The sequence below is a fragment of the Patagioenas fasciata genome, chromosome 4 (genome assembly GCF_037038585.1).
Source record: "Patagioenas fasciata isolate bPatFas1 chromosome 4, bPatFas1.hap1, whole genome shotgun sequence".
NCBI classification, from domain to species: domain Eukaryota; kingdom Metazoa; phylum Chordata; class Aves; order Columbiformes; family Columbidae; genus Patagioenas; species Patagioenas fasciata.
In genome coordinates this window covers 46,957,493-47,064,202 of record NC_092523.1, presented here as the reverse complement: position 1 = coordinate 47,064,202, position 106,710 = coordinate 46,957,493, and the positions used below count along the sequence as shown (strand labels likewise).

General features: G+C 41.6%; 1 protein-coding gene across 6 annotated transcripts; it reads left to right on the top strand.

Moving 5' to 3' along the window:
• The first annotated feature begins 20,905 nt into the window (after positions 1–20,905).
• TMEM131L (transmembrane 131 like) lies at positions 20,906–105,530 on the top strand. 6 transcript variants are annotated; one of them, XM_071807778.1, is made up of 36 exons: positions 20,906–21,066; positions 21,400–21,470; positions 28,885–28,928; positions 57,479–57,550; positions 58,487–58,610; positions 60,245–60,361; positions 62,315–62,425; positions 67,376–67,453; positions 68,615–68,662; positions 69,219–69,372; positions 71,592–71,650; positions 72,015–72,123; positions 73,061–73,166; positions 73,817–73,970; positions 74,626–74,796; positions 75,099–75,168; positions 76,985–77,102; positions 77,844–77,982; positions 78,983–79,092; positions 80,758–80,830; positions 85,215–85,357; positions 85,967–86,109; positions 86,433–86,619; positions 87,622–87,807; positions 89,401–89,550; positions 90,127–90,743; positions 93,154–93,305; positions 94,563–94,687; positions 96,204–96,361; positions 97,241–97,426; positions 98,328–98,406; positions 99,483–99,568; positions 100,800–100,920; positions 102,555–102,643; positions 103,485–103,627; positions 105,118–105,530. In XM_071807778.1, exons 1-36 carry the CDS (start codon positions 20,943–20,945, stop codon positions 105,394–105,396), a joined length of 4,896 nt encoding a protein of 1,631 aa, XP_071663879.1. In that variant the 5' UTR covers positions 20,906–20,942; the 3' UTR covers positions 105,397–105,530. The 6 variants fall into 6 exon arrangements, with proteins under 6 accessions (XP_071663879.1, XP_071663880.1, XP_071663878.1 ...); XM_071807779.1 differs by having other exon boundaries at positions 77,841–77,982; positions 99,486–99,568; XM_071807777.1 differs by having other exon boundaries at positions 77,841–77,982.
• The last annotated feature ends 1,180 nt before the right edge of the window (positions 105,531–106,710 follow it).

Sequence of the window (106,710 nt, the reverse complement as noted above, 5' to 3'; positions counted from 1 at the left end):
GGCACACAGTAAAATGTCATCGTGCTTACAGCGTCATTGCGATGGAGGCATTTCCTTTTCTGTATTTGGAAAGATTTTATTCCTAGTATGTCTGATATTTAACGTGTTGATAAGCAAGTAACAGCTCATCAGCTGCTAATTGGTAAAAGCTTGATGCAAGTATGTAGTAATGAGCTGAATGCAGTGTTTCATACCAGGCCTGGCTTTTGCCCTGTGCATGGAGTGCCCTCCACTAAAGCTACGTGGTGCTGCCAAACCAAGGTACTGATACACATGTAGTGTGGGTGGTGGTTCTAACGGTTGGATTTTGTGCTGTGAAGCACTAGAGAAAGCTTTTTCTGTTCTTTGTAGAATATCTCTCTTAAGAGAGTATTTTTTATTTTTTCCCCTAAGTGTCTGTTTTTTCTGTGAATCAGTTCTGTACCACCTGACAGGTGTCAGAAGCTCCTCAGCCCATCTGCATTTGAGAGCACATATCTGCCACACACGCAAAGATGGTGACTCAAAGACTTGTTCATATGAAGGAATGTTAAGCGCATGAACTTGTTGATGGTTCTTTCTTCTTAGAATCACTTTCACATGGCTGAACTTCTGCTTGTCAAGGAGTCTTGGGTCATTTATGGCCTGTAGTAGTTAGAGCATCAAGACTTCCTCTGGTACCTGTGGGATGAGGGTTTCTTACTGGTTTTTACTGCTTTGGCTACTTTCCAAATTCAAAAGGAAATGAGGATGACCAGTTACGTAAGTTTAGCTGCAATATTGTGGCTTCCTGTCTGTAGAGTGAAAGCATTGTGGACTGCAATAAACCCATTAAATATAGTAAATAGGAGTTAAATAACTGTAATTGAGGTAGACTTGCTTGGAGGTGCTGTAGTCAGTCAGCACGAGAGATACGTTTAAAATGTCAAACACAGTCCTCATGCTTTGGACACAAAACTTAAGTAGTTTGAGTGCAAGGAATTTTCAGCTATGTAATTTGCTGTTGAGTTTTGTTTTCATTTTACGGGTGCAGAATAGAAGACAGATAATGCAATCATACTCTGTTTTCTACTCCTGTCTTCTTCTGGTGTTGGTTAGCAAGCCTGGTGGGAGAATGCATCTTGTCCCATAAGGACACAATTTTGGCACAGCCAGAACAGAAATTTCTCAGCTAAAGAGAGACAGGGAAGAAGAGGCACATTATTATCAGAAACTGATACTTGTTACTCCAGTGAAGTTGATGTATTTCACACTACCTTTCTCATGATTCTGCATTCTTTTAGTGAAGGTGGCTTTCAACAGGAAAAGCAAATCCAGATCCCCTGAGACAAAAAGAGACCATTTATATGTCTTGAATATTCCAGGACACTTTGAGACTGCTGCATCTGCTCACTTTTAGAGCTTTTTTTCTTAAAAATAAAAGATACTCATCAGACTGCTGAATCACACAGTATGAAACCAGGTATAATTATGTGATTTCAGATGTGTGTTCACTTTTATTTTTAAGAAAAGCTAAGACTTTTGTTTTCTGCTGAGTTAAAAGTGGCTAAAAGTTAAAGTTATTTTCCTTCTGAGGTATTTTTGGCTATTAGCCTTTAACAGAATGAAAACAATCAATCTGATCTTGTGTCCTGGTTTGTTTCTTCAGAGTTTTCTTAAGATAGACTCTTGGATATTTCTAAAGAATCTGACATGGAAATAGTAGGGTTTACATGCTTACTTCTGCTGTCATTCTTGTGGTTATGTCACAGCTATATTATGTATATGTCTTCCTCTTTTTTTTTTATCTTCCTGAAGGGTTTTTTTGCCCATGTAAGGTAAATATTTTCAGCTGTTATAGCTCAGTCAGGAGGTCAGGCCCTTACTACAATTCAGGTTTATAATTAAAGCAGCTACTAGTGCAAAGTGTGAAAATCAAAGGCAGTTCTTTTTAGCAGAGTCTGCAGCTCTGACAGGAGCACTGTCAGGTCCAACTTTTCAAAATAATCTCATGAGGAGTTTATCACTAGAGTACTAAGCTGAGCTGTTGGGTAAGGCTACTACTTGGGACTGATTTGATTAGCCACTGTGAAGCAGACTTAGACACAGGAGAAAATATTTGTTTGTACCTGATCTATTTAGGAACCTGACTGCATCTGCCCTGAAAAAACATATTTTTCCTCAGCTTTTCTTTTAACTAGTCAAGCATGGACTGTAGGGCTCCTTTTGTGGTACCTGCAGAGCACTAAAATGTTAACAGTCACAAGAGTGTTGGTTTTGACGTAATTCAGCTGCTAAGCCTTTCATTAATGCACCCTCTGAAATGTCATTGCTTTTTGGGGATGTAGTAACCTACATGTTTTAAAAAGGAAAATCCAGGCTCTGATGCAAAGGGTACAGTGATGCTGTGACCAAGTGGCAAAGCTGGAACTGAAACTTATTAGGAGAACGATGGGAAAAGAAAGCCAATCTGTGATGGTGACTACAGAGTTTGATGCAAGAGCTCCTTACAGAGTCCAGTCACCCAGCTGTATTTCTGCCAGTCAGATGATCTGGCTGGTGCTTATCTTCACCTTGTTTCTTGCAGAGGTGAGGTTGGTATGATTAGGTTTTCTGTCATTTCTCTCCTTTTCCCTCCCAGTGCTCATAAATTCCACAGTGGATTTCAGCCAAATTTAGTCTGAGGGGCTGCACTGTGAGCTCGTGATTTACCTGTTCTGTGTGGCTGGCTGCCTGAATAAATACAGGCTTTCCCTTTTCCCCCTGCCAGTTTAGGGATTGGAGAAGGGGTAGAGCATGCTGGGGGTGTGAGGAGGAAGGAAAAATGTCAAAGATGGCTGTAAAATACCTGGAAGCATTTGGTGCCTGCTAGTAGTGGAGTTCATATGAGTTTGGCAGCATTGCTGGGGCTGAGATGGGACGGTGTGTGCAGCATTTCTGTGGAAAGGAACAGGGATCTGGGAAAAATGGTCTCTTGGCAGCCAGACTTCATTCGAGGTTATTAGTCTGGGGGTTCATGGCACTTCATTTACAGAAGGCTTTGCTGAGGCAGCGATTAGATGTCTTGCCTGCTCTAGAGGATCAGCACACCCCAGAAATCCACATGTGGTGGCTTCAACAGCTGAAGTCCTTGGTTAACCCGCGGGGTCACGCAAGGGATTGGATTCTTCTGTTTGCAGTTAGCTGCAATCTAGATACGCTACTGTAAATATTCCTGTGCTTAAGGGATCTATCTGCCTTCGCACCAATGATAGCCTTTCTCTTCAGCTTCTTTTCCCTTGTCCCTTTTGTGTTTTCTCTTCCATCCCTCCATTATCATTTCCTTTTCAGATCTGCTCACAGAAACCACATAGGCTGACGGAGCAACATGCTGCAGTCTGTACAGATGGCTGCCTGTCTTCCTCCTCCTCTTGCTGACACACCTGTCAGTGCACACACCTTCCAGTGCACAGGCATATAGGAAGGGAGGTATCTATACATAAGACTTGCCTCTTTAAATTTATGTGCAGAAGGTTGGATGTCAAGAAGGCTAGAGGGCAAAATTGTCTGTGAATACCACAATCAGCACTGAACTTTTCAGGGTCACTTCAGGAGCATTATAGCATCCCACAAATGAATGAACATTTTTTATACTATGGATAATTTGGTCATCCAGTCATTATTTCACCTAACCCAGTTAGAAACGTTTTCTTTTTGGGACAAAAATCCTGGTGAAGTATTTATACAGAATAGTTTTCAAGTAAAACCTGCTGGGCAATTTTCTGTTCCCAGTTGTTTGATGAAAACCCAAGTTATTCTGAGAAACAAAGTGCCTTTCTACATGAAAGACTTCATTTTAAAAATTAGTTCATCCTTTTGTTCCGAAGAACCCTGACGGGTCTACTGGCAATCAGCTCTTAATTAAATCCTATAGCCAGTCTGAGGGGCACCTTTTTCAGGGGAGGTGATGAACTGTGCTGCTGCTGAAGCTCAAAAGGAAAAGCTGTTAAAAATTATGACTCCTAGAGAAAGCCAGTGGGGTAAGAAGTTGTGTTTGCAGTGAAAAGGAGTTACCACCTGTATACTGAAGCTGTGTCACACAGGGATCCACCTCCTTTCCTGGCCACCTTTGGTTGTGTCTCCTGCCTCAGGCTGCGACTTGGTGGCATTGGGATTTTTTGTTTGGTTGGGGTTTTTTTGTTTAGTTGGGGTTGTTTGTTTTGTGGTTTTTTTTTTTTTTTCCCCTCATTTCTGCAGTCTGCAGTGGGAAAAATGATTTTTTTTATTTTTCCCACCTTTCCCCTTTCTGTTAAGAAAAAAAAAAAAGGAGAGGGAAAAAATCAATCCCATCATGTCTTCTTGCATTACCACTACTACGCATGCAAAACAATGCCTCTGGCCGATCCTAGCGTTCTGGAGGATTTTTGAAGGAATATAAAAGTCAGATTTTCATATTTTGAGTTTCTCAGAAAAATTAATTGGCTGTTGAGTCAGTTTATCTTTCTTCCTCTGTTATACTGTACTTGGTCAAAGACATACAGGCACAAATGCTTTTTGATTAATTTTTTGCATCACATCAATTAATCATCACAATAAACTATATTCCTCTGTGGGCTTGCTTCCCTCCTAAAATACATTCTAGGGAAAATGCTTTTCACTATGTTTTTAAAAAGTCAGTTCCTGAGATCAGTGATTAACAAAGGAAAAGTCAAGGCTCTGTAACAGACCTATTTGTTATTCCATGGTCATAAATATCTGTTTGAGAAGAATATGTAAGAAATAACACTGAAGAAAGTTATACCAAAAGCTCAAATATACCAGTGTCAGTATCACCTAGTGAAAGGTAAGATAGTTGATTTTTTTATTTTATTTTTTTTTATTTTCCACTATGCACTGATTTCGATTAGGTATTTATCATCAGCATCCTCAGCTATTAAAAAAAAGCCTGGATGATATGTTCTCGTTTTGGCGTAACTACCATCAAAGTTTCAGTGAGTGAGGTTTTTTTTTAAACAGATATATTGAACAAACCAGCTTCAAATCCATCTTGGAGTCCACGAACTTTTTCTGGTCCTTTCAAGTAAAGGTGTTATAGAAGCACTGGTTTACTGTTCTGTCCTTAGATTGGAGGCAGTAAGAATGAAAACAGTTAAAATAATTCAAAATCAAAACTTCAATTTAAAATGTTTTGTTCAAAACTGGTTATTGTCTTTGAAGCTGTCTTTAAAAAGCAACAAAAAACCCCCGATATGCCCTTTCCTTATTGTTAATTATCAAAATAATTAGAAGGTTGTACAAACCTCAGAAAACTGCATGTCTGAGTAGGACATAGGCCTTCACTATTCTGAGTAGGTATGATATAAATCTGCATTTTGGGGTTGTGTATTTTCATTCTTCTTTCTTCAATGCTTATGCTAGTTATTGAAACAGAGTTTTCTGTTAAGTGCTCTTTACTGATATGCAAATTTGGCTGTTAACTTGATAGGAACTTGGGAAATGAAAAAGGGGAATTTTATTTCAAATTTTTGGTCTTTTTAGGCTTTTGCCTTGTCAGTCATGAGCCAACAGAGTGGGTTTGTCTGATGTCTGTTTCGGACCAACTTCCTGAATTAGAAAATCATAAATGAAAAGCGTTGGTTCCTGACTTGCTATGCAGATATTTCCTATACCAAACCCTCAGCTGCATCACCCAGCTTTTGGTGGGGAGCAGATAAAAAACAATTTTTGCAAAGTTTTTTGCTATTTTGTGGCTACTATAATTGGTTACTATTATTGGTTAGTATGTCTGCGCCTGAATTGGGGCCAGAGGGAGGGAGTGTTCACTGTCTAAAAAGCATTAGCAAGATCTACACCTAGCTCTATATTTGCTGACAGTTCCCCTCCCTGCTCTTCTAGACAACTTTATTTTTGGCATAGTAACCCTCACAAATGCTTATCTTGGCAAGTAAATGGTGAATAATTGTACTCTAATTCAAGTGCTTTTGCATCATAAACTAGTACGCAATAGTGCAAGCAATCATTTATAATTAAATGAAAAAATCAGAGGAACAAGCTTGCAGATGTACTATGGAGTTACTGAAAGAAACCATTTGATGTCTAGCTATCTACTTAACAATGTAATTTTTTTTCAAGGTTATGTGTTTCAGAGGCTTTAGTTTCATTCCCCATTCAATGCTAATGGAATGATTCTGTCACCTCTTGTATGAATGATGGCAATGAAGGTGGGACAGACACATGGCTTCAGCTTTTGCTAAAATGAAAGAAGTTTTGCCAAGAAGGCAGCAGAGGAAAACCTGAGCAGAAACAGTCTACTTGAAAAATAAACATTTGTGCAGTAATGCCTTTACAGCCTGCCTGATTTCTGACTACTTCAAAAACCATCCAAATCTGATTAAGTTAGTTTATTTTCTCATCCACTTCTGCACCCACACCCTGCAAAAGCCTGGGGTTTGCCTCTTGTCTTTGCTCCACCTGACAGGTGTCATCTTATCTTGAGTTTTGGCCGTTAGAGGTTGGTGCCAGGAGTTTAGGCTGCGAAACTTCTCCTTCCAGCACTACAGGTGTCTGCGAGCCGGGATACTGCTCCTTGGTTACTCGTGTGCAGAGAACAGCCTCACATCTGTCTGAAAGCTCTTGGTAGCCTTGTTTGAAAAGTTGTGTGGCAGTGCTAGAAGAACATGATTCGCTCTGTTTTAGAGTTCATGTCCATGTATTCTTTGTTTTTGAAGTCTGAAATACAGATACTGCATGTGCCCAGCCTTCCATCCCTCAACCTTCAATGTTGTAGAGAGTAAATACAAAACAGAGCAAAGACTGAAGATGAAGGGAAGGAAAAAACCTCATGACTTCTACTCTGAAGACAACATTTTAGCATTTTGTATTGAAACAGACCACAGAAGTGTCTTTTCTTATCTCTACCTCGTGCTTGGATTCCAGATCACTGTAAACCAGACTTCTTGTTCACAGAGGATGAGTGGTATCACTTGCAGCCTCACATGGCTACTCCCAAGATGGGAAACCTTAGGGCAACATAAGCAAATCGCTTTCATTTGCTTGCATTTCCATTTAACAAAAATGAAAACTTTAGGTGCCAGTGACTTCATGCTTGCAATAACCATTATTATAGTGGCTTTTTATTCCCCACTGCAGAGGATGCTGGCTCATTGAGAATACCCTCAGCTGTGCAAGGTAGTATCTCCTCTTCCTTCCTTAGAACTTGAGCTACCCTGGCAGAAATTAACCCTTTCACTCTACAGAGCAGACTGGTGAGGTGATGGGCTCTTCCAAAAGCTCACCTCTCCTCCTGGCTTCTTGAGACCACAGGGCTGGGATAATAGGAAACCCCCTCTGTGCTCAATGTGAAGGGGTGCCCTGTTTCTTCTTGGGCTGGAATAAATCAGAGATGGGCAGTTTGGGCCATGTGCTTGGTTCAATGTGTGCTACATTTTACAGGCAACATTGGTTGCTTTTTTTCAGCGGTTTTCTCAGAGCTGGTCAAGAAAATATTTGCCACCAAGTTGTGCAGTTAGCATCACGGGAGCCCTTGGGGTAGCAGGTGCTTCTCAGTTTTCCTTGTCTGTGTGGCAGCCACAGGAAGAACCAGAATTCGTAAGTACAGCCAGTGTGGCAAGAAATGCTGCCCTCCACACCTCAGTCAGTGGTGCGTGCCCTTGCATTTGACAACTGTGAATTTTCAGTCTACTGGCAGGAAAAAAAAAAAACAAAAACAAAAACAAACACCTTCCTTCATATTAAAACTGAATGATACAAAAGAAAATGACAGGCTAATTGAATTAACTTGGGGAGAGGTGCTCACCAGTCTCTGGCTTTTGCTCCCTGAGAGAAGTGGTGCCAGTCAGCCTGGCTAAAGTTGTGTCCTGGCAGAAACTTTGAGTCCTCTGTCCACCACTTTGAAGGTCATAAAGGCGCAGTGACACAAAGCTGTGACAGGTCCATTTAGCATTGCCATTCCACACTTTAAAACATGTTATTTTAGTTCTTTGGGCCATCTGATCAGGTTATCAGCCCAGTTAGAGGAATGGGATGCTGCTGGTTCACCAGCCTTTAAAATGAGCTCTGCACCGTAAATGCTTTCTTGTTATTCTCAAAATCAGTTTCCATGGTGACTCTGTCACTGGAACAATCTTTTTGTCCATGAAAAGGAGGAAAATAATTTCCTTGTGAGGAATCCACTGCTCAGCCTAGTAAAATTGCCTTTTTACTTGAACCCTATTCACTTCCAAGCAATTGGGATTCTTGTTTCCATTCAACTCCACCAAGTGTGCCCTGGGTTTCACCCCCACAATTTCCCTCTCCAGCTCCTATTTGTCTTTCGAGTTGAAATTGGTACCTTTTGCTTCAGGCATAAAAATCTGGGAGGTTTTAGCTGCAGAATTCCTTGGCATGTGGCTTCCATCTTACCTTTTGGCTAAAGCTTCTTAAATCGTGCCCAATTTTTATCAAAACAGAGTAATTTTGCCGGAGTGCTCTCTGCAGCAGGTCTGGGAGGCAGCGCAATGCAAAGCGATGCAGGATATTGTTCCTCTAGCCTTGCTCTCATTGCTGATGTCTTGTTATGCCTCAGCCCTAGGACATGTTTCAGCTGAAGCACTCGATGGCAAGGCAGAGCCTTGGTAATCTGCTGTGCACCGTGGAGCTTCTCTCGAGGAAAACTTGTGATCACTCAGAGATGAGTCATGCAAAGAGTCTCTGTGAACAAGCCTTGGATGCTATGTGTTTTGCAACGTCTTCCTGCAGAAACAGGTGTTACGTGTTGAAATGAGACATGAGATGCAGCTTCAGGCTGCTGTGGGGAAAAGTAGCTCTCTCTGCAGCATCACAAGCCTTCGAGACTGAGGAGGTTTTGTTGAAAAATGTACTTTAGTCAAATGAAACTTAAAGTGCGGTTGCATTGCAGCCTAGCCTCTGGAAAGGACCAGCCTGAGCGTATCTTTTCATGAGCATCATAAACAGTATTGCTATATTTTTTTCTTTAACTTAATTATTTTTTTACTTATACCTCCATTTTACCTGAGAACTAAGGAAAAGATCTTACTCCACAGTGCAATTTCACCAGCTGGAGTTCTCCTGTTGTGCTTTAGGCACAACACAGTCTCTTTTGCTCCTGGCTCCTCAGCAAGATATTGAATGTTTTTCAGCATCTGCCTTGACATCCCTGGGGGTTCGGAGTACAGCTCTGCTCAATGCCATGTGAGGCACTTGTGAATCTGTGGTTTTTTTCAGAGCTTTTCAGGAGACCAAGTTCTATTGGGAGACTAACAATCTGTTGAGTTAGTCTCTTCCCTAGCACAGCTAGATGAATTCAAATAAATAAAGATGATTTTGTGAGAGTTTTTTTCACTTAAGCTTTCTGTTGCTAAAGACATCAGGATTGTAAATCATCCTTTATTGCAGAAGCAATCGAGCCTGGTTCCAAATACAGTCAGAACATGCAATCTAGATTAAAGTGATTTTATTTTGCCAGTGTTTTCAGGGCCCGAATACCTTGGATATTTTCTGGAGCCTCAACAGAGACAGGCAGTAAAGCAGATTTTTTTTTTTTTCTGGATAACTGTGTTTGGAATTGACAGAAGTCTCGTCCATTTTCAGCTCAAGAATCATTCTCGTCGGCTTTCAATGCTTATGAAGCATGGATGCATTACCTTCAGCTACTTAAACCGGAAATTTAAACAAACGAAGTTCAAGGTTTAGTCGATTATGCTTTTTTCTCCCTTGTTTTCTTGTTTGGAACGGGAGGTTTCCCAGGAGAATTAGATGTGAGTTTCTGCTCTTTTTCCTTGAGAAAGTTGCATCAAGCATCCTCTATTTCCTTTTCACATGCTGGTCACGCTAGATAGAATAAAAAAAAAAAAGCTTCTGAATTTTGCCCAAATGGACAAAATTGAAATGCTTAGATTTGTATAAAACAAAGGAAGAAAACCTAGCTTATTTGCTTGAAGATTCATGAGCTGGCACAAACCCCAGTTGTGTCCCTTTGTAGGTTATTAGTTACTGTATGTCCATGCAAACTCTTACCTCGGGCTGCTAGGACTGTGAATCATGTGGAATATGTCATTCTGGTCTTTTCATTGCTGGTTACTTGCACAAAAAATTGACCTTTTGGAAATACCAGCCTGTCCTCTTTGCTATTGTACATTGTATTAGAATATAAACAATTTTAGAACATTTTCTCCTAGGACTTTTTTGACTTTTCAGTTTCATATATTTTCTGTTAGTAAGATGATTACTTAATGAATGCATTTAATTATTTTTGAACATCCATAATTGTATGGCCACAGATAAATCCAAGTAGCGAGGCACCAATTCAGAAGTTTGCATTGGAGAGTGACCTAAATCTTTATGTGCTCAGTTAAGAGAAAACAAAATATTATGACAATAGACAATATAATTGTATTAAACAGTATTTCTAGCTTGAGTGGTAGCATGCTTTCACATCCGTATGATTTGCCATACCTTTCTGTCTTTCTAGTCTTCTAGTTCATACTCTTCACACATGACAATTACCCAGTCACAAATGTGTTTTCAGGCTGAAACTTTCACAATTTTTTGCTATAAGAAAAGCAGTTACAACCCTCTTCTTGGTGTTTTGGGGAATTGTGATGGTGATGAATTGCCTCTTGAGATTCCTATCCTAACAGTTTCTAGCACCTCTGTAAGAAAGTGTTATTAGCATCAGTCCTACTTAATGTTTCAAAGTGTTTAACCTAATTGTAAACAAGAAAACAAAAAATTGGTTGGTAAGGTGTTTTTTGTTTGTTTGTTTTTTCAATTGTTCTGATGAGTTCACACATATGTGCAAGACAGTAAGCCTGCTCCTGGACCTGAAGAGTTTGGAGACTGAGAACAAGATCCCGTGGATGAAAGCACTGAACTGAGCCATGGCAGTGGTGGACAAGGGGGAGGCAGGTTGATGGATGTTCACCACCTTGCAGACTCAGCGTGCAGCTCTAGCGAGCCTGCACTGTATTTCTGGCTGTTTTTTTCTTTGAACGTGCTGCACAATTTTAATAACTGAATGGATCTCAAAGAGAGGCAGCCATGGTACCCACTGGCAGGGACTCAAGTTCCACCGGGGCCCAGGATGGGAACATGTCCCGTGCCTCCGGGGGGCAGGAATGCAGGCAGCTGTGGGAGGCTGTCGCATTACCCTCTGTCCGTCTTTCACCTACCTCCTCAAAAAACTAACACACTCAAAAGTAGTTTAGCTGCAGGGATGCACTATAAATTTATGTAGTTAAAAATGAACTGGCTCTTTTGTGACTTGCAAGGACTATATCCCCAGCTGGGGTTAAATAGGGTTGCCTGCCTTTATACATTTGGGAATAAGCTAGCAGCTTGTTAACGGTGCCTAGCAAGTGGGAGAAGAAAAGTGGCATTAAACCCAACTCTGGCAAGGAGAAAAATCAAAAGGAAAATATGCATTTTTAATATGCTACTGGATAAGTATATAAGATCAGACCAATGTTTCTTGTAACCTGATATCCCTCAGGAATGAGGGAAAAGCTGACTGCTTGCTCCACTGAGCCAAAAAATAAGAAAACATACAAATGCAAGTGTGTAGTCAGCAGCATAAAGAATAATGCTTCAGAAAGCCAAGAGCAAAGCTGGAGTGTTGAATGTTAAAAGGATAACAACTTAACACAGAAACACAATCTATTATTTGTAAACTGTTTGTACAATAGTTTCCAATATCCTAAAGGAAGTCCTGATTCTTCTGCATTTACCCAGCCACCAGATGGCTGTTTTTGGCAGGACCTAAGGAAATACTGCACTTTAACCACCTTCTGATTTCTTGCTGAAAAATAAACAGACTTCAGCTGTATGCGTGTAATTTATTAGAATAACCAAGATGTATCTCCTAGAATAGATGAGTTGTTTTCAGAGGTCTATTTGTTTAATGTTTTATCAAGCCCTTTGGAGCAACACTGCAGTTGCATTTCATTTGAGCATCACCTGGCATATAGGATAAGTTTGGAAAAGCAGCCCTGCCTGCACTTCAGGCACCCAGCAGAGTATATTTTTGGCACAGCATGTGGAGAATTAGGCACCCAGCTCCCATGGCCAATGGGATCCTCATCCAGACTCTGTGCTGGAGCTGCACCTCTTCCTGCCCGGCTGTGAGTGCTGTGCTGCTTGGAACAGCTGGTGAGTGAAGGGTCACAGCCCCTGGGATGTTGGTATGGTGGCTAAATGCAGGTGCATCCCTGGGGAAAGGGCAGAGGTGCTGGGAGGTAAAGCCCTGTGCATCAACAATGCGCTCCCCTAAGGAACTGAAAGTACCTGCAATTATTTGGAAGGAAGCTGTACCAGTGCCAGTGTCATTTTCAGAAGGCAGTGATGGCACAGGGAATTGCAGATGTTCCGTGAAAAGAAATGAACAAGTCTAAAATTGCTTTCTGGGAAATTAAAACCACCTTCAAAATGTCCAAAATCATCTGATTTTTCTGCAACCCTTTCCTATGCAGCATTTGAAAGGGAATTAGACAGTCTTAAGTATCTAGACTGATCCCTGGCTACAGGAATGAGAAAATGTTGCTCTTCTGGCTTTTCCTAGGGTGGCCCAGGGCTCCCTGTCCCCCACTGTGCACTGGGGTCTGCCCCATGGCAAGGGTTTCTGCAGAGACTCCTCCAGAGACCGAACTGTTTCAAGTGAGAGGGGTAAAGTGGCTTCTGACCTGGGACAAGATGTCACCTCCCCACTTTTCCTTGGCTGAGCTGTCTGTGGGCTGCCACTCAGTTGTAGGTCATTGAGGTGGAGGGGTCGTGTATTTTGTGGAAGAATCATGCTGTTATTGCATGTGCCATTTGACTTTGGTGGTAGTGGAATTAGGGCCCTGGAGAGGACTTCAATATCCTGTATCTGTATGCCTGTCATGAGATATTCAACTCTTGACTCGGATTTTACTGCTTTATGCAGTATAGGCATCCAGAAAGGACTGTTGTTGATGCTGTGAGTTGAGTTCGGGTCCCGTCATCCTTCCCACTTCCACGTCAGATGAGTTGTACTGCTCTGTCTCAGCCTGTCACCCACCCACTGCTCCCCACACAGCCCAGGTGCAAGGCACTGCCCCTCCTCATCCCCCATTAAAAACAGCCCTGACATCAGTAAAATAAAATGCCAGTGCTTTGGGGTGGTCAGGGCAATTTTGGAATACCAGTCCTTGTCTTCAGGGGCAGATTTATTTTATCTCTTGTAGCACTCTGGCTTTTCTTTTCCCAGAAGGATTAGCCCTTCAGTTAATTTACTGAAAGAGCAAGGTGACGGGAAGGCACTCGGTGACAAACTGGTGGCTGCAGCTGTGCTAGTTATCTGGGAATAAGCAAGCAGAGCAGCCCTGTCACAGTGGGCAGCAAGCTCTGCCCCAGCTGGAGACCCCCACCCATATGTGGACTGTGGTGCTCTGGCACCGAGCCAGGCAGCGGCCACCCCCGTGGGCTTATTTGTGGGTGTAAAAAAGAGGTGGCCTTAAGGCTGCGCCATGAAAAATCCCTGGTACTTCACAAACTATGCACTTTATGTTGTTTTTCTAAGTTACCTAAATTTCCCTGTCAGTTTCGGATGGAAGTGAAACTCAACTTGCTGTCAAAAGTGGGGGGGGCAGGATGGGGACGGATGTAATTTTGCACAACATCTTTTTCTCAAATGGGTTATTTGAATAAGTAACTGCAACTCACAGGTTTCTAGTTGCTCCTCAAACCACCCTCTGGCCTGTACCACAAAAGAAATAAACACATTCAGCTTCTTTCTCTAACAGAAGAACATCTGTGACCCATTAACATCAGATCCTGGGCTGCAAAGTCAGCTCTGGAGCCAGGCCTGAAGCTCGGCTTGGGCAAATCCTTCATTCACTTCTCTGAGAGTTTGGCATTGCTGTTCTTCAACATTTTATCGGCATGTTTATTTTTGTTATAGTAGCATTTCAGGAGTTCAAAAAAGACCTACAGCAATATTTTACTGTGTTTAAGTAAGCTTTTAACAGTAGTTTTTCCAATTCAGATGCATTTTAAAATCTTCCTTATTTTTGTGCTGTGTTTTTTTGATGTCATCAGTGCATCCTTCTCCCTCAAATGTATCTACATATAAATGTGGGATGGCTGCATCCTTGACAGCTGAGGATTTTTCTGACATACTGCACTATTAAACTGATTCTGGCTGCTTTACACCTTTACCAGGCTTTAACCCTTTGGTCTAAAATTTCCCATGCCCATTATCTGCCTCCAACTGGTTTATTTTCCTTATTTTTAGTTGCAGAGAAAAATAGCTCCACTGGACTGATGTTAAGTAAAACTACATCTTACCCCGATTAAAACCTTCTACAGCTACTGAAGTTGAAAATTCAACCACATGGTAACTCTGCCATGGCTCACGCTGTCTCTTTTTCCGCTCCATCAAGCTCTGCCTGCAGCTGCGCCTGATGAAATACCATGGTCCTACAAATGAGATGCAGCCCGTGAGACAGACGTGGCTCTCCAAGCGTGCCTTGGCACTGGGGTTTGCCCAGCTTTTATTGACAGTGTTTGTCATCCTGTGGCATCCTATTTTACTGTTTTATTTCTAAATCCACTCAGGACTGCTGGCTTCTCGCAAGGCTGGTATTTATTATGCCCATTTGCTATGGACCGTCCTTTCGACCTGCTTATGGGCATCATGTAAGCTGATTTGGTCTATAAGGTGCTATGGATGATTCCTATTTTTGTGTGGGCTTCCCTCTGCTCATCCTTCTTGCTGCCGTCTGAAGTGGCCTAGAGGGTGCTTCCCGCGGCTGAGCACCAGAGGTTTCGCTGGGGAAATCCTGTGAGGTGAGAGTGGGGACTTTGTGCTCCTGTGGCCCAAAGGCGCATGTGACCTTCACAGCCCGAGCAAGTTGGCATGGGTAGAGTGGACGTCAAGGGAGTCAAGGGGATGTTTTCCTCTCGCCTTGAGTTGTTATTGGTGCAGTTTATTACCATGGTTATATAAATGACGTCCCCTTGCCTAGAAATAGTGACAGGCAGGGTTGTATGTTGAAAAATGAGTGCCTTTCAGGAAAGTGCAGCTTTACTGACGCCTGTTTTGCAGTTATTTCCCTCAGCTTATAGACAGCGCAGTTCTGTGTTAAATGCTGCCTTTCGCTTAGGCCAGGGATGTGCAAACCACAGACACCAGTGCGGTGCTGCAGGATGGAGGAGTTACAGAAGCCAGACACCTCCTCATGGCACGGCTGCTGCATTGCCGCTTGTTTTATTGTGTGTGCTTCGGGGGTTGTTTTCTTTTATTTGTAACAGCTTAGAAATGCACATAGCAATGGCTTAGAAATTATTCCAGCATGGGAGAATAAATATGCATGGGTACAAATCTAAAGTGCAGGGAAAAATTCAGTATGATTTTCTTCTCTTCGGTACAGACGTGACCCTCAGCGAGAGAAACTCAGCGCGTGCCCTCGATTTGCTGCTCCCCCCGTCTCTCGCGCCTAGGTACCGCAGGGCTCCCAGAGCAGCGTGTCATGTTTTCTACATGATGCCATCACTTCAAACTGTGCAGTGAACTCATGGGTTTAGGGAGTCCAGCGTCATTGTCTCTGAAGCTTTCAAAGCTTTGCTTTAGTTTTAAATGCCTCTTTAAGCACAGACAATGCTCCAACAGGCTTGCTGAAACTAAATGAAGCTTATAAAGCTTTGAACGCTATTGTAACATGGTGGGTCCCGCAGGAGACTGCAAAATCCTGCTGCGTGCAAGGATCCACCATGCTTTCAAGTGGATGCACTGTATGTGCTAAAAAATGTAGGCAGAGCAGGGCAAGGAAAGGACAAAGCGTGTCAGCATATTTTTTGAATTACCTAGCATTTGATTGATACCGCAATGGTAACATTGCTTCTGAAAATAAAATAATTCTCTATCCTTTCTTCTTAGGTACACAGAGAAGTTTGGGATAGAGATATATTCTATATACACTGTTTTCTTATTGGAGATTCCAGAGCAAGTGGCTCTTTTTGAATAGATTGCCTAACCATATTATTTTTTCTCAGTCTTTCATAAGCTGCAATATTAAAACAATTTACTATTGTCCTGCATTCATCAAGTCTTGTATGTGATCATATAGATGTTTGTTTTACTGTGCAGACTTTTTCCAATGAAAAATGCATAAGAAGGGGAGAAATGAAAAAAAGTAGGCCAGGTAAGTACCCGATTTTTCTGGCTGTGTTTAATCACAGCCCAGAAAGTCAAAGCAAGCTGGCAAAAATTCTGCTTAGAAACAAGAGTGCAATTTTTGTCATCCATGGTAATGAGTACGGTGTCATTAACAGCTTACTGGGGCACTGCTGCGCTGCCTGTTCGCTTTTCCTTCCTCTAACAGGCGATGGGCTGCTGATCCAGATCGGGCGCATCAGACGAGAGTGATTCCTCCCTGATGAGCTCCAACAGTGACAACCGGTCATTAATTGCAAAAATTCTGCCAGCATGAGGTTTTAGAAACAATTTGTACTTACTCTGCCAGGGCAGGCTTTGTCCTGGGCGCTCTTATCAGGCTGAATTAGTCTTTAAAAGAATTAGGCTCAGCCCAGTAAGTGTTGCACTGTCTTCGCTAAAAATCTTTGCTGGGGACGCGAGGAAGGAGGAGAGACGCACGACAGTAATTGTCACCAGAAGGAAGAGAGAATCTCTTGTTCCTGTATTGTTTTATTATTCTAATGATGCGGAGGCACCCTGACGGAGATTGTGGCCCTGCTCTGCCGGGAGTTACACAAACACTGGGATGGCAGGAGAGTCTCTGCTCCCAGAAAGCTGGCAGGCTAAGCAAGCGAGCTGGGCAAACACCAGGGAGAAAAGGGAAGGCTGCTTCTCTTCAGTTGTCACACAGGGAACTGAGCACAGAAATTTATGGCTGTGCCCTGCCAGGTCCTCTTTTTCTCTTTTTTTGGTCCTTCCCTGTGCACTCACCCAGGAGCTGGTCTTTGGGGAGTATATAAGCCCCATGGCAGAGGTCGGTGAGACTCAGCTTTCCTTGGCTGGGATCAAGCCCCTGGTGATTTTTCTGGTCACCTGTCTCTGGGGACATGATGCCCCTCTGAAGAATGAGCTAGCTGTGTGAGGAGATGACCTGAGTGAAGGCGATATCACACCTCGATCTCTCTTTGGAATTTGTGGCTTTATCAGGGGGGACTGGCCATTGCTGCACTTGCTGATAGGGCCAGCCCTGGGTGTGTGGGGTGGGTGTGGGGATGTACAGCCATGGGGCGATAAAGTGGAGCCTGGTGAGGGAGGGAAGGAGGAAGGCAGCCAGGGAGGGCAAGAAGAGGCCCTGGATTCTGCTGGAGGCTGCTAGAGACCCCAGGACAGGCATATTTCAGACAATGCCAACAGGGCTTATCATTGCTGATTTCCCAGCTGGGGATGGCAAAGAGAAGATAATACTCCAGAGCTGGCTGACCACCTCCCTGGGGCTTTTTTTTTTTTAATATGTCACTTTCAGCACATACCATCTCTCAAACCGCACCTAATGGAAGACTTTAAATAGTGGACCAGTATACTTATTTTGAGCATTAATCACATATCATGCAATATGTAGCTGCAAATAAAATGATCGCGTACTTCAACTAGAAAGGCTTCTGCTGGGCTCAGTTCTCCCAGAAATTAATTTTGTCTAGTGTTTCCATAAAGTGTCATGTCTTTTTGAAAGGCAAGTAGCTATTCCCCTGCTGAAAGTAATGGGGATTTGTAATGGTATTTAGGGCTGGATTAATTGCTGTGTGCTTTATGATTTGCAGCAGTATCTCCAGGCTGCTGTAGATAAAACTCACCTCCTTCTCCTTGTAGTTCAAGTTTAAGGGAAACAGCAAAAATAAATATTTCAGCAGCACATCCTACTACTGAAAAACAAGTCAAAGATCTTAAGAGTATGCCAGCACAGTGATTTGTTTCACATGAATAGTAAGTATGTGTATAGCTTCAAAAAAATCTTTCCTAGCTGGAAATCAGCATTGTCAATAGGTCTGCAAGCTTTGGAAGAGCACTGACACATTTGCAGGTAGCTGGGGGAGCTGCACGGGCTTGTGCATGTCAGGTTCATGCATCACCTCCCAGCGTGTCACCCAGCAATTTCCTCATCCAAATGCTTTAACGGTTGTTTGCTTTTCCAGGTTGAGCAGGGTGAATCTATTGGCTCCAGATGGGTCACTAATTTCTGGGAAATGGAAGAGTACCGTGGTGGCCTGTTGAAGGGGACCAGCAGGGACACGCTGCAGCCTTTTCCCTCCCCCACTGTGTCCTGCGCACTGAGCTCCTTCCCACCGACGGGTCGGCAGCCAGGCTAGCGGAGCGAGGCTGCTCTAAATAAAATCAAGCTGTGGCAGCGAGAAGGCAGTGAATGTAGGTCGGATGCAGCTGGAAAGCTGGCGGTGCCGGCGTCGATGTGCATATCCAGCCGGTGAGGGGATGCCCAGGTGATGTGAGCAGAGCATGGGGTTGCATGTCACATGCTGGCTCTTAGGATTGCAGAAGTCACTTAGAGCCTTTTCTGGGAAGAAAAGCTTCCCCCTCTGCTTCACTTCTGCTCTGCCCACCCAGCACTGTCCTTGCCCTGTCTTGCTGTGCTCACTCTGTGGTGGGTGGCAGCTCTCCAGGCTGTCCTGGGGCTGGCCTGAGTATCTATGTGTATTTAGCAGCAGGTGCATTTCATTTCATCTGACACAAGAAGAATGGTCCCAGGGATATTTTGCTGGTAAAGGGCTGCACAGAGGCACAAGAGTGGGAATGTAATTAGGTTGCCTGCTCCCATCTGACGTCTGTTATACAACATGTATCTTCCCATCTGATCGCAACATCTGCATCATGGCCTTGATTTCTCCCCAGTCCTGCCTGTCACATCTGAAAAAGCATCTAGAAAGCAAGGTGTTCAGCCCTACTGTTGAATTGGTGTGGCTCTACCAAGCCTGCTGAAAGCCTCATGGGCCCCCTGTTCCGAGGCTGCAAACGTGTCCCTTGCTTTTCATGAGGGAAGTGTCTCCCAGGGGAGCCTGGTCCCAGCCTGGACTGTGGCTCAGGACACCTCTGTCACCTAATGTTTCAAAAACCTGTTTAGCTAAACCAGTCTCAAGACTATCTAGGAGAGTTTTCTTCTAAATATTGAGCTGCTGCCAGCCAGGCCACTTTCTGCAGACATTAAAAATGCAGTTGACTTTCAGACTCAGATGGGCAAAATCATCAGCTTGTGCTGATATGTTTTTTTAAAAACTCAGCAAGAAAAAGTTAACAATTTTAAATAATGCCAGTCTATGGCTCTAACTGAGACCAGCTGCAAAAGTGGTGGGAACAGATCCCTACTGAATGCACGTGTTCATCGTGATATGCAGCCCCGAGCTGGGGTTGTTATATAAAGCTTGTGCCATTATAACCTTCCTTGTCTCTAGAGCATCCATTCAAGCATCTGTCCAAGAGTTGCTGCACATTTTCTGGCACATAAACATCCAACCCTTCCCATTTTAAAGGGTGCTGGTCTCTGCAAGGTCTGGGGTGCTCAGGGACACAGGCCGTGGGGTTGCACCCACACATCCGGGGCAGTCATTCCTCTGCCTGACTGTGGGGAAACACAGGCAACACAGTTAAAGATGCAGAGGGGCAGGGTGGAAAACAAAAGACTCCTCCAACAGGCAGAGAGCAGAAAAAAGCAGGGGGAAGAGAAGAAATTGAGAGCAGGATGTGGGCAGGAGACAAGGCTGCATTGCCATATGTCGGCCACTGTGCAACATCAGCGAATGCCAAAGTCTTCTCCTTTAGGGAAATGTGCTCCCTGCACTCAGACCTGCCCTCACCCCGGCTGCTCAGTCAAACCTGGGCAGCCTCTGGCGGGGAAAAGCTTTTACGACCACTAAGTGGAGAGGGCATTGCGTAGCTGTCCTGCTGCTCAGGGGGATCGAGGTCTCAAAAGGTCTCATGTTGTCTCAGTCCGGGGCTGAAAATGGGTTTTGTCATTTGTCTGGCTTTATTTATGAGCCTTTGGTGAGTAAGCACCATGTTTCCATTGTTTATGTGAGTTACTATGTGTGATCAGTAGGGAGAGAACCAGATGCAGTTTTGGGGTTGTACAAACCTCGTTAGCAGAGTTATTTGCTTTCTTTTTTCCTTAGGGTTTGCAGAACTAGTTTAACAACTGTTTTTCCCGTAATTTAAGCATTTGAGGGTTTATTTTTTTGAGCAAAAAGGACAAGTGCTTTAAAATATGATTAGAAGGGCGTGTGAGACACATTAAAACCGCATGACCAGCATATGCAATTGCTGGGCTCTGTTCTACGCTGGAGACCCATCGGAAAGCTTTAGGCACCGCAACAGTTACTTAAACACAAAACGGATCAGACCGGCAGCAGTCACCCTCCAACACACAGCGCTGCTAAGCATTCAAGGAATACCAAGGCAAATACACCCCACTGCCCATTTATTTTCCAAACCTTACACCCGCCGTTCGCTTTGGCAGCATCTTCTCTAAAGAACATCTGCAAAAAGGTCACCAGATTGGAGCTATTTTTTTTTCCCTCTCCCCACCTTCTCTCTCTCTGTGTTCTCCCCTCCCCCTTCGCGCTGCCTCCTGCTTTTCTTCCTTCGCTCACTCTTTTAATGCTTTTTTCCGAAAAGTAATGGGGGGCACCAGAGCCCTGACCCCATGACACCCCGCAGGACGGAGGGGAGCTGTCGGTCCCGCCGCAAACCATGCGCCAACACGGTAATAAAATCGATTTGGCATTATTTTTCGCCAACGCGCCCCGCGCCCCCCCCGCGCCTCTTGCGTTTCTCTCTTGCTTTGGTGGAGGGTGTTTTTTTGGGGGGAGGGGGAGTACGGTCCCGCCTGGCAGCACGCCATGTGCTCGGCGCTCCCCGCGGGTGGAGGGGGGCGTGGCCGAGGGTGGGGCGTGGCGGCGCGCAGCCGCGCGGCGTGGCGGTGGGCGGTGCCCGCGGCTCCGGTGGCCCCGCCCCCGTGCCACCCCCGCCCAGCCGCAGCACGGCGCGGCACGGCATGGCGGGGCTGCGCTTCCCGCAGCAGAGCGGCTACTGCCGCGCGGCCGCGGCCATGAACCTCCTGCTGGGCGTCTTCCACGTCCTCCTGCCTTGCTTTCGGCCCGGGGAGGCGCAGGGACAAGGTGAGGGCGCCGCCGGGGCGGGACAGGGGAGGGAGCGGCGGTGCCGCCGCTGCCCGCTCCGGGTGTGCGAGCGGGGCCGCCGCCCCCGCCGTCGTCCCTGGGGCGGCTGCCGCGGTGGCAGCCCGGGGACACAAAGGGAGCCGGGACGTGGCTCACATCTCTGCCCTTTCTTCCGGCCTGGCGTCCCCTCATGCCCCCGCCGTGCCCTGCTGTCAGCCGCCTCGCTGCGGGCCTGCCCCAGCTCGGGGAGCCCCGGGCTGCCGCCGCCTGCGGGCTGCGGCCCCTGCGAGCGCCACCGGCCCATCCGCGGTTTCTCTCTCTCTGCCCCCGCAGCCATTGAGCCCATCCCCGGCGTGGTGGAGCTGTGGCAAGCCGAGGAGGGAGAGCTCCTGCTGCCCACCCAGGTGAGGAGGCGCTGGGCGGGAGGGGGGGATGCGGTGGTTGGGGCTGTTGGGGGGGGGGGGGTGAAGTGGAGCCGAGGCCCAGGAGGGTTGGGGGTATTGCGAGGCCCTGAGGGGTTGGGGAGGCGTTTGGGCGCGGGGAGAGGTGACGGGGCCGCGCTGGGGCTGGCGGGGCGCAGGCTGGCGGGGGGGCCTTGCCCGCTGTCACTCCGCAGCCCGGACCCCGCGGCTATTCCCCCCCGGGGCTGCAACCGACGGCCTGACTCTTCGGCTTTATTTTTTCCTGATTTTTTTTTTAGCGTTTTCTATTTTTATTTTTTTTTTAATGACTGTATTTGTGCACGGTAAGTACTGGATTTGTGTATAATGAATATGCATATGTTCATAGATCTGCTCAGTGAAGCCATTTTTCCCCCTCAAATGACACATCATTTATGATGTTGTTCCTCTCGGCCCAGCACATTTTTGGTTTTGTCTAGCTGCTTTTGTTGGGTGCTAACAAGATTTGTGAAATCTGTATTGGCAAGAGGAGACAATGTGGTAAAATGCATGGCCGGGCTGGTAGGCGAGGAGGGGTACTGGAAGCCGTGGTCTGGAGTTTATGGCATCTGAGGCAGGCATTTAACTTGTGCTGACGGACTCTGCCATATGTTGCATTGAGCCTTCCTAGACTTCAAGGCACCAAGCTCATAAATGGGAAGAAGCAGTCCTGAGGGACATTGTCTTATGTGAGAGGGAAAAGAGGGTAATTTATTTCTCTTAAGCCGTTATATCATTCTCTGTTTAGTGCTCAGCCATTGATACCCATTAACGTAGGGGAAAAACAGAAGAAGTGTTATTTTTTTTTCTCAGCCAGCTAATGGTTGATGCTGCTTAGCAGGGCCCAGTGTTTTATATCATGGTGTTATGAAAGTGTTATCTATTTTATGTACAAATAATAAAAATATTTCGTGGTTCAGAATTTGCCTGGTGAAGATATGGTAGTAGCCAAGGGAAGATGCAGAGTCTCTATTCCCAGGGATGCTTAAGGAACTCAACCTTTTGCTTGTGCATTCTTTTACCTTGAAGATATTAAGATGCATTAGGTGTAAAACCATGTAATGCAGTTTTTTATAGTTGCTTCTCATAGCCAGGCTGCAATTGAGTGATGATGACGTGATGTTTACTTCCTGAGGAGATTAGGTCCTCTTGGAAAACACTTTGTTCTCCAGCATCCTCATAAAAATGAGCTGTATCTTGGCTGAAGGAAAAGCAGGCACGAATGGCCCGTGAACTTGGCATGGTTGAGCGTATGGTCCTGCTGGGTCCTTGCAGCAGTGAAACACAAAGCTAAAGCTGCTGCTTCTCTGTCAAATGTTTCTGTAGATGCTGCGTTAGGTATGCAGGAAAGAAAACAGGTCTTCTGGTTTCAGTTGTGACAAACTGAGAAGTGAGAGTTGTGATAGGCTCACCGAAGTAAGAGGTGGATGTTAAAAGCCAGATGAACCAGTCTCTGAGCATGAGTGGTGCAGTGGCTGTTCTACGTGGCTTTTCCCTCTGAGTTTGGGGACCAGCAGCATCTGATGCGTCAGTGACTGCTCAAGCTGAAGCAGAAGGGCTTGTGTTCCTCAAACAGGTTTTGAGACCGAAGCTTGGTTCCAGGCCCAACCCTGACACACAAATTTATGTTCCCTTGTTGGCTTGGACTTTACCCAGCATCTCTCAGGCCTGGGACCTGTGGCTGAATTTGAAGCTGCCTTTTCTGGCTGTCAGAGGGAGGAGGAAAGGAGACCTCCCTCTGTCTCTGTGGATGTGTCAGGGGACCGTTCCAGCACTACTTCCGGTGGTGGCACTGCTCTGCCATGGCTGGTCATGGTTCTCCTCTGAACATCTGAGGAGTCAAGCGTCACCCATCCTGCCACAATTCCCTGCCATGTCTATGAGGTCCTGAAGGCAATTCAGCGTAGTCACCCTCCTTGGTGGCTATTCTGGGTCTGTGCGGAGCATCAACAGAGATGTGGGCATTAGCTCTGGAGATTTGGAAGCCCTCTTCACCTGTCAATGTCTGACTGCCCTTTTTTTTAATAGAGGGATGCTTAAACTTGCAAGAGTTTGTTGCTCATTGGTCTTAACGCTGCAGAAAAAAAAAATAGTCTCACCACTGCAAAAAGGTTGTCCGTGTTTTCTTTCTGGCAAGAGAAGACTTCCTCACTTAAGCCCTGACAGGGGGTTGTTGCCCAGCGTTGATGTACCACAGCAGTGGTGATGTGATGGTGAGGATCTAGTAAGAGGAAGAACTTACTGCCTTTAAGTGGATAATAAACATTGCTCGATGGGGTATATGTAAGGGTTGCTTTGTTGATGTGTTTAAAGATAGGTCTTGGGGAAGACTTTGGGAATGGTAAGTGTCCTGATTTTTTGATCTGGTTCTTCCTGTTCCTTTTCGGAGGAGGGCAGGCAGGAGTGCAGCACAGGAGGGTGAGGACTTTGTATGCACAAGTGAGAAATAAAGGAAGGAACCATACATGCTCCTCACACAAAGCACCTCCCTCCCATCTGCATGCAGGATTTGAGCAGGGGTATGGATTAAGTTGCCATGTCTGTCCATCCTTTTTGCCTATTTCTGGCAGGTTACCAATGCTGTCTGATGGATGGTTTTCCCTTTCTGTCATGGTTTTGCACTATTATCTTATTTTCCATGCATCATCAGCTGCCTGTGACAGAGCAGTTTTGAGCATTCCTTGCTGCCTGCAGAATCTGAGCATGAAAGTTGGACGGGTCGGTAGTCATTCAGCCATCAGGTTGCCCATGTGTGCTTTTGTTCCAAGAGCACATAGGGAATAAAGACATGGCGTTAAGAAGCAGGGGCTGGGGGTGGGGAGGAGGGCACAGGACCACAAAGCATTTTAATATTTGTAGTTGCTTTCTAGGCCTCTCACAGCATCGCTTTGTCTATGTGAACTGCATGAATTTGCATGCTGGAGCGCAGCCGCCCTGGGCCCCCACGCCTCCACCCGAGTCGGTCGTTCTACCTTCTGTTTCCTCTTGCTTCCCTTTCATTGTTTGTGCTTCTTGCATGCCACCTCCTAGCTTCCCTCTCACATGTATTTGTGCTTTTTCTTCCCTGCCTCCCCCCCCATGCTTGTGATCTTTTGATTTCGGTTTCCTCAGAAGCCTGCAGAGCTGTTGGGGGTGGCTCACCCACCGCTCTCGCTCCGCAGCCGAGCCTGAAGGGTGCCCGGAGCATTGCAGTCGGTGAGGGTGTGCGTGGGCTTGTGTGCCGGAGCTGAGGAGGAGCTGGCTGTATCTTACATGATGACAGTCTTCCAGTGCTGACAGTCTGCAGCTTCCTCCAGCGTTTTAGTGTTTCTTCCTGGGTTCCCTTTTTGCTTTGAGTCGAGCAGGGTTTCCCGGTCGGATGTGGTGTCCATATTCCCTTGCGCCCAGTTCCTCTTTCTTGTTGAGGGTGGTGTGAAGTGTGTGGTAGCCACAGAGCTCCTGCCTTGCTCTCCTTCAACTCCTTGCCCTTGTCCTCCTTTTTATAGCAAATGTCCCTGGGGTGGGTGGCTGGATTTTTGTTTCTGTTTTTCTTCCCATCATTTGTCCTCAATGTGGAAGAATGCACAGTCTTGCCTGCCCTGATGGTTGGGAGATGAATGGAAAATTAGTTGGATCGTGACATGGAAAATCTCAACTGCAAGAGGCTTGATTAGAGCAGTTGTGGTTTTTATTCTGACTCCTTATAATTTTGTGGTTTTGCTTATTTGTTTGTAACTTGCTAATACTTAACTTAACTAAAATGCTTGGGAGTAAAACTCCTTTGTGTAGGGCTTGACACCCAAGCCCTTCACCATTAAAGGCTGAAAAAGCTCCAAATATCAATAGCCATGTTGGAACACTTCAGTGCAAAGCTGAAAGGCAGTTAGTTGTTTTGGTGTGTTTTTTTTTGTTTGTGTTTTTTTTTTCTTTTTTTTTTTTCTAAAATGGAGAGGAAAGAGTCCAAAGAAAAGCACAGCAAGGGTATTACGCCTCCTGTCTTTATGGCCACAAGTGTTTAAAAGGAGAAGCACAAATGCCGTTTGTTTTTCATGGTGAACACCATTTAAAAGAGGTGTTGGAGAGTCTTGGTTGTGTGTTGGGTACCTGCAGATCAGGGCATTCAGCCCTTTCCCTTCAGCCCCTTTGGCTTCAAGGGAGGAGCTACTTCAAAATGACATAATGGAAGTTAAGTTCTAGGTCTTGTTATCACAACTGAAAATGACACTAAGTCGTCAAAGGCAACTTACACCAAAGTTTCTTTTGGTGTCAGTGCCGTGTCTGTCTGATATGGTCGGTTTTCTACTGTTCCTATATGCTGCATGTATGAGATGAGTGAGATGTTTCATTAGAGGTGTGCCTTGTATACATTTCAGTTTGCTTGCAGATACTTAGGAGATTACAGTGACTGCTTATTTACTGTGATAATGTTTCAGGTGCTTGAATTTTGGCGAAAGATGCCACGATATTTGCTGTATCACAGTCATTTACAGAACACTGGGCAAATATGGAGCTGCTGCCTGGTTTTTCACTTAAAATAATCTTTCAGAACTGAGCAGAACTTCTAATGTTTTCTTTTCCCATGTAGTAGTGACATGACTTCAGTTCCTGTTCTTCAGTGCAGCTCAGGGGCTAATAAGGTTAATTGTTCTGCTGGTTTCGAAAGCTGATGAAGACCTTGATCTTACATATATGTCCAAGATATGCGGCACTGCACTATGTCATTAACAGAGGTGCATCCCATCAGCTATGCACAAATTGAATGTATGGAGTCACCTACTTCAAAGTGGAGTTAGTCTGAAGGTGCACAATTTGTGTTAAAGCCTGAGACAGACTTGGATGGGAATTGTGTTCCTCTTTGGGCTGTTAAAAGGCTACTCCAGCCGCCCAGCTGAGCTTCTGGATGGTGCTGATAGGACTTGGGACTGGTTGGTCATGCAGATTATGCAGAAGCTGTCAGCACAGGCTCTCATGACTTGTGTGACATGAGAGGGGTGTTTTCAGGGGCTTTCTGGTGCAAGATAAGCAACTGCCTGTATTCAGGATGAGGTTTGGAGCAAGAGGATTTTTTTTCCCTTGGCATAGGTAGGCTGCTGGAACCTGTACTTTGGCTTCAAGAGCTGTTCCTTTCCCCCCATTCTCCTATAGTACTTGTCTGACTGTATGGTAGTTTGAGAAAGCTTGCTTGCCTTTTTTTTTTTTAAAAAAAAAAAAGGATTAAAAAAAAAAAAAATCCTCAGTGCAAGCATACATGTAGCCTGTGGCATACAGAGGAGAGAAGGTAGGGGAAAGCTGGATGTGAGGCTCTGTGTGCATGTTCAGTCAAGGGTGATTTGTTAAAAAAAAAAAAATCTTTTTTCTTTGCATAATTCAGATTTCATGCTGTGGCTGCACCATGGATTGGGAGGGTTTTCTTTGTTGTCAGTTAACAAAAAATGAAGGAGCTGTCAATGCTAGGATAGCTAGGGTTAAGGGTGAGCACAGTGTAATGACAGAGTCACAGGTTTCTGATGCTTGGCAGATGTTAAGCCATTTAAAGTAGGAGTTAAGCTGTTTAAAATGAGGATGGCTTGCCAGCCTGTTGTGGCAGAGAAGCTGTTTCAGGAAGAGGTGGATGAGGAGTCCTCAAATTTTGCTTGGTGTCATACTGAGGTCCCGGAAGTGCAAAAGAAGGTTGGAGCATCTGGGGAACAGATGATGGATTTGTATCGTGCTTTACTGGTAGAGTCTAACAGCAAGGCTTTAGCTCAGTTGTTAGAGGAGATGGCTAGGTCTTCATGAGGGCCACGTGCTAGAAACACTGGGTAGGTCTGTGCTGAAGAACCCGAATTCTGGATGATTGTCACAGTGTCTCCAACCTCCCTTTAAAGGCAGGGGTACAGGAAAGTCGTCAAATCCTCAAATTAAATTGTACTTCCCTGTCATTCTTGTTACAGATTTGGTTACACTACGGTGAAAGCTGTGCTGGTTCTGTTGGATGAACTGCTTGTGACAAAAGATTGAAGTTTAGATGCATCTGGTAGCTTTTGGCAATATCTATAATAATGTTAGCTATAGCATCATTATTTTAGCCATAATGGTGTTAATTTTGATTAATGATATTAACTATGTTTGTTGTCTTATCATGATTGTCATTTTTTTCCCTTCACGCAGCTCAGGTCTCCCGAAATCCTGCTGTCTGTCCTGTTCAGTGGATGAATAGGGCTGCCTGGTCTGCTTAAGCATTTGAAGCCTGTAGAAAGATGTTCGGTGTTTGTGCAGGTGAAAATAGGAGTATGTAGTGAAAATAGGAGCTGGAGTCAAAGCCGGTGACTTGGGGCATGTTCCATGATGCTCTTAGGTGGAAAATGTGTAGGAGGGATGGTGGAAGGTGCACCCTTTTAATTTCAGAAGGGTTTTTTTCCTACCTTTTCATTGCCAAGGTCTGTAGCTTGTGTCTTGTCCCATCTACTGCAGAAGCAGGTGATAGTGTCGCAAGTTACCAAGCTGTGCTTGATGGGATAACTGTGACCTCTTTTTGAAAAATGTTAATCTCCCTAAAGTTGTCCCCAGTTTCATCAGTGCGGGTTGGGTGGCTATAATATGCTCCATTTTGAGTTGTACCTAAAGCTTTCCTGGAGATCTTGGCTGGTTCAGAGCGGCTACCTGCTTGTTTTAAATGGATTTCCTGCAGGGAGCTCATTGAACCAGCGCTTGAGTTCATTTCTGCAGACAGCTCAAAGCCGCCAGTTGCCAACTGCAAGCTGGCACAGTTTGTTAACTACGTGTCTCAAAAATTACCTTAGTCCAGTAGCTGAGCTAAGCTGTTGTGTTTAAAGTTTCTACTCTCCACAGTTTCTATATGTGTTGCTGGTCATTGGTAGGATCTGGGTTTGGAATCTCACTGTCTCTTTTGGAACATAGTGCCTTGGCCTTTGCTTTTGGGGTTACCATGTGATTTGAATTTCAAGGCATTCTGCATACTATTTTCTCAGGTACTGGCTAATGAAATTTACTGACACGGGGCAGATAAATTGAAGGTGAATGGATAACCTTCCTGTAGTTTAAGGACAATTGATAGTTTTAGATTGAAATTGTGTATGTGAGCAGAATTTTGTATAGGTGCATTTGTATAAATGGAAAATTAGTCTGTTCAGTTGATGTTTAGAAAAAAATAAATAATGTAGTAGCCATGTTAAGTCACCATTTATCTTGGCAAAATGAGCTGAAACCTCAAATGAGATGGCCAGCATCTACCTCACATGAATTGTAAAGGAATTGCTGAAGGAACTTGAGATTTGAGTTCATCTTGCAAGCAAGTCAGGTGGGAGTCCATCTTTGGAGCAGTTAAAAGTGGTACATATGTCCAGTGCACCATGTTGCAATTCTGAGATCCTTATGTAGTGTTTTCTCTGTTTGTCAGGCTGACTCAGAGGAGGATGTGGAAGAGCATCCACAAGAGCAAAGGTAAGTAAAACTCAAGTGGAAACAAGAGTAGCGAAGCTCATTTTGGGTTTTGCTTTAGGAAATAGTGAAATGTAACTGGGAGAACTACTAAAAATGATTTTTATTTTTTTCTGCTGCATATTAAATACACTTCCATTACTTGTGGCTTACAATTTTCTCAACTAATGTTAATATTGTTAGCAAAACCAGAAGATAGTGTGCAGTGTATGCAAGACTGAACTGCCCTCTTGCATCTCTTTCTCCTTATTTTATCTCTAATCTGCATAAACTTTTAATTGCTTTTACACAAATACACACAAAATCTGTGTTTATTCTGCTTTGTTGCACATTTTGTAATTCATTTCTTTAAACAAGAGTGCAGTTTTCAGTTCCAGTATTTGTAAACATAAGTAGTCTTGGAGTGTTAACAGGTACAGGGACAGGGAGGGATGTAAAGAAGATTTAAAGCCAAAGGCTTCTTAATGTATTACTGCGGAACAATAAATATCCTGCCTTGTTTCTTGAAATCAGATAAATAATAAAGCTCTTAAGAACTGTAGCCTCAACTTTGCTGTTTCTGTTAATATCAGGCCTCCTCTATTTTGAAGGACTGGGTAAATAGCTTCACAGATTATTTTTTAAATACACATTTTGCTTCCTCTGAGCGTCCAGATTAAAATGCTTGGACATCTACCAGTGAAACACTTCCTTCCTTTGGTACGTGTTAATGTGGGTACTGCTTTCGGTGCCGTGCCAGCCAGAAAGATCACAAGACTTAAAATAAACACATGTAACACCACTGCGCTCCCATGGCTGCAGCTAGCCAGAAATGCTTTTCTCGTTTATCTCCCCTCTTTGCCCTTAGCTCGTGTTTGAGTGCGAATAGATCTGATAAAACACAAGCCTGGCTGGGAGCTGGCAGAAGGGGCAGGTGTGGGGGTGGAAAGGGGAAGGTCAGGATGGGTCTGTCCTGCGCTGCGATGCTTTGTGCAGCTTTTCTCCCTCGTTCTGCCCCGTTGGGAGCTGCCTGGTCTGAACCCAGCACCACATTAGACTCCTGTGCTTCACCTCCATGGGAATGACAAAGAGGTAGAGACACAGGGTGGGAGAATTACTGCTGCCTCTGACAGCTGATGCTGATGGTTTCTGCTTACCTACTTATGTCCCCCAATTCCTAGCTGCACAGGGGAATTGTTTTTCCCCTCCTGGCCTTGGAAAAAGAGGGGTGAACTACTAAAAGCTGTGTTTTTCCCTGTACAAATACAGAACTTTCTGATTTTCAGCTGGGGGCTGCCGTGGTTTTGATGCAAAGTTTTCACTGCATGCCTAAGCATGTTCTCCTTATTGAGAGGCAGCCAGAAGACAGCAGTCTCTGATGCTGTGCTTGAGGTGGTTTCTGTGATTTTTGCTAGTAGGCAGAGATGCAGTTTAGGGGAAGAAAAAAATCACCTGCCTGTTTTTTTTCTGGAGGTAGATGGAGTGACTGGCTACTATGGCAATAATAAAAATATTATTGAAAGAGAAATAGTTCTTGAGACTCAGGTAGGAAATAGGAAAAAGTGGTTTGATTTTTTTTTTTTTTTTTGGTCATTCAGGTGCTTAAAGATTTTTCTAGTAATTACTCATTTCCAAAAATGAACTTTATAAGTTTATAAGGTTCACTTGCATGGATGGAAACATCCTTCTGTTGTCATACTGAAATGCTTCAGGAAACTTGCCGAAACAGACACTGGTTTGTGTGCATCTTTTAAACTGTTTTGGTTTGCTGCCATATGTAAACACCAGTCTGTGTGTGCTCTCTATACTGAAGGAACACTATCATGAGGAAGACATAGCAAAGGTACAATAGAAAGATTAGAATTCATTAGTTTATTTCCAGATAAGCATTCATTCCCTTGATTTATGTTACTATATGGTGAAATCATGGGGATTTCATTTTCCTGTAGCAGCAAAACCTGAAAGCTTGCAGCATCTCCACCTCATTGTCTGCCAGCATGCCCTAGGGAAATCAGCTAAAGCTACTGAAATTTGATGTGGAGCCCCTAGAGCACCAGAAGCAAAGCACCTTAAAGTAGCAGTATGAACAGAAGTTAATGGAGATAGAGAATTCTGAATTTTCCCCAGAGCTGAAGAAAGTATGAACAGTTCAGCATCTTGAGGCATAAAGGAGAAAGTCTCTTCCCAAAACACTGTTTTATTCAGGTTTTTTAAAATTCTAGGTTAAAGGACTCTCTTGGGAACTTGCTAACCTATTTAAAAAAAAAAAAAAGTAAAGTATTAATTTTCTGTTAACTGACTTCTTGTGCATGTGTATCTCAGGACCTTCCATTTGGGGTGGGCTTCTTGGTTTGCTGTTGTTGGCAAGTGCATAAGGAGGATGGATGTAGTCTTACTATTTCTGCCTTAGGTTTAGCTTTAACAAATACAGAAGCTTGTATGGAGGTAAAAAAGACATTGTCAAAATAGCAATTTTTGAAAAGAGCTATTTCGGAGATGAGTTTGGAGGTCTGTGGGTTTGCAGCTGCCCTGAGTGAGAAAAAGGTAATTAGCAACTCCTTAATTTCCAGCCTACCGTTCCTGCCTTTCTGATTGCTTGGATGCTACCACAGGTTGCTTTCTCTCTGAATCAGACTCTGAAATAAGAAATGCTGGAGAGTAGATACTTGAGTTGCTGAAGGTACTTCAGGCCTCAGTCTTTGACAGAATTAAAGCCATGTGTGTTTGGACCAGCCTATTAAAAAAGCTTCAGGTTTCCTTAAAAAACTTTCCTACATTCGAAAGTCAGCAGTAAGAAGGTGCCTTCTAGAACAACTTTGGATTAGGAAGTTTTGTTGGAAGAAAGTCAATGACAGATGTTGACAGAAAGGTTTTTTGGTTGCGTGTGGTGGTGTGTTTGTGTGGTGTTTGTTTGTTGTTTTAGTTTTGTTTTGGTTGGTGTTTTTTCTTTTTCTTTTCCCTTCTTGCTGGTGACTGTTCACTTCTGTTCACAGTGGCAAGCTTTGAATATGTAGGTACTTACTTCTTTATTATGATTTTGCTAAGGCAGCAGAATGAGTCAAATGCAGACGTCTGGCACAGATGAAGGGACAATACTGTTAGGCGATGTGGACAAATAATACTATTGAAACTTTTAGCCTTCCACTTCAAGGAAGCAGACACTGGACTACCAAAACTAAAAATAAATTTCCACATGTATGGCATACTTAATCCTTGGTTTTGAAGACTTCTGGAGAAAGGCCTTTGAGGATCCAGTTTCCCAGCTGACCTTTTAAAGAACATTTGCACCAGAATAAACTACTGTACTCGAGATGTGAAGCATGCACACTTAATATGTGATGTGCATTAACAGTCCATGAAAAAGGAAAGCCATACAATATTAAGAGTACGGTATATAATTAGCAAGTAAGAGGACGTTTTCCAGCCTTTACCTGTGACAGTTATGGCATATTTTGCTCTGAGTAGGTAGGTATCAGCTGCTAGGAAAATTACAAGTGTTATGCAGTTAGTTCAGTGAAGCATTTCTCTTGGACCTTTGCCTTTGATCACTGGGAGAACATTTCACCCCGTGGACTGGAGCTGCTTGGGGCAGGAGATGGTATCAGCCCCTGGGGGATTCCTGCCAGGACTGGGGTGCAGCCCAGAGTGACAGTGGAGTGACAGCTGGCACCCGGCACTTTGACCTCTCCTGATTGCCAAGTGGGATTACTCCTAATGCTATGACTTTCGCTGTGTCTGTGAAATAGTGCTCCAGACACGGAAGAGAAATTGGAAGGTACAGATAGCAAGGAGGTAGTTTAATAGCACTGTGAGAGACAACAAAGCGATTAAGGTGCACAAGCTGCAAAATTAGTCAGGGATTTAGCGGATACTTTCGAGATGTAATTATAACTTTTGCTTCCCAGGGTGGCTGGGGGGGAATGAGCCTGCTTCACAGTGTGAGATTGCACATGGCAATTTCTCACTGGCCACAACTTCATCCCCTCTCCAATCAGGATACACAGACAAGTCGGGTGCTGTGGATGGGCTGTTAAGACACTTCAGAGGTCCAAAAGGTTACGAGTGACTCGTCCTTCAAAAAAATCTGTAATCTTAGTGCCATAATTTCTGGCAGTCCAGTTCTTGCAAAATGATGACATGGGTCTGGTGGTAGACCTGTCTACCAGGTAGCTGGCTTGGGTGGCAGATAGGCCAGGAAAACAGGCTAACATCAACCAGATTTATATTTTTTTTTTCTTACTGAAAAGATAGAAAAAATTGTGCCAGAAGAAATATCCAAATAGCAAAAAACTTCGTTGTTTTATGTTCTAATTACTTTTTAAATGTCTTTATTGAAGTCACGTGGAGAAAGTGTTTCAAGATGAAAAGCTAAAAGGTAGTTTAATGGGAGTGTCAGTGAGTGCTTAAACTATTTGAAATGAACCATCCTAAACCAATGTTTTCTACCTAAGCTTGTATTGTGTGCCACTGATCATTTAGATTGTCATTAAACTTAGCCCCCTAAAGTATTTTAAACATTTTGTGAAGACTTCTCCTAGGATATATGCTTGGCCCTAACTTGTAATAGCAAAAGTTGCTTTTATTAAGTTTTTAATAGTTTTTAAGAAGATGTATAGAAGAAGCAGAAATCCATGTGTACATTAAAAAGAGCTGCATTTCTTGGGGAAAAAGCTTTTTAATCGCCATAAATACATTTGCATAAGGTGATGCGTTTGTACAGTGTAAATGGAATGGGTGTTTTCACTGGGTTTCACCAAAACCTTTGCTTTGATGTTGGTTAGCTTTTCGTTTTAATTGTTCATTGCTATTGTATCCTACACTAGAATTTCACCAGATCACCAAGGGACTGCTTATTTTAAGTTTTACTGGAAGCCTAAAGAAACAAATGGTTTTTGGGTGGATGGTGTGGTGAATCATGTGGCCTGCCACTGTAGGGAAAGTTGGGGCAGGTGCACACACACGTGCATAACTTATTGAGCACACTTTATATAATCCTTGGAAGTAGAGGTGTGGAAATGAGATGCACAGACCTACCTGTTCTGCTTGGGTGAAAATCCCTAAGGAAACACCTGTAGGCAACACAGAGAATACTGTTAAGCTAGAATTAGAAAAAAAAAAAAACAAACCACACCAAAAAGACAACCCAAAAAACAAACAAACAAAACACCCAAAAAAACCCCAAACAAACAAACCACAACTTACTGGGCAAAATTGTTAGGTCAACAAAGCTGGGACAATCTCTTCTAGATGAGGAAACGTTGTTTTGGAAGGAACTATCACTGTCACTCTTCTTCTCCTTCCTTGCACAGGTACAGCTCGGGTGGCAGGCTGAACTCTTGCTGCTTTCATCTTTTATCTCTGTTTTATGTGTTGTAATTCATTCATTGATGAACTTTGCCTTGCTGAACTTTGTATTACATGCCGTTAGGGATAGCTGTGTTCTCATGTGCATTGCTTATTCCAAAATATTGGTGCTTTTGCAAAAAAGCCTTTTTTTTTTTTCTTTCTCTTTTTTAAATTTTTTTGTTAAATTTCTCTAGGACATTGCATGCCAGTGCTGTGTGCTAACAAATGAGCCAGCTATCTGTTTATTTATTTCTGAGTTGCTTTCAGGCATTTCTGAAATGAGAGCAGCAGCCTAAGCCAGCAGTGTTGTATTTGACACCAGACTGAGGAGCTGGTGCTGTGGCTCTCTGGGGTCTGGAGTTAATGGCAAATGAGACCATCCTGCTGCGTTTTGCGAAGAACTGTCAAACTTCCGTTCTCACATTAGGTCCTAATTGACCTTAACTGAAATATTTTAAAGGTGATGTGTGGCTAGATTTAATTACTCTTTTATACACTGTTGCAATCTCTACTTATCATCAAAATCTTGTCTGTTTGTATTGAAAAAACCCTGCTGGTATGTATGTATGTATTTCCCTGGCTGTTGTGAGTCCTCTTGGGCTGGAAGATTCCCATGATCAGATCAGCAACTGATCTGTATGTTGGCTTGTACACTGGCCTAAAATGGACTTTCTTATCTATGGGTGACAATGTGACTTTGAGAAATGAAGACAATCTCGGTGTGGTGATTGAGAACTAACACTTGTGCTTTCATATGGCTCATGCTGCCTTGAAAAGCCACACAGGCTGTCTTCACCCCAGTTTCTGTACTGGTAAAAATAGCAGGCAGTGACAGTCTCCTCCCAGTTGAGGCTGTGAGGTTATTGTTTGCTCAGGGATTAGTGAACGTGAAGAAGCTGTATTTGGATGTGTGCTGCTGGAGTAAATGTTTTCACGTGTAATGACCTATTTTAAATGGACAAGTAAACTGGGCTTTATGTTTTGGTGTCTTGGATCTTCTGTTAATTTTATCTTCACTTTCTTTTCTGACTTTCTCAGCTGTCTGTCTCTCCTGCAGACCTCTTGTGTGCCTCCTTATGGCATCTCTTCTTTCTTTTTAGTTTCTGTCTGGGCCTGAAACAGTTGTGGTTTCTGTACTGCAAGATGAAGAGACTGTCTTGCCATCTGCTGCCACGGTGCTGTCCCCTGCCTTGTGCAGCCCTGCAGGTCATATCAGAAAGCTCCTCTGGATTAAAAGCACTTTTTTTATTTTTTTCCCTTCCCAGGTTCATGTTTACTTGTGATCATTCTCTTCTCGGTTTCCCTGTTGCTTTCTGTGGCAACGTCAGCTGAAAATGTGCACAGCATTGCTCCCTTACTCTCTTCCTCCTACTGTGCTGGGTGAGTGCTGGACCCGACACTGGAGCTATGTCTGGCAAGGTGGCTCCCCTGCAGGCCAGCATCTCTCTTGTGCTCCTCCCAAACTGCTCCCAAGGAGCCTGGCTGTGTCTTGGTGAACCTCTGCTCCAGACCTCAGAGTGTCATCCTGCTTTTTCTTCTGTCTCTTCTTCCACCTGCCTTTTGGCCTGCGGGTGGAGTGGGTGGTTGTGTGGGGGTACTTGTGCCAAGGCCGACTCTCTGCTCCCTTATCTTCTGCAGTCCAGGAGGAGCCCGGCCAGATCTGCTGCTGTGCTCGCTGTTGGTGAGATAGATGAGTAGGCTAGTCCCCAAAAGTGCGGGGCTGAGAGGGAGAGCATCTTGTCGTGTGTTGGGAATAATGTCCTGCTGAATCAGTGGCTGTTAGGTAGGAGGATTTGCATCTCTGTGATGGATAGCCTTGGAGGCAGTGATGGGTTTTGGGTGGATGGTGTGGTGAATCGTGTGGCCTGCCACTGTAGGGAGAGTTGGGGCAGGTGCATACACACGTACATAACTTATTGAGCACAGCTTTCGTTTTCTTCAGGCTGTTGTAGCCTATGCTTTGGGTCAGAGCGCACCCAGCATCCGTGGTCTTTAGAGGTAGGACAATCTTGATCTGAGCAGGTGGGACAAGGGCATATGGTGTCATTTCCCATTCTGTTTGTTTCAGCACTGGCTGCAAAGCTGTGCGGGAGCAAAGACAGCTCGTGTGGTGGCACAGGCTGTCTGTGATAGTCATTCAGCAAACACATGGGGAGCGTCAGCTCTTAATGCCAAGCAGCTGCATGCTGCGATTGCTCTGCAAGTCTCCTCTGGAATGTGGCATTTTTCTTGTTAAATTTAACCTGCCTTGTTTTGAAAAATGGGCTGTTAGGACACATCTTGTGTGTTTAGAGGGGGAAAAAAAAAGGAAAAGCAAACAGCTGCTGAGGCATGTTTGTCCTTGTCCTAATCATTGTAACTTAGTGTCCCCTTAGTCCGTACATGCTGCCTCTATAATACAGGTAGTTCAGAGCAGGACCTCTCTTCTTATGCTTCTACTTTTGTATTTTAATACACTAATAATGAATTTCAGATGTGTGTTTTATCTTGAACTGGTCCTTTTGATTTGTGGGCAGTAGGCCACAAAAGATTTAGCTTTATATCTCTACATTTGTTATTATTTTCACTTCCCTAATAGCTGCTTCTTAGTTGCCCTTAAGAGGGCTTAACTTGCAGTCATATTAATTTTACCATTATGCAGTTAAATTGTAGACATCTGAAATAATAGACTGTTGTCAGCAATCTGAAAATCGATATCCTGTAAACATTTAGAGTAATAGTTTTTCTGCTGTTAATTTGCCACAAATTGGCAAAGTAGAAAAACAAAAAATAGCAGCTTGCTCACTTTCAGGAATTTGCAAACTGTACTTTTGCATCATCAGCCTCAACACACCGGACTGATTATTCGGAGCTGAGTATAAAGTTAACTGAGATCTCTCTGACATGGTGTAATAAAGTGTTAAAGGTGATGCTGTTACCTGACTTTCATTTTTCCAGAGACTAAAAAGTAACACAAACATAGCTTATAATGCCTCACGTATTTTAATCTGAATAGGAAATTGCTCTGGGACAGGTACATTCCTGCCCTGGCTGTGGCTCTGAGTGTATGGCTTGTAGGCAAGTAGGTGAAAGAGCCTTTATAGTAATTTTGGTGTTTGCCATAGTAACATAAGTAAAAACATGGCAGGAAAACAAAGCACATAGCTTATCTGTAGCTCTTTCAGTTCAGTATTGGTTAGAAATTCAAGCCTACGTTTTAAACAAATCTTAGTTATACTGTCTTCAACATTGTTTTTTATCCACTTTCCTCAGTAGCTGCTTTGGGAAGAGACTTTTTCTTTGTGGTGGTGGTTGCAGAATGACCGACTCCTCTCTTCATCGGGACAAAATAGTCCTCTCCACTTCAGGGAGAGGAAAAGTGTATGAAATACTATACTTGAATGTGACGACAGTGTGCATTAACTCTTTTACAGAGTCCGAGTACTCACTGCAAATATTTGCTTTGTATTTGTAGAAGAGTTGGCTTTAATAAAATGATCTAGTAGCCTAGGAGAAACACCTGGTTGGTATGATTAATTTAGGTGTCTGCTTGTCCTCTGAGGGGTCCACCATTCTGTGTACTGTCCAGGCTGCCACCTGAGACAAGGATGATAGAGGGCAAAGCTGGGGTGTGTTAATAATCCTGATCTCCCTCTCTACCTTCCGACCCCCAAAGTGGTGTACGATTGTGGCTTGGTAACTTTTAGAAAGTGCAATTAGATGAGGACAACTCAGAGTATTTTTTGCATATATATGAACAAAACAGACCTTGCTTTCTGTAGAACAAATGGACTTTATATGAATTTTATACATGGGAATTCCTCCATCAGAAACAATCACTGGGAAGAAACTGTTGGGGTTTGTTTGTTTGTTTTTCCTAAGAATTATGAGGAAAAAGCCAAGAGAAGGGAAAATGTTTTCCAAGGGGAGGGTGAGAAGTAGCCCTCTGTTCTTCTCTTGTGAAGTTCTCATCCTCCAATAACCTCTTGTGTGCTTCAAGATATCTACTGCAGTACCTAGTGAGCTGTAGTTGGTGGTTTTACCATCTCCCCCACCTATACACCAGAAATCCACAGCCGTCAAAATTAAGAAATCTGAAGTGCAAAATAATGCCTTTTGGTTTTGCCAGATAAAAGCCAGCTTTTATTGCAAAACTTCCTGAAGACACATGAAGAAGCTGTAAAGACTTGGAAGTAAAAAGGAAAAAGTTAAAATGGTGTATAATGTTCAGTGCTGTCGAAAGCACAGGCTGTGATGTCTCTGGTTCGTGGTTTGTGTTTACGTTCAAAGTTGGCTTTCTGAGCAAGAAAAAGTTTTATTAAAATGTTTGTTCGCAAAAGCATGCTCCTTAAGGAAACATGAGAAATGCAGAAAACAACTCACTATTTTATAAGCCTAGATTGGTTAGAAACTGTTCTTTTGGGTGATGGGATGGTGACATTTGAAGTAATGTTACTCTGCCTTCATTATAAATTAGTTCATTTATAGTCTTAGGATTTTAAACTGTTCTGGCCTTCTAGAGGCTTGGATATCAATAGGATGTTAAATCTGGTGCACTTCAAAATTCCTGTGAAGAGTTTCAGAAACCCAAATGATATATATGAAGAAGAAAAAGTAACCTTAAGTCAAAATTGTTCTAATGTATCAGTATTTCTTTTGAGTTAATAAATTGCTTTCCAGTTTTTTTTTGATTACTGTTCATTATTTTAATGTTTCTCTCTGAGGCCTGGTTACTTTCTGTGGATAGTTCTATTGTCACATACCTCTGCACCTCTATCTCAAAAAAAAGTTAATGCGGAATTAAATAGGCAGTCTCAGCATTACAAAGTAGATAAAGAGATAAATGACCAATACGTAATCTACTTATCTTCGTTTCTGCTACTGTCTGCCTTGTTGGTAGCACGTATATATTTATCTCTTGAGTGGGAATTTCTAAGCTTGTTTTTAGTCACGTGTGAATGCTGATAAGTGATCAAGCGGAAAGTTACAGTCTCTCTTGTTTTACTGTTCTTTGTTCCTCTCTGTGCCCGCTGAATGCTACCATGTTGTTACGGCCCTGTTTCCCCTCCTGATCTACTGGACAGCTTCTCCCACTCACCCGTGTGGTGGGTGTATGCTTGAAAAGCTTTTGCGAGTCCTGGGAGAGGGTCCAAAACGGGATTGTTGCACAGGCTCTCAGACATGCAGGAACTCTAGAGACCGGCCTTGAGTCACTGCAAGTGCTGCCGTCAACTTCTGCATGCTGCTTCTAGAGCCGACAGTGTTTGGCAAGCAGTGGATCCAAATGTTAATACTTAATGTTTTTTTTAAGTTTGCTAGTGTACTGAGGTCTTGACCTTTCTTGTGAAGCTGCTTCAATTATTTCTGTGTTCTCTGGTTATGAAAATTAAGCCAAAAAAAAAAAGCCACGTGTCATCCTGCTGGTGCTCTTTTCCCAGCGAGCACTTCTGAAGAGTTTGTCCGTGGGCAGCACGTGGGTTTGATGGGATCAGGCAACTCTTTGCAGTGCTGTAGCTGTGGGTATGTTTCTTATCAATGAGAAAGAAGGGGCTTCAGCAGTCATGTATCAAACTGAAGTTAGGCCACATCAATACACGTGTATATGCTTGAATGCCTTCTCCAGGCATTTCAGACACTGGTCCCTGTTTGTTGGAGAAGCGTGTTGTGGGAATACACACACCATTGGGAATACACTTGGAACAAAGAGGGACTTTGGAGACTTCGTTGATTCTGAGCCAGTAGTCTCAGTGTGGTGTGTTTAGCACTGGAGAGAGAAAAAACAGATGCATGCTTGTTTTTGTATTATTTGTGAGGAGGATCCTTTGTATCGTTTCCAAGGTCTTGAGGTTCCTGTATATTGTGCTGCCTTTCAACTCCGTTGCTCAGTGCGTTTGGATGAGAGGTGCAGTTTCCACAAGTAATTGAAAATGCACGTGTGTGGTTTGGTTTTTTTTTTAAGGCTCTCAGTCCTTCTCGCTCGGGTGTGTTGGAGTGCCAGAGCAAAGTGCACGATATTCTCAAGGCTTTTCTTGGGAATATGTGAAAGCTGTTAGTTACCCATCTGTTACAGGCTAGGTATTTGTAAACAGTTGAGGTCTATGGGTAGATTTCACTCAGTTTGAAAGCTGTCTTCATGTACATTATAGTGTTAGCAGTTGTTGCACGACAGAGCTGAATCCTGAGAGTGCTGTAGGATAAAAAGCAAAACTGGTTGAATTTTAGTGAATTATCTGCCAATACAGTAGTTTTCTTTGAGGGTAAGTTACTGCAATTCATTAAAAAACCTGGCTATGTTTGGTAGAAAATAGAAGCAGTAATATTAAAGTTTAAAGTAATTATACTTTCAAGACGGTTGCTGCTGAGGCACTGCTTAGAGCATGAAGATGTACTTTGCATGAAAATTGAGAGTTTTTGATATCAGATGTTGTTCTGAAAGGTCTGGTTGCTTTTGCAGTAGTTCATGCATAAATTGCTGCATGAAGTTGTTTGTTCTCTGTTTGAAAAGTGAGACAGTCTGACAAGGATTATTAGATGTGTCTTAAATGTAAAAGGTTTGTGTTTTTAAGTAAGGACTCTACTAAAGTTATTGGCAAGTGACTGTTGTCACCCACAGGGCTGGACACCCATGGTTTTGGTGCAGCCACCAGCTCCTGGCTGAAGTGATGGGGTAACAGGTTGGCTCCTGCACCACACACTAGCTGCAAATCCCAAGCATTTCGGAGTAGTGATGCTGCCAGTATTAATGAGTACTGCCCAGTGTCATGGTTAAATTGGTATCTTGAGATTAAACCTCTGGGTGGAGAGGCAATGGAGTTTTGATGTGTGATGTTGGAGGAATAGTGGTTTTCTTTCTCTTCATTCCATGCCCACTGTTTGGCTAGGTATCCAGTGGTGCTCATCTCATAACTACACTGCAAGGTTGTACTGAGTGCTGTTTTTTCCCATTTTGTCCCCTAGGGGCTCATCAGACCCTTCTCCCAGCACAGCTCTCTCCAGAGAGACAGCTGCAAACCTGTGGATGCAGCAGCCGAGTCCCACTCCCTGGTGGGGGAATAGAGCCTGAAGGGCTGCACATCCAAGGGGAAGGAGGTGGCAGCAAAGTAGTAGCTGACAGGGGAAACCAGTAGTGTCACTGAGGACGTGAGACTATCACAGTGTTGTTGCCCTGTAATTATAGTGTTGTGTGGTATCCTGTACACTTACACACATGCCATGATGGCACTGTTGCCCATCTGTTACTTGAAAGCAGGTCAATGTAAAGGGTATGGTGGTGGTCAAATTGCACCAGCCATGATTTTAAAAAAAAAAAAAAAGTGTTTCAAACTAACAGAAGAGTTGCAAGCACAGCAGCTGGGCAACATTCACCTGCCCTGTGACCTGGAGTTGGCCCTTGGTGACTGGCAGGATCCATCCCCACCACCAGTATGTGATTTTATCTGTTGGGAAGCTTCCTCACCAGGCACCTGGGCAATGGTGAAGGAGTAATTTCAGAACAGAGCTCTAGATGTTGGAAGGCTGATCGCCTGCAGCTCCGTCTGCAGTGAGAGAGGAGGTTTTACCAGAGAATGGTCAAGTAGCTTAATATAGCTCCTTCGAATTGTCCTTGGTAGCAGCCTATTTTTCCCAGTCCTTCAGAGAGAGAGGAAGTGCCAGGTCTCCTAATTTCAGAGCCCCAGGTGAGGGAGTGCTCATGTTCCCCACCAAGCTGTCTTGCCCCTGCTGCTTCCCCTGCCACGTGCAGCTTCCCCTTGCTGCAAAGGACCAGGCAGCAGGTGAAGTTGCAGTAACTTTTTCAAACCTTCAGTGTTTCTGACTTGCACATTAATGCTGACCTGTGCTCTCTGATTAGGTTTTCGTAGAAGTTTAGAGACTCGAGATGCCTGGTGTCGATCTGTGCTGTTCAGGGGTGGAGACTGTGGCTGGCAGTCTGCACCTCGGGTACTGCAGCACTTTCTGCTGTAAAAGTAAAGGACACCTGTGCAACCACCAGACCTTTCTCGGTGAGCGGTACAAGCTTGGGAGAGCTGGTTCATATGCCTCCGGTCTGCTTCGCTGCACAGGGCGCAACTGTTCAGCCTGCTGCCTCTTACTGAAGCTCAGAGCAACATGATGGTTAAGACAAAACCTTACTGAAACAGGATGTCACTGTCCATGCATGGCTGCCTGGCTGGGGCGAGGGACGCTGGGCAGCCGGTGAGTCTGCACGTGATGCTGGTGAGACATCTTGCCTGACACTGTGCTGGAGAATGCTCAGATGCTATGCAGAACCTGTCTGGGCTGGCATTTGGCAGTGGGGAAAGGACAGGGTGTAATTGCCAGAGAGGCAAGGGGTGGGAAAGTATGGTAACAAGAGCAAAAATGACTAAAGACTGTGAAGGGAAGAAAAAAAAAATGTTGCCCCTGATAAAAACGCAAAGTGAACAAAGATACTGGTAGGAAGGGAAAAATGAAAACTTTCTTCTTTCAAGAGATAGGCAAAACTGATAAGGGCCAAGAAGAGATTGCAGTCTAACCATGAAAGATACACAATGGCAAAAGGGAAGTGAAATAAGAGAAAGGAGGGAGTGACTGATTTGTAACTGCTTTCACTTTGTGTAACCACCACCTCAATTTATGTAAAATTATTTTAAGGGTCCGTGCAAAACAGAATCAAATCTCCGTATTCTGGCTGGCAGAAGTGTGCAACAGTCCTGCTGCATGGTCACTTAATGTCAGCTATTGCACAGGGTACAAAGCAGTCAGCATGTCATCTCCGTGGTGCCATTGTAGGTCACTCCTTACATTTTGCCTACATATATATATATTTTTTGTGTTGAATTACATTGTTCTATCAACTGAAGATGTGAGCTGGCATTTTAAAATTAAGGTCTCTGCAATAAACACGTTGATAAATATACAAACAGTAAAGACTTGAACATGGTGGTGATGCATATCATAACCATACATAAGCATAAACCATGTAATTCTTGTTTGTTGTTGTTATGTGGTTTGTGTTTTTTTTTTGTTTTGTTTTGGTTTTAATGAGACTGGAACAGCAAGGGGTACTGTGCTGCCCCTGGGAAGTAAGCAGCCATGTAATACTGTAGAATAAGTTTTGTAGTTCCTTATCATTGGATTTGACATGCCTGCTTAAGTTTTTTTGCCTGCCTGCTAGTGCTGTTTGCCATGTGCATGGCTGGTTTGTGTCTAAATCTTGATTCCTGGCAACTGGAGGAGGGTAGGGAGTTGAAGGGCCTGTACTTGACCGACTCCTTGACCCGTACTTTACGTGCTTTGTTGCTATTAACTGCCTTTATTCAATAGCCATTGTCTGATTTCTGTCTTGGCATGTTCTGTCTTTTATTCCAGTCCTTTGCTGCAAGCCTGCTGCCTGCAGCCCCCGAGGTGCCTACTCCATGCATAGGTATTTCTGTGGCCTGTTGCTGACCCAGTTTCTGCAGCATAAAAACTGCCTTTTTGAAAAGGGGGCATTTCTGGCCTTTGTGAGCGTTGCCGGAGTTGCTGGTGTAATGTGGCAGATCCCGCAGATGCGGGTAGTAACTTCAAAACAAACACACAACCCGGTCCCCATGCTTTCAGTCTTGCTTGGATTTTTTTTTTTTCCCCCTCATTGTAAATAAAAACAATTATTAATGCTTTCTGGTGATTGAAGCGGTGGGCTGCATTTTGGTGGATGCTTTGTTCTTGGAATAATTACTGAAATGTTTGCTGTGCAGGGAGGGGAGGGCAGTGCCCAGCCATAGAGAGCATACACTTTCAGATTATAAGATGGGGACCTTCGCTTTTGTTCCCAAACTGAGGAAGCTTATTTGGGACTTGGAGAACTGCAAGTTGCCCAGTGTCTGTCGTGGCTTTGTCGCGAGGTCTGGCTTGGATGTCAGGTCGTGCTGCATGACAATGACACTTCTTTTGAACATTTGCACCTGTATAATTTTACCTCTATAGCCTGAAACTTTACGAGCTGTGGAAAAGTTGAGATGTTGAAAACATGACCCTGTGGTAGCTGAAAATCCATGTGTTACCTACTGCTGGCCGTGGTTTGGGGCAGCACCTCATGTGTACTTATTCTGTCTTTTTGCCACACTCCTGGCAAAAGCCACATCTTCCATTTTGAAAGAGGGATCTGCCTTACAAAGCCTCACTGCTCCTTTTTTAGTGTTAAAATACTGCCGTGGAGTGACATGATGAAGCTTGTTCAGAGACTGAATGCACTTTTTTACATGCGCTTAGGTCACACCTGGGTCTGTACTTTCAAATTTGCCTTTAAGAAAGGGGCAAAGCTCCAGGCTGGTCCTGTTCCCCAGCTCACTGCAGCCCCTCTGCTCACAAAAAGCCCTGCTGGCTTCACCAGGACTTTGTACAGGTCCCGGTGGGCTCCCATTTATCTTGCAGAGGAATGAGCAGCGAGAGATGTACGGCCAAGCTCGGTTAAATACACCTTTGGGCTGTAGAGAGGCCTTTGGCCTTTCCGGAGGAGCTCTTCCCCTCACAAGCAGCTTGAGAAACTCCATGTCAAACAGGTTAATGTGTGGAGCATGCAGAAGCAAAGTGCATCCGTTCTTGCAGTGGAAGAACACCTCTGGTTTGAGGCTCGTTAAGAAACTAAAAATAGCATTGCTGATTCTTTGCCCTTAGTTTCACAGGTGAAAATTTCAAGTTGGTGAACTCCACTCAGCTTCTTAGCTTTGAAATAAAGAAGGAAAGGCAAGAATCTAGGGGAGGTGGAGTCTCAATATGGTACTAGATTGCATGTGTGGTGGTTTGTTTGTGGTGTTTTTTTTTTTTTCCCTTTTTTTTAACTGATACAAAATAATCAAAAGCTGACTTCCTCCTAAATTTTTTTAGCTCATTTTTCTCCTCTTCCTTCTCCCACCAGCTATCTTGCTGAAGGAAACAAATGTTAACCTGTTGGCTCAAGGTGCCCGTTGCTGGAAATCAGAGCTCTAGAGTTTAACGTGCCAGCTGTAACATACCTGAGGCTTTTTTTGGTGGTAGACATTTTGTTAATAAACCTGTGAAACAGGGTGTGTTTCCTATGGTTCTGCTTCGTTTAATAGCAGAAGGTTGCAGCATTTTGCATGTCAGAAGAAATTGGCTCAGAGCATATGCTGTGCATTGGCTTTGGCAGATCCCAGATGTTTTGTAAGGGCCTGGTAATTTCTGCAATAAACATTGTAACTACTAATCCTGGTAATGACAAAATTTTTGAATTTTTGCCAGTTGAGTTTTCTGGTGCCAATTTTTTCGTATCTATGTTTTCTTTAACACTGTAATCTAACAAAGTCTAAATATACAGTGGTACTTAGGAGTAGGTCACAAATACACTGTGAGAGTGCTTCCTTTTATTAATAGCACTAAATGATGGAGCTGCCTTTCCATTTTGCATACGGCGACCCAGAACGCCGAGTGACACAAGACAGGCGAGTGCAGCAATCTGCTCTTTTCCAAGAGAGCAGCCAGGGGAATTCGGCAGGCTGCCTGCCTGGTGTCCTGCCACCGTAGGGGTTTACTGACTTTGGGTGAGAAAGTGGAAGTGATCCCATGCTGTGGAGGATTCTCTCTTGCTTTTTCTGCCCACAGAAGGGGAGGCACTTGAAAATATAACTGGAGTTTTGTATGGCAAACTGGGAAAGAATTTGAATTTAGGTATATATAAAATAACTGTTGAAGCATATACTTGATGATGAAAATACACAGTGCAATCAGTTAAAATGTGAATGAGCAATAAGAGTAGCCTGCAAATTTTTATTGCTCTTGGAATTTTAAAAGGTTCTTCATAGGAAAAAGTTCCGTATTTTTCAATAGAAAATAGATGACCAGTGTACCAATTAATGTAATGCATCACTTCTATAAAATGGCATAGATCCAATAGGTTACTGCACCAGTATGAAAAGCTTTGTCAAGTGACACAGACACATTTGGAGGGCGCCTGGAGAGGATGTAATACATCCCAACTGGGAGGAGCGGAAAGCAAGAAAGAAAGAGTGATGCTCCTGTGAGATGAAAAGTTGATGATTTGGGGCTGAAGCTACTTTTTTGGTGTTGCTGTTTTGTTACTGACTTAAAGATTTAACTTTTCCTCCTTAAGATTTGGTAGTGGCCCCTGGGGTGAGCAGCTTTGTTCCCCTGCTCTCTGCAGGATGACTGTGTAACCACAGCTTCACTGTGGAGCACCATGCTCAAAGTACCTTTAAAAGGGGTGTAGCATTGCACCTTCTCTTTGTATGTCTTTCTCCTTTACATTATATTTTTGCAGTCATATAGTATGACCTGTGAAAATGCTGTTCAGTGACATGAAAAATTAGGTGTTCCTAGAAAGCTAGTGTATGTAGTTTGAATTCTGGGTGGTTTGCACATGCTTCAGAAAGTCTTGTATGAAGTTTCAGCTGTTAGAGGAGGGAATTCAATTTTAATAATTCAGGCAATCAATAGCAGTAATATTTTTTTCTCCTTATAAAACTGAAACGTGCACTGAGAAGAGTGATCTTGATGTGTTACTCAAGCAAATGCTTGGTACAAGGATTTTGAAGTAGGTGTACATATCTGAGTTTTCAAGAGAGACTTCCACAGTGTCTTACCAGTTTGTAAAATAATTTACTGCATAATGCATCTGAACTGTGTAGTGTAGTGCTTTCTTTTCCACGGTAGTGGCATTTTAAGCTATCTAGTGAAGTACTGTCTAGCTAAGTTGCACAGTTTTCTGCATTGAACCCATTTTGGTTGTCTGTCTTCATATGCTGGCTGGAGCAAGGAATGGTATTGGATACACATAGGTAAATTATTATGCTTAAAGGTTGATCCCTAAAGATTATACTTTGTTTTTCATGATTTGGGCTGAAATGGTCCAGCCTAAAGACAATAATTTAAAAGCAGAAATTATTACTGTTTCTTTGAGTCCTAGCTGAGTTTTCTTGCATTCGCTTACTTTCCTTTTTAGTTAATGTCTTTTTTTTTTTTCTGTTTCAAAGGGCAGGGGATTTTTTTACTCTTTAATGGGTTCAGTGTAAAGGTTTCCACTGGGCTATTAAGGTCTTCCAAGCAAATCTGTGCCTTAGCTGTCCCACAGGCCTGTACTCTTTCATTATAAAAAGAAACTAAAAGGCTTGGATTAATGCAGAAAGAACACTAGGCGGTCACATAGGAAGATTATCGCTCTTAATTGCTGTAGGAAGATTATCACTCTTAATTATTAAGCAGGTCAAGCTTATCAGCAACCACAGAGCCCTTTCATGGATTTGCTGAACTCTTCTAACATAAAATGGTTTCTGCCAAGATGGAAGCTTGTGGCTGGGGCTGTAAATAGCAAAAGGAAATGTCTGGGCGCAATGGTGTTTGACAAGAGCATAACTTCCTACTGCCGTGAGCTTTGCAGCCCCACGGCGCTTCCTGCCCGTGGCCTCTTCCCTGCGCTGGGGCAGCAGCCACCTCTCCCAGACAAAGAAATGCGGGAGAAATACCACGTTGCCCTGGCATGTGAAAGTGAAACACTTAAAGGAGGTTTGCTGCTGAATTGACAGAAATTGGCCCTTTGCTCTTGGCTTGGAGAGGTTTTTTTTTTTTTGAGTAAAATTGTGTGTGGTTGATTAAATGAATTTTTCTTTTAACCAATGAAACTAGAACTGCAATTGATACATTAAAAAGGTGAGGTCGTTTGTCACTTGGGTCTCTTCCCTCTATACTGCTAATTGTCCTGGAGACACACTGCAGGAACAGAAAACAAGATCATTGTTATTTTAAAGGGAATTAATTTAGTTGAGGCAGGTGTGATAGAATCGGTATTTGTTTCTTCTGGAATATCTGTTTCTGCCTCTGTTAGATTCCTAATTACGTTAGTACAGGACTATGCTTAAAAACAAACCTTGCCACTAAAATCTTCCGTCATGGTTTCACTGTTGCAAGGACAGAATTAAATACGATCTAGTAAGTAAAAATAAGTGTGCTTTCCTTAGGTAGAAGGCAACTGGGTTTGTGGTTTGTCTTCTGCCTTTCTTAAGGTTCTTTTATCCTACTTCTTTCATGGGGCCATGCTGTGAAATTTGACTGCTTTCAGTAAAATGCTTTGAAAACTGAGGATGGGAATAGTAATTTAAATTTCGTGGTATTTCAGCACAAGGTTTGCACTTAGTACTGTGCTTTTAGCTGGAGAAGGCAGTGTCTGACACGGTGCAAGCCTCTTCACTTTCCCTACGGTTCATGTTTTCAAAGTGTCTGAAAAAGGCTGTGCGGCAGCACATCTCCACTTGAAAATGTTTCATTTTGAGTTCAGAGACTCTGAGCAGGGGCTTGGGTAAACAGCATGGTCTTTCAGAGGTGTGGAGTCTCGTAGCTCCTCTTGAAGTGATTTTTTGAGTTTCCAGAGTTGAACAGCGTTCTTCAAAAAGCAGCCACTTATTTACATGTATAAAGTAGGCCAGGGTGCTTTCATGTTTGACTGCCTCTCTCAATGCTTGTTAATTAAGATAGGCAAAAGTTAACATGACAGAATTATTTGTGATCTTAGTGTTGTTTTTTTTAAGAACAAACCTGGTGGTTATACAGGCAGTTTAAAGGTTGGTTTATTTGTTTTGGGTTTTTTGGTGGGTTTTGCAGCTACAGAGTAAGCAAATTACTAGGAAAAAGTAAATTTTGTTAAAAAGCTTTGAGGTTTAAAAAGGAAAAAAAATAGCATGAGCTGCTTTGTGTGCCTTTGAGATTTATGTTTTTGTTTTGCATACTCATGGACTAAAAGCATTCTTGAAAAAGACATGAAATGCAGAAGTTTGGGACATGGTAATTTGAGATTAAAAGTCAAGAATGCCAAGGCTCCTTATGGAGCCTAAAGTGTGTATTTTTATTAGACAAGCAGCTCTTTTAATTCGTTTTTAGGAAGAACTAAGAGAAAATTGCTGACTTTTAAAAGTTGAATTGTAAGGAAGCTTAAAAAAAAGGCAATCTAAAGGATTTATTTCAGAGCAGTTATCGTTGTCTTAAGTATTTGGAAATCACCTTATGAAATATTGCAAAAGGAACAGGCAATTATTAAATTATATGGAGCAAAAAGGAAAATGAAGGTGGATGTTCTGCTTGCCAGGATATTTGGGATTTGCTGCCAGCGGTAGAGATGCTTCAGAGAAAAATGTTTGGTGTGCATTTTGAACTAGTGGGCCCCGTACACTCATCCAAAACAAATAACTTAGATATTTCTCAGCCTAGCTGAAACAAGACTCCTTTTTTGTATGTGTGTGTGTCTACAAGTAGTTGCAGGTTCGGCTTAGGCCACATGGGTGCCTGATTTGCATGCCCAATTCACTGATAAGCCACTTGCTGTTCTCCCAGATCTGTGCTAGGGGTTTCTAGGGGTTTATATACTACTTGATTTTTAAAAAGTCTGCTTTTTTTTTTTCTTTTCTCCATCCTGTTCAAGCAGATTCTCCAAGATGCCCAAAAATACAGGGTCCCCCTGCACCATTTCTAGAGCGCGTTGGTTGTTGCTTGAAATCTGGGTGGCTAAAGGATTTTAGAAGAAGAGGTTTGAGGAAACAATTTCAGATGAACTCAAGTCGTTGTGAATGAATTTCTTAATTTAGTACAGATTTCAGTTATTTTAGAAGTTGAAGACTGTTTTATGGGAGGGAGTAATTCCGTTCTGCTGTTAGACACACTTTATTGTGCTGCGGCTGCTAAAGTACAAACCACAGGCACATCTGGAGAAGAAAGCCTTTTCACCAGGATGCTCGCTGTAGTTCTTTGTGCCTTGCTGCTTATCTTCTCCACTAGTTTTCTTCATGAGTCTTATTCTGATTTTTATTGAAGTCCACATTTACCTTCTTTGGACATTTTTCAAGGCGACTGGGTGTGAGGGTAGGCAGAAAAGCCTTTTTTTTTTAACCTGTGTCTTTCCGTTTATATCCCATTGAGAAGTGTGACTTCATAAGAGCTATACCGTGTGAAATATTGTGAGTTTGGTCATTGCGACTTTGTAGTTTTGTAATAAATAAAACTGAAGCACTGTTGACTTAGGTAACTATTCTGCAAAGAGTTTGTATAAGCCTTATTGCAGAATTTTATCGGAAGAGGGAGTGCAGGCAGCGAGAGGAGAAAAAGTGATCCAGAAAGACACCTGATGGCAGTGGAAACACGAGGGTGGGAGGAGAGGAGCGGAGGGGGCTGCTCAGGTTGCTGGATGACCAAGGGGCCAAATGGAAACAACAGAGAATAGTTTTCCCTGTGCACATTGAGCTGAACTTACCTACCTATTCATCTCTGTGCTTTTTGAAATAAACTAAGTATCAGCCCATTGAAACTTTGTTGAGCAGGTCTTGGCTATATGCTGCTTTGTCAACTTCAGAAGTTGTGTTTTGTTGTCGTTGTTATTGTTTTTTGTTGTTGTTATTATTTTTGTTGTTGTGGTGGTTTTTTGTTTGTTTTTTATTTGTTTGGGTTTTTAAAAAAAAAAAAAGGGAAAAGATTGCTAGATCTGTTTGCCTCCTTAAATCATGACCTTGGCCAGAGATCATGGGATTTGTTTTTAGAGAGATTATCTGGTCCGTTTCACTGGTTTGTTTTGGTTTAGCTCCTTTCCAGTTTTCCGGTAACCAGAACAGCAGGCATGCGTGCACACGTTATTTGATGGGTAACACTGTTCTGGGCTTTCCTGCTTTCCACAGTCTAGGTTGCAGTCCTTGATGTACATAGTGTTGTTCAGAGGAAATAAAGATGATCATGCTTCTTCCAGCAGCAGCACAACTCTGCTAAAGCATGCAAGTGAATTCCTAAAGATGGGTTGCAGATCCCAAGCATTCAGAAGCAGTGAGTCAGTCCTCCTCCTCTTCCCTAAACAATGCAGTGCTAAAAATACTGGAGGTTTTTTGCCTTTTAGGTTTCCAGTGTTTAAAATTCACATTTTTGTTCTTTTACTTTCTAGACAATTTTTTTTTCTTTAAAAAAGAAAAAAATCTGCAAAGACCAAGTGGTTCATGTGTTATGACCTGAGTCCTAGGTCAGTACAGGGCTTCAGGAGAACTCTTGTAAAGCATCCAGGTCTGAGGGAACTGTGCAGGAGCTTCTCCACATGTCACAGCCCTGCAGGGACACAGCACATACAGCTTGCCTGTGAACTCTATAGGGTTGTTGCAAAATCAACCTATTTTCTGATTTCTGAGGACTCTTTCTGCCTCTAGGAAAGAAGTTTAATTTGATTACAAAAAAATCATAATGTAAAAATGTTCCTGTTGGCAGCAGTTACCTCGGTCAAGTTGTAATTTCATATTTCCAAACAATTTTATCACCTCTTTCAAAGCTGCTGTGTGTCCTTCAGGAGCTGCAGTTTGTAACCTTTCTAACTGCTGCTTGGTGCTTTTGCTGCCTTTGATAAATTGGAAGTTTAGAGAAGAGAGGGACTAGGGGCTGTGACAAACCAAAGCTTTCTATTTGCTCTGCAGAAGACTTCTGTTCAGCTGCTGTTTCTACTTCTGTGTCAGTTTCCTCTTAATTAACTGTTTGCATTTTTCAAAATAATTTGCATCAGCTGTAATCAAAACTATTAAAAGTGTTTGGGCTTGGTTGTTTCCGTGCGTGTGAATCTTATTCTCTTAATCTGCTTTTTGTTTATCAGGTGTAATCTAGAGGAATTAATCTAAAATTAGTCAGTAAATGAAGCGTTTTAAATTTAATTTCTCTGTTTCAGTTTACACATAAAAATTGTGCTTTCTGTACAATACCTACATGCTTTTGTTCCTCAAAACCTCATCCTGTGGGTTCATTAGTACTCCTACACTGAACAAGTGGCAAAATGCCGAAGTCAAAATTTATTTAATCAATATACTGAAAAATAAAACATAGTGCTGCCTGAGCAGAATCACTCAAAAAGGCCCTCTTGTACATTAAATAATCTAGTCCTTTTTGTCTGCTGCTTTCAAGAAAACCCTGCAACCATAAAGAAAAGACCTGACAATAAAATGCCTCCGCCGACTTGCTTTTTCCTCATCTGCTGTGAACAAACGGCAAAAAAAGAAAATATGAAGATAGGGCACCAAGTAGCAAGTACAATTTTTCTCAACTACAGATGTTGCTGTCTGAATCATCAGATAATATGCATCTTACAATAATTTAAGGTCATTGATTAAAGAAATAAGGATATGAGGAAGACTTAAGGGAGAAGATGGAAGAAAAAGAGACACTGGGATAAACTTGCAGGAAACTTTCCTCCATTTCTGCCCAGATTCTGCAGATTGCTGAGTGTTTTATACGCGTAATTAGATAAATTATCTCAATCTTCAAGTTTTCTTTTAAAAAAACCCCACACAACACCAAACAATTTATTCAGAGTAGATTTGGTCTTTTGTTTGAATTTTTAGGAAGAATACTTCTCTTTTGATTTTGGCCAGTGAAGTATGAATAATTCTGTGAAGAAAGATCTTTTTTTCTGTTGGGCTTTGCAGGAGGTAAAAGGGGCTTTGCTTATTTGGAACAGATGTTTTTGTATAATATACATTCCATATATATATTAGAGTTTAGGGCTATAGATAAATATATAAAAATCTGATGTATTTTTACTAATTACATCAAAATGTAAAAGAACTGAAAAAAGTAAGAGCAAACCAATTTCAATTATGTATTTAACAGCACTCTCAGCATCCCTGTAGTAGTGTCCCCTTTTTTCAGTCCTGTGTCAAAAGGACACTGAAATGTTCCTTCCTGGAGCAGGGAGTGTAAAAGGCTGGAACTTCTCCGTGATCTCTGATGCCTTTGTCCCTACAGAGAAGCACCTCTGGGGCTTCTCAGTGGAGGGAATATGATGGCTTAAGATGTTACAGCTCATGCTCCTTTTAAGAAACAACAACAAAAAAACCACAAAGCTGCTGCCCACATACTTCACTTGCACAGGCGGTCAGACATTCTTGCATTCCTTCATCCTGCTCTTCTCCCCTGGTGTCACCCCTCCTCCTCACCCCATCTTCTCCTCCAACCCCCTCTTGTCTGTTCCACATCCATCTGGTCCTGTGAGTTGGGTGCCCAGTCGGGATTTGTCCCTCTCTACTGGGTGTTTGCTGTGAATCGGCCTGGTGGGCTGGAGCTGTGGGTCTCTGGGGCTCATCCTTTTCCCCCATCCTCCCGCAGAGCCTGTCCCCCGTCTTCCCCCTGCCCTGGGTTCTCTGGGTGACCTCTGGAGCCCTCCCTTGCCTCCCCAGTGTTTCAGCTGTTCTTACTCTTTTTTTTTTTTTTTTTTTTTTTTTTTCCTGGAGATGAATGGTCCAGGGTGCCAGCATTTGAAATAAATTGTGAGGATGGAGAGGAATTGTTGGGCTGGCAAGTGATAATGGGACAAGTTAAACTACCGCTAAGTGTTTAAAGTAGATGCCAGGATCTCCCTTCCCCCTTCTATTTATTTCTCCCATTTCCCTCCAGTTCACTTGTGCTTAAAAATGTCCCCTGAAATGCTGGAATTGACCTGCTGTATGGAAGCTTAACACTCAGAACTAGATGTGCGACTGGTCTGGCTGAAAAAGCAGAGATGCCATTGAATGTGGAGTCTGGCTTTGTTCAATGGTATGTTTAATGCGATGTTAACTGATTTTAAAAGCAATTAAAGAATAGTTGGAAACCAGGCATTTTCAATTATGAAGAGAGCTGTTTCTCCACTTTTGTTGTTTCAAGACTTCCATTCCTCGTCTAATATTTGTGCGTATTTCCCAGGCCTGTAACATTCTCATGAAATGACCTGCATGCTTTTTTGGACATGTCTGAAGTCAAAGAGAAGTTTTTGGCATAATTTGAGGTGAATCCATTATTAAGCTGAGTTTAAAGAAGAAATCCAAAAAGTAAATGTTTTCTTTTAAAAAGTATCTTGAACATTTACATGTCTCAATAAATTGCCTTTGACATTTATTTCCCTGTCAGGTCCCCTGCAGAAATCTGAATATATTGAGTTGTGTTTGGAGAGTGAGGATACAGAAGGATGTTCTGCCAGCTTCCAGCTGGCTTTGAAACTTGTGGTAACACATTGGAGAATTACACTTCTAATCCATTAATAGATGGGCCAGTCCCTTTCTCTCTATAGTGATGGGCTTTAAAATGCATCCCAGTTGTTCAGGTGCAATGGGCAGAATGATCCCCTGCTCATTCCTGCTAGTCCAACCTGTTGTCTTCTCCTTTGGGGGAAGAAGAAACCCTAAATGGTGGTGGATTTCTTTTTCCACTAGTCCTGCAGTTGAATAAGCTCAGCTCTCAGGTTTGGGGCTTTGGGGCTGCTGATCAGCGGTGCAGATGCCCTGGAGTGAGGCAGCGGGCAGGGTTATGAGCAAAGCACTGTAGAAATGTGGATGTTCCGCTTTTGGGGCCTGGCTGGGGCTTGGAGCAATTTGGCGGCTTTTGTGGGGTGCAGAGCAGAAGCTGGATGTCTTGTAACCATGGACCCGTTCCTGGGGCTGCTGGGGAGCAGTGTGCAGGGATGCTCTGAAAGTCACCTCCATGCTCAGGAGTTGGAACCTGCAGAGTTCATCAGCTGAGGCTTAGCTTCAGCTGTCCCACATCCAGGCTGCCTTCTCCAGAAGGAGTGGGATGTCAGGCCTGGGATCCTGCTGCTGCTGCTCTTCATTGGGCTTTTCCCATTTTCTGGTGAGCAGAGCGTTGGACATGATTGTTGACTAAACAGTAATATAGTGTACTTTTAAGAACCAGTGCTACAGCATGGCCTTGTTCACCCAAACCAAATGAAACAGTCTCCTACATCCACAGCTGGGTTTGCATCCAGTCGGTGCATTGAGTACCTGTTGCAGAGAGTGCGGGTTGAGAGTGAAAGAGCTGATGCTTCTAGAACTCCCCAGACGGAAGATTAGTAAGTCTTGGAGAGCTGCTGCCAATTACACAAATTGGCACAGAGGAGCACTCAGCTTCTTGTCCTTCTTAGCAAAGGTTTTTCTGGTGGGAAAATGTATTTCAAGCAGTACCTGTAAGATATTAGAAACTTAAGCGGTGATGGGGTTCAGGGTGATACTGTAGTGTCTTAACTTTTATTTTGCTATATATGTGTGTGCATGTGAGAAAGGAATCTGAGGACACTTGGGAAATGTGCCTTCCCCCAAATGTTTTTACTGAAATAGTAACTTTAATTTGTGTGTGTTCACAACAACGTTACTCAGACTTGCCTGCTGGGTGTGTCTCTGAGGATGACTTTTGGAAAGGAAAGAAGATGCTTGTTGCTGTGTTTTTTCTAGAAATGGAGCAAGAGCTGGCCAGGGCAGAGCAGAGTGGTTAAAAGGACACCGTCATTCACCTGGACTTTGTAGTTCTGCATCATGTTATTTTCTAGCAGTTCCCCAGGAATGTAGAGTCCTGCATCTGGGCAGGAACAACCCCAGGTTCCAGTATAGGTTGGGAAATTACATATTAGAGAGCAGTGTAGGGGAAAGGGACCTGGGGGTCCTGGTGGACAACAGGATGACCATGAGCCAGAACTGTGCCCTTGTGGCCAGGAAGGCCAGTGGCATCCTTGGGTGTATTACAAGGGGGATGGTTAGTAGATCGAGAGAGGTTCTCCTTCCCCTCTCTTCCGCCCTGGTGAGACCCCATCTGGAATATTGTGTCCAGTTCTGGGTCCCTTAGTTCCAGAAGGACAGAGAACTGCTGGAGAGAGTCCAGCATAGGACAACAAAGATGATTAAGGGAGTGGGGCACCTCCCTTATGAAGAAAGGCTGAGGAAGCTGGGTCTCTTTATTTTGGAGAAGAGGAGACTGAGGGGTGACCTTATTAATGTTTATAAATATATAAAGGGTGAGTGCCATGAGGATGGAGCCAGGCTCTTCTCAGTGGCAAACAATGATAGGACAAGGGGTAATGGGATCAAGCTGGAACACAAGAGGTTCCACTTAAATTTGAAAAAAACCGACTTCTCAGTGAAGGTGACGGAGCACTGGAACAGGCTGCCCAGGGAAGTTGTGGAGTCTCCTTCCCTGGAGACATTCAAAACCCACCTGAACATGTTCCTGTGCAACCTCACCTAGGCGTACCTGCTCTGGCAGGGGGATTGGACTAGATGATCTTCTGAGGTCCTTTCCAATCCCAAACATACTGTGATACTGTGATATATTGCATTCCTCCTGCTACAGCAGCAAGAGAGTTTGCTCCTTTCTGTGAGAAATGTTTTAATAATAATACACCTGATTTTTCCTTACTAGTAATAAATTATTATGTCTCTCTTGGTTTGGAATATAACAACAGAATTATGTAGGTACTTTAATATATTAAAGGTGTAATGTTACACAACTACATTTTTAAATTGGGAACCAATTAACTGCACTACCACACATTAGACAAACCAGCTGGATAACTAATGAGACCACAGTCCATCCTTCCCTTCTCAGATTCATCTTTCCTAGGATGCTTATTAGCATCATCCAGTAAAGATGAAACTTGTTCTGACTATGCAACATGCAGACTGCTTCTGGGGAAGTTTTTAAGAGCATAGCACTGGGGACATAGATGTCATGAACAAGTGCTGGGCTTGTTTTTTACTGCTGTGATTGTTCAGACTTGTGGAAGACAAGTTTTAATTGAGAAAGTGGTGAAGATATACTGGGATTTCTGTGTTATAGGGCATCGACTCACATTGAAGCAAGTCAAAAATGTGCTAGAACTGATGGGAACTTTATTTTGAATTTTCCTGGGGCAAAGGGAAGATGATGATGTGTGTGTTTCACATTATTTCTTATTCTCTTTTGCATACAAGAAATGAGTTGGCTTTTGCATTAAAGCCACAGCTAGGCAAGCACTTCTTTTGATGTTGGCTTTTGCACGAGCTGCTGTTTACTCCATTACCTCTGCAGCTCTCAGGTGTGCTCATACCAGTGCCCATGTGAATTTTGAATGGACAAGACTGGGGATCTGCTCTGTGCTGACATAGTTTTCATTCCCTGGGACATTCAAGGTGTTTTTCCTCCTGTAGTTCACTGTGCAGCCCCACAAAGAGCTGTATCAGCACAACTGAGGAGATACGTGCACAGAAGGGAGGTTGTCCAAGACAGCATTGCTTCTAAAATGGGATACTTCTCAAGCTGCACTTTGATTGCCATGAGCTTTGCAGCATGTGCCATTGTATGGAAACCTTAAAAGGTTGATCTTATGGTAGCAAGAGAAATGTATGAAAAGATTTCTAAGTCGAGTGTGTTTAGACTATAAAGAGTCAGAGGCTGTAACTTATGTTCTTCCACTGTACTGTGTAGTGTCATGCCCACTAAATATTAATTGTGGCTTCTTTTCCTTTTTTTTCCAGCTTCTCAGCAAAGGTACCTCCAAATGGGAAGACCTTACATTTTCACCCATCAGTTCTGCATTTTGGAATGCAGTGAGTATCTTAAATTGTTGTTATTTTGATTAATAACGAAGTGGGGACAAACAACTCTAGTGGGCTATATTTGGGTAAAGAGCATTAGCCAAGATCATGCCACCCTCTGAAAGAAAGAGAAATAGAAATTAATTGCCACAGAGTTCAAACTGTGTTTCTTGCCTTACAGTGCTTTGTAAATGAAAATCAGCATAGTTCTAGGAAGGAGGAAAAGGGAGTAGCAAATGATAATACATTCTGTGTATATTTCAGGTGGTTCTGCCTGGATGTCAAATCAGTTTTTCATGCTGGTGGTTCATTTCTTGAAAAATTGCCTTCCAAGTGGAGGGGGAGCATGTTACTTCCTTTAACTTCTGAAAATAAAATCCAGAAAGCCCCAGGCAAAACATACTGGTAGAATACTTGAGATTTAATTAATTTATTTATTTTAAATTCTCCTTTAAGAAAGCTTTAAAAATTATTCTTAAGTGATAATTGGTCTTTGGTCTGTCAGTAACTGAAAAGAAACATGGTCCAGTTCTGAGTTAAAGGAATGTTTCAGAGGATGCATAGAATGAATGTATGAGATGCTGGGTCTTAGGGTGTATTAACTAAAGCAAAAGCCTTAAGAGAATAATTTCTTTACCTGACAAAACAAGGCTTTGGTTATTTAAGCTTCGTTACTCAAAACTTCATGCCTGGTAAGGTTTGGTTTTTTTCTTAAACTCCTGGTGAGTCAAAGGAGTTTTGGCTAAGTGCACCTCTCGCATTTCAGTGTTACTTGTCTTTGTATACTAAAGGACAAAATTTGTTTGGCATGTTTCCGAAGAATAGTTACAATTAGGAAGTTGTTGCATATCAACATGGTTTAGAGTGATCTGTGTTTGTTGCTTTTTTGTGTATTGCCTGTACTTATAAAGTGAATAATTTATTTCTTTTTCTTTCCCCCTGCTTTAGATTACTGGGGTTACCCAGAGCTAAAATGCTGCATGCCTACAACCCTATTAGAGATAGAGAAATTGTAGTGAATTCAGTGTTTACAGCTACTACACAGTTTCATGTATCTCCTTCTCATAGCCAGGTGAGTGTTGATGTACTTTTGGAAACTATGTAATGGCCAAGTGCCAAGCCTTCGTGCTTCCTTTGGCCGATGTGGTTTCTCTTCATGCTCTTTTGTAGGACCTCCAACTTTTTTTCTGGTTTTGGTAGCATTTCTTTTTGCTCACTTTTACTTAGGCTGGTGAATGAGAAGACATCCAAAACCTACAATTGGAAATATAAAGGGAAAATTTTTACAGCATTACAGAGGCTGTTTTAATCTCATTCTGCTCTGTGCAGTATTATGCAGTAATCCACAGGCATGTGGGTGTTTACAACCTTGAATTTTCAGTCTTTCAAATGGTCTTGCATATTCCTCAAAAAAAACCTGCAGTGAAATGTTTTATGCATTTTGTACTGCAATTATGAGCATAATTGCCTTACGATCTAGGACTATGTCGAGGGTTAGGATTGCGGGGTGACAATCAAACCCTGGCAGATGTATTGTTAACCTCCTCTCCCCCCTACTTCCCCCTTTTGCCCCTCCCTCTCCCCCCTTCCCACTCAGGACAGGCGATCGGGAGGGAAAGAAGGACAGAGAGAAGAGAGTTGGAAAAGTTAAAAATGTTTTACTAATGCTACTAATAAGAATAGAGAAAATAATACAAAATATACAAAACCAATCTTGTAAGTCTCAGCAACTGCAGAGCCAGCACCCAAAGTCCTGGATTAGACTCTGTAGCCAACCGGAGCTGGATTCAGTCTGTCACCAGGCCTCAGTTCGCAGGGACGACCAGCAAGGTCCTCTCCTAATGTCAGCCATGAGGAAAAAAAAGGGAAAAGGGACGAGATCCTCGTGATCTCCCACTTTTATATGAAGTATTCACGTGAATGGAATGTTATACACCATTGGTCAGTCTCTTGGTCATCAGTTTCTCGTTGCCCCTCTCGCGAGATGTCCATCCGTGCTTATCAATAAGTTTGCATTCCATTGCTAGGTTTAGCCAAAACATGTGTTGGGTTTTCCAGGAAAATGCAACTAATATGAAGGCTTTAGCTGACAGGCAAAAATTCACTAAAAGTGAAGCTTGTTTTTTAACAAAACCAGGACAGACTAGTATTTTCACTCTGAAATTTTTTAACCATTTATAACAATATCATGCATGTTAAGAATGAATTGCTGGGATCTCACTTTGATGAAGCCCAGATTTTGTCCTCTACTGATGTGCGAAGGATGTTTATTATATCTGATTTGTGTTTTTACTATGACTGAATGGGTGTTACTGTGCAGACATAAATGCCATTGTTACTAATTGTTTTGCCCAAGTTCAGCTTTGACTCATTTGGCTATATATCATGGTGGGGATTGATTTGCTTTGTAATGGGTATCTGTATGTGGGGAAGTGTCAGTGCTGCATGATGAACTTCTTGTGCAAAAAAATGTCTTGATTGATGGGACCTGAGCTAGCCAAAAGCTCCAGCCACAATACGGCGAGTTGCTGCGTGGTCTCAGTTCTTCTCCACAGTGGGAGTCAAGAGTTGTGGACCGATGAAACTGCTCAGGGCTGAGGGATCTACAGATCTACATGTAGAAATGTCTGTTGGGTGCTGTGACTGAACGGTGGGTGTTGTCATCACCGGCACCGAATAAGCAAGCTGCTTTTGTGTTCTCTGCAGGTGATTCCAGCGATGGGAAAAGTTTCTTTCAGAGTACTCTTCCTGCCAACGGAAGAAGGCAGTATTGAAAGCTCATTATTTATAAATACCTCATCTCATGGAATACTTTCATATCAGGTAACTACTCTTTTTCTTCAGCTTGAGTTTTGGATTTACTTGTGTTTTAAAAAGTGATTTTCATACAGTTTGAACTTAGAGACCTTCAAAGTCCATTGAATTTCTGATACAAATCAGGTGTTTACAGTTCGTCCCTTCTACCAGATCTAGCCCGTCTCATAATTCCTCATACGTGTATACGGTTAAAAATACTACAGTTAGTGGGACTACTTGCATAGTAAAATTGTGTACTTGTGTATATGTGCTTAAAGGTTCATGGTCCTGTCACTACTAGTTGGTTTCTAAAACCTATTTAGGAAATATTTGAGGTGGTTTTCAGCTACTCTGCAGGATTTTATGTAAACACATTGGGGATGTAACACAGGGTGAGAGGTTGAGGCTTTTAAACATGGAAGTCAAAATGGTGGTTGTTCATTAAACCTGTCTGTTGTCTGATTAACTAGTGAATTCAGACAAGTCTTAAGGGTTTTTTTTTAATTATTATTTTTATAAGGGACATTATATTCTCCAGATTCCTTTCTTTTATTAATTTCCTAAAGAAAAACCTAAATTCAGTGATTTAAAAACAATGCCAGCTTTAATCAATCATCCAGCTATTCCCATACTTTGAAATTGTGCTGGAAAACAAAGCTCCTTAAATGTAAGTACAGGTAACTTCAATTCAAATACATGTTTTTTAGTACAAATGTTGCATTTATCTAGTATTTATTAGAGGTGGTGCCAAATTTGGCAGAAACTTCTCATTGCAGATGGTGGAAGAGTGCATTATGGAGTGACCTTTTCTTCTTTGCATCTCTTCTGTTGCTCCCTCCTGACTCGTTGATTTATTGCCTGCTCAGCTCAGCCAGGGCCTTTTGTCAACAAGTTGTGGAGAGGCAGTTGTCAGTGTCACAAAAAAATTGGTTTGTCTTCTGTTAGACTGCTGCTAAAATAAGTAATAGACAGGTTTTCATGGGCAGTTTCACCAGCCACCTGAAACAGAGGAAGTAGCTGCCCATGATTTCAGTTTACGTTAGCTTTAAGAGTTTCAAAATCAGGTGTAACTTGAGCGGCTGATGCACAGTCACAGTGCTCCTGAGAGCCCACAAGCCTTGAAATATGTTTGATGTTTCTAGCAAGAGTTTGTACGGAAGATTCACCCAAATGGAGAAGCACTAGTATTGTAGTAGAATGTACTTTGTAAATGCCTCAATTAAAAAAAAAATAGCATATTCCCTTTGATCTGATATTTTCTATTTGTAAATAGATAGATAAGTAGATAGATGATTCGCATTGCATTATCCTCTTAATTAAAAACTATTTTAAAAATTCTACTAAAAAATATCTTTGCATATGAGTGAAAAACCCCAAGGTGTTTTCCTTAACCTCTAGAGACTTTTCCTCCCCCTGTTATTTTGCATCTCATTGTCATAAAGTAATCTTGGTGAAGCAGAATATGAATGCAGTGAAAACATTCAACCTGCAAATCTTACGGTGCTCTGAAAACTGCAGACTTAAAAAAACCCCACAAATGATCAAAAATAATTGTATTGAATTTTTAAGGCAAAGTCATTGCCTTAAATATGCAATTGCACTAATAACACAGTTTTTCCAGAAACTACCGGGCTGCCAAGTGATGATATGTGTATTGTAATTGCCCGAAGAATAGTAAGAGAGTTAGATACTGTCTTTTTGAGATAGCCTGGTGCTCTGGTGGTGATTGCTTTGCTTTGTTTTTGTAATAGTCCCCTAATGAGTGAAGATGCTAAAGTGCCATTGATGTGTATAGTTACTTTCCACATGGAAACTTCATATATATGAATTGTCTTTTAAAATAATCTAATGTGAGAAACCAGTCTATTTCTTGAGAAGGTTGTTATTACTAGCAAAATAGTTTTGTAGGTTGCTGTGATAACTGAAATACTAATTGTTGATGTAATGATTTTATTTATTTATTTTTTTTTTTAACAACAGTTGTTTGGAACGGGAACTCTGACGTCTTCTCCAGAAGAACCTGGAGTGCAGCTAGCAAATACCCACTTAGTGCTTCCACACATTCAGAACATCCAGGTGTCACACACACTGGTACAGTATACATTTCAAATGGAGGCAAAACATAAATCTTCTTAGACATAAAAGGCTTTTGTCCTCAGTTTGTTGAGATGCAAGAAATGTTAACAAAAAGTCCAAGTACCAGTGATTGCGGGAAAGAGGTCCCAAGATATGGGGCTACTGTGGTGAGCTGGTGTTCTGATTTTATGAGACAGTCTTTGGCATTTAAACTATTCCCACTGGTTCTTTTTTCTGCTCCTGTGGTGTGCTGTCCTCTCAGTTGTGCCAACAAAACTATCTGTGAGGCTGTGCTCCGAACTGGAGAACTGATCTGTCCTAAATAAAATAAGCTTTGTACTGTAGCACTGAGAGGGGGGCTGTTTTGGCGTATTCTATTTTTTTATTTGAGACTTGTTCCCCATGCTGGTTCACAGTGGGGCTGTGCCAGGCGTTTTCTGCAGTTAAAAAGTACTGGGTGTGCTGCGAGGGTGAGAATGAGAGCTGGGAGTGTCCCCTCCTGCCCGTATCACTGCTGAAGGTATCAGCTTTGCTAACCTCAGCTTGACTAAAGCAGGGAGCTGTGGGAAATACAGCAAGGTGGATTCACAAGGCATAACTGTTTCAGTTGAAAGAAGCTTTAATGATTTCTGTCACTTCGTTGCAGTTGTAGGTATCTTTGTAGCCTTCCAGCCCATACAGATACTTTCAAGTGAATACATGGAAAAATTGATCTTTCACATTTCCCTTTGTATTATACACAGATTGAGTTTTATCAAAAGCATATTTAGACTATCTTAGCACATAACAGAACTTAATCTTTTATCTGAATGCAAGCTGCATTGATTGCCTTCATGATGTCACCCTCTCTTCTACCTGAGAAAAATTCTCAGCTCAGACTGTATCTTTAAGTCTGTTAGGTCAATCTTACCTCTACCTGAGGATAATGCACAGTTTCTTTCTTTTCCTTTTTTCTGTACCAGTCTCTTTCTCTACTACACAGGTGTGCTTGCTTGTGGGTGTACACAGACTCTTATGAAGGAACCAAAAATCTTCAGGTTTTGTAATTTGGGGTGCTAAGGGTAGAACTGAGAAGGGGTTTTTGGATGCTGCTTATGACGTTTTTCTGCAACTTCACATCTAGCTCAGTGGGTTGTTGTCAGGTACTGAAAGTGAATGACCAGAATTGTTCATAGGGATATGGATGGAATTTTGCCTCTAAGAAGGCCAGGTGTTAGAAATACGATACATCCCTGGGAACTATAGGTTAAAATTTTACCTCCACAGTAGTATTTCCATTGGAAATAAAACATGTGACAGGTTTGTGTTTCCATTTTTTGTGGAAAATGAACTTCCATTGATTTTTGTGGGTTGTTTTTATCCTTTAATAGGCAAAGGTATGCAGGCGTTTCTCTTTTCTCCATCATTCCCCCATTTTTTTTTTTTTTTCAGCAGAAACTCAGATGATTAGTGAGAAAAGACAAAGTTGCCTTTTCTACTGTTGAATTTCACCCTCTTTCTGTTATTCTTTTCAAAGTTTCAGCTTTTAAAGTGTTCAGGATCGGTGTACTCTGGCTGTGGTCCTGGATCCCAGGATTTCTGGGCTGGCTCACTCCATCAGGAGGAAAGAAGAGCTGTGTCCAACACTGTGGATTCATAGTATGTCCACGTGGCCATTCAGCAGTGGCTAGTTGCCACTAAGCCTTAACAGATGGTGGAGTCCATATAGGTCATCTTTGTTTATCCAGCTTCTGGATCTAGTCTTTGCTCCAGTTGCCTGTTTTTTGGCGTTGTTCAGTATTTGGCCAGCCCTACCAGGGCAGCCACGCCACTGCCTCATTGTGTTCAAAGTGCTATGCAAGTGCACTGGAAGTGCCAGTGGAGGAGAGACCTGCAGGGCAGGATGTCTTATCGTAGGAGACACGGGCATCGCTTGGCTGACTTTGCAGAGGAGTTAAGAGTTTATGAACCAGCAACATGGGAAACACTGCAAGTACTGGCAGGAACCCAAGACTCCTTTAGCTGTGTTTTGTGCCAGTGGACAGAGGATCAAAGAAGCCAGAGTGTGCAAGTGCGGTGCTTGGGTGTGCAGCAGGAAGGTAGTAGGACAGTAGGGTTTTCTTGGTGTGCCATCCTGATAACTGCCTGCAAAAAACTGATTAAACTCTGCTGAATCATTGTTACAGGGACAGCTTATTAACACCATTCAGAGTTGAAACAGCTTTTTAGGGCCAGGGACTGTCCAGGACAGAAATTTTGAAGTATCAGCCTGCAGGAAGAAGGGAAGACTTGTTCAATATTTGTTCTTTATTAGTTATACTGTGGCCAAAATACAGGAAGTGTTTTGAACTCTACAGTCCTGATAATGATGCAGTGATATCTCTGTGAAAATCTTGTATAGAGCAATATCTGATTGACAGGGTACCTAAGGCAAAATAAGGAATTCTTACCCTAAAAGTGACATTGGGTCTGTGGCTGCTTGGTGGCTGTGTAGCTGGCCTGTGCCAGCTGTTCTCTTGGTGCTCTGTTTTGATGGATTAATTATTTTCAAAGTAGTTACCTATTGTACTGTCCTCCAGTGAGAATCCCAGACCTTCGCTAGCAGAGAGGGGCTCCTTGAAGATCAAAGGGTTCAGGTTTTTAGGATATTTTTTGAAAGGAACCTCTGTTTATATGTAAGATCTTAGCAGAACTGATAAGAATTTCATTCGTGTGGCTTCTATCAGACTTCTGTATTCAGTTCATATAGGATTTGCAGATACTGAGTGTGTTTGTGTACATGCAAGGTGTATGGGTGTGTACCTAATACAAAACGGGCACAAGGTGATGAGGTGGCCATGGTTGTACTGCTGTGCAGCGCTCTTACTGACTTTTCCCCTTGTGCTGTACCTCTCCCTTTCAGTTTGTCTCTGGTGCAAACACAGGCTGCATAACTCAGCTCTCTGCTCATTTTAATGGACAGTGATATTTACGGTGTAAACGCATGCTTGGGCTGCTAGGGGATGTGGACATGGTCCTGTGTTTGTCTGCCTGGAAGCTCTGCTTCTGACAGTGTTTTCTTCTCAGATGCTTTATCTTCTCTTTATGGTTAACACAGCCACCCTAACAGTGTTGTAAGATAGCAGGCATGACAGTTATGCATCTATCGTCTGCCTTAGATAAATAAAAACCCCTTTCCTGTTCTGAAAATAGCTTTACAGAGAGAGCAATTAAAAATTCCTATAAAACCAGATCAACATCAAATGTACTCCAATGATATTTTTTCCCCTCTGTGCATGTTATATTAACAGCTTCAATTTTAAGGTGACAGCAGTTTCCCATGCAGACCTATGCCAGGTCAAGAAAAGAAGTTAAAAAGAAATGTTGAAAAAATATGATTTAGTGGTTTGTTGGTTTTTTTGTGTGTGTTTTTGTGAGGGTTCTTAAACTGATTTAAACTACAGTGACATTGAATAAGGGTTAAAAACTTCTTATTTAGGACCACAAAAGCCATAGTGTTCTCTCAATAACCATTGAGAAGGGAGGTCTAAGCATCAAGGTTTATCAGACCAGAAAAGCAACCCCTAAAGTTGCTCTTCATGTAATCTTACTGTCTTGTTAAAACTCCACTAGCACTCCTGGCTATGAGAGGTTAGGAAGTGGTCCATGTTTTGGAATCAAACTTTTTTTCTTTTTTTTTTTCCCCACTCTCAAAATTTGATGAGTACAAAAGCATTAATAAAAAAGAAAGGAGGTTGCAGAGGTTCATGTCCCCCAGAGAACTGCACTGGAGACAGGGTTTGGGTTGCTGCTAGCCACCTTTGCAGAGGTTACATCGCCCTCTTGTGTGAAGTCCCAGTCATTTTGGTATGAAATCCGCTCAAATCGGGAATACAGAATATGTGTTGGCTTTCTCTTGGCTGTGCTTTTATGAAACTGGACCCACTGAAATGCCACGTGTGTGGTAAATCTGGTCTCTGCTCAGATGCACTCTGCCCCCTTCTGCCTGTCACAGGGAGGTACGAAATAGGGTGTTGCATACTTCAGAAACTTCGTAGTTTCATAGTTTTGCTTTTCAGTATCAAATTATGAAATTCTTTAAAGTTAGTGGGATTGACATCTTCAGAAACTTGAACCTGAAGTTACCCCACTCAGATATTTAGTTCAGTATCACAAGAGAAGCATGGGGGTGGAAGGTGTCCACATCAGTCTCAAAGTCACCAGGTAATTTTGCTGTAGTTAAGGCATTGATAGAGTGACAGAACTGTCATTATGTGGTGTGGTTTTTTTTTTTTTCCTGTCTTTGTTGTTGTTTTTATTGTTTTTGGTTTTTTTTAAATTTAGAATCAAGATATACTGACTGAGCATTTTGTGCAAGTAATTTGACTGTCCAGATTTCCAGATAGCTTTCACGAACCATGCTTGGCTTTGTCAGTGCTATTGCCCTATTAGATTTATGAGTGCTTTACAAGCTGGCACAATCAGTGTATTTTTTTCTTTTCTTTTTTCTTTCCAACCAATAAAAATGAGAAAAAAGTATTTTCTGTCTGTCCATTTTGGCATGAAGCCTACGTATCAGACCATATCCAAGAAGCATTATCTTCTTGGCCTAGCAACTGTATTTCAGTATCCAATCAGCAAAGAAAATACACAGAAAACAAGGAAAGAAGCTTTTCTGTTATACAAAAAAACTCTGTTCATACAGTTTATTGACATATGAAAGTTTATAAGGTTGGTCATGTTGATGCTGTATAAATATTTAATCATGTATAATAATAGTTGGATAAGTAAGTGGATGTTGATGTAGTTTCTGAGAATTGTAGATTGATTGCTGGCCTCAGTACAGAGTAATTGTATTTATTTTTTTTAAATTCCTAATGTTACTGTGTCACGCATATGTGGAAACAGTCCTGTTACCTTTATCAATTGTGGTGTGTGAATCGAATTTATACGATAAGTCTTTTGAAGGAACATGCTTGATATTTTCTTCACTTTTCTTTATTACAGGCAGAAACTATGAATGCCAGTCTCTTACGTGTTCACCTTGAATGCAGTTTACCTAACAATGCATATCAACAAGCCAAGGTATGTTTTATTATAGTTTTTTATCTATTTAAGTCTTCTTATTTTAATCCACGTTCAGAGGGGTGCTTTCCAGAGGACTAGAAGTTTAGCAACAATGCAATTTCCAATGTCTTGGTTTAAAGGGGAATTGTGCTTTTAGCTATTCTTCTACAGAACTGTACTCTGTGGTATAAATTAAATGTCCCACACATAATGCTATCACCTTTAGGAGAGGGGGAGATGCAAAAGGCAGCCAGCCCCCCTAAAAAATCCAAAACCAACCCAGCAGGCTAAATGTTTTTGTATGTAGGTGTGGTATTACTTATATGGAGTACAAAAGTGATTAGATTCCTGTGATTTCCACAAGTATCTGGTTCACACTGACACGAGATCAATGAAGTGAGAGACTGAGAAGGTGGCCTTGGTGTTGGGCAGAGCGGAGGAGGGGTGAGCTCGTTGGCACAAAAGCTGTGAATGTTCAAGGCAGTAAGTCCTCCTCCTGGGCAGTGCCATCCAATTTCTTCTTCTCTCTCCTCAAATGTCCTTGTGCAGTACGTGGGTGTTGGTTCACAGTGATGGTACTCCATGGGGTGTTTGGTGGATCAGATATATAGGCTTGCGTTGTGGTCTATGGCACTTTCTCTCATCAAGTGTGACATGGCCCAGACTCCATAGCTCTTTTTCTGTACATTACACATCACAGCAATCCTGTGCTGCTTTACTTGCGTGTTGGATTCTTGCATTGCACTGGTGAAGAAGACTGAGCTGGAGGCGCACCTGAACATTGGACACTGCACCTAGTGCAGCTGCCTGCTCTTAGACCTGAGCTTCCCACAGGCACACCGTGCCTGCGTTCCCGTCTCCACAGTGGCCTCCTCTCCTGCTCCTGACAGCCATTTCAAGTGCTGAGGGTCTCTTTGATGCTGTGTGAGCGGTGAACTGGCATCCCACTCCCCGTACCTCCTTGTAGCACTTCACGAGAGCGCTGCTTGTATCAGGGCTGAAGGTTTCCTCCTCCTGCCCCTGAGCAAATTAGTCCTCTTGGTAGGGCATCGGAGCTTGAGTTTAGTCACCTTTGTGGTGTGATACAGGACAAATTTATGTTACTGACTGTTGATCGTCTAGTTTTGTTTTGCCTTGTTTGGTTTAGCTTTTTGCAAAATGGTGTCTGTGTCTTTGTAGTTGCTGAGACTCAACTGTCTTAACAGCAGCCACTGCTTAGAGAAGCAAGTAAGATTCTATTTGTATTTATCTTGAAGTATTCTGGCCAAACAACAGTTTTTTCTATTAAGAATTGTACATGTTTGTTTGTTTTTTTTAAAATTACTTCAGTGAGACATGGAGACAAAAAACATAGGATTTGGAAAAAATAACTATAAACAGGCCAGTGAACATGAACTGTCTTCCTACCATTAAGACACATGCATCAGTCTGTTTATGGCACATTTTATTGAAGGCAGAGGATTTAACAAAGGAAACTGTTTTTCAGTCCCTGAGGTGAGACTGACTAAGACAGTGTATAAATTTGCATTCTTTCAAGGCTCAGTGTCCTTTTAAGTTTTTTTTGTCTTTGGTTTTGCTGTGCTGTCTGTACTTGCACTATCTTTGGTTTCGGCTGAGATTTTAGGAAAGGTCCTAATTGCTCCTTTTTTGCCAGCACTTTGGTGCTGGAGACCTTGTCTGTTAGATAATACCTTTGGTTAACTTCTCAAGATACTTTACTGAAATGAAGTTTTACGTTCCCTCCACCACTACACACACACCATATCCCCTTGTCTCACTCCAGAGTTGCTGTTTTATGTCCGGTGACCCAATGCTGCTAGAAATGAGCTTAACGGTCAGAATGGAAAATGCCCGACAAGATTTTGTGGAGCACAGACAATACTTACTGGAGAATCTTTTTGTAGTTTATGTAACAATGGAAAAAACAAAGACCTCAGGTAAGTCCTAAATATGACTGTTAGTTGTATTAGGATTTGCTTTTATACATATGTTATAACATGATGTGCTAAATTGAATCAAATTCAATGACAGCTAAATTGTGCCAGTAAGAGAAAACAAATAATTTTAGTTAAACACAGCTTGTCAGCCATTTTGTTTAGGGGAGAGTTAGTGTAAGCTCAGTCCTCTGCATAAAGGGAACAGTTGTAAAGTTGTGAACTACATCCGTTTCAGTCTTCAGTCTCACATGCTGATGCATCTGCTTAAATATTATGGAAAGACGTAAAGGTGCTTCCATTTCTACAGCTGTAACTCTGATTTCCCATTAATTACATTAACCATAATAAGACTGTGAAGCAGAGTGCAGAGTGGTTTGTTCAACAGTGGACATAGTGGTCATTGTGGCAAGTAGGGTAATGAGATAATACAGATGTGCGCATCATTTGTTTTTGTAAGCCAAAATTCCACAAGCAAAACAGTCAACTCCTTGCAGTTTCTTTATGCTACATTTGTTGGGTGAATAAATCCTCTAAATCCTGGAGGTTTTAAATTATTTGTACAGCTTTGCAGTCTGTTTGGATAGCTTTTTTTTTTTTTAGACATTTCTGCCATTTTTCTATAATTTTTAGCACGCTAGTAAAAAAGAACGTGATCTCTTTGTCGTTTGAGAAGTTCAGTTCAAGATCGAGTCACACAACAATGTGTGCTGTTCCCTCCGTGTCTGTTCTGTGGTGCTTATTTACACAGAGCTGAAGTGGAAATGCCCACTTGTAAACCCAATTTCCCTGCTGGTGAGATGCCGGTGGTTTGTAATATTAAGTTCTGGATCTACGTTTATTCTGATGCTGGTAGAGAATTATTCACGTCTGTCATGTCAAGGGTGATTGCCGTTAGCCCTTTTGATGGGTTAAGGTACTACAAGTATGCTTTTAAGGCTTTTTTCTATTAAACATAATGCAATTATAAATCCTCATTGGGTTAGCCCTTTGGACTTGTTGACGCGAAGTTCCATCGGTACTGGTGGTGGCTTTACCATATCAAACAGCAAGGCTTGCTTGCTTTCCATTTTCATAATTAAATGAGAGAGATGTAGTTCTGAGGGAAGGAAAGGCCTGACAAAAGGGAACAGGGTGCTGTGCCAGTCTGTGCACAGGGCATGTGTTAGCATTTAGAGTGGGGCAGCAGGTAGGCAAGGTCTGCATGGGGGAACCAGCCAGCTGGAAGGCTTGGAGAGGAGTATGTGCTTTGAATCTCACAGCTGTGAGTATATGGAGGATCTACTTACTCAGAATCAATGGGCTGAATCCTCTTTTGGAAGTTGGTACCTGTAGTCTTGCTTTCAAGCAGCTGAGCAAAGCACACTTATTATTAGAAATTGTACTTGTTGAGTTGGGAGAATGTTTTTTAATGCCAGCCTGCATGTACTGATATAATTCAAGTATAAGCAAGGGCAAGAGCTCAGGTCTTTGTCCTTCATGGAAGTATGATGACCACACTGACGCAACAGTCATGTCTTGTTCTGTCCTGCTGCTCTTCTTTTGGTCCTCTACATCTTTGTAGTGTCCTGTGGATGGGAACCTATCTTTGCCAGTGACCTATATAGCCGTACCACTGTACTGGCTGGTGAAAGCTTGTTACATCCATCTCCTGTTGCACCAATCAGTAGGTTACTACATCACCAGGTGATCAGACCATTCCTGTTTTAAGCGCAAAAGTTGTTGAGCACTGAATCTAGCTTCATGTTGTCTCCTGAGAATGCCTGCTGTTCAAAGCAGACAAGCCAGCATCTTGCATATGCAGGGCAGTTTTTACTGGACTCTCTCCTGCTATTGGTGGTTTGGTCCCTAGACTTAGAAAACTGTGTCTATGTTAGCTGTCCTCTTTTCCTCCAGCTGTGCCTCTTGTCTCCCTGCCTGTAAGAAAGAGAGGAGTTGTGTTCCATTTTGGACTTGGGAATCTTCTTTCATTATCTCCTTGTTGATGCGTTCCTTCATGTTTGTGACCAAAAATCTTGAGTGGATTTCTACTCGTTTGTGAAATGATCCAAGAGACTACTCCGTTATAAAATAATTTGCCAGCTCAAGATGTGAATAGTTCTTCCTTTATACAGGGGTAGCTGTCACACAAAGATTTTTTTAAATTCAAATGGGGAACGCTTGTCATATGACAGAGCTTCCATCCTCTGTAAACTAACCTCTGTGTTCATTCTTTTGGGCAGGTGATTCCTCAGTAGATGTGTACGTCTTACATTCTGGGAACAGCCTTGTGCATATACAGGTAATCCTGGGCTTCATGAAGCCATGCTTCAGGGCACTGGATTTAATTGGGGAATTAATTAGCCCACTTGCTTACTCTCTAATAGCAGATTGATTTTGCTGGTGGCAAATGTCATGCTTCTGTATTTTTAAAATGTGCCCAAAGGTCTAATAGATCTTTTAGATGATGAGTTTTAATTCAGTGATGGATTTTTTTAAAGTTGTAAGAGCTGTTAACTTGAATAAAAATCCATTAATTGATTTAGATGATGTGGGAAAGTGACAAATATTGGCTTGCAAATCTGACAAGAAGATGCCCTAATACAGGAGCTACAATAATAATGGTAGTACTGCTTCAAGGATCATTGTATCTTGTCTTCATGCAGGAAATACGGCAGTTGTCACAAAAAGACACATCACCTGTGGAGTTTGAGCCAGTACTGCTGTCTTCGTCATCTACGAACTTTACAAAAGTTGCTTCTGTTTCTTGTAAAGGTACAGGATGCATATAGATATTATGATGAAACAGGATTTTATTATAAAAGGGTAGTTTTTTCAGCAGATGGAGGCCCTGAAAGATCTCAAAATAAACTTATCTGGACTTTTTTGGGAAGGAAGATGAATTTTTTCTGCTAATTGCTTGAACAGTTTTTGTGTATATATGCTTCCTCATATGCCAGTGAAGGCTCTAAGCTATGCATATTTCAAAAAGGGGAAGACAACATTTGCTAAAATGTTAGCTGATTTTACAATAAGCATAATTATTGAGTATGCTTTTTCAACATCCTTTTATAATTTGTGGTTATTTTTCTGTTTCCAATATATTTTCTAAAAGACTATTGTGCTTGGGTGGTCATTTTCTATGACATCTCTTGGCAGTATCATTGAAGAGGCTTGCCTGAGACCAGGTGTGTTTGTGGAAGAGCAGAGACTAACTTTTGAGCATTCCTGACTCCAGCTTCTTTCCTATTCTGACCACTAGACTGCAGTGCATAGACTTTAAACATTTATGAAACGCGCTGGTTTTGTTATGACATTGGGACTTGTTTTTCCTAGCAGAAAAGGGCAAATAAGAAGAAAGAAGGGACTATATGTTAAGTGATTTTTTTTTTTCAGACCAGTTTTTCATTTGTTGAAGGAGGCAGTGTGCACTGGTAAGAATGCTGTGCCAGTGACACATAGTTGCGCTTTGCAGCCTCGTTCTGTATGTATATTTGAAAGTGTGTAGCATGCATAAACACTTCTTAAAGCAAGGCTTGGAACCTCTGGAAATTAGGACATAAGCAATTAGATGCTTTGCTCACCTGTGTGAGAACTGGACCCATCAAGTGTTCCCCTTCGTAGCATTCTTCCACGTCGTCACATGAAAATCACTGTGGATGGGCTTTTGTTCTGGCTGATGTATTCTCCTGTCTGCCTGTTCTTTACCCAGCTGCATCCTGTGACAGTGGAAGTCTGAATGCTGACAACAGGAAGAATAATCTGCTGAAAGACATTACAACACTAAAAGCCTGTCTTTCCTGTCCTGTGATGGAAGGGTAGGTTCGCAGTGGATTTTTGTTTAACATTCACTAATATTATAAGAATAATATTATTTAGCCTACTTTAAGACATGAGTTTAGCTTTGTCACTGAACAATTCCAAGGACGATGAAGAGGCTTCTTCCTATTGCTGCTGTGTCGTTTGCCAAAACACACCTGTCACACTTCAAGCAATAGTTCCATATTTTGTCTAGGAGGAATATCAATAGCCAGTAAAAAAGATAAAGCTTAGCAGCTCCTATCAGATAAATGTTACTTAGAGTCTGTGATAAAATTTCCACTGTACTTGTTAATCCAATGCAGAAGCAAGATAGTTATAGAAAAAAATGTGAAGTCTTTTCTTCAGTCTTTTCTTTGGCGTTTGCATCCAAGTTACCAAATTACAAAGCAGTAGGCAGTGTTGTACTACAGCATAGGTAGAGGGTAACATGATTACCTGCCTACCTCTCTTACATGGTTCTTGTCAATTTTTATTCTGTTACTAGATTTAAGTATTCCAAAGGAAAATAATTTTGTTCTTTCTTCTTAAAACCTGATCAGAGCCTCATTATGCAAGAATACTGCCATGATCTTCTTTTGTGTGGACCGCTTATGTGTGCTCAAGGACAATTGGAGATGGATTTATTTTTTTCTGTATTTACTTACAGGTATTTTGACATAGATCCTTCTGCAGCATTGTTTCATATAGAACCACATCATAATACTTCAGGATTTTGGTCCATATGGTTTACAAACAATTTTGACTTCAGTATTGGACTGAATGAAGTCTTCATAGCCAGAGAAACGAAGAACATTTTAAAGGTAAAAGCTTTGGTTCTGCTTTATACAATGTTTCATCCTTCATTTTAGGATATGGTCCTTTGACATACAAAATAGATTCTTTGAAGGACTCTGTCATCTCAAAGCTGTTTGTAATCAGTTAAAAATAAAGGTATATGTACAACTCTAGCTGTTAGATCCTGAAAAGCTTGCTCTCTTGATAGACCTTATTTACTGTCCAGCTTGTCCTTGTGTTATTAGCAACCGTTCTTTCATTTGAGTTGCAGTTACAGATGCATCAAATTATAGACCATTGCTCTATTCTCAGAATTGTTGCATGTGTGAACTCTATAGGATTCAGCATTTCTTCATACGCTGTAATGGAAGTCTTTAGTACATAGATGAGCTTTGAAGTTTAGAAGGCAAAGCCAATAATTTACTTGTGCAATTGCTTGATTTAAACCAGAGAAGTCTGGTTTATGAATAAGCACATGATGTAGGCATGTAATTGACTCTTCGTATATTTAGATAGGAGATTTACGTATGTGCAGTGTATGGATCAGTTATGGGCAGTGCCATATGTGTGTGTAATAACAGCAAAAACATGAAAGAAGAGAAAGTTTGCATTCTTCAGGATACCACTTGCAACAAAAATACTGTACCAATTTTAAGTTAGTTGTTGTTTGATTCTTTTTAGATTCTGAACTTTGCCGAACCTCTGACTCTACCTCCAGGTTGCTGGAATGTACTTTCTTTGAAGCTCAGTGTGAAAGACACTGTAACAAATGTGCTTTCTAGTATTTGTTTGGCCACAAATGTGGGAGTAATGTTTGAAATACCTCTGCAGATATATTCAACTGTGTCCAAGGTATTGTGTTCAGTTGTGTTGAATTATTATTATGCACTGCAAACCAAACTATAGCAGGCCCTTTCTTAGACCAGAAATGTGTCCTTTAGTCTTGGAAGAAAAACTCAGTACCAGAGCACTCTCTGAAACCATTCTGTAAGCTTGAGAAGCTAAGCCCCCAGAGTTAAACAGTGACGGAATTGCAGTTCTCTGGGCAACCTTAATTCTCTTCTTTGTCACATCCAAATTATGCACTGAGAAACTGGAATTTGTCCTGTACTTTGATCATATGGTCAGTTGTAGTTTTTGTTTTGTTTTTCCAGCAGGGAGATCTTCATTTTGAAGCCATTGCCCACTGTGATATTCAGTGTTACTTGGGAAAGTCTGATTCAGGTAGGTATCTGACCATAGTTTTATTGTAGAAAATTCATTTTATGTAGCAGGATTTGTAATGAGAATACTGAGATTGTTCATACAGGTACTTAGTTTTATGCCTTTCAAAAACATCCACTTTTCTGGGATTATACAAATGGCTTTGAGTAACCTGTACTGAGTACACTGTGCAGTTTTTTCAGACCTCTAATGCCATAGCACATCCTAAGCTATTGTTCTGTCTTGCAACGTTTTTTTTGAATTTAAGACTCTCCTATAACTGCTCCTTGCTTGCTTCATATGCACATCCTCAAGAGCTGTTGAAGTAGAGTGATAAAGCTGTCAACTAGCTCAAAGTGATTAGAAAATGTGCATAATCTGGGTCCAGATGTGGGAAGTCTTTGATGAAAAATGAAAAATAAATGTTGACCAATATCCTGCCATTAATCAGGGTTAAATTTGAAGGCCTTCTCTATAGCTGTTTCTCACAGCAATAATTTCATAGATACCTGCAAAACACCGTTTATCAGGCTTATAAAACAGCATCATTAATGCTGCATCATGTGAAACAGAAAGAAGGGTCTCATACTTTTTGGAAGTGAGGAATTTATCTCCAGATATGGTAATGCTGGGAGCTGTTTTAAGTCTATGGCTGAACTGAAGTGTTAGATATTACATGACCATGATACTGCCTGAAGAATGTCAAGTCTGATGAATTTCAGTAGGCAGCTGGGTACCATAGGCTGTAAATGTTTGAATCCTCTCCTGAATATGTTTTCAAGATTATGATTTCCTAAAATGTGTTTTTATGTGAGGATAAGAGAAGGCAGTAGTAGTCAGTAAAAAAGAGAATTGAGGTGACATGGAATCACATGGCTTGAAGAATTACTGATACATATGCACACTTAGGTACATCTCTTAGAAGCAAGTGTTTGGCTTTTGGGGCTTTTTTTGATGTATAAAAAAGGAACGTTGCTGATACATCTAGTTCTCATTGCTTACTTTCTTTTCATTTTAGTACTACACATAGCATGTTCTACCTTCTAAACAGGATACTAGTACTTGTTAAATAGAAAAGTCTAGTGCAGAAGCCTGAAAATACTGACCTAAAGAACTTGTAGCTGGATTATTCCAGTCATCATCAATTGATTACTTTAAATACTAAGGATTGTAAAATAAAGTACATGTACTTTCTTGTAAAATAAATTTGCTTTCCTAAGTCCTTTCTGATATTTGAAAATGCTTGAACCAATGAGCCAAACTTTATAAAAGGTATTAATTTAGGACTGATACAAAGCTTTACAATTTTATCTAGAGAAGAATTTGATAAAAGTATCAGCACCTCAAAAAGAGAAGCTAAAATTGAAAACACCATTTCTGGCGAGCTGTGGAATTTGTTTTGCTCCCTGCTGTGCTGTGATATTATAATTTTGTACCCCTATGTGCAGAATAGAATATGGTCTTGATACGTTATTGGCATCAGTGGAGAGTTCTGTGTAAAGGCTACTGATAACATAATTACTTTTCAATGGCATCCATCAGAAATAGCAACAGAAATAGGGCTTACTAGAGCATCCAAAACCTGTGCAATACCCATACTCTTGTTTGCATGTAGAATTACTGTGGTTTTGCAGATGTATTTTTTGAAGCAAATCAGATATGGACAATAATATGTATACCCTCACATGTGCTTGCTTTGAAGGGAAAAAGTGGGTTGTCTTTTTTTATTTTTGTGTCAGAACCTGTTGCAGATACTGGTTACTTGTGTATAAAAGTAGATTGGTGGAAGAAGTAAAAGTTATTTCTGTAAAATATGAAAAATCTGTTATCATTTTAGCAAATCTGCTTTGGCAGAAGAGTCTCTCCCTGGACCGTTCTGCCTGGGATGTGGATTCTGAGCTTGCCACTGAACTTTACGAAAGATGGCAAAAAATAAGACGTGGTGAAGCCTGCAGGTCTGTACAGAATCTGTTGCAGCTCTTAATTCAAGCCAGTACACTGTTGTAAGAAAGAATATTTCTCTCCTGAAGTGTTCCTAATTAGAACAAACATTTTTTACCTTACTGCACTTAAGTTAATTGTCTTGAAGCACCTGAAGTTTCAGAGCACCCCAGGCACCCCCAGCTCCCATTTCAAGGCACTGCCAACGATAAATATACAGTTCAGATGCCCAATTTTTACTATGTAAATAGAGTTCTGACTATTTTAACCCCACCACAGCTGCCTGGTGTGAAAGCAGTTAGAGCATGTTTAACCAGATCATGAATGGATTTGCATGAGTCTTTCATCAACAGATTGTGTAGCAATCTTTTCAGAATCAGAGTCTTTGAACAGGTTTTAAGGTTTGTAGTTCCCGGCCTAATGGATACTGCATACTGGGGATGTTGGGAAGGAAGCAGTCAGTGTGACTGAGCAATTCTTGTAGAGGTGCTGCATCAGTGATATCAGCTCCTTTCCTGAATGAGGACTTAAAGCTGTGAAAACCAGAGTTGTGTTGCAGGTGGCAGAGACTAAAGGAGTGCACATAAGTTACACTGATTTTCTACGACTACATTACAGCTTTTTTTTCTGAGGAACATTTTCAATGAAAAATAAGTTGATGTAGTCCTGGAGAATCATAATCTTTTTTTGTTCTCTGTTTGAAAGAAAAAAGAAAACAAAATTAACAATGCGTTCTGGTTTTGCCAATAAAGCAGGCGAAGTATTTTAGGATCAGCTCGCTTTATTCACCGAAAGAAGCCTGAAGAGGAGTTCTTTGCCTTTTTCTTGCCACGATTGACTGCAGAGCCTGGCCTTATGCTCAACTTCAGTGCCACAGCACTTAAAAGTAGCATGGTGAGGATGGTGGTTGTTACACTTTTTCTGAGTTGATGTCTGTTTAGCTTGTTTAAATAATGAAGTCTGCAGTTAATATTTGGTGATGCTTAGTATTTTCATACTGCTCATAGATCAGTATTTTGAAGTCTAATTTAAGACACCCGGTTTCAGTCCTTTTGTCTCTTTCTTAAGTTCTCTAGCTACCTAGTTGTAATGTTTTAATGTAAGGAAAAGAGTGAAGCAGTGCAGGTCTTAAGTGACAATTAGTGGTTGTTAAAGCTTTCTTTGCATCATTGCATATGTTACATGCTTGTGGTAAAATAATTGAACAAGGGACTATGGATAGGATGTACTGCCATTAACGATGCATGTGGTTATGGGATGGCCATCCTCAAGCCACTGCCTTCTGTAGTGCGTAAGACATTTGTGTGAGTTATATCAATGGAGAGATCAGCAGAGCAACATGTCTTCCAGCCGCACTGACAGTTGTGTCTTTCTCGTTTGTCAGATTTTCATCACTACTAACCTAGTCTGGGCCAGAACCAGTCATATGGAGATAATTTTCATATGCACATATTGTGAATTACCTTAATATTCCATTTGTGCCATTTGATTTTCAGTCATTATAGTAATGTGTATAACCTGCTTCCACTCAGACTTTTGTAAGAAAGGGTGGCACCTCACTAGCTTCACCTTCTTCTCTGAAGAGCTTTGTTTATGTCTGCCTGCCTAAATCAAAATCTGAATGAAAGGCTCATTTGGGGGGCGGGAGAGTTCTGTATGTTTGCACATGCAATTCTTCCTGCAATCTCAGCTGTTTTTGCAAATGATGGTATTGTGGTAACATGTCCTGCTGTTCCATGCAGTTTTGTGCACATAAGATTATATTGCATTGAGACAGAAGCCAGGTTGAAGTCCCTTGAAAATGCAGTTCATATTGCCAGTACTGAATTATTTTACCTTCCAGTTCTTAAGTGTGTAGTTTTTAACTTCTTCTTTTCCCCTCCAAACTGTTTAGGTAAAATATTTCGTACTAAGAAACCCTTCATCCTTCCCAGTTACGTTGCAGCTTCTGCCTCTTTCTTACTACCCTGACCCCCAAGCTTCACTGAGTCTGCTCAACAAATGGTAATGAGTATAACTATCTCAGGATACTGCTTTCCCTTTTAAAAGTTGTATTCACCATGCCTTATGATTGTTCCTCATTGTTTGTTTTAATTTTTCAAAGCATAACTTAAGTGGGGACAATATTCTGACCCATTTTGGAAGATACTGTGTTCAGAGCAGCTCCCTATATGACACATGACTTTGTAATTTACCTGGTCATTGATAAAACCAAATTGAGGCTGTTTTCAGCAAGCTTATGTCAGCCAGAGGTAAACTAAAATTGATTGTCTTCTAAGATCTGAGGCTTAGGGCAAGCTTGTGCAAGTTGCCCAGGTGAGGGGAGCAACTTGCAGAATTGGGCATGTGCATCTCCCTGCAAGACTGCTTGGGAAGCCTACAGAGTCTGTAGTCTCACCAGTGAGGAGGAAAGTAATTGAACCTTCCTACCAGAAAAAGTTTCCTCCTTAGCTTTTTCTTAGGTAAAAACCCTGGTTGAAGGAGAGGAAACAGGCAGGAAGAAAAGTTCAGTTCCAGAGCCAGGAACCCCACCACAAATGTTTAGGGCCAGCTGAACAAGCATTTCTACATTGTTTTGAACTTTGTTTTAGAACTGAGAAGCTCTAATGAGAAATCTAGATATGAGTTAGATGAACAGCATGAAGGGGCATGGTGAGGTGCACTGAAGTTCACCAAAGTGAGCCCTGGCTGTCACTCAACTTAGAAAAGCTGTGTAGTTGGTAGGACTATTTGCTTGGTTGGAACCAGTGAGACTACTCACGTGTAACTTTCTTATTTGGGGTCTAAATCCCTGTGTAATTGCTTCCTTAACCTCATTTCTTTACACACATATGTGTATGTGCATATAAATATATACGTTTGTATATATATTTTTTCGCATTAATAACTGCATCTGTTTCCACACTAAATATAATTTCCACGTAGACTCTTTCTAGTGGTTTCTGCCATTTCTGTAGATCTTCTAGGTTTACCAGAAATCACAGCCACTAACTGGTTCTGTTTAAGCTAATATCATAGAAAGTTATGACTAGTGAATTTCCAGTTCGGTGGCTGGAGGTCCGTTAGTCCTCTATAATCTAAATTTTACCTATTGGTTTTCTTATGTATATTTTTAACACCTTGATGTCAAATGCTTTTAATTACTCTCAGGCAAATAATCAACTGCTGTAAGTGAATTCACTTAGAAAAGTATGTGAAAGAAAATAAGAATTTGTCCCAAACAAATCATGAGCAGATATTTGAGTAAATTAATGAGACTTGATAATGATTATTTCTTAACAGTTATGTGGACAGAAGCAGCTTTGGGGCATTTGTGTTTCTGTGGCTTAGAAATTGTGTTTCTTGATTGTGGTATTTTGCAATATTGTATGCTGAGAGATCTAATATGCCCAACCATTTGTTTGTTTTCCAAATGTGTGGAATCCACATAAAATTGATTTGTAGTGTATTCTGTTGAAATGTGTATTCTGTTGTAGTGTATTCTGTTGAAATGCAGAGCTACATTCTTTGTATTTCACATCTGCCAAAATGCAATTGTAAAAATATTCTTCACTTAAGAATAAATACCAGCACGTGAAAATAAGTCAACGTAGGCTTATAATAAGTAAATAAGTCAATGACAGACTAGGTTTGAAGTACTTAATTTTTTGTTTTGTTTTGTTTTTGTAGGTTCGGTATAAACGTACGAGCTATTAATTTCACAACCACTGAATTCAGGCTCATGGATGAATGTTCTCACAGGGTAAGATGGCAAATTCTGATGAAAGTGGTCTGACATGCTAGAAAAAGCCTCTTCTAGCTACACTACACCTGAGTTGTTCCCAAGTCCTATTCAAAGTGATTTAGTGGTGTTTACTTGATTGTCTGTAAGGCTGGTATCTTTGCAGTTTTTCAGAATTGAGTCTGTTTTGAAAACAACTATAGGGTGGAAGTATTTGCGTGCCTGCATGCCTGTGCATACCTTTTGAAGAGGCCACAGTTCACATGCTGTGCCGGGACTGGTCGGAGCAGTGAAGGTTGGGGGCTGCCTGGGTTGCAGTGACCACGAGATGGTGGAATTCAGCATCTTGTGTGGCAGGAACAGAATAGCAAGTAAAATTGCAACCCTGGACTTTGGCAGGGCTAACTTCAGCCTTTCCAAGCAATTGCTAGGGGAAATCCCATGGGCAAGACTGCTTGAAGGAAGAGGGGCCCAAGAGAGCTGGATTGCATTCAGAGATTGCTTCTTCCATGCTCAGGATCAGAGCATCCCCACATGTAGGAAGTCGAGGAAGGGAGCCAGGAGCCCTGCGTGGTTGAATAGGGATCTGTTGGGTATGCTCAAGCAGAAGAGGAGAGTTTACAGGTCATGGAAGCAGGGGCTGGCCACTTGGGAGGAATATAAGGCTGCTGTTAGAGGATGTAGGAAGGCAGCTAGGGTAGCCAAGGCCTCCTTAGAATTACAGCTGGCAAGAGGGGTCAAGGACAGCAAAAAGAACTTTTTCAAATACATAGCAGATAAAACTAACACCAGAGGCAACGTAGGCCCACTGATGAATGGGGTGGGTGCCCTGGTGGCAGAAGATACAGAGAAGGCAGAATTACTGAATGCCTTCTTTGTCTCTGTCTACTCTGCCAGAGGCTGTCCTGGGGAACCCTGTACCCCTGAGACCCCGGATGAAGCCAGGTCAATGGAGGAGTTTGCTTTAGTCGATGAGGACTGGGTTAGGGACCAGTTAAATAGTCTGGACATCCATCCATAAATCCATGGGTCCAGATGGGATGCATCTGCGGGTGCTGAGGGAGTTGGCTGAACTCATTGCTAGACCGCTCTCCATCATTTTTGCCAAGTCTTGGGAAATGGGAGAGGTACCCAAGGATTGGAGGAAAGCAAATGTCACTCCAGTCCTCAAAAAGGGCAAGAAGGAGGACCTGGGTAATTATAGACCAGTCAGCCTCACCTCTGTCCCTGGGAAAGTAATGGAACAGCTTATCCTTGGTGCCATTTCAAGGCATATCAGGGATAAGAGGGTCATTAGGGGCAGTCAGCATGGCTTTACCAGGGGCAAGTCATTCTTAACCAACCTCATAGCCTTTTATGAGAATGTAACAAGGTGGATGGATGATAGCAGGGCGGTGGATGTGGTCTACCTTGACTTCAGTAAGGCCTTTGACACGGTCTCTCACGGCATCCTGACAGCTAAATTGAGGAGGTGTGGTCTAGAAAATAGAGTAGTGAGGTGGGTTGCAAACTGACTCAAAGAGAGAAGCCAGAGAGTGGTGGTCAATGGTGCGGAGTCCAGTTGGAGGCCAGTATCTAGTGGAGTGCCTCAGGGGTCAGTACTGGGGCCAATATTATTCAATATATTCATTAACGATTTGGACGAGGGAATAGAGTGTACTATCAGCAAGTTTGCTGATGACACTAAGCTGGGAGGAGTGGCTGACACGCCAGAAGGCTGTGCTGCCATCCAGCGGGACCTGGACAGAGAGTTGGGTGGGGAATAACCTGATGAAATTTAACAAGGGAAAGTGTAGAGTCCTGCATCTGGGCAGGAACAACCCCAGGTTCCAGTATAGGTTGGGAAATTACATATTAGAGAGCAGTGTAGGGGAAAGGGACCTGAGGGTCCTGGTGGACAACAGGATGACCATGAGCCAGCACTGTGCCCTTGTGGCCAGGAAGGCCAATGGCATCCTGGGGTGTATTACAAGGAGGGTGGTCAGTAGATCGAGAGAGGTCCTCCTTCCCCTCTACTCCGCCCTGGTGAGACCCCATCTGGAATATTGTGTCCGGTTCTGGGCCCCTCAGTTCAAGAAGGACAGGGAACTGCTGGAGAGGGTCCAGCGCAGGGCAACAAAGATGATTAAGGGAGTGGAGCACCTCCCTTATGAAGAAAGGCTGAGGGAGCTGGGTCTTTTTATTTTGGAGAAGAGGAGACTGAGGGGTGACCTTATTAATGTTTATAAATATATAAAGGGTGAGTGCCATGAAGATGGAGCCAGGCTCTTCTCAGTGGCAAACAATGATAGGACAAGAGGTAATAGGATCAAGCTGGAACACAAGAGTTTCCATTTAAATTTGAAAAAAAGCTTCTTCTCGGTGAGGGTGACAGAGCACTGGAACAGGCTGCCCAGGGAGGTTGTGGAGTCTCCTTCTCTGGAGACATTCAAAGCCCGCCTGGAGATGTTCCTGTGCAACCTCACCTAGGCGTTCCTGCTCCAGCAGGGGGATTGGACTAGATAATCTTTCGAGGTCCTTTCCAATCCCAAACATACTGTGATACTGTGACTTAGATTTATCCCCAGGTTGACCATGAAGCATCAGGCTTTTTTGTTGGTAATGCTAGAAGTTGGGTGGTCATTTTTTTAGTGGCGGGAAATACTGTCCGATAGTTCAAGGGAGGTGAAGGCTGAATTTCTACACTTCACCTCAGTCTCATTGCAACCCCCAGGTTCAGGTTGGAATGTCATGGTGCTCTCGGGTTCCCAATGCCTCATTTTTAACATGAGTGTGGTAACACTTGACTCTGTCACATCAGTGCTGAGATGTGTTTTGTCATGGGTGACAGAAATAGAGAAGATGCTGTATCATGGATGTTGACTTGTTCCGATGACCAGAATACTGTCCAGGGTACCCGGAGAATTTCTTCTTAGGCTTCAGTTTGTGCCAAAGCTGAGGACTGACATATTTTCCTTGCTGTTTGTGCATGCTGTAGCCACATCTTTAATGTCCTTTGTAGAGACATGTTTCTGCATATATGCTTTAAGACCTTAATGAAAGATTAGTACCTTATAAAAAGAAAAGATTGTTTGCTACATTAATCAAAACTGACCTTTTCTTTCTGGCAACGGTTGTAAGAGTTGTTGTAAAAGAGAGGAGACAGCAGGTCGGAAGTCCTAGCCTGTAGGCACATGCTGAAAAAGAGAGGGTAGTTCCACTAGTACATGGGTAGGAATGAATTTCCACAGTCCCATACACCATTCTTTAGACCAAATGGAAAAATAGCGGTAGATGTTAACATCAGTATGTGTAAAATCTGTTTTTCATTAAACACTTGAAGAGCTAGGGGGAACATGTATGGTTAGATAGGTATTCAACATGTATGAGATGGGTCTTGGCTTGTTAACCAAATCACCAGTTGTTAATATTTACATTTTTGTATTTGTCATCATTTCCCTAGTCACTTTATATACATGTGTAATGGATTGTTAGGCTTACATCTACGTGCACATGTGTCTTTGTAGAGAGTGACAGGGTGAAGTTTGCAAATGCAGTATGTGGTTTGCTTTTAATAAATATTGACTGTTAAATTCAGGTTCTGAAACCTTTTTTTATGTTATTTTTTTGTGTAATAGACTAAGAATAAAAGCATTTTGGACTGGAAGAGATTGGGAAAGCCATTAGTATAACAGCCATGAATTGGAAAGCATCCAAGCCAAGAGCCCGTTTTGTAACATTTATGGTTGTTTTGACTGCTATAGGTGTCTGATCACCCCTTTCTAAGAGGAGACCCCAGTTCTAGTATTCTGGAACTGGTTTTAGACTTAAGAAAGTTTTAGGGCTATTTTTTAAAATGGGAAATAGGATAAACAGCAGTATTGAAAAACACAATTACAAAAATTTACATTATTTCCAGACTTAGTAAACTTCTAGTAGATGTGATCTTCAATTAATATGATGGGAGTTCACTTTGGCTTGCTTCTAGTGACTCAGTGATCAACATAATTGCCAACAGTCCCTTTCTCACTTAAATCAAGTAGTAAGTCTTATGCTGAGGGTGTAGTGGTTGTCACTTTTCCCCATGCAATCAGTATACTGTCGGATCTCCTTGTGTTATGAAGCCTTTCAGGATTTCTTGAATATGAAAGACACTATGTAATTTATCTTCCATCTGAGCAAATAAAAGCTTTTTTAAAAAATGAAGTAATACATTCCTCATAATAATAAATGCAGTAATATGAACTCTTGCTCAAATAAACAACATTATCTGATGTGCTATGTTGTCAAATTGAAAGGCTTTTGTATAACAAGTTAGTTAGCGGTTATTGCACCTTGCCAGAAATATCTTATGTGGTGCTTTCTTTATTCAGAACTTGAAACACCTATGTTTTTTGTGAATAAGAAGTGCATTTTTGTTTAACAGAATCCACATCAAGAGGATCTCGTCAATAAGAAATGCAGTTCTGAGCTGCTTTGGTTAAGTTTGCAGCCACTGGAAACCAGAAAAGTTGGTGTAATTTTTACACCAACTGACTACAAAAGAGTAGCTTCCCTTATTTTAATCAGGTAAGCCAGGTTTCAGTTGTGAGAATCGACCAACTCAATGTAAAAATGAATTTGCCAAATTCTGGAGCAAAGACAAATGGCCAAAATTCAAAAGTCAGAACACCTCCAGTTTAATAAAAATTGCTTTAAAAGGCTTTGTGCCTCATGGTTCAGTCATTAAAAGATAGAACCTTTTTTTTTTTCTCAATGTGTGATCAGTGGTTTTATAAAATGCATGTGAATGTACTACGGCAATTTTTGAGTTAAGGAAGCAACACATTGGGTGTTTTCAGCTTAACTCCATAATGATAGAATTTGAGTATCCATTGAGTCTAATGTGCAGCCACATGTTGGTTATCTCTAGAGGAAAGAGAGTTTACGGAAGAAGGAACCATTTTTAGTAGGTGGCACTGTTGTCATCCAGTGGCAGTGACCAAAGAGCTTGTTCCTTCACTGGTGACTGGTTCCAGAGTGATACTATCTTTATTTAGGAGAAATGTATCCAGGTGTGGCCAGTGGTTCTGTTACTGAAACACTTGTCTTGGATTGGCACCTAGATAGCAAAACCATGATTTTTCAAACTTCATTTGTTTTAGTGGCTGACTGCTTTTTTTATATATATTATGGCAGAAACAACTTGACTGTTCTGGATGTGGTCAGTGTAGAAGGCTTTGGAGCCAAAGAATTGCTCAAAGTAGGGGGAAGACTGCCTGGTGCAGGAGGATCTCTTCGATTCAAAGTGCCAGAAGCTACATTAATGGACTGCAGACGACGTGAGTAAGAAGCAGATCTCTGATTTTTGTAGCTGGCTATGTTACTCCATAGTGATACTGATATGCTACAGTAATGTTAAGTAAAGAGAATGTTGAAATAGAAAAAGCTGAAGAGCTTGGTCATGAGAAGTGTAGATTCCATTTTCTCAAAACAGTGACTGAGGATAGTTACAAATCTAGAAATACACTACTGCAAAACAGTCTGTCTTAAAATGTTGGTCACTTCTGAATTTTTTTTAGATTAAAAGTAAAAATCGCAGTTTCTTTATAAATGTGAGAACATAATTTTTAAACACTGTGGTTTTGTTTTTTTTTTCTTGAAGAACTGAAAGACAGCAAGCAAATTCTATCCATTACGAAGAACTTCAAAGTGGAGAACATTGGGCCTCTTCCTATAACAATTTCATCAATGAAAATCAATGGATACAGTTGCCAAGGATATGGATTTGAAGTGTTAGACTGTCAGGAATTTTTCCTGGCTCAGAACTCATCACGAGAGATCAGCATTGTGTAAGCACTGACAAATTTGCTGACAACTTAAGTGGAAATTTGAAATAATAAATTTCAGTAACAGACCCTCCAGTAGCACACCCCCACACAGAATTTGGGGAGCTTTGAATATAAATTTCATAAGCATTTCTCCTTCTCAGTAAGGGTAGTACTAACAAATGGATAATATAGTAGTTTTTCTTTATAAGACTCCTTTATTTTTCAAAAGCAGTATACATGCTTTTATCAATGCATTATGAACTAATACATTAAAACAAAAGAGTTGTCACAATAAAAGAATAAGAAATTCTCTCCACTGGCTTTCTTTTAGTTTGGTGTTTATTCTCTAGCTTGTTTCAAGTAACCTGGCCACAATCTAGTCATGTTTTCCTAACATTACACATAGTCTAAAACTGATTTCTTTTAAAAATCCTGTTGAGTTAGTCATGACTGAAATGTAAGTATAGTTAATATTACTGTATTGTACTAGCTGTGGTTTCATATACAGCGAGTATCACCTCTACTGATTGGAAAGGCAAGTCATATCTTCAGGCAGTACTCATGGCAGTCAAATAGCACCATGATATGGGCCAGGGAAATAAGCAGAAGAAGAGACAAATCTGATGTCTTCTACTGGTTTCCCTGTCTTTCCAGCCTTGTTCTAGACTTATCCTAGTACCCAGCCCTTTCTGACATAATGGTGCCTGTATGTTTGACAACTGTGCTTTTGGTAAAGAGTGTTTTGGTTAACATGAACTGATCATGTGCACCTCCTTGAGAAAAGAAAAACGAGCTACACTAGCAAGACTATTGTGAAGAATCACAATAAAAACATGTATTTTACTGCTTGAAGATGACCTCAAAGTCTTACTTCTCTTAGGTGCCAATGCCATCTGCGTAGTCTAAGCAGACAGTGGCCATTTTTACTTTGTATTTTTTCGTATCAGTGTGACTTCAGAAAATTCAGAAAATTCAGCCCAATAATGGAAAAACAACACCAGCTCTGTCTGCTTTTCCTGGCAGATTCACTCCTGACTTTACATCTTCATGGGTAATCCGGGAGCTTACGCTGGTGACTGCTGCTGATTTGGAGTTCCACTTCACACTCAACGTGACTCTTCCTCACCATCTGTTACCGCTGTGTGCAGATGTGGTGCCAGGACCCAGCTGGGAAGAGTCTTTCTGGAGACTCACTGTCCTCTTTGTAAGGTAATGCTTTCAGGGCCCCTGCACCAGTTTGAAAGGCACCTGCCAGTGAAAGGTCAGCAAGCGCTTTTGCCTCGTGTTAATTTTTTTTAGTGGTGATAGCGCCTACATCTCTACTGCATCTGTCTCCCAAGAGTCCTGCCAGCTGGCTGTGACAGCTTAGGTGTGATGCAGTAGCTGGTGATGAAGTTGTCAAGCATTTCTTGCTGCTCCTCCTGATAAAATTCCATGTTAAGGCTGCAAAGAAAAAGGGCTAGGATACCCCCACCGGAATACCCAGTGCATATTCTCCTTGCTCGGAGACTTACTCCCCCTGCAGTAGAGACACACATGTAGCATTAGTATCTGAACATCTTAAATGGAATCAAGGAGACTGGTAGATTATCTTGAAGTATTTCCAGAAAATTTGCATGAATTTTAGGTATGGAGTTTCAGACAACGAAGTGAGAACCTGATTTTCCTTCTACTTCTTTCTTCCTTTCACTTGTTAAAAAATTTTTGTGTTTATTGTTAGCTTTTGCTAGGCACACTGCTGAACAGGCTGCCCCTGAAAGATGATTTGGCTTGTGTTAGCTGACTCATTACTTGCACGTGGTAAACTGTTTCTAAGAGCTCCTACACATGTTCTTCTTTCGTCTTTTTTTACTAATGTTTCACACTGCTTAGTATGAACTGAATGTTATGTTGTCACAGATGACATCCAGTGCTCTCATCACACCACCTCTGAATTCCAACCACCCATGCCAACAAACAGTGAATGTGAGTGTTAGGTGATAAGTAGCCACGCGGGTGCATACTTGAGTGAGATCCCAATGCACACGGTGGTTATGCTTGCGTTGTTCTTTTGACACTGAAAGAGTCAGAGCACAAATGAAGCAACAATAATGACCATGTTACATGGTTCTAGATGCAACAGAAGGGAAACTACAGGGATCTTAACAGTCAGGAATTTCTCATTCTGTTTTCCTGCTGACAAAATTTATACTGTGTGTTTGAGAAGGTGGTTTGATAAATTACAAAGATTTTTGTTCTGGTCAATTTATATTTGGTGCAATTAATACACTAGAGAGAAAGAGAGGATGTTTTTCAGCTTCAGTTTTATTTCTGAAGTATGGTGGCATTTGTAGTCCATTTTATGACAGCATTTTCTCTAGGAAAAGAAAGAGACAGTATTAAATAAATATCAAAATAATGACATAACTACCATAAATGAATAGAAACTACTCAGAAGACTGATAGGTATCAAGAGTTATTGCCGTTGTGTTGTAGTCAGACTTACTTCTAACTGATCTTCAAATTGAGTATTAGCTTTTTTAGAATGGAGTTTTTCTTTGTTAGGTTTTTTCATTGTGAAGCTCATGACTGAGTTATTTTATTGAGAGAATAACATGGGCTATAAGCAAAAAAAGGGGGGGAAAAAAGACCATTACAACTGTTACTTATTTTAAACTACATTTTGAGTTTTCCCATCAGTCTTCTTACTTAGCATTTTCTAACAATATGTTGGAAAAGTGCATCTTGTTAGAAGCTTTTTAACTCTTTCACTGAATACTCCTGAAAACTGTAGATATCAGTATCTGTTGTTTTCTTTGGCAGCTTGTCCCTGCTTGGAGTGATTCTGATAGCCTTCCAGCAAGCCCAGTATATTCTAGCAGAGTTCGTGAAATCAAGACAGAGACCAAATCCTAGTTCTTCACTGCAGCAGAACAGCAACTCTGTTGGTGTAATCAGCTCTGATTCCTACAAGTAAAAATACTTTTTTCTTATTCTGATTTGCCTTATTTTGTACCCTGTTTATTGTGGAGTGATGCTTTGTCTGTTTGTATTTCGATATGGCCGTGGGCTGGTTTAGGGGAGATGGTGTTCCAGGCGACCTCTTTGAGAGAGCTTTCAGTGTGATGGTGTACATTCATCTCCACAAAAGCGAAATGGAAGAACTCAGGGGTTTATTAGTCTTGTATATTGTCAGTAGTACCTGGGGTAAAAAATTGTGTGGTAGAAGTTGAGGATACACCATGTGTGGCAGGTATGAAAAGAATGTAAAGTACATTAATGGTCCTAAAATCTGCCCCTCTTGGGTGATCAATTAGACGCTTACTGAAGCATATAAGTATGTTTGATGTCTAAGCACATACTTAGTATTGCTCAATTCCCACTGAAATCAGAATGTGCTTAGCTGGTATGCTATATTGAAGTCCTAATGCACTTCCATGGCTTGTGAATATATGCTCCCCTTTCTTTTCTTACAAAAATATCCCATAAAACAATTCATGATAGCTTCATAGATAAAGACAAATTTCAAATATTTCTTTTTCTCTCCAGAGGAAGCTGCAAGACGTTTATGGATTCCTATAGTTCCTCAGATAAAGGTAAAGGGAAGGGATTCCTGTCTGTAGGCACTTCTTCCAGCCGAAGTCAGAATGCAGCAAAGAGAAGTCCTGCGACCTACAGCCACTCTCAGAAGAAACACAAATGTTCAGTTTACTACAGTAAGCAGAAACCAAACACAGTAGCTGGCAGTGCCATTGTAACTACTGATGAGAAACAAAATCAGATTGCGGAGAACCAAATCTTGGCACCAAAAGAGGACATTTGCACTGATGTTGTCAGTGAAAACTGGGTAACGCTAAAATATGCAAATGGCATAAACGTTAACAAGAATTTAACTCTTCCAGAAAACTTTCTGGGTAAAGAAGAAAGTGCACTGAAAAATACAGTTCTCATTAAAAATACTTCTTCAGAGTGTGATCTGAAGGAAGATCTTCAAACGTGTATGTTTCCTAAGGAAACTAACCTTAAAACTTCAGAAAATCTAGTTGAGCTCAAAGAACAGGAGTTCTGTCCTGTGAAGATGTCCAAGAAGCTACCTGAAAGTCACTCGTCCAGAAATTCACCTCAGCAACAGCCGGAACTGCAAGAAATTTCTAGGAAAAATAGTGGTAATTTTTTTTTGCCATTTCTGTCAGTTGAAATTATTGGGTGAAATCTTCTGTTGAGTTCACTGTGACAGGATTTTGTCTTTTGCGTGGGACAAGGAGATGTGGTATTTCTTATGTGTTCACTGTGATTTATCTGTTTACATTCCTAAGGAAACAGCTTGAATTAAAAGTTGTTTCATAAATCATAAATTTGCCTGGTTTACATATTTCAGGCTTGTGCTGTAACATTTTAATGGTTAAAATAATTGATGTTCTAGATCTTCTTATAAGATATAAATTGGCCTTTTCAAATATTCAGAAACGTCCCACTTTGCGATTTTCAGATCCACTGGAAGTCTGATGCCTGATTTTTAATCACCAAGCAGGCATATTCAGTACTGGATATCCAGAACTCTTTTGATAAAACCAGCGAAAATAACAAAAGCTGACATCAGAGTATTGTGAAATTATATTTTGTAAGAATCCGCAGATCAACATTTCTTCTAGTAACTGCATAGCTGTATTTTTTATGCTGTTTTTTTTGTTTGTTTGTTTTTTTTGTTTGGTTTTTTTTTTTTTTTTTTTTTTTTTTTTTTTTGTGGTTTTGTTGTTGTTTTTCTAATTGTGGAACTAAGCTGCCTGGGAAGTCTTGCCTCTTAGCTTCACAACCCAGAATATTAAGAGCAGGCCAAGAGCACCTGGGGGAAATCAAGAACATAGGAGAGGAGGATGTGTACTCTGGCAGCTTGGCATTACTTAGGCACTCAGCAAGGCAGCTGAATGCTGAAGACTGGTATTTGCTGTAGCTGTGGTAGAGTTTATTTAGTAAGTGAGCCAGCACAGAGGGATTTCAGGCCCCTCTGCAGGGTGTAGTTGTTACCCTGGGACCGTCGCTTCCCATTGCGTCATTATCTGTGAGATACAGCGGGTGCCAGTGTCCTGTCTCAGGTGGAGGCGGGATAATTTCACTCATACTTGCAAAGTACTTTGGCATTCTTCATGTGCTCCTAAACTGCAGAGTGGTCTTTGTTATTTGTTTTGGACTAGGAAATCAGATGGGGGAAATAAAAAAATTAATAATTATATCTTAACTGTATTTATGTACACAGAGAAGTAACTAAGTACAGGCTGTGGAAATCATGGTTATACATAAACCAATTGGGAGACACTAGACATCTTCATTGACAGAACTTCCACCTTGAGAGAGTGTCTCAGGAGTACTTACAGTTACTTGTATTTAGTGGTAAAGGTAATCTGCTGCCTTGTCTTATTAGCAGTTATGGTTTTCTGCACTGTCAGGGTTGTATTTCTGTGTTTCAAGAAGTCTGGTAGGAAAAATGAAGTCTAAAAAGTACCATGTTGCAGTGTTTGGATCTTGATTATAGTTACAGACTGGTTTCTGTCTGAGCAGGGGGTCATCAAGACATCAGGTACTCTCATGTTTGCATTCTGGAGAACAAGAGAGCATTTTTTAGAGCTCTGGCAGCCTCCCTTGCCTGGTGTCTCTCCTAGTGTTTTGTTCACATGGTCACCTTTTGCAGCAACTGTGAGTGCCCGCACCAGAGAGCAGAGGGCAGCTGAGTCAGAGCTGGAATGTCGTAGCTTGTTGGTAGATAGAAAACCATAAAAATGTTTGGGAAGACCAGTTCAGTGAGATAAGCGATGGTGTTTCTCATGTAGAGCAGCCACAGGTCTCAGTAGCAGATCACAGGGGACGTGTTGCAGGTATCTTGAGATACCTGGAACTGATCAGAGGTGAAGTTAATTCTGTCCCATCCAGCTTGGGGACTGTGACTCGACTGGGCAACTCAGCTGGTTGCTGGGGCAGACTTCCTCTCATTTTCTTCATCTCTTGGCTTTTGTTACACAAGGACAGTTCTTCTTCACAAAACTCTGAAGAAAATGAACTTCTAATGCAGAACCCATCCTAAAGGAAGGATGACTTCCCTTTTTCTTCATAGTGAATGCAGAGGGCACTTTAGAGACAGAAAACACCAAATAAAGATTGTCCTTATATTGATCTACCCATTTTTGAAAAGTAAAATCCCTACTCAGGTTGCAGGGGTTTTTCCTGTTTGTTTTTTAGCCCAGTGTTCTCTGGCTTCAGATTCTACCTTACGGACCTGTGGCCCCCAAATAGCTCAAATTCAGATAAGATGAGCAGGATTTGGGCAATTTATGCATGTGCTGGGATTGGTGTGCCCATGAGCATGAATCAATACAGATCTACTTCTTGCAACTGCTATAAGAAATTTTTATACAGCATTAGCTGTTGATTTTGAAATTTTCAGCATCATCAGCCTAGAAGTTAGTCTCCTAGTGTTTTGGAAAGGAGCACAAGTCTGTTTTTAAAGAAAGGTAGATGATGATGTGGTTATGACTGAGAGCCCATTCTCTTCCCAGACAAACTGATGTTCCTGTTTAATTGTAGGGAATAGCCAGCAAGTGCCTCTCAGGAATGAAACAGAAAACTGTGAGACTTTAAAAAAGCAGATCAACCTAAAGCCTTCCACAGAGAAAAAGATTAATAAAGGACCTAAGGAAGAGACTCCATGCTGTGCAAAAGAGGAGATTACTTCTGAGGTTTGTATTGTGATCTTTCTGCTTTTCAAGTTTAAAAGGATCTTTTTGGTTTTTATGTGTATTTGTATACACATACATAGGTATGTGTATGTGGGGACTATTACATACAGTCACAGATCTGAAACACTGTAAATTGGATGAACAAGGAAATACACAGATGTGCTGTCCCACATCTACTGCATACTAATGCTGCTTTTTAGAATGATGAACAGTTTTGGTAAAAATTAAAACAGCTCTTGTATTATGATATTGGTTGTATCACAAGCAGAGATATTAATGGTTATTGTCAGGGCAGGCACAAACATGCTTGGAATCTAATGCCAGCTATCAGCCACAGCAGTGATGTGGGAACGTACTCTGGAGGAGAGGTGCCCCAGATGGGCATATTTGCATTCGTTTGCAGACCTGACCTCTAAATATAGGGCTTTGCATCAGAAATTTGCATTTGAGAATACAGCAGGCAGAAGCCCCTTAACAGACTATACCTTTCTTGTAAGCAGTGTAAAACACTTAAAGAACTTCATTAGGTAATGAGTAAACCCAAGAATTTTGGGTTATATTTGTGTCCTGTCTGCTGGATAGGAATCCCATGGCAAAAAGGTGTGAAGAGGAATTGCTTACCGTGTTTGAGGAACATATAGCAGAAAAGAAAGGGTCTAGTCTTGTTTTGGGAACTGTTGTTAAAACCTTCTCTCCATGTGTGGCTGATGGTGCTCAGTTTGTTTTTTGCATTTTAAAAAATGACTATTATTTCTTGGTTAAATTACCCCATAATTTCCTCAGTTGTAATTCAAATGAGTGCCTTCCCCCAACCCCCCAGCTGCTGAGGAAAGGGAGGATTTATTGCTGCTGAACTTGCATACAAACTGATCATAAATCTGGCAGATGTTTTTTGTTTTTAGCACATTGGGAATTTTATTGACTGCTTTCCTTTTTCTTCCCCCCTATTTTTTTATTTCCCTGGAAGTCAGAGCTAGATGCTATGAGGGGGGAAATACTAACACTGGGAATTCAAACATTTTTCTCTCATCATCTGTTGGTGTCGTGAAGGACAGAATCTTGGAAAGGCTGGTCAAGTTGATGGTGCTGGAAAGAGGATGTGCTGTGGAAAGGCACTAAATCATGAAGTAACTATGCATTTGGGTCAGGTCATTTTGTCCAGGGAAGTTTAGCTAGAAAAATCCAGTGGAGTTCATTTACTGAGGTAACTTCATTTTCTAAAGTATGTATTGTCTCAGCTCGTATTTTTACATTTAGCAAGAAGATGCATATAGGAAGAAGAAACCTCAGGAGAAGAAGGAAGGAAATGTACCAAATATGAATTGGAATAGAAATAGAACGCCTAGAAAAAATAAAAAGAAGAATGTTAATATATCTACAAGGTATGTATTGCCTCACCAAATCATGAAGAAATCCAGAGTTGCTTTAATGTTTTCATAGGTTTTTTCTGAGTTTTGCGTAGTACAATAGGAGGATTGCTTTATCTATTTAAATAAACACACTTTAATCCTGGCCTGAACCTTTATTATTAAGAATGTGCAGTACTAAGTATCACCAGCAAAAGAAAAATTTCCATTTGTAAATCTGCATGTATATAGACACACTCCATTCTGCATAGCAGTGGTCACTCTGCGTTATAGTCTGGAATTTGCTGTCTCTGAAGTTTGGATGGTTACCCTCCTGTGTATTCTGTGGGTAAAATCCAGTCTTGTATTCTCTGCAGTGAAAAAAGGAAAATAAAATTGTTGAAATTATTCAACCTTCAGGATAATTATCTGCTATATTCAGTAATTGAGGGAATGTTATCTTCTAGTAGTTCAGAAAGAGAAATACATAGAAAAGAGACAGGGTCTTGCCTTTTTGCCTTAATGAATGAAAAGGTTAGAGCAGCACTAGGTTCAAAAGAATATTGAGAGCACTTCAAGAAGTTACTTCCTCACTGCCCCGAGGTTTGTTTAAATACATTTCTAAAGTCAACCAAACTACTCTTTAATTATTTTATATTTTCTTTTAAAATTTCTTTTAATTTATTTGGATTGTTGAAAAAAAATACCAATTATAAACTGCTGCTAGAATAGAAACACTTATGAGGAGAAAATCCTTCTCCTTCCCCTTCCTCACTTCTCTGAATTAAGATCACAATTCTACAAAGCCTTCACAGACTTAATTTTTATTGCAAGTGGTCTTGTTGAGGTCAGTGAACTTAACAAGGAGATTGTAAATCTGAAGGGCCTGTTATAACTCATTATAAACAAATTACTATTCATTGCATGGGAAAGCAGTATATCTGTAAATCTTTGCAGGATGCGCACCTTCGCAGGTAGGAAGGATAAAAAAATGGAAGTGAAATAGTGAAATATGGTATCTCTTCCTTGGACAGATTCAGCAGTTGGTGCTTTCTGAGTTAAGAAGTAACAATTTCCTTCCTCTAGAAATTTGAGAGCTGGATTTTGTGGTTTCCCTTAATACTCTCTGATTATGATATTGGATCCAAATATTTCAGTTTTACTTGCAAAAACTGAAGATTACTTCAGATGATGGTTTTATTCTAGTTGTAATTGTGCCAGTGAATTAGACATAGGGCATGGTTTTCTCTTTATCTAGATCTTCGTACACTATAATATCTGATTGCCTTCTGCAAGTAAGTTAGAGAATGGAATTAACCGTACATGCATTATTTTGCTTCCCTGCCCTGAGAAATAGGAGTCTGTGTGGTGTTGCATTTTGGGAAAGCTTTTCTAGGTTTGTGTAAAGTTGGGGAGTAAGACTCCTAAACCTGTTGCTTGCCCCATACCCTGCCTCAATAGCCATTTGAACTGACATGTTTAATGCCTGAAAAGGAAAAATACAGCTGAAATGTAAAATGCAAACGTGTTTCTTTGGGTGTGGTTGTATTAGGGTCCCTGAGCCGAGTGAGTTGAAGCATATCTGCAGTGAATTTGAAAGGCCGGAACTGAGAGCGAATATTGGAATAAGAGCCTGGTGTCCTCAGGGTAACGGGGAAAATTGTAAAGCAGACCAGAAAGCTGGGAGCTTGTCTATACAGGGAGAAACAGGTATGCAAACTTAATTGTCTTAAATGGGGGAGGAAATGTAACATGGGTTTTGTGGCAATTGAGCTGTATTCCTTCCTCTCCCCATCAAACCCTGGCGCGAAGACGGCAGGACTGGTGCGATGCAGTGCCTGAAATAATACGTGCTCATTTCAAAAGGGCTCTGTGTGCTTTCTCTGAGGGCTTGGTTGGTGGTGCAGATCACAAGATGAATCATTCTGAAGCCATAATCTATCATTCCTGGGTCGAGGACTGACAGTCTGTTTGCATGTTCAAATTACAGCCACTGTTAACTGAAGCGACTCTATTGCAAACGCCACCTTTAGAATAGGCAGGTCATTTTTCAAAACCACCACTAGCTTGGGTACCTGCTTCCTGCCTTTCCATTGGCATTGTAATCAGGTGTTTTTCCTGGGCTTTAGCAAGAGGACAGCTGAAGAAGGATATCAGTTTATAAGATTGTTCTTTGCCTCCCTGATGGAATAATTAGAAAGCGAATATACCGCTTACGAATTACTTGCAACATTTGTCCTTGCTTTTAGTAGGCATGTTCCTATGGCCAGGATATGTTTCATGTTTAAAATATTAACCATATATTTCAAATAATTATATGGGCTCCCTCTTTGAAACTATTGCCTCTAGCTGCATTCGTTGCACTGGGGATGTCATGTAGGTCATAAGCTCCTCATGGTAGGGGCTGGCACATTTAGCCTGAAGCTAACAGTTTCTGTTCTGTTATCAAGATATTCAGAGAATCCATGTAAATTCATGTTTCAGATGACTTCTCACTGAATCTTCATGCGAAAGTCTTTCTTAAATGTTATGTGTTGAGTTGAGTTTTGGTGTGTGGTTTTTTTTTTTTTTTCCCCACAACTTCTTTAGAAAGCTTCTATCAACGATCTAAAAAGAAGTGTTTGGAGAAGTTTTGTTCTGATTCAAGTTCGGATTGTGGAAGTTCATCAGGAAGTGTTCGTGCCAGTCGTGGGAGCTGGGGTAGCTGGAGCAGCACCAGCAGTTCAGATGGAGATAAAAAGCCCATGATCACTGCCAGGCATTTTCTTCCATCTCGTAAGTCCTGCAAATATCACCTCTGCACCATAGTGGGCAGAGTTTCAGCCTTCCTTCTGCATGGAAAGGCGTATCGTGGCATGGAGCACGTAGCTTGCCTTTTATAGGGCACCTCTCAGAAACACAAGGAAAGGTTGACAGAACTTGTTCCTTGAAAGAAAAGTACCGTAAGTTTTGTGGAGATGAACTGCCAGGCTGTAGAGAAAATGTCAGGCTCCTCACTGAGGAAGCTGCACAGTTAGTTTTCATGGAAAGACAGAATAACTGAGAGTCTCTAGTCAAAGCAATTTCTGCCTTTGAATTTGTTACATCACATTATTGTCATAAAAATACAATCCTTTCGTTATAGCTGTTTAAGAAATCTGCAAACGAGGAATGTGTGAAAACAGTTCAGATCTGAAGATGCTGAAATTGGATGGTGGTATTTGAGGCATAAGTAGCCAGGAGATCTGGGCCACTTGGCTACTGTGAGAGATGGGAACTGTGGTTCATTTACTGCAGTTTTTTGAATGCCTGAGCATCATTAAAATAGTTGAAAATCTAAACCCTGTCACCACCATCACTGTCCAGATTGATGTAGCACTAGAACTAAATTTTAAAGAAAGTGCTGAAGTGGCACAATTAAAACCAGCCTTGAGTACCTGAAAAAAAGCTGTTTTGAATAATTTAAAAATGTGCATGTACTTACATGCATATTTGTGCATGTATAAACCTTTACATCACCAAAAGATAGTATGTGGTGTATCTGAACCTCCGATCTAATAGATAATGAATTGTGTGATACTCCAGTCTGAGAGAAGACTTGATTAACACCGTTGATGAGTCTATTTGTGTGTATGTATATTCTGTGCATACTTCTTTTTTTAGGATCTTTGATTTTCACAGTCATTCTTTTCTTTAGGAGAGAATATTTCACAAAATGATTTTCCATCTGAAACTCCTGTCACTTTAAATCTGTCTCATAACATCTGCAATACCAGGTAAAAATTTGAATCTACACCTCTAAGACATTAAAGAAACACCATCAACTTGAAATCTTCTCTCAGTTTGATAAATTATACCTACCTGTTGTTTTTCTTTTGTGATCATCTAATTATACTTACTAGCTGGAAGAAGGAGAATCTTCTTCAGTACATGATACATGTAAAATGGATTATGCTGGAGAAATGTGATAAATGCTTCCAAGTATAAAATAAAATCAGGGAAAAAAGGAAATTGTTTTTACCTTCTCATTTCGTCCGGATCTTAGCAACTTAACTACATTTCCATTAACACTTAGTTGTATCAAAGTAAAAATCATTTTTTAAAACAAAACCAAAACGGTGGGTGTGAGACTTTCAAGTTGATGCTATTCTTTTAATGAGAAAAATGTTCTCCTAGGATATACAGCATGAAAATTGATTTCCCCCTCCCCCATATTCCTTTCTACCTTTTTACTGTAATAGAGATAGCATCTATAATTTTTATTACGAGTCCTCATTTCACTTCTCATTCATGACTCTGTTTTCACTAGTGAAAGTAATTTTTAATCCTTTTCCTCTGGGATTCTGGTACTTGAAAATATTTCCTTTTCATTCACATTAACTAGTTTCTTTGGGGTTTGATAAATATAAAATTGATATTCATGTGTACCTGTGTGTCTTTATGCACATGAAAGTAAACTTGCCTGAGAGCTGTTTGAAACATTGAAATATTCTGAGAGATCCTGCTCATCTTCATGGACTATAGCTTTTTTGCCAATTTTAGAAAAGAGCTGTTGAATTAATTTGCAATAGGTTGATACTTCAATAATGAAAGTAGGTTAATTAAGATGTATTGATTTTATTCATTTTGCATGTGTAATAAGTAGCTGGCTTTTAATTGAAAAGAAAAACTTTAAAAAATTGTGCAGTGATTAATTCAAAATAAAAAAAATCAAGAAAGACTGGGAAAGCAATAACAATCGTGATGTTTATTAGAATACTTTTTACATCTGTGTATATTTCTTTTGCAATACTTTGGATTATGAAATATAATAGTATCTAGACTTAAGAAATGAAATTTTCTTTTCATTCAGCAGAGACATGAACAGCATCCCCCAATATCCTGAAACCTTATGTCCCGGTTTCACTGACATAGCTGCAGATCCTGACAAAAATAAAGGTCAGTTACTTTATTAACAACTGGAGCTGTTTTTTTGCAGACTTCGTTAAGCAGTTTCAGTGGTGTTGCCTGTAGCACTTGTATACACTGACTTGACAGACATGTTGTTAAGAGCAAAGTTAACAAAGCTAAGCTTATAACCTGGACATTTTTTGCTGCATCTTCTGTGTCAAGACAGCATTTAGCTTTTAACTCACGTTTTAGGTAGTGTTTGCTTTTTCCCCTTCTTGCTTTGCACAGATGTATTTCCCGAAATAATGCAGTTGGGAGATCAAGAGCACTGGTTGCTGTGTTAAAATGAAGGTCAACATCAAATAAATACAACTGCGTTTCTCTCTAAATTTTCAGTTGGGACTTCGAAAGCAGTAGTGAATGAGGTTGGGTTGGGGCTGTTCGAACTTTTGAGTTTTCATTGTTTGTATCTCAAAGGGAAGTACTATTAACTTGTTAAGTGGGATTCATAAAAGCAACAGGCCTCATGGTGTTGTAGTTGGAAGACACATGGTTCTTTGGGCAGCAGAACTGACTGCCCATGGCTGCTGCAGGTTTAACCTGAGTCTGGTAGGATACAAATGCTGATAAAACTTCTTCCACAGTAGCAATATTCATAATATCGTGTGAAATAATGAAATAGAGCCAACTTTGCAACCCTTGTCTCATGGAAACTGCTGATTTCTATTGTTTCCTTTCTCCAGCTGCCTGTTCTCACAGAGTTGATAGGAACCAAGTGTCTGTGGGCAGCCAGGGCAATCAGTCCTTAGCTGCACAATGAATACCTGCCCTGGGGGCTAAATACAGCCATAAAGAGTTCACATATTGTTTGGTCATGAATGGCTGTTGTCTATTAAAAACCCAACCCTGTTCCCACTACATTCATGCTGCTGGACTTCAGAGATGGTTTCTGACTGATGGGTGGGGATCCACCTCCCTGCTTTCCGTCCTGCCGTGAGGAAGGGTGCTGCCTTGGTGCTGGCAGCTGATGAATTAAGGACTCTGTGTAAGAATTTCTTGCCCTGTTTTGTTGAGTTTCAACTCCTTGGTTCAAATTTGTATTTATATATATTTAACAAATAGAATTTTTGAGATTTGTTTGAAGACATGACAAATAATTCTGTTTTATCTAGCATACAGTATTAATTGTGAATCTGAGAATAAAGTATTGTTGTGATATTCAGAGTTTCTGGAGCCTTCTTCCTGTTGTTCTGCATTTCATTCCCTTTTCTCTTTTTAGGTCTTTACCCAACAGGAGACTTGTGGCCTGCCCAACCAGTCTGCCTGTCAAACAGTTTAAACTACAATCTTGAGAATAACATACCATGCATGATCCAAGAAACCCCCTCTGTTCACAACAGGCAAGTTGTTACATTTCATGTAAACAGTAGGGATAATGCTTTGTTCAAGTTTCGGTGATGCAGAGGATTATACTTGAGCTTATAATATTTGTAAGGCAGGTGATAGTTAAAGTAAAATTCTTGCTGTTGCTTCAGTCTTAGTTCTAGTTGTTTATGCTCTTCCATTAGTACATTGTGATTAATTTTGCTAAGACAAATTCACTGGTGTTCCTGCTCATATATAGATATTCTAGAACTTCTTTCAAATTTAATGAAATACTTTTAATTTCTTCCACTTGCATAGTCAGGCAGAGAGCCTGGCTTTTAGGTTCATTGCCCTCTTGCTAAATACATAGCTTCTGTGTATCATGCAGTGTGTTATGCAGTGTGTACTCGTGTTAAATAGCAGGAACAGACATTGTTAAATAAAGGCAAATGGTCCCATTTGAAGGTGGTGTAAAGATATAAGTTGGTTTGACTGTTTCAGGCTCTGTGTAGATTCGGGTTGATCGTCCTGTAGTGATGAACTTGAATAATTGCTATACTTTAGATTCTCCACACCGCAAATTTTACTAATGAAAAATGCACCACAAACTAGTGAGAAGAAATATTCTGCCACAATATAGCAGTGAAATATAGCCAATTCTTCACGTCGTATCCTGTCATGGGAAATGATGAAGTGGTAACACAGAAATTCCTGAGTGATGGTCTTGTGATCCCAACCAGCCTGCTGATTTCGGGTCTGGCGTGTCAACAAACTGCAGCCCTGATGAGTGGCAGCAATGACAAATGGTCTGACTCTTAAATCAGATGAAATACATGATGAATTTGAGGGAGATTCTGTATTGTGCTATGTTGCTTTCGTATGCCAATCTCAGTTTAGACTTCATGTGCAAAACTACATGTAATTACTTATTCATGTGTAGTAGTGATAACTTATGATAACTTCTTGCCTGAATAGTGAAACTGAACTAGCACAATGCGAAATCCTTTTATATACCTATCTTGTCCAGACTTGCTCCAGACTTGGCCTTCTTCAGGGTCATTGCATAGCAGGGCTTGTTTGACTTCCGTGATGTCTTTAAGAATTACTTTTGAAAAGTCGTCTTGAAATGCTGAAATGATTTTAATTAAAACAAGTGTAATCCCTACAAATTAATGTGTAGTTTAGAAAACATAATTGTTTAACAGGACTTTAACATGTGGTCGGGAAAGTAGAAATCTCCATTTTAATTGCTATTGTCAAGCATTCAGATGTTTGAGAATGTGTTACATGGTCTTCTGTTTTAAATCACATTATTTCACTTTACCCTTACCGTGGTTGTGGGAAAAGAAGTGCAATTTTTTTTTTTTTACATTGGAGGAAGTTGAACACAGTTAGGTGTTGCAGGACTCTGGTAGCCGTCATTACAAGTTGTTCATCCTCCAAGAGACAGAAAGCTCAGTGAGAGAATCGCTGTGATTATGTAGTGGCACAGAGCAGGTACTGGCAGAATTGGCAAGTGGAATGTGAAAAGCCTCATCATCACTTACAGGTGTTTTTCTTACAGGTGTTTTTGCATCCAACAGCTTTAGATTAAATAAGTATTTCCAAATAATTTTCAGAAGTTCTGCGAATTGTTTCTGACAGCGTATTTTTCTGTTTCTTGGGACAGCTTCATCGACTGGAACGCAGCTTGTGACAGCCAGTTTTCCAACATGTATTGTCCACTAGAGATGAATGAATATGGTGCTTTCCCAGAAGGTATGATGAAATAAAGCTTATGAATTACCAATAAGCATGTTTTTTTCTCTCACCTTTTGTAGAACTAAAGGCTGAGTTTGTCCTATAAACATCTGGGCATGCATTACTTAAGCGGACTTTACAGTTTCCAGCTGACTGGGTGCTCTGTAGCAATAAATACTGTCTGCATATGGCAGATGAGAAGACTGATCTTCGTATGCAGTTATTAAGCCTGAAAAGCCAGCACACAGGACTCTGTTTGAGAGGGAACAGAGAGAAGTGCTTGTGACCACAGTATAACACAAATCTCTTTGCACTATTTTCTTTGTTTCCCTTCTGGCAGACTTTTGCCTTCCAGTGTGTGAAACAGAACACCTCTCGTGACCAATTACCTTTCCAGGCTAGAATTTCTTGGCTTGGGAAGCACACTGGCAGCAACCTAGAATTCTTTAGCATTACCTAAGCAATAATTAAAGGTCAGGCTATAGTATCACAGGCAGCATGGTGATCCCTCGGGTGCTTAGAGCTGAGGCATGTTGGCAGTGAAGCCTGGGTAGGCTCTGCCATGCACGTTCTGTGGCTAATAAAGACTCTGTTCTCCAGTAGAGAGATTGCCAACTCTTTATTCCGTCCTCCTGATAGCAATTTGTTACTGGGTCCCTAATACAGAGCGGTAGCCGTGTTAACAGAAATTGTTATGCTTTGCTGCTGTGCTGCCCTGAAGCTCCCTGAAGTCACTGAAGGCTTAGGTGGGTTCCAGCCTGGCTCACTCTGAGAGGATTCACTGTTGCTCCACAGAAATGTCAGTACTATTTATATTCCAAAAACCTTATTCTGTCTTTTCTACTTTTATAAACTGCAGAAAACATGAACTATCCTAGTGGCTTCCCAGGTACTGCAGCGGTGCAGAATACAGCCTTCATTGACCAGAACTGTCCCTCCGCCTGGAACGCACCTCCCAACATGCCACCTACCTGGGAGCCCGCCAGCTACATCAACTCCACAGTGAGTGTTGTCACTGCAAGGTGCTGCCTTCATGTGCCTCTTCAAAGCCTTCCCAGTGCATTCCTGTCTTTCCCCTCCTTGTTGCTTGCATGTTCTCCATGAATCTTTTAAGTAGCCTGGTGTATGGATTTGATGCTGGTGTTGGTAGTCCAGCTTTGTCCCTTGGTGGTCAAGAATGTTACTGGACCTTTTCTGTGAAATTTTAAGACAGATCCTTTTGCCTGAAAATTGACTAAAATCATCTTATGTATGGAAAAGCATTTTGGACTTACATAGTCTACTGAGACTTTTTCCTATCAAAATCAGCCTTTCCAGATGAGGGTAAAACACAAAAAGTGCTGACAGCAAAACCCAAAGAGAGTTTGAAATTGTAGAGCTGAATGGACAGCTGCTCTCAGTGACTTTGACAGGGTTTGGTTTTTTTTTTTTTTTTTGCTAGGAAATCCAAGTGATTTAAGATGGATTAGTGCAGATTTCTGCATGCTGACTTTGACCTGTTATGCTCCAGACCAGCCATGTTTATGTCATCCCATAGTGCAATGTAGTGACTTCAGTTCAAGGTGGTCTTTAATTGTAACCACCTTCTCTTCTGCTCGTATTTCAAAATCTTCTATTTTAGATTTTTTAAAAAAATTTACAGTAGATTTATTTTGAATAAAACTAACCAAATAAAGCAAGAAATATTTCCAACTGCAAAAGTGAAAATTCTGCTGTGTTAAAAAGTGGCAAAACTGGTAGAAGATTGTTTCCTAAAATAAATGTGGCTTTATTTCATATTTTATTCAGGAATGCCAGGAAACACAGAAGGTAGAGATTGGAAAATACATTAGATAATTCAGTTCATTTCCCTGGCGAGCTTTTCACCACAATACATTTCAGTGTTTCATTCAGTTTTAAAAGTCCCAAGACTTCCATGACCTTCTCCAAGAGACTTCCTTGCAGACTAACACATCTTGCCCTCCAGGAGGTTCTTTATAAGCTTTCGAAATATTCTAACTAAATTCCCTTGTTTCCAATTAGAGTCTCTTTTCCAAACTGAATATCCCTCTCTGCTCCCGGCGTGCATAGTCTTTCACTACTGACACGTACTTCAACCTTTTTCTTGCCATTTCTTAGGTGTCCTTCTCTTTTAATTTTAAGTCCAAATCATGCATGGAGCTTTTCACCTGTCTTCAGTTTCTCTCTTATTTTTCTTGACAGCCTGACCAGAACTGAGTATTGTGTTCCTGTTACAGTAATATCGATGCCATGCAGGGAGGAGCTTGTATGGCTTCATTTAGTTAAGTGCCTTTACACACACGGAGTAATGCTGCTGTAATATTTTCAGCAGCCATAGTGGTTTTAAACTCGTGTACAATTTTCTACTTGTGCATTTCCTAAGTTCTCTGCATAAATGCTGCTTCCTTCCATTTAGTACCACATTGCCACGATTTCTTTGGAAAACGCTCCATTTTGCAGTTTCCCATGCTTATTTTTATCTTGCCCTACAGCCCTACCTCTCAAGCACCCGAAGCTTGTCTCCCATGTCTGGACTTTTTGGTTCCATCTGGGCACCTCAGAGCGATATTTATGAAAGCTGCTGCCCCGTCAGTGCCACGACCCAACACTCGACCCACGTGGAGAACCAGGCAGTTATGTGTAAGCAGGAATACTACCCAAGGTTTAACCCCTTCCGTGCCTACATGAACTTGGACATATGGACTACAGCAGCCAATCGAAATGCAAATTTCCCACTTTCGAGGGACTCGGGTTACTGTGGAAACGTGTGAAAGGAATTTGATTAAAAATGTGAATAAAGATGCTTGCAATTTTGATTACTAGAGTAAGCTGGTTGTTGAATAGATTACAATGTTGGTGGATATTTTGGCACTTTTTATATTGAAAATAAATTTTTTTTACTGAAGTCTGAGCATTCAGTGCATTTTAAAAAGCAAAGCCTATTCAGGATGCTGTTATTGTCAGGTGAAGGCTATAAATTTAAAAGTCAAATTTTTCAAGAATAAGAACAGTATTAGGTTCTTAAAAGCATCCATGAACCTGTACTGCACATACTTCTCCTGAAGTTTACATTCTGTGGTATAAAGTAGGAGTGGTTTAGCATTTGTAGGTACAAACTTACACCTGTAAATAACCACATCTGTACCAAACAATAAGAGTAGGGACCAAGCTGTTCATGCAGATCAGAGAATTTCCAGGTGGTGCCAAGTCTGCTGCTCACAGAGTTATTTGTGGGTGTAAACTTTTGGATGTAGAAAAAGAGGCTGAATTGTGGCTTGTTTATGTGGCTACAGAATGCGGACTGTCACTTGGCCCACGTTCTGCTTGTGCAGTGTGGGTGAGTGGCCATTTCTTCCAGGAGCTTTTCCTTCAAGTGACTCCTGACATTTGGTGTTTATATTTTTAGCCTTCATGTTGCAATAGCATTTTCAGTGCATTTAATTGCCCTTGTTTAAAATGTCAAAGCTTGAGCTGGAACAAATATTTCTTTGAGGTGTTCACACCACTCTCCGATACAGAACAGCATTGTGTTAGCTCGGGTTCTGAGACTGAATCTTCATGGTGGGAAGGGCAACCAGAGAAGTGCTGCTGAATCTCTCCATGGTGGAAGCTGTCTCTGCTGAGTGTTCTTGTAGAGCTCATTGTTCTGGCATGGCAGAGTGTGTCTGGGCATCTTCACTCAAAAAAAGGGGGAGCGTATCCCTTAGATTCAGAGGTATCCTCCACAAGTGGCCTTGTTAAGCCCAGAAAGAGCAAAGGGGGATCTGGTAGCAGCCTTGTCCAGCTGCTCAAAGGAGAACCACAGCCTGTGTGGTGGCTGCAGGTGTTGTGGCAAAGGGCAGCGGTCAGAAGTTGTGGTGTGGGAGGTTCAGGTTGAACACGAGGGGCTCCCCTCAGAGGGTGGTGCTGCAGAAGAATGGGTTCCCTGAGGGGTGGACAGATCTCCATGCCTGGAGGTGTTCATGATGTGGCTGAACAAAGCTGCATGTGACATGATCTAGTGGTGGTGGCAGTCCTGCTCCTTGTGGGAGGTTGGACTAGAGACCACCAGGGTCCAGCCACCATTTTGAGGGTTCTGTGAACTT

What these genes read in the sequence shown, in the direction of transcription:
- TMEM131L (XM_071807777.1), top strand. Translation starts at nt 20,943, where the DNA reads ATGGCGGGGCTGCGCTTCCCGCAGCAGAGCGGCTACTGCCGCGCGGCC. An exon ending in ACAGCCTTGTGCATATACAG is followed by an intron (nt 71,651 to 72,014) that starts GTAATCCTGGGC and finishes GTCTTCATGCAG; the next exon opens with GAAATACGGCAGTTGTCACA. An exon ending in AGACGTGGTGAAGCCTGCAG is followed by an intron (nt 77,103 to 77,840) that starts GTCTGTACAGAA and finishes TTGCCAATAAAG; the next exon opens with CAGGCGAAGTATTTTAGGAT.